Source organism: Delphinapterus leucas, chromosome X, assembly GCF_059928025.1.
Source record: "Delphinapterus leucas isolate spDelLeu-1000000601 "Yukka" chromosome X, BTC_Dleu_Yukka2, whole genome shotgun sequence".
NCBI classification, from domain to species: Eukaryota; Metazoa; Chordata; class Mammalia; order Artiodactyla; family Monodontidae; genus Delphinapterus; species Delphinapterus leucas.
The window spans coordinates 21,129,127-21,250,174 of NC_143150.1; the positions used below are offsets into that span (position 1 = coordinate 21,129,127).

Here is a 121,048-nt window from a genome sequence, read left to right on the forward strand (position 1 = left end):
GCAGCCTGGCTCTGGACAGAAAGGGGCATGAGCTTTTTCCCAGCACCCCAACTCTGGCTACCCTTGCACCTGCTGCACCAGCCCCTCTCCCCCCAATCCTTCTCCGGATTCATATCCTCCTGGCCTCCCCCACCCGGAGCCCTAAGCTCGACTTCCCTAAGAAATCCCCAAAACTCTCCAGTCGCGCCAAGTGCACGAGCATTTGGCCAGGGATTCCGCGGCATCTGGCATATCGTTCCCGAATTGTATCCTCTGGGCATCTCCTGGCCTCACCCACCCGCTCGGCCCGCCCTCACGCCAGGTCCTCCACACAGCAGGCGTTCAGTAATAATCTGGAGCGCAGGGCTGGGGCCAAAGGCGTCAAGCGAGTGGAGCGCGCAGGCCAAGGGGGCCGGACATAGCCATCCAGAGTCCCCCGGGAATGGAGCGGCTTTCTCTACGAGGCATTGTGTAGGGGCTTCCCGGACGGAGCTGCGGGCCCCGGAACGCGCCAGGTGGGGGGGTGGGGCGCTGGGAGCGCGAAGTGGGCTCCGCGGGAGTCCTGCTCTCGCGGTTCCCCGGGGGCGAGCGAGCCGGGAGGGGAAGGAGAGGCCGCGCGGGCCCCTGGCACGGCTCCCCCTGCCGTGCTGGCGACCGCGGCGGGCCGGGGGTGGAGGGGCGCTGTTTCCACCAAGACGCCTCGTCCCTCCCTCGCGCCCTCCCCCCCCCGCCCGCCCGCCCGCCCGTGGTCCCTCCCGTCGGTCCCTCCCTCCGGCTCTTCCCTCCCTCCCGCCCTGCCTCCTTCGCGCCCGCCCCAGCCGCCGCCTGCGGGGACGTGTGTGTCTCTAGTGCAATTTCCCCTTTCGCTCGGTTGTCTGATTGCAGGTCTCCGCTGGCTCGCGCCCCCTCCCCGGGCGCCCCCGCCGCCCCCTCCCTCGGCCTGACCCTCCCCGGCGTCCCCCCGGCTCCCCCCGCACTCCACCCCACCCCCCGGAGTCGTTTTATCAGGGGCGCCGCCGTCTCACCTGGTATTTGCATCTCGCCCTCCAACTTGCCATTGGCGGCGCGACGTGTGGGAGAGCCCTGCGCCTCGCCCGCCCGGACCAGCCTGCCCCGGCGCCGAGGTGAGTCACGGGCGCGGGGCCGCGGGGGCAGGCGGGCAGGGAGGAGAGGAGGGAGGGAGGGAGGGAGGGGGACGGTGGCCCCGGCGGGCGCGGGGACCGACCGGGCGCCGCGCTCAACTTCCACTTCTCCTTTCGCCGGCGCCGAGGTATCGGCGCCACTCGCCCAGCCCGGCTTCCGAGGGGAGAAAGCGGGCTGGCCGGGCTGGGGACCCGCGTCTCGGCCCTCAGAGCGGGGAGGGGACCGCGGCGATCGATCCCGGCCCCGCTACCGAGCCCCTTCGGCGGCAGGTACGTCGATGGCGCCGGTTTTCTGAGCCTTCGGGGACCTCAGAAAGTTTGCCTGAGGGCGGGATAGGGGACGCCTGGGCCCCGGAGCGTAGGGGCTTGGGGCCCAGGGAAGGGTGGGAGAGCGGCGGCGTGTTGAGTCCCGCCCTTGCCTCGCCCCACCGCGTGTGCGTTGTGGAACCCGGACCACGGATCCTGGGTTAGAAGCTGAGTCGATTTCCCGAGCCGGGGTGGGGGCCGGTTTGCCCTCTCCCCAGGCAGCCCGGGGTCCGTGACTGGGCCTATCGTGACAGCCCGCCCCAAAAGCTCGGTGCCCGAGGGCAGGAGGTTGGGCCTCACTGGCGGGGCTGCTAGATTGATCTGGCGGCCTCTAGGGCTTCTGGGACCAGGCGCCTTAGGGTAACACACACACACACTCTCTCTTTCTCTCCCTCTCTCACACACACACACACACACACACACACGCACACGCGCGCGCGCGCGCACACACACACCTATGAACCTATGACTTGGATAACTGGGTCGCCAAAATAGAGACCTCTCTCGTCAGCGGCCGGAGTTTCCGTGTGAGCCGGCCGCCAGCCTTCCCGCTCCCGTGTTCCCGCTCTCCCGGGCTCTCCCGCCTCTCTGTTCCCTCCTCTGCTGCCGGCACGGGGACTCAGCAGCCGCGCAGCGCGGGGTCCCCTGCCGACAGCGCCTTGCTTTTGGAGACTGCTGAGGCGGCGACTTTATGGATTCCCGGTCCCTCCGTCGCACCCGAAGTCTGCCGCCCTTCCCTCACTACACGGCCTTCCTGACCAGAGTCACCTCCTGACCCCATTGGCTCCGCGCCTCGGCCAGGTTCTCCCCGGCTGCCCACCCCCCACACGCCAGCCATGGGATTTGATGGCCGTTTGATTCCTGCCCCTCATCCTTCTGCCCGAGATAGAGGCCTGTCTGGTCCTGCAGCTTCTTATGGTTAATGTTTGGCGGTTCATTGTGGCTAATCATTTTAATTAGCTCTTAAAGTGGGGAGGATCAGTTAACCTTGAACTTCTCGATTTTGGCCTGGTGGGGCCTCATATGGGAGGAGTGCTGGGGAGGTAGGAGCGGAAGTGAGGTCACCACCCCAGGACCAGAGCCACCACTGCTTGGCCCCAACAGCTGGTGGGCACACCCATCAGGGACTCACCCACTGCGAGCTGACCCCTGGCCTGAGTGCCAGGTTGGAGGGGGGAGGTGAAGGGATCAGATCTAACTCTCTCCTCTGGGGAGACAGGACACTTTGGCACTGAAAATGCTCAGGGTCACGTTTGCACGGCAAGAATGCAGATTCCTCCTCGCGGTTAGTTATGTAGGGTTTTACCGATTATAAGGCACTTTCTCAGCCATTAATTCAGTAGACCCACAGCAGTAACAGATAACGGGGAGCTATCTTGAGTTAAGTGGAGGAATTAACTATCCTGGAGGACTTCCTATCCTGGCCAGTGTGGGGAAGAGGCTGCCTTGCAAGTGGCTGTCTCTGGGTTCAAAGCCTGGGAGGTGTGAGTTGCAGGGGTGGGGGTCGTTGAGCAGGCTCCACGTTGCCACCCTCACCCAGCCTCTAGCTGTGAGCCGAAGGAGTGGCTTGTTTGCAACTATGTCTGGCATTCCTCCCACTGCTGCACTGTTTGCTCGGTGGTTGCTCAGGAACTGGCGCCCACCCCTGGACAAACTGGAGGCCTGAAAGCAGCCCTCCCCCTGCCTTGAGCTAAGTGGTGGGACAGCAGCTTCTGTCTCCTCTGTCCTATATGGGAATCTAAAAACGAGGGTGCTGTGGTCCGTCATTCAGGGGCCTGATTAATAGGATGTCCAAAATATCCCTAGCCTGCAAAATTCAGGGCCTCCCTGAGAGGCCCAGCCAGACGCAGGCTGAGGGGGTTGCTTTCCCAGGAAAAGCTCTGCACCGAAGTTTGGCCTTGGTCCTTGCGAGCCTCACCCCTCACCCCTCAACTTTTTCATTTTCCCTCCCATCCCTGGAGCCAGACTGTCTGGGTTTATATCCCAGCTCTGTTATTTACTAACTGTGTGATCCCAGTCAATTGTGTGCCTCAGTTTCCTCATTTGTCAAATCAGACCTACCTCCTAAAGTTTTGCTAAGGATGAAATACATCGGTACACATAAGCTCCTTATTAGAACAGTGCACGGCACATGGTAAGCGCAAGCGAGCCTTACGGTATTGTCTTACACGGTGCCTAAAACTCAGATTCAACTCAGCGAACATTTGCTGAGAACCAGTCCCAGTACTAGGCATCAGCGAAGGGGCAGTGAGGGAAATACAGAGGTGAAGAAGACACCGCCTGTCTTCCGGGACTGTGTGTACCTTCTGGCATGGGCCAGAGTCAGGGTGGGGAGTGTGGGAGGGGGCCAGAGAGGGTGGCTAGGTCACCTATATAAATAACCAAAATTTGAAGCCGGGCTCGAATCCCTAATTCAAAGCCAGTGTGGGGAGCCAGGTACCTCAGACTTGGAGGCTTCTCCTTGTCTGGGGACACTGGCTGGGCTCTGGTCAGGACGCCACCCCTGGACAGAGGCCTGCCCTGGGATTTGGGTGAATGAGAGGGAGGGGGAGACCCAATTCCTGTGTGGGCTGCAGGTGGCAAGCATTCAGTGGTGTGATTTGTTGGTTTGCAGGACAGGACGGCGTTACTTAGGGCCACCCCCAGACTCCCTTCTAGCCCCTCTGCCTGCCATGCCCCCAGCACCTCCCGGAGGTCCCCCACCAAGCTTGGAAGGGCCTTGGGCAGCCTTCTCCCCTCAAGCTTGGGCCTGACCCCAACGCAGGCTTGCTTCTCTCTCCAGGATTTCTAAGCTGCAAAGAGGTTTCTGGATTCACTGCCAATTTATTCCCTTTGTGGTTCTCAGACTGAAAACTAGTTCTGCAGGGGAGAGAGGAAACTCATCCGAGGTACCCAGAATCCCATGGGCGCTTTCCTAGGGGTCAGGGGCTTTTCTCATCAACACCAACCTGCCTGCAAATCTCTGGCCGCTGAGTCTTGCGTGGCCTGTAATAGCAGCCGCACCGCTAATGCCCTATAGCTCGGACCCCAGCGCTGGTTGCCAAGGAACTGCTGGTCGGGGTGCTTATGACGGTTCTGACCTCATAGGGGCTGCTGAGTTTCAATTCAAAGGATATTTATTAACACCTACTGTGTGCCCAACCTGTGCTAGGTGCTGTAGGGGAGACGAGTGAAGGGGGTGGGGTGGGAGAGATGACTAAGACACTGATACAAGCAGAGGCGAGGCCAGCAGCTGGTCAGGTGCTAATTGTGCTCCTTGGAGCAGGGGCCAGAGGCGGCCGGGGCTCTGAGGTCAGCAGCAGTTGGAGGAGGGAGGGAAGGCTTTGTGAGGGCCTCGGCTCTGAGCTAGACCTTGAAGGGGGCAGGGTGGTGCGGGGGAGATTGGGCTAGGCAGAAAAGGGAGAGAAGACGCCTTTCTCTCTCTTTCCTGGCCACAGGCTGACCTTCAAAGCCTCTATAATTGTTTGGCAAATGCATGTCACATAAAAGACCAGGTCAGCCAGTGTGGGTGGCTCGGTGCAAACCCCAGTCTCCATCCTGGGAGATGCAAAGTGGATGGCCCAGGTGGGGAGCCCAGCGCCCCCAGGACGGATTGGTAAAACACAAAGGTTGGCCAGGCTTTCCCGCCCCACAAGCTGAGGGGATTTCATGTTGATCTCCCGCCTCCCCCGTCCCCTGCACTGCCCATGCAGAGGCCCTGGAGGGGAGAGGGGAAAAAGAGAGGCAGAGGGCACCAAAGGGACAGGAAAACTGCCCCGCCACAGGTGTTACTGCAGGCACGGGCTGGTTGAGTCCCATCTTTCCCCAGGGTCCTGGGATTGCTCTGGAAGCCCAGAGGTTCAGGTAGAGGATAGAGATTTTCATTTTCTCAGCCAGCCGAGAACTAAAATGTCCCACATGTTTCTGTCCAGACCCCCTGGGGAAGGGCGAGGACTAGCCATGTATTTGTTCTGGGACTTCTGCATCTCCCATGCCTGGATGTGGAGGGGGACTTGGTCCTTGTTGGATTTAATTGGATAAAAACACCTGGACACACACATACCGCCCCCGCCATGCATCAGTTTTCCTCTCTCACTGCCCTCTTGCCCTGCACCCTCCCAGCACATTGCAAAACCACAGAGACACACCAGAGTGCCCTGACTTTTTGGCCCGGGAAATTTGTGTCCTAACGTGAGTTACTTGGCAAAGAGACCCCACCCAGCCTTCTCCCTGGGTGATGAGGAGGGTCAAGCAGGGAGGGGTGTTTCATGCAGGAGGATCTGCGAGGGAAAGTGCCAGAACATTTCTCAGCCAGACCAACAAGAAGCAAGAGGTTAAACAGCCTGCCCAGATTGAGGAAACTTTGCCCTAGGTTCCCATCTTCTCGAGGGACCCCCTTCTTGTCCCAGTGCTGGTACTTTCCACTTCTCACTCCACCTGCCCTTCCCGAAGCTCCCTTCCTCTTCCAGTCTAACTCAGTATTCTTCTCGAGCACGGTATTATCCGGAGGAGGAAGAGCACAGGCTCTCTGCGTTCATATCCCAGACCTATCACTTACTGGATGTGTGACTGTGGACTAGTCACATAACCACTCTGAGTCTCAGAACCCACTTCCCAGGGTTTGAGTGAGGATTAAATGAGATAATGCCTGTAAAGCACTCAGCATGGTGCCTGCCACATGGTAACCACCCAGTAAGTGTTAGCTGCTATTATTCTGTGGCTCTTACTGTTATTGTTGATGTTGTTCTTATCATTTCCTCCTCCCACACCTTTGACTTTGCCAGGCTCCAGGGATCAACTGCTTCTCTGGCAGTGCTGGCAGGGCACACAATGCCCATTCATAAAACCAACAGGGAGATTTTCCACATCTTTCTGCTAACTTTTTGTTAACTCTGCTGTCACACAGGATAAGGAAGGGATGTGGAAGAAGATTGTGTGTGTGTGTGTGTGCGCGTGTTAAAATCTTTCTGAGTGGCAGGCAGTGCCATCTTTATCTCTTCACCACTTCATCTCAAGGTTCGTTCTCTGTAGGAATACGAGTGAGCTAGTTCCTTTGAGAGAAGACCTCATGTTCCATCCCTGGCAAGTATTTAGCAATCATCAGTTTGTTGTTATTACCCTACTGAGTGTAGAATTCTGGGAGCCGACCGGCCAACCACTGCTCACTTTCTGCCTCCTTTCGCTCATGCCCAGAGGCCTTGGGTTGGAGCTGGGACACTGCCTTTGCCCAGAAGAGTTCCTGGGGGGCTGGGGGCCACTCCCGTTCCAAAGGCCTCCCAGAAAGTAACTTGGAGGTTCCATCTGCTAGCAAGTGGATTTTGTTTGCTTGAGAAGCCTGTGACCACCCACAAGGGCAGGAGGCCCTGGACCACCCTTGGACCACCCCTGAGCCACTTCACTCAGTCCCTTGGTCCCCACCCGTAGGCCTTGGGGGATGTGATGGGATGGGGGATGGGAGAGTGGGCAATTAGTCTTAACCTCCCCAAATTCCTGATGACCTGATAACAAGGAGGTACTTAAGACATAGATTTAGGAGATAATCTGTCTTTTTCCCATAATGCCCCCAGAGGATAAGAGAGGCTAGTTCAGCTCTGCTGATTCTGTGAGAATCCATGCACAGAAAACACCTGTCTCATTAGGTGACCACTTTCTTGGCGCCACCCTGATCCTAAAAAAAAAAAAAAAAAAAAAAAACACAGCAGGCCCAGGCCCCTGCTCTGAAGAATCTAAACCCAATTCTGGAGCTCTAGTAATACACATGCACTTAGCCTCACAGCGGGCGGGAGCTGAAGTGCCAGCCAGCCTGTGGCACTTAAGGTTTGTAGATTAGGTGATGGTGGGTTCGAGGAGGGCTTACCTAGAGGAAGATCATTCTTCTCCCTCCTTAACTTAATTGGGGAAGGTCTCCTGGAAGTGAGAGGGCAGATGGCCTTTCAAAAGAGGAAAGAGAGCGCATTGGCTGTGCTCTAGGGGCCTTCCAGGCTCGGTGGGACAATAACATCGGCAGGCGGCAGGAGCAGGAGCAAAAGATAAAACAACAAAACACATTCGAATCAGCACACTCAGTACGTTCCAGGGTTCAGAATTTGTCTCCACTGGTGGCATCAAGGAATGTGTTTTCTAGGAGAGCATGCGTGTTCTTGCCTCTTGTCTTCACTGCTCTCGTATAGTGATACTATTGCATAGTTAAATTACGCAGTAATATTACTTTTGCTAAAATTACAGAGTAAATGCTGCTGTTGTTATTTTACCCAACCTGGGGACCTTTTTCTTTCTTTTTATTGAACAGTTTTATTGAGGCAATATTGACATACAATAAACTGCACATATTTAAAGCGTACGATTTGATAATATTTGACATATGTATACACTCGTGAAACTAGTCACCCCCAAAAGTTTCCTTGTGCCCCTTGGCGATCCCTCCTTCTCATCCTGAACAACCACTTATCTGCTTTCTGTGACTATCAGTTAGTAATCATTTTTTAATTGAAATGTACAAATCTTCATTGACTTATGATGAGGTTACATCCTGATAAACCCGTCGGAAGTTGAAACTATCTTACGCTGAAAATACATCAATTACACCTAACCTGCTGAGCACCATAGCTTAGCCTAGCCTACCTTCTTAAACATGCTCAGAACACTTACATTAGCCTACAGTTGGGCAAAATCATCTAACGCAAAGCTTATTTCATGATAAAGTGTTGAATATCTCATGTAATTTATTGAATAATGTACTGAAAGTGAAAAACAGAATGGTTGTCTGCGTACAGAATGGTTGTAAGTCTATCGGTTGTTTACCCTCGTGAATGCGTGGCTGACTGGGCGATGTGGTGGCTGCCACTGCCACTGCCCAGCATCACATATCGCTAGCCCGGGAAAAGATCAAAGTTCAGAATTTGAAGTACAGTTTCAACTGAATATGTATCGTTTTCGCACCGTCGTAAAGTTGAAAAATCATAAGTTGAACCATCATTAAGTTGGGGACCGTCTGTATTTGACATATAACATTGTGTAAAGTTAAGGTGTACACCATGGTAATTTGATATGTTTATATGTTGTAATGTGGTTGCCATTGTAGTGATAATTAGCACCTCTATCATGTTGCATAATTATCCTTTCTATTTAGTGATTGGAATAATTAAGTTCTAGTCTCTTAGCAAGTTTGATGGTTGTTAATACAATATTGCTGTCTACATTCCCTACACTGTGCATTAGAGTTCTAGGGCTTATTCACTACTCAGTGTAATAGTTTGCATTTTCTAGAGTTTTATGTACGTGGAATCATATAGGATGTACTCTCTCCTTGTATGGCTTCTTTCATTCAGCATATTTATTTTAAGATCCATCCATGTTGTTTTCTATATCAGTATTTCACTCCCTTTTATTGCTAAGTAGAATTCTGTTGAATGGATATACCATATATTGTTGATCTATTCATCGCTTGGTGGACATCTGGTGGTTTTGATTTTTTTCTACTTTTTGGCTATTACAAAAAAAGCTGCAGTGAGCATCTTTGTACAAATCTTTCTATAGCTATATGTGTCTTTTTCTATTGGTCAAATACCTAGGAGTGGAATGGCTGGATCATTCAGTAGTTGTAGGTTCAACTTTTTAAGAAACCATCAATCTGTTTTCCAAAGTCATTGTACCATTTTACATTCCCACCAGCTGTGTATTAGAGTTTCAGTTGCTCCACATCCTTGTCAACACTTGGTGTGGGCAGTCTTCAAATTTTACCCATTCTAATGGGTGTGCAGTTGTATCTCACTGTAGTTTTAATTTGTATTGCCCTAATGACTGATGAATTGAACATCTTTTCATGTACTTATTTGTCACCAATATATCTACTTTGGTGAGGTGTCTGTTCAAATCTTTGGCCCATTTTTAAATTGACTTGTTTGTTTTCTTGTAGTTGAGTTTTGAGAAATCTTTATATATTCTAGATATAAGACCTTTATCAGATACATGCTTTGCAAAGATTTTGTCTGAGTATGTGCCTTGTCTTTTCATTCTCTTCATAGTGTCTTTTTTTGGGGGGGGTTAAATTTTTTATTGAAGACAAAAAATAGCCACATAAAATCCTTGCCATTTAGTGATTAGAATGAGCTAGAAGAATTTTTTTAAGTTATTATTAATGTAGGCATGCCTTCAGAGTCATAGTGTCTTTTTTTTTAGAATATTACTACTACATTTATTTACTTGTTTGTTTGTTTATTTTTGGCTGCATTGGGTGTTCATTGCTGTGGGCTTTCTCTAGTTGCAATGAGCGGGGGCTACTCTCTGTTGTGGTGCGTGGGCTTCTCATTGTGGTAGCTTCTCTTGTTGCGGAGCACGGGCTCTAGGCACACAGGCTTCAGTAGTTGTGGCACGTGGGCTCAGTAGCTGTGGCACATGGGCTCTAGAGCACAGGCTCAGGAGTTGTGGCACACGGGCTTAGTTGCTCCGCGGCATGTGGGATCTTCCCAGACCAGGGCTCAAACCCGTGTCCCCTGCATTGGCAGGTGGATTCTTAACCACTGCGCCACCAGGGAAGTCCCATAGTGTCTCTTGAAGAGCAGAAGTTTTCAATTTCTTTGAAGTCTAACCAATCAGTTTTTACTTTTATGGATCATGCTTTTGGTGTTGTATCTTAGAATGCTTCACCTAGCCTCAGGCCACAGATATTTTTGTCTTATGGTTTCTTTTAGAAGTTTTGTAGTTTTAGGTTTTACATTTGGTCTTCGATCAATTTCGAGTTAATTTTTCTCTATGCTGAGTGGTACAAATCCAAATTCATTTTTTTCTTTTTACATATGGATATCCAGTTATTCCAGCACCACTTGTTGAAAAAGTTATCGTTAGTCTGTTACAGTTGTCCTTATATATAGGTTTATTTCTGGACTCTATATTCAGTTCTGTTGATTGATCTATTTGTTTATCTTTATGCTAATACCAATTGTTTTGATTACTGTAGCTTTATAATCATTCTTAAAATCAGGTAGTATTAGCCCTCCAACTTTGTTCTTTATCAAAGTTGTTCTTGCCTATTTTAAGTCGTTTGCAACTCCATGTAAATTTTAGAATCAGATTGTCAGTATCATTTTTTAATTGACATATAGTTGATTTACAATATCATATAAGTTTCAGGTGTACAACACAGTGATTCACAATTTTTAAAGGTTATACTCTATTTAGAGTTATTATAAAATGTTGGCTATATTCCCTGTGCTTTACAATATATCCTTATGGCTTATTTATAATATCTTTTTTTAATACTTGCATTTATTCTATTTACATTAACTGTTATAGCAGATATGTTTGGCTGTGCTTTTGTGATCTTATTTTATAATCATGGATGACCTTAATGTTACTGTCATTTTAGAAGATGCTTAATCTCTTCACTGATATTCTTTTTTTTTTTTTTAATTTATTTTTGGCCGGGTTGGGTCTTCGCTGCTGTGCATGGGCTTTCTCTAGTTGCGGCGAGCGGGGGCTACTCTTCATTGCAGTATGCAGGCTTATCATTGCAGTGGCTTCTCTTGTTGTGGAGCACAGGCTCTAGGTGCGTGGGCTCAGTAGTTGTGGCCCATGGGCTTAGTTGCTCTGCGGCATGTGGGATCTTCCCGGACCAGGGCTCGAACCTGTGTCCCCTGCATCGGCAGGCGGACTCTCAACCACTGCGCCACCAGGGAAGCCCTATAACCTATTTTTGGTGCAGGGTTCCATCATTATCTGCTCCATACATCATTTTCTAGACGACAGTCATATCCCTTTTCAACCTGTCTATCTAGCCAACAAAAGACCTCTTTAAAAAAAAAAAGTTATCCTCACACCGCATTCTCTTGAACCACTTTAGCTCTTATAACTGATCCAGCCAGCATCATGAAGTCTTTCCCAAGGGTCCAGTGATCAGACCAGCACCCAATATTCACCAGGTAGAAACACTGTGGTTTTGTACAAAGAGAGAATGCTTTGATGATGACCTGATTGATCGCCATCCGCCTTCTTGATGCTGTTTGGAATACATGACTCTAGCTGGTAGGTGTTTTCCTTAGTAGAGGCCTGGAGCAAGAGAAGACTAGTAATGTTTGAGCCTGGAGACCTTTGCCCCCTAATTCTATCCCTATCCCCACCCCTAGACTGTAGCCCTCAGATCTATCAGGATTCGGGGTCTCTTTTCTAGAGCTCTCACTTGGGCTGAGAATTTACACGGACTTAGTTCATGAATGCCCAGACCTGTGTTTGTTAGAGTCAGGAGAAGATTAAATAGACCTTGATCCCATGGATTTTACCACCTGTTGGGGAAATAAGACATACACATGAAATAAAGAGCAATTCAAGATTGCGTGGGATTAAGAGATCTTGTGGTCAAATTTAAGGGCTATGGGAGTTTAGAAGGGGGCTCCTCCATTGGTGTGGACTCTCGTTATCAGGGCACAACCAGCTCCATGGATCTGGGGAACTTGGTTGGGACCTTGCTAAATGGGCACTATTTGATTAACCAAAACAGAGCAGCAAGGGCCTGGCAGGCCTGAGAAACTCCGTGAATGAGCCTGGAATGTTCCCTCAGGGGACCATGAGGAGACCACTGGGCTTGAAGCCCAGGCTTGAGTTGGGAAATCATGGGAAACAAGGCTGAGTAGGTAGGGTGGGGTCAGACTGTGAAAGACCTTTGGAAAGCAAGCAGATGAGTTTGGACTGTAAAGCTCTGCCGAGTATGGCTGGTGTGGCCACAGCCATAGATGTACATGTGTGCCCTGGAGTAGGGGCAGGCGCCAGCTCAGAGGCTAGGGGAGGAGCTAGGCAGAGGCAGGGCCATGACTGGAACTTACTCTTCCTCATGCCCAGTCAAGTGGGCTTTCTGCTGCACCAGGCCTGGCTAGCTTTTCAAAGACTTTCACATCCCCTCTATACAGCTTCCCAACAGAGACCACAGGCATGGGGAGTAGATGGGGAAGGCCGGCTCGCTCCAGGGCTAATGGTGTCAGCAAGAAACACTCCCTTGCTCACTGGCACCCCTATTAACCCCGGAGCCACTCCTTAGGTTAAAGCAGGGTAGCTCCGGATGGCCTTTTAAAATGAAAATGTGCTGAGGAGAGAGGTGACACATTAACCCAGTATCACCCATTAACACATTAACACTAAATGGTTTATGATTTTTCTGAGTGGTGGGAAGTTATTTCTGGGGAGGTGGGGTGGCCTGCGGAGCCCTGACTGCTACTAGGGTCAGTAAGCTTGTGAGAAGCTCTGAGTAGCATGAAATCTCTGGTGGAGGGGGGCGGGGGAAGCCCGAGGCTGTGAGAGCCATGTGACATGGCATGCCTGTGGTTACATAGCCCATTAATGGCAAAATTGCCTGAGCAGAGTTTTTCCAAACTTTCCCACCCAAGCGCCCCAAACTATTGAATTGTATCTTAGAGACCTAGAAAGACACAGCTGTATAAAATTTCTTTGAAGTATGGCATTTTATCTGTAGTGTGAATGCCGCGGTCTACTGCCTGAGCATATTTTAATTGATTTCTCAGTGAACAAAATGGAAGCCCTTGGAAGATGAGCAGGTTTGGACTGTGGCTTTGATTCCTGCTCTGGGGATTGGTCAGCTTTAGCAAGCAAGCCCTGTCCCTGTGGGACCCGCCTAGGAACAGGTCAGAACGTGAACTTTCAAGGTTTTAGCCCAAAGTGCTGGAAGGGAAGTCCATCACCTCCTGCATGTTTATTTGCCCACCGTCCCCATTCCTGTCCCCTTCCTTAGTTCAAACTCATTTGATGGAAAAATCTAAGCTGTTGTGCTCTGAGGGGAAGTCATCGGACTTGCTCAGTGGTTGGCCCTGGCCTCATCGTAGCCTTTGGGTGGGTGACCAGATCCCAAGGTGAGATGGAGACAGCGTGGGACCCAGGAAGCTCTGAGGTCTGGGCTCTGAAGGCTGTGCCCACGAATTCCCCAGCCTTCCCTCCTCCACCACACTCAGTCTGCAGCCCCTCATTCCGCCCCACCTGTAGCGTGAAGTGTTTACAGTACTCTGCAGTTAAAAAAAAACAACAACCAACTGTCTGTACACTCAGAGCCTTCCAGCCTACTGCTGCGCCCCCAGCCCCCTGCTCACCTCTTGGTGGCTGAGAACAGAAGAGCCGTCGAGGCTCTCCAGGCCAAAGTTAGCCTCCTCAGCAGCCCGAGCGCCTCATTTCTGTCCCCAGAGCCTGCAGATAGAGACAGTGACAATGTAGAAAGAGGGCATACCCTCCCCCAGCTTGTACAAGGTAGAATATTCAGCTCTCACTCCGGCAGGCAGCAAGCCCTCATCCACAGCCCCTGCCTGCGAGGGGTATAGGGGTGCCTGCCTGGAGTGACGAAACCACAGCAGGTAGGGCCCTGGGCAGGCTGGCTGTGCCGGGCGGGGCAGGGCAGCGACTGGGTGAGGCCCAGATTCCCCAGGCTGATAAGGCAGCCTGTAAACACCCAGCAAGGGGAGGGGGCAGAGGGCAGGCAACCACATGGCAAGAGAAGGGGGAAACCGGAGCCCAGGCCTAGCTGCAGGAAGTGGGGCTTGATGTGGAAACATCCTGTCCAGTGGGGACTAGACTGGTGGCCATCAGCAGTCATTCCCTCCACCACGGAGGCAAGCTCAGCACGCGGTGGGGCTGCCTAGGGGCCAGGCCAAGAACCTGGTTCCTGACATCTCCAAAGGACATGATCAATGGGTCTCTATTATGGGTTATTCTACCACCTAGCACTGCTGGTGGGCAGGGGCGGTGCGGGGGAGCGAAATCAGGACCAGCTACCCCCCCCCATAGAGAAACTCAGCAGTGGAATCCTCTGAAAGCATCTGACTCTCATGGGAAAGTCCTGGTCGTCACTCTGCATGAGGAGCATCAGTTGGAACACCTAATCGTGTCCAGGCCCCCTGCAGCACTCCAAGAAGAACCCCGTATCCAACATGCCAGTCTCTTCCATCCTGCGGGGCTTTATAATTAGAACTGCAGACGGTCAGAGCTGGTGGAGCCTTTTGCAAAGGATCACCAGACTCATCCACTTCACTTAACAGATGGGGCCGCTGGGTCTCAGAGATGGGCAGGGACTTGGCCACGCTCATGGAGACCTAAGTTGAAGCCCCAGCTCTAGAGCATTTTCTACTCCTACCCTGTTGCTCTAGATCCAGCCGCCAACCCTCGTGCATAGGGCTGCCTTGCACACTTGCTGAACCTCAGCAGTTATGCTTGTTCAGGGTTATGGGGAGGCTGATGGGAGGAGGGAGCTTCAGAATCAGAAATCCGAAGACCTGGAGTCTGGCCTGAGCTGTTCTATGAACTTGCGTGTGGCCTTGAGTGAGCCCTCTCTGGGCCACTTTTTTTTTTTTTTAATAACAGCTTTATTAGATATAATTATAATTCAATACCATACAATTCACCCAATTAAAGTATACAATTCAATGCCTTTTTGTATACCCACAGAGTTGTATGTCCTTCACCACAACCCATTTTAGAATATTTTTATCGCCCCATAAAGAAACTCTATACCCATTAGCAGTCACTCCCCGTTTTCCCCCAACCTCCGAGCCTCAATTTTGAAGAGACACTTGCTATAGGAGTGTTTTGAAGGGAAAAAACCCCAGCAATGTTGTTTAGGCAGATGGGCTAACCCAGCTTACCGGGAACTTAGATACAAATAGACCCTACCACAGAGAAGAATGGGGTGGGCCCAGCGATAGGCCCCTGGCCACAGACCTGGCACCTATGAGGTGTTCAGGGCTGACTTTCCATAAATATTTGAAAAAACATGTGAACCAACACCCTGAGATAAGAACCCAGACTTAAATTATGTGTAAGGCGAGAGCAAGTGTATATTTATGGGGCAGGGACCATGCCTAAGCCACTCCAGGTCTGAAGCCAGCAACACTCTGGAAGCAGTAGTCTCCTGAGGTACAGGAATAGAGTCAGCCTCCTTCATCAACAGAGCCGGAAGCCTTGTACTCCACAATACCTCTCCTCCACAGCTGGCCACAGGGGCTCAACTAGTCACCATTTCGGTGCATCTTTGCCCAGAAAGTTACGTTTCACCTATCAGATGGAGCTTTGAGGCATCTGGGACACAGGCCTGGGAAGCTTTTGTTGAAGGACATCGTAGGGGCTCCGAGCCTTCAACGTTGGGTGTTGTGAGCAAGCTCGGAGCTAGGAATCTGAGCAGGTGGTCGCCAGCATGGAGCAGTGGGAAAAAGCACAGACTTTGAGGTCACACAGGCCTGGGTTTGAGTTCTGCCTCCATTCTTGACAGGCAGTGTGACCTTGGTCCTGTTACCTCATCTTTTCTAAGCCTCACTTCTCCTGCTTGTAAAATGGAACTATTAAACCAGGATTATTACCAAAAGAGATGTAACTGAAAACAAAGTTCAAAGAGCGTACTAGTTGGAAATAAACCTGGGTTCAAACCCGGGCTCTGCCACTGACTAGCTACTTTGTTTGCGTTGCTGTAAGAATGAAAGGAGATAGCCCTACAGCAAGTGACTGGCGCGACACCAGCCCCGCGGCTTGTACCCAATAAATGTAAATCCGTGCCATCTTCCCTATGCTCCGCCCTGTCACCCTGTAATTTTTACTGTTCGGTCCCCTTCCCCAGAAGCAGAGGAAACAGGCTGGCGTGATATCAGAAGGCACAAAAGAAAATCTTGCCCACTTTAAATGAGTACCCACGCCACTCTGCCCCTCCTGCAACATGCCCACAGCTGAGGCCACAGTGGCGACACCCGCCATCCCGGGTCCAGCACTAGCTCAGATCGGTGCCAACCCCGCAAGCGCTTGCCCTGAGCTGGCACCGGTCTCAAGTGCTTCCACCCGCTCCGCCCAGTCAGGTGTGCTTTCCAAACACGTGCCACCAGCTTTGAGTTGGGCTTGTAACCAAACCCTGTCCCTGGGTTTGCACTGCAGATGTAGGGAGGGGCTGGCAGGAGCCCGGGTGCACATCCAGATGTTGTCTCTGAGGCTTCCTTGGCATCCTCCATATCAGCTGTGAAGCAGTATTTACTCCAACTTGCGGGGTGGAGCGGGCACGCCCCTCAGAGGCGATGGGGCTCTATCACAGGGGCGCTGGGTCTTTTTGGCTCTGGAGGCATGGAGGGAGGGGAGAGAGGGCGAAGCCAGACTGTTCTATTGACAGGAGGCCTGGCTGGTCAGGGCTCTTAGCCAAAAGCACAAGAAGATGACCTCTCAGAGCCGGGAGAGGTATCCAGACCATCTTCCCATCCATTTTCGTTGGCCCATTCAGACCATCATTTTTAGGGGTCCCCTTACCCTTAGCTTCGCTCACTGCTACTTGAACCTCATGGAACACTATTACCACAGGGGGCCAAGGTGGTTGTGTCTATCCACTATTAGGACCCCATCCCAGGCACCAAGGCTTCTAGAACCATCATCATGTACTTCTAACCTGTCTTCAGGGGGACTGACAACTGGGCAGAGGTGCAGAGCCTCAGGCTACTACTGCTCCTCTGACCTATTGCCTTGGGAAGGCCTGGCAGAGCTTCCGGTCACCTGCCCGGATCCCTCACGGGCCCACAGCCCCACTGCTAGGAGCCCCACCTTGCAAAGGCAACTGGGAGGTATTTACAAGTAGAAGTCACCACACCAAATCAGCAGCGGCTGTGGAACGTGATAGCTTCCTGTTCCATCACCCAGAAAATGCCACTACCCTTGACCCGCATGTAATAGAATACTTTGCTCTCCATTGTCGCCTCTGTCCATCGGCGCTAGGGACAAAATCATGCAAAGTTTTGACGTGCCATTGATTTCAGTGTCACCTGCTGCTCCGAATTAACCACCATGGTTGGCCTGGTTTCCCCAGGCTCTCTCGCTTCAACCCGTCTCTCCATCTGAAGCCACCCAGGGCTGGTCCTCAGCCCAGGCAGAACTGACCTCAGCATTTACAGCCCACTCGTTCACCCAGCAGGCTCACTGTGCTCTCCAAGGTGATCGCTAGGTGAGGTGATGAGCTCACGTGTACTCACCTGCTAACGGGAGAGGGTTTGTGGAGACAGTCCCATCTCCCTCCCAGGTCCCAGCTCCCCCAGCCCAAGCAGGCTGGCAGAGGAGCTGCTGGGGCGTCCCCTTGTGTAGACAGCTGTCTCCTCAGCCTTCCTGTGAGGGATCCTCCCCACTCACCCACAGGGCCCCTCCCCTCTCTGCACTCTCTGACCTGTGTGGGGCAGGGGCGGGGCTGGGAGGGCCCGCAGGCCCTGAAGGGGAAACTGCTGAAACCCCTGGGACAGGAAGTGGCAGAGAGGGGCTGTTTCCTCTGGCAGAGCAGGGGTGCGGGGAGGGCTGGCCCTATCTCCTGCTCCACTGCCTGTCTGCTGTGGGCCCTGGGAGGCCGAGGAGAGCCGAGAGCCCTTCTTTCCCTGCCTCCACCCCACCCCGCAAAATGGAGGCTCCTGGACCACCGGGGGAGGGGGGGGCGGTGCTTCTTCAGAGGAGGCCATGTTCATTTTGCCGGAAGAGGAGTTCGGAGAGAAGGGCAGACAGGTCAGCAGAAGGGAAGGGTCGGGAGGGGCAAGTGAGTATAAGTGAGGGGGCCCACAATGGTAGGGAAAGCCACAGCTGGGCAGGGGAACCTTCTGTAAGGTCCTGTTCTGAGAGAAAACGATCAGAATACTATGCCTGCTCAAAACTGTGAGTTGGAAATGCAGCAGGTTGCTGAGTCTCTAAATTGTAGGGCTGGAAAGGGCCTGAGGCCATCCAGGCCAACCCCCCTCGCTGTGCAGCTGAGGAAACGGAGGCCCACAAAGCAAAAGTGACTTGATCAAGGTCACACCGTGGGCAGAGCCAGGGCCAGAACTTTCTGATGAAAGTTACCATTTTGTACTTGATGTTCCACGCCTCCCTCCAGGCACCTGTGAGTCTCCGTGACATTCTTCTACGAAAGGAGCTTGAATTTATTCACTCTGAAGGGGAGTGAAGCCTTTGGTCCAGGAGTCAGCAAACTTTTCCTGCAAAGGACCACATAGTAAGTAGTTTAGCCTTTGCGGCCCATGTGAACTCTTGTCACAGCAACTCAACTTACGATGCAGAACCACCACAGACAATACGTAAACGAATGCATGTAGCTGCATTCCAATAAAACTTTCTTTGTGCACACTGAAATTTGGACTTCATATAATTCTCCTGTGGCAGGAAATATTGTTCTTTTGATTTTTTTCCCCAATCCTTAAAAAAATACAAAAACCGTCCTTAGCTCACTGGCCACACAAGAAGACGGTGGGCTGGATTTGGCACATGGGCCATAGTTTGCAGACCCCCAGCTTTAATGTAAGTCAAGCTAAGGTATTAAGAAGAGGAGAAGGAGGAGGAGATATATCAGGTGAGGAGGAAGCAGGTAAAGCTTTGTAAAGGAGGTGACATTTGCTTCAGATCTTGAACACCGTGTGGGAATTGGCGCCGCAGAAATTGGGGAAGGGCATATCAGGCCTAGGGGACAGTGTGAACAAAGACGCAGAGGTGGGGAAGTCATTGCGAATGTTAAATGTGTTCTGCACATGTGTGGCCTCATTGTTATTTGCCAGCCCTGGGTCTTTGGCTGCTGTCTGTTCTCACCAAAGGAAAGGGTTGGCTTTTTTGAGGATGCCGGAGAGACAATGAGGAGGGGAGAAAGAAAGGTCACCTGGGAGTCACGGCAACTAGCTGTGTGACCTTGAGCAAGTCACTTCTCGTTCCTCGAGAACTCGGTGTCTGCAGCTGGATGACAGGAAGGATGGATGCCATGATCTTTCAGGTCCCTTTTAACTTTGACATCCTGAGACTGAGTCAAGGAGAGGCTTTCAGCTATGTGGGGGAGGGGAGGGAGGAGCCCCCGCGAGCTCCCGGTGACATCGGGGCTGAAGGTGCCCTCCCTGTCTGCCCAGCCCGGCCTGTAGGCCCTTTCCACCTCATGCTTTCTCGAGCCCGCCTCTCTGTGCAGGGGACGCTGGACTGCCCCTTGCTTTTCCTTGCCTGGAAAGTAGCCAGTAGGGGAAGGGGGTATTTGGAAGGGGCACCAAGAGCCAAGCAGGTCTCAAACCCCGCGACACCCCTCCCACCTGGGGGAGCCCCAGATCCCAGCAGGGAGCCTCTGCATTCGTTTCTAGGACACATGCTGGCAGGGGCCTAGACAAAGAACACTGTCCCTTCAATAAAAGTTATCTGACTTAATATCCTTTTGGTGCCCAGCCACAGATTGCCCCAGCTTCTAAAAAACCCACTAATAAATTTAATTAGTCTCTGGTCAGTGTGTCTGTCCCCCACCCACCCCCCGTGGAAGCAGGCAGGCCTTACTGGGGGCAGGGGTGGGGGTGGAGTGTGTGCCATTCGAAGCATTTTCATTCAGCACATGCAGCTTTCTGCTACAGTGTCCAGAATGCCAGCCTCGCCAGGCCAGGCCTGCTCCTCTGGCCACTGAAGGCCTGTCGAGGCCCCACCCGCCAGGGTGTGTGTGTGCGTGTGCATGTGCGTGTGTGGGTGTGTGTGTTTGTGTTTAGCAAAATGACTGTCTGGGCCCTCTTTTTTCCACCATTAATCCTGGATTTTTCAAGATAATCCCAACTTCAAAATGTCCAAACTGAGCTCATGTTCTTGCCATATTTCCTGCCCCAGTCACTCTATCTTTTACAATTCTCACAGCAAGAACAGGTTGCAATCTTGGGGTCTCTGCAATTACTGTATGGCCCTGTACTCTGTCATTTTATTCCTTCAGGGTGGCCCTGGGATTCACCTCCTTGGCTCCAGGTGCCCCACCTGGTCCCCTTCCATCTCTTCCACTCATGCACTCAGAACAAACTGATCTTCCTTGGGAACTGCTTGCTTTATGCCCCTCCCTTGCTCAAGAATCAACAGTAACTCCCAGTTGCCTTCCAGATCAAGTTCAAATTCCACCACCTGGTGAATTGAGGCCTATGCACTTATCCCCCTGATTTCCCTGGCCCCCCAGCCAGTCCCACCTCCTCCCCATAGTCAAACTGGTTTCCGCTCTCCACCATGTTTGATGATTGTTGGTTATGTCCCCCCTCAGCCTCCATTTCATCCCACCACTCCATTTCCCTTTCTTCCTGTCCATCTAGGTAAAGATATCCTGAATGCTTAATGCATGACCTCAGCCAAAGAGACACGGATCTGACCAGGAAATCTAAAAACACACTTAGGGGGTAACACAGGGCTCTCACCTACATTGACCTGCTGGCCTTCCACAACAATCCCATGAGCTAGGGAGGATGGCCTCGTTTCCCGGAGGAAGAGGGTGACCTGCCTAAGCCCCAAGGCAAAGCTGGGTCCTCTCGCTGGGAAGCCCGTGCCCTTACAGTCTGCAGGGACTTCTGGGGTCTTCTAGGCTGTGGCTGGCAGCGCACCCCGCTGGGGTTCAGTAGCTGGCCTGGATTTGGCTTTGCCCGCTTTCCCGCAGCATGTTCTCCCCATCACTGACTTGTTCTTCGCTTCCCGGGAGCGCTTCGTGCCCCTCTGCCTCCTGCTGGTCCCTGGAGCTCCGGAGATGAGGGTGTGGTGGCTGCAGGCACCTCCAGGGGGCGCTCTTTTGACTTTCTCAGGCCAGGCCCCTGGGAGTCAGGACAGCTGGGGAAATAGGTTCCCTTTGTCATAGCCCTCCCCCCACCCCACTGGGGCTTCTTCAGTGCTCTTCTTGCCACATAACCACAGCCCAGAGGGCTGGGGCTGGGTGGAGGTGGTGAGGACAGGGGACTGGGAGCGCTCCTTCAACCACAGCCGCCTGTCCCTCCCTACAGGGCACCCATCCCAGGAGAGGAGCCAGCCCCTTCCAAGCCAACAACTGGAAGCCTGCAGCCCACCCTACCTATGTTCTAGAGCCATGGGGGGGCATCCAGGAGCTTAATGGGGTCTCCAGCCCCCTTGCTCTCTGGGATGTCACCTGGAACTCATCATCTGAATGAGTGTGTTTTAATTTTCAAAGCACTTTCCCACCACCATCTTCATTCACCCGAGACTCCCTGGTGAGCTGCTGCTAGGCCTGGATTCCCCTCAGCCCTCACCCATCTTAAGGATGACAGAAACCACAGCCCAGAAAGATGGCTGACTTTTCCGGGGTCACACCTCTTGTTGGGTCTCCTGGAGAAAGAGGAGCAGACGTCTCTGTGCCTGCGACCTGCAGCCCTGACCCCTCCTCCAGTGCGCCAGCTCCGGCGGGAAAGTAGGGGCAGGCCTGGAGCTGAGAAAGGGCAGGGGCAGTTGGAGAGGAGCTCTGGGCCTGCCTTACCATCAGAGCTGTGACAAACCATACACGGGAATCAGGCAGTGACCGAGGGCCAAGGAAGGAAACTGGGTTTCTTGTAAATAAGCGCAGAGAAACCCCAACCAACAGAGCTTGCAAAACCTTTATTTTTTTCCCTCCCTCTTCCTGATTTCATCTCAAATGGAGGGAGTGGTAAGAAGGCAGGAATAGAGGAGAAGAAGCTGACAAAATAGCTGTGGCCAGGGCCCCTTCGCTGGGCATCTGTTCAAGGAGGGGGGTCTAGCTGGCTGCTTGGAGTCCAGCTCTAGTTGGACCAAGGTTGTGCAGGAGTCCCACACTTGGCTTACTTCTGCTACGTCCATGGCTACAGACTGGACCCCCGAGTCTGGCCCTCTGCCTCTTAAATACACGCCACTGGTCATGTGGTGCAGTGTGCAAGTGTGCTGCTTGATGACTATTGGAGGAGGGGCTGTTTTTAAGTAGAGGGTACAGCTGTTCCTGGGGTAGTTTCCATTTTGTTTGTGGTTGTGGGGGAGGGGTGTTGAGGGAGTGGGAAATGGCATGAAGGAAATTGTCACTTCCTTTCCAGAGAATTCCAGAAAGGTTTCAGGGAGGACGGGGTATTTCAGGAGTGAGAGCTGGCTGCGAGAGGGTGAGGAACTGGAGAAACTCTGCTCTGTGGGCCCAGCTGACCATCTGGCCCCCATGTTTGCCGGCGTGTGTGAAAATGCCACGGGTGTTATTAGTGATTCTGTGAGAGCCATTGGCTCAGCCGAACGGGTGTAGATTTAAACTTGCTCCACGGAGACCGTGGACGTGGCTTTCACATAGGGGCTGTTTCCTGTAGGGGAGGCCCACATGGGTGGGTGCTGGACACCGCTTGACATGTTCCAGTGACAGCCCCAGAAAGGGTCTGTACGTCTGAAGGGGGCCCAGCTGTGATGACGCAGGAACAGCCCAAACCACTTCTGTTTTGCTATTTTGGTTTTGAAATGCAATCACAACCACAGAGAACCAGAGGTGTGTGTTTGCAGGCCGGGGGTGTGGGCACCCTCGCTTTCTTGCTCCCTCCTGTGGCGTGCGCGCACATGCGCGTGCACACACACAGGCCGGGGGCCATATGCTCTCACAAAGTCTTTGCTTTCAGCCCAAGTAGGACAGGCCCTGGGAGCCAGGGATACTGCAGTGGCCTCAAAGGGAGTGGAGCTCTTGCCACCCTGGGAGTGGACTTTGACTGGAGCCAGCTGTGAGCTTTGCAATGATGGGGCGGGGTGGGAGGAACTCAGCACCGGTTACTAAGGGTAACCAGGTGCCCGATTCCTTGAGCCAAGTGTCCTTGTGGACCTTCCTAGCCCCCCACTCACCCATGAGGCGGTGTCCAGGGCTCTAGGCCAGTGAATGTGTGTCCCAGGGCGTCTGTAAGGACGCCAGGGAGGGGAGCCCCTGTGCGGGCCTCCCCGGCCTCCAGCAGGGCGGGCCTTCTTGTGCTGGTGGCTTCTTTGGTTTCAGGTTCCTGGGAGAGGGAGGTTATTTTGAGGGACTTGGGGGAGAGTGAGTGAACATGCAAATGAGCCTCTCCCCACCTCTCACTTTCAAATCCTCAAACATCTGAAGGGGGAAGGGTGAAACCTTCTGGACTGGAAGGTTCCATGGGGGTGAGGGGAGACTTTTCTTAGCTTCCCACCCCCACCCCACACACCTCTTCACCTTAACTTCAGGCTAGAGCTCTCGGGCAGAACGAGAAACCAGGATCAGCCTTGGGTGCTGGGTGCAGCCTCACAATAGTCACAATTCTGGGCCGTTGGGACCTGCACCAACCAAGTCCTGAATTTGGATATTTAGACACGCTGATACCTAAAGAAGGCAATTGGATTCGTCTCCATCTTGTATTTCAAACCTCTCCTTTTTGCCTTGATGGCCAAGGGTTCCGTCCAATCCAGTGCGGAGCTGCCTTCCCTCTCCCACCACCCCCCTAGGAGAGCGGGCCTGGCGGGGGCTCACCCCAAGGACCCATGGGCCACGTACACATTCTGCTACTGGCATTCTTCTCCTGGGAAGCAAGAGGACTTTGAGTTTTCCGTGTGTGGGGCCGGGAGGCCATGGCGGCCCTCTCGCCAGCAGAACCCTGGGCCCCGCCCCGGCCCACTTCACCACAGCCAGCTTCTGCCAGCCGGCATTGGCTTGGTGCGCTGCCAGTATTAGCTCGGGCTTGTCATTCTCACAAAGGCAGGCCTGGCGGAGGAGGAACCGACGACTGAGCTTGTGGCTGTGCTGGCCCAGACAGGACCAGAGCCCTTTGACACACAGAGGCTCTCACGCACATATCCCCACACCCTGCACATATGTATATCTACAGTGTGTTTGCATACCCACAGCAAACCCCCTCCCGAGCTCCCCTCATTGTAAATTACAGTGCAGAAATACACAGATGTAACACACACAGAGTGCACACGTTTCTCTCTCTCCTGTAAGCTAGAGCACGTGACACCCACCCCACACCCAATGTACGCATGGGGGTATACTTATTGCCCAGAAAACACACCTCACTGGTACTAGCTGACCAGTACCATTCATTCATGTGTTCGTTCCACAAACATACATTGAGCGCCTGCTACATGCCCAGCACCGTGCAAGGTGCTAAAGTTTCATCCATGCCCTCAGTGAAGCCACGTTCTAATGGGGGAGGTAAGGGAGGTGCACAGAACTGTGAAGAGAAGCCAAACTGATGAGCAAACCTGGAGGGAAAGGCCATGGCGGAATGACCTCGGAGGAGAGAGGGGCAGACACAGGAGTTTCATGTTTAGACAAAGTGGGATTAGGTGAAAGTGATCGCCTTTCATTTGATTAGTATGAGAATGCTTCCTGGGGGCAGACGGCCGGCCTGTGGGAGGGCGGGAGCTGCGGAATGCGGGCCTTGGGGCACTTTAGCTGGGGGAGACAGACCTTCCAAGCATAAATGGCCCTGGGAGGCTTCTCCAGGAGGCCACAGGCTCCCGGGTCACGTGCAGGTGGGGGGGGCGGGGTGGTGGTGGTGGTGGAAAGCCGTGCTAGCAGGGCTCAGCCTCTCATTCACCCAAAGGGAAAATAAGACCTGCCACGTTGACTTGAGAGACTTCTCAAAGTTTTTGCTTGGGGGTGGGTGGAAAGGTGTGGGGGGGGGGCGGAGCCAGCCCTGTGGGCTAACGGAAAGGAAGTGGGAGAGGCCTGGGTGTCTCCTGTGGGGGAGAGTGCTCATCAGGGAGGTCACCCGTGATATCCCCCTCCCTTTCCTCCCCTTTGTCCCTCTCTGAAGTTCCTCCTTTCTTTACGGGCCAGGAGAAGGTTTTGCCACCCTGACACAGCCAAAGGAGTGTCGAGGAGCTGGGGGTCAAGTGTGTCGCTCCTCCTATGGTGCGTGGAGCCAGTTCTTCAGACGCTTATGGTTGAACCAGGCTGTTCGTAGACCTGCCACACCTACACACACGCGGGTACCACGCAGAGCAGAACCCTCGGGGCCAAAGCCGTGCTACCTGAGTGTTCGGGCTGGAGATGCTGACCGCGCTGGAGGGAGGGGCGTGGGAGGGGAGCCAGGGCTCTGGGAGGCAGGCCTGGGTGCTGCGCAGATGCCTAGAGAAGGGCAGCAAGCACAGGAAACAATCAGAGGCCCGGGTGCCATGTGAGCACCTGAGGTACAGACTGTGAGTGCCACAGAGGACAGATATGTGGACTGCAGCAGACAGATCTCCTGGAAGAGGGGGGCCCTGAGCTGGCCCTGGATGATGGGGAAGGTCCCCTGCGCCCTTCCCCCAGCTGCGGCTCTCCTCGCCGGTTCCCAGGGTGACAGTTCAGTCTTGAAACTGAAAGCAAAGCTAAACCAAGAGCACAAGCCACATACGGCACAGAGGCCATCATCTCTGGCGGGCGGCGGCGGTGGCTGGGTGGTGACGAGAGCGCAGGACATGCGGCCCACCTGTCCCTCTGTCTCCAGGCTCTCTGGAGGCGTGGTTGAGTCTGAGAGTCCCATCCCCTCAAGCAGGGTCAGGCTGTCACTGGCCCTGACAACACAACCCCTACAGTGAGACATGACTTCCACAGTGGACTCTGCCCTTCAGAACTCAGTGGCCTCTACTCCCAAGGCAAACCGAGCCAGGCAGAGCCTAGAAGACCATCCTGTGCGCCCAAATGTCCCCGCCCCAAGTCTCGCACGCAGATTCTTTCCCCAGCCAAGGGTACTGTAGGGATTCTTCATGCTCCATCCATGAGGCCAGATGGGCTGCCCCTGGCTTCCCCTGTGGCCGCATCCTGGGGATTAATCTTCAGAGTGGAGAGAGCCCGAACTCCCGCTATCTCTCACCTTCTCCAGAGGGCGTGGGAAGGGAGGGAGGCCAGCTCAGGTGCAGATGCTGGTGACCCAGACTGGCATCGAGGCTCAGCCTCTTCCCTCTCAAGGCGACTCAATTAACTTTCTCTTCTTCCTTCTTTCCTTACCTGCCTCCTTTTCTTTTCCCTCCCCCTTCTGCTCCCACTGTCCTCCACTTTTGGCTATCCCTCTTTTGGCAGTCTGTCCTAGGAACAGAGCTCAAGGAAGGTGACTTACTCACTGCCCCCATCTCTCCCTTCTCTGTAGGTCGCTCCTGCGCTTGGCCCAGCCCAGCATGCAGCCTTGAACCTGGCTTAGGCCACCACCTACTCCAGCTCTCTACAACCCCTATTTTACCGTGGCTCGTGGTGTGGGCTCTAGGCTCCAAGGTACAGCATCTCTTCATTTAGGAAACCCCACGCCTCCAGAGGGCCCTGCGGATCCTGCAGTCAGCTCTCTGAGAAGACAGCATGGCTATTACTCTGCAGCCCAGTGACCTGATCTTTGAGTTTGCAAGCAACGGAATGGATGACATCCACCAGGTATGGCCCCAGAGAACAGAACCTGGTCAGCCAGCGCAGACAATCAGATAGACACAGAGAGGCAGGCAGACAGCCAGTGAGCTGGCCGACCAGCCAGCTAGCCAGAAAGCAAATATTGTTGTTGTTTTAATGTATATTTTATTTATTCATTTATGTATGTTTATTTTTGGCTGCGTCGGGTCTTAGTTGCGGCACACGGGATATTCGTTGCGGCACGCAGGATCTTTTGTTGTGGTGCGCGGGTTCTTCGTTGCAGCGCTTGGACTTCTCTCTAGTTGTGGCATGCGGGTTTTCTCTCTCTAGATGAGGCATGCGGGCTCAGTAGTTGTGGCACGCGGTCTTAGTTGCCCCCGCAGCACGTGGGATCTTAGTTCCCTGACCAGGGATCAAACCCGCATCCCCTGCATTGGAAGGCAGATTCTTTACAGCTGGACCACCAGGGAAGTCCCAGTCAGCAAATATTGATCAAGCACCTACTAGGTTCAGGACATAGGGGCTGCTTGCCAGCCAGACTGTGCACCAACGCGTCCCATGCGGCCAGGCAGTAGTCATCGCGTGGTCATTTAGTGAGCTGGTTTTGCCCACGTGCAATTACAGGGCACGCATAGTTCCCAAGCCAGCCAAGCATCTGCTAAGTACACTAGCTGAACTGTCGGTCAGCAACGGGCTGAATGCACAAGTGTACGCTGACCTCCATGTGCATTTTTGGCCACTGTGCTTCACCTCCAGTGTCACAGTGAGAAAGGTGCTGGGACAACCACATAGCGGGACTGAGAACTGCCAGCTGGCACCGCAGGGTCCAGTCCAACCCCCAGCACCTTCAGACTCACGTCTCTAGCCCGGTGGATGAGCCCTTCCATAACCGTCTTTTCAGCCTCGATCTAAGGATTCAGGATAAACTGGAGATAGGTTCCTCTGGTGGGAGGAAATTGGAAAACAGGACAGGATTCTGGCACTCAGGCCCCCACTGCTCCATACCTTGCCTGGCACTAGGGTACTTACATGTACCCGTTGGATGGTGTCCTGGCACACTCATCCCTACCCTCCACTACCCTCCTTCCACACACTGGAGAAGAAGAGGCAGCCAGGTCCGGTAGAAGGAATGGAAGATTAGAAGTCCAAAGCCCTGGGTTCTGATCCCAGTGTGGCCACAGTGTCACCTGGGCAAGTCCTGTCCGCGACCCTGTCTGGCTGCCATCTCCCCATCTTCACCAAGAGGAGTCCAGCTGGATTATCTCCAAGGGCACCCCAGCCTAATTCTGATGCTGTCTATCCCAGATCCCTGTGAGGATGGGAAACTTTGTCCAATCTCTAGTGACCTACCAAAGGCTGCCCCCTAGTGGGCTTGGAGTACATGGTACTTTCTGTCCAGCTAGGTCTTAACCTAAAGTTGCTCAGTTTTATCCAGCATCTCTGGCGTGCCTAACCTCCTGGACGAAGGGAAGAAAAATCTAACTCTACCTGGGTTCTCAACTCCGCTAGTCACTTTTTAACTTGTTTCTAGTCCACTCAGCAATTATTTCTGTTCTTCATAAAGGCTGCTCTTCACCGAAGCTGTTCTTCCCTCCCAACCCCACGCCTGCCCCTCCACCCTCAGCAGACAGCCTCTCCTCCAATCCACAGAGAAGCTCAAACCCAAGGACGCCCTCACTTTCCCTCCCTTCTCCCTCTTAGCAATAACATCACCTGTTCCTATTTCCTTTCCTCCGGCCTGGGACAAAGAAGTGACCCTCTTCCTTCCAAGGGTAACACCTACCCCGGTGCTTAATCTCTTCTCTCCTGCCGCCTTCAAGACCTCACACCATCCATCACCTCCTCTCTCTCTTGTACCTTTCAGACCTCCCACACCTTTCTCCTCAACCTAGAACATTTTCATGTCTCCCCAACCCTAAAAGAAACCCTTTCCTCCCTTCTGCCAGCCTCCTCCAACATACCACCTTCTTAGGTCTGTTCTTCTCCCCAGTGTAGCCTCCACCCTCTGGGTTTACTTTTTCACCTCCCTTCTCTCACTCTTTTTAGGAAACAATTTTTGTTGCAAAGTATACTGTGAATACAAAAGAGGTAACATATAATGGAAAAGAATCTGAAAAAGAACATATATGTGTGTGTATATGTGTGTGTATGTATGTATAACTGCATCACTTTGCTGTACACTTGAAACTAACACAACATTGTAAATTAACTATACTTCAATTTTAAAAATGAATGCAAAAGAGTGCATAAATTATATATATATATATATTTAAAGAATAACTATAAAGTGAACAGGCATTAACTCACCACCCAGGCTAAGAAATAAAACGTTACTTGTCTCCTAGAAGCCCCTGATGCCTAAAGCACCTAATGAGAACCTACTGTATGCCAGACCCTGTTCTAAGTGCTTTATCTACATTGATCTGTTTAAAAACCCTATGGGGTCAATAATATGACCGCCCCAGTTTTATAAAGGAGGAAACCGATGCACAGAAAGGTTAGGTAACTTGCGCAAGATCACACTGCTCGTAAATAGCAGAGTTTGGTTTCAAACCCAGGTAGTCTGACTCTAGATCAGCACAGTCCAATAGAATTTTCTGAGATGCTAGAAATGCTCTAGATTTGCGCTGTCCAGTGTGGGGCCATGTGGCTATGGAGCACTTGAACTATGGCTGGTGCAACTGAAGAACTGAAATTTTAATCTTGAAAAAATGTACACAGTCACCGGTGGCTAGTGGCTATGGTACTGGACTGGTAGCTCTAGACTCTGTGGCCTTAATCACTACGCCCACCTGCCTGCCTCCCTCTGTCCGTCCTCCCTGAGATCTGTTGTAATGTGTTTTGGGACCCTAGCACTCCCCTGAAACTGCTCTAGCCAGGTGACTGCCCAGCGGCCAAACCCAAAGCCAGGATCTTATTCTTCTGGATCCTTCAGGAACATTAGGCAGAACTGAGCATTCTCATTCTTTTTTTCATGAAGAAAGAATTAACAGACTCATGAAAGAAAATTTGGAAAATACAGACAAGTAGAAAAGAAAAAAATCACCCAAAGTCCCACAACCAGAATATAATTATTATGAACATCCTGGTATATTTCCTTCTATTCGTCATTTTTAAAAAAACACTTGTGATTGCACTCATTTTTTAAATTTAGCTTTGTTTGATTTTAGAACAACTATGTCCTCTGGGGGTCAAATTCTTATCCCAATAATTTTATCCACTCCCAGGGATGAGCTCTTGGATACATATTTTTGACTCCCTGAGGTATCTCCATTTTAAGTATCTCAGTGGTACCTCCAACTCACCATATTCAGACACTTTCTCCCTTATCTTTCTCCAAAAACCTACTCCTCGTCATTCTGGGTTCCCCCTTAACAAGAGCAGTATCCCCATGCACCCACTGAATCAAACTGGAAATCAGAACCCTCTCCCCCATCCAGGCAGGGACTAGGCCCTTACCTTCCTACCTCTATAATGCCTCTGTTCTTCTGTCTTCATTCCTACTCTCATCACCACAGACTGAGCCCTAAGATGTTCACAATCTGAGCCCCTAACCCTGGTACCCAACCCTGAGCGTAGGCTGAGTCCCTCGCCCTTTTTGCCATTGACGAATCCTTTCCCACTGGCTTCAGAATGAGCTTTATCCTTCTCATAGACTGAGCACTAACCCTGTTCACCGATTAACCCATAACCACGACCAGTTAGAACTGTCTGCCCCTGGTTGAGTGCAGCTGGTACAGAGTTAACCCATCTCTATTCATTAAGGACCCACTCAAAGCATCACCTAGTGAGGCTGGACCCAGAGCAATGTCATGCCCTACAAAGGACAGCCCCTGAGGGGTCCAAGAATTAGGAATTGCAAGAAGGGTCAGTACGGAGGGCTTCCTGGGAGAGGCGGGTGAGCCCTGAACCAGATCCCTCTCTTTTCCGTAGCTGGAAGACCCCTCAGTGTTCCCAGCTGTGATCGTGGAGCAGGTCCCCTACCCCGAATTACTGCATCTGTACTCAGGCCTGGAGCTGGACGACGTTCACAATGGCATCATAACAGACGGGACCTTGTGCATGACTCAGGATCAGATCCTGGAGGGTAGTTTTTTGCTGGCAGGTCTGTTTCCTTCCTGGGCAGAGAAGGTGTGGAGGAGAAAGGGGTTCTGTCTTCAGGGAACAGTAGTCCACAATGGCTTCTAGTGACCCCACGCAGCCAAGGTCAAGGCCCCCAACAGTTGGAAATTAGATGGGGTGATTAGGATAAGCAGGAGGTAGTACCACTTCAGAGAGGAGGAAACCACCTAAATGGATTCATGATCTCCTGAGATGGAGCGGGACAGTGAGGGGAGACCAGCTGGGATGGGTGTAGAGAAAGGTGGAGAATCAGGGTGGGAGGCGCGCTGGTCCCCTCCCGGCTGCCCCCGGGCTCCTTAGCTCCATTCTCTGAGCTGGCCCTGGTTGTAGCTGCATCCACTGCCCTATGCCCTGAGGGAACTTTTCTTCTCCCCCATATCATGGAACCCGGCACCAGATGACAATGAAGCAACCTCGCAAACCATGTCAACCACTGAAGTCTTGCTGAACGTCGAGTCTCCCAATGACATCCTGGATGAGAAGCAGATCTGTAAGTTTGAACCCTGGCGCCTTAAGTTGAAGCAACACAAAATTCCCTTAAAAATATCACATCCGTGTATTAGATTCTCAGGGACATGTGTGCGCACCCACACCCACCCATATACACGTGCACATGCTCTTTGGCTGTGACTGGAATGGGAAGGGCAGGAAGGCACTGGAGACAAGCAAAGATGGCCAGGGTGACTGTTTGGGTTTTTTTTTTTTTTCTAGTTTTTCAATTATGGTAAAATACACATAACATAACATGGACCACCTGAACCATTTTTCAGTGTGCAGGTCCGTGGTATTAAGTACATTTGTTATGTTGTGCAGCCGCCACCATCCTCTCCAGAACACTTGCCACCTTGTAAAACTGAAAGTCTGTCCCCATGAAACACTAACTCCCCATTTCCCCTTCCCCTCAGCCCCTGGCCACCACCACTCTACTTTCTGTGTCAATGAATTCGACTCCTCTAGGGACCTCAGATAAGTAGAAGCTTACAGTACTTGTTTTGGAGGGACTGGCTCATTTCACTTATGTAATGTCCTCAAGGTCCATCCATGTATAGCATGTGTCAGAATTTCCTTCCTTTTTAAGGCTGAATACTATTGGCCAGGGTAACTTCAGGCCCCTCTGCTGTCTTGCTGAGCTCCCAGGAAGACTGTGCAGGGTGTGGCCTCTTCATCCCTTCACTATTCTGGGAGGTTGGCCCCTACCTCCCCCGATGGCCCCCGAGGCAGGCTTCTCCCTCAGCACCCCCCACGCACTTGCCGTGACTCCACAGGAGGATTCCTGGCCCCAACTGCCCCTTCCCAAGGAAGCACTGGGATACAGTGGGGGAAAGGAAGCCCTGAAGCTGCAAATTCTGAATCCTAGCATTCCTAATCCTGACTCTGTCACTAATATTCATTCAGGATTCAACAGATATTTTCTGAGTGCCTGCATGTACCAGGCATGTGTGACCAGCTTGCTGTGTGAACTTGGGCACATGCTCTGCCATCTCTGGGTCTCAGTTTCCTCACCAGAAAAGCAGAGGAATTGAGCTAAATGATGTCTAAGGCTCCTTCCGGTTGTGAAATGAGTAGATGACTAAATCAAGGTGGCCCTTTTCCTTGGGTGTCACCTGGAGCTTCCCCACCACCAGCAGTGCGCTATAAACGTGGCCGCCGTGATTGGGGCCAGCTCGTGCCCACAGCTCTGCAGATGTTTCCTCTCCTAGTGTTGTGAGACACGGGAGGCATTTTCAGGTGTATCCTGTGTCTGGGGCCGTGGGGAATGGCGCCTCGCCCCGCCCCGCCAGGAGCCCCTTGTTCTCTTGAGCACTGGGAGACCATGCCCTGGGCCGCACCCACCTCAGGCCTTTCTTCTTGCAGTCAGCACCTCCGAAGTGCTTCCAGACCCGGACCCTGCTCCAGCCGTCACTCTGCCCAGCTACCTGTTTCCTGTCTCTGAGCCCGACGCCCTGAACAGGGCTGGTGACACTGGTGGCCAGGAGGAGTGCTGTCTGGAGGAGAAGGTCCCCAGAGAAGAAAGTACCAAGAAGACTGGAAAATCAAAGAAGAGACGTAAGAGAGAGAAGGGGGGGGAGGAGAGGGAGAGTGTTCCTTTAGGGGGGTGGGCAGTAGGAGGGGCTCAGGGAGACCATAAGTAGGGGTGAGTGTCGGGGTGAGGTTCACAGACACATTTAAGAGAACAGCTCTCCGGTGTGGCGGGATGGACAGAAAGTCCTCCCTTCTGGAAAGACGGGCCCCATCAGGTGGCCTGCCCAAAGCCTGACATTTCCCAGGCCACCCCCATCTGCCCAGCAGATATGTAAACTCTTAAAAACCCAATGATCCCCATGGGTTGAATCCTGTACTGAGTGTTCAGACACCTGGCTTGGCGCCCTGGCCAGTCCCTGGCCCTCTGGGGGCCTCTGCCTCAACCCGTGCTCTTATCTTCCCTCTCGGAGCTTACGGAGCCGAGACCATGTATGGGAGAGGACTTTGGGCTTTCCCAAGCCCCAGTGTTATTGATTTACTCAGGCGATGGCTGGTTGATACTGCCGTGTCCGTGCGGCAACCAAACCCTGGTGCCACACTTATCCACACCACAGTCACGCCTTTAGGCTGCCTTTTTGTTTCAAAAATTAGGCGAGGCAGATTCTGATCTTCTAAAGGTGGCGCATCGGTAAGCACTCCATTGCCCACACAGGAGCAGTGTTCTGCTCTACCTTTGGGGCCTGAAAATGAGGGCTGGCCATTGGGCAGGTGCGGGCACCTGAAGGCTGTGCCTGTGGAGAGTGACCCGGGCCTCCCGACCTGCCTCTGCCTTGTCTGCCTCACCACCCTAACTTGGTGAGCGCTTGGGCCCTCCCTCCCAGGAGCCGCCCTTCAGCGCTCACCCTGGCTGGGCTCAGCCTCACCCTGCTCCCACCATCCCCCCACAGTCCGGAAGACCAAGGGCAACCGCAGTACCTCACCCGTCACTGACCCCAGCATCCCCATTCGGAAGAAATCGAAGGATGGCAAAGGTACGGCGGGGAGGCAGGTGAGGCGGGTAGGGAGCCGGGGGGCCTGGGCGCCCCCTCACCGCCTGCCACTCTGCAGGCAGCACCATCTACCTGTGGGAGTTCCTCCTCGCACTTCTGCAAGACCGGAACACCTGCCCCAAGTACATCAAGTGGACCCAGCGAGAGAAAGGCATCTTCAAGCTGGTGGATTCCAAAGCGGTGTCCAAGCTGTGGGGGAAGCAGAAGAACAAGCCTGACATGAACTATGAGACGATGGGACGGGCACTAAGGTAGGAGCCACTGCCCTGAGGAGTCACCAAGCTCTTCCTTCTGCCCAAGGAGTCCCGTCGCTAAGGGGCCTCCAATTTTCCCTGAAAAGACTGGGCTCTGGGTGGTGTGTAAGTGCCTCGCTCCTGTGGCCTGGGTCACCGGGACGCTCTTCCGAGGAGGGAATTCCTGTGACTCTCCCGTTTGCTTGCCCCCCAGCCCATTTCCCAGGTCCCGCCTGGGAGGGACAGTCCCCTTCCTCTTGCATTTCTGTCCTAGCCTTTTTTTCTTTTTAGAGCAGAAAGAGAACTTTAGGGCCCCCCATCCCCAAGAAGGGCTTCCTTCATATTCTGCAAGCTAGGGGTCCAGGAAGATGGGCCTGACTTACCCACGGTCGGTCTCTCAGGTTGGGGGACTGCTGAACCCCCATCGTCCACCCCTCCCATCCTTCACTCACCCCCGTCCTCTGCCCCAAAGCAGGATGGGGGTCAGCATTTGAAATCCCTGCTTGTGGACCCTTTGAGTCATCGGGGGGAGATATCAGAAATTTCATAAAAGCCTTCCAAGTCCGAGAGTTGGCCCTACCCCTTCCCTTGCCCTTGGGCTCCTGTCTGGCTCCCCGACCAGCCTCCACCTCGTGCGCACCCTGCCCGGGAGGGTGGTGTGTCCCTGGCTCACCCCCCACTTTCTGTCCCGTGTCCCACAGATATTACTACCAAAGAGGCATCCTTGCCAAAGTGGAAGGGCAGAGGCTGGTGTACCAGTTTAAGGAGATGCCCAAGGACCTGGTGGTGATTGAAGACGAGGATGAGAGAAGTGAAGTCCCAGCCACATCCCCTCAGGCCTCCACTCCCTCCACCTCGTCCAGCAGCACCACCCGGCGAGCCAGCTCCAGGGTATCATCCAGAGCTGCCCCGCATGGCAAGGGCGCCACTTCCTGGGAAAAGCCAAAGGTTCAGCACGTTGGTCTACAGCCATCTGCGAGTCTGGAATCGGGACTGTCTCTAGACGAGGAGATCCCCACTACCTCCACGGTGCTTGTCTCTCCACCAGAGAGCCAGGCCAAACGCACCAAAGCTGTGAGGTAAGTGCACCCAGGTCGTTCCAAGTCTTCCCATAGTACCTCGTGATGGGGAGCGTTTTCAGCTTCTTGCAAAGCTTCGCTCTCTCTCGGGTCTCCTGGGACCCTTGTGGCATCCCTGGGAAGCCAGTGGGACACTTGTTGGTTAAAAGAGGAAAAGTGACTTGCCTGAGGTCACACGCCAGTGTAACGGCCAAGCCAGCTGTTGACCTGGGGTGCTTCTCTTGCCAGCTGGGGCTGTTTCTGTTACCCCAGAGTGCTCCCCAAGCAGCCACCGGGAGCCTCCACTCCTGGGCTCATCCCCCCAAGGCTCCTCCACTCCAGAAAAGAGGCAACATCCTGCCTTCCTCAGGCCCTCCAAGCCCACCAGGAAAGCTCTTGCTACTTCTTGTCCACACTAAGGTGCCTCCAATTTTCCATGGAAACTTTGGGCTTCGTCTGGCTTATATGTATGTACCTGTCACTACGCTGGTGTGGGCCACAGGGATGCTCTTCTGAAGAGGGACGGCAGTAGAGTGGAGCGGTGACAAACACGAGCTCTGGAGTCAGAAAGCCTTGATGCGTCCCTGTTACTAGCTGTGTGGTCTAGGGCAAGTTACATAACCTCTCTGTTCCTGTTTCCTCACACAGTAAAATCAGATTGTTAATCTTATTCGACTCATGGCTGATCGGAAGATTGAGTGAAATCCTGCATGCCAGCCAGTTAGAATGATCCCTGATCTTTACTAAGTGCTCAACAAACGGTAGCCAAAGTGACGACAAAGAAAACGCCTTCAGCTCCGTTCCTCCTGTGCCCTCCTTCTGAGCCTCCTACCTGAACCAAATCCGTTTTCTATTTCTCCTCAGTACTTCTTCAGTGCCCAGCAACATCCACCTAGGAGTGGCCCCTGTCGGGTCAGGCTCGGCCTTGACCCTGCAGACCATCCCGCTGACCACAGTGCTGACCAACGGGCCTCCTGCCAGTACTACTGCTTCAACCCAGCTCGTTCTCCAGAGTGTTCCGCCTGCTTCGACCTTCAAGGACACCTTCACTTTGCAGGCCTCCTTCCCCCTGAACACCAGTTTCCAAGAGAACCAGGTGGCAGCACCAGGGGCTCCGCTGATTCTCAGTAGCCTCCCCCAAATTCTGGCTGGGGGCAACTGTCCGACCAATCCAGCACCACCCTCGGTCACAGGGGCTGGCCCAGCAGGGCCCAGCTCTCAGCCCCCCGGGACTGTGATTGCGGCCTTCATCAGGACTTCTGGTGCCACAGCAGCCCCTGGGGTCAAGGAGGGGCCTCTGAGGCCCTCCTCCTATGTACAGGGCATGATGACTGGGGCCCCCATGGAGGGGCTGCTGGTTCCTGAAGAGACCCTGAGGGAGCTCCTGAGGGATCAGGCTCACCTTCAGCCACTTCCAACCCAGGTAGTTGCAAGGGGTTCCCACAATCCGAGCCTTCTGGGAAACCAGACTTTCTCTCCTCCCAGCCGCCCCACTGTTGGGCTGACCCCGGTGGCTGAACTTGAGCTCTCCTCGGGCTCAGGGTCCCTGTTTACGGCTGAGCCTAGTGTGACCACATCTGGGAGCCTACTGACCAGATCCCCAACCCCAGCCCCCTTCTCCCCATTCAACCCCACTTCCCTCATTAAGATGGAGCCCCATGACATATAAACGGAGGGCTTGGGGGGAAGTGTGACCCACCAGGCAAAGTGGAGCAGCATTTGTATATGGACTTCCTCTAAGAGAGCCTGACTGAAGGAGTGCACCTGCCCTTATATTTCAGTGGGGGGTCAGTACACCACACCCCCGTGCCCCACCCCTGCCCGGCGTCACCATGGCCAAGACAGGCCCAGTCGGAGCATCCCTGGTGTCAGACCACAGCTTTCAAGAGCACTAGGGGCTATGTTCTTGTCGGGGTAATAGGCTGACTTGGTGACGGAGGGCAGACCTCCTGAGACGTCTGAAGCCCGGGCTGGGGTAGGGGCTTCGTGAGAAGAGTCTTTTTGCCTGACTGTATTTCACCATCTTCTTTCCCTCCACAGAGTACTTACTATCCCGTACGTGAATATCTCTGTATGTATTTGTGTGTACTCGTGGGTCTGTATCTCCATTTCTTTGGTGAGGACGGGGGTGTAGCTGTGAGGTCTTCAAGGGTGTGTGTCTCTCTGTGGGTCAGCCACAGAGATGGGGAATTTTCTGTTTTAAGGGAAAGCCTTCTCCGGTTCCCTTTGTACAAACCAAGATTCGGTTGTTCTGAGCCTATGGGGTACAGGTTGGAGCCCCCACATCTGGAGAGATGTCACAGAGCTGGAGCAGGTCCAGGGGAAGAGACCTTCGATGAGCATGTGTGTTGGGGAAGACGCTTTCTTCCTGGGGTCAGCCTCTTTGCCCACCAGTCATTAGCCAGCAGGCCGGAAACATCAGCTCCCCAGAGCACTTCGCTGAAGTGCCCCTCCAGGGGCAGACCCAGCCACAATGTCCCCGGGGGGAGGGGGGCTAAATTAGCTGGATGTTTGCGCCAAGGGCTCGGGCTGTAATACCAGCCTCCACGGGCGCCCTGCCCTGCACCCCGAATCCTGGCTTCCCTCTTGATTAATTTTGCCCCTGCCGCTTCCCTGCTGGCAGGCGGGGCCGGGGACAGTCGGATAATCCAGTAGCGGTGTGCTTTGGGCCCACCTCTGTCCCCGCTCGTGCCTACTTGCTGCTCAGCCTACTTTCTACTCCCCTCACAGGTCGGTCCACCCAGCCACTTCCGCGACCGCTGCAGCAGACCACCTCCAGTGGGCCGCGGCCCCTGACCTCCAGCTTTCTCACCTCACCCTGATTCCTCCTCCACGAAGACGGGAGCCAGCAGCTGTGAGCTCCCTGTTCCTCCTGTCTCTCCATGTGCCTTCCTTCCATCTTTCCTCTTTCTGAGAAGGGGTCAGCCAATTTTCTCTTGAAGTCAACCCCTCGGCCTGGGGCCTCCATCCCGTCCCCTGTCTCTTCTGTGAATTCGCTTTCCTCTCTCCGCCACGTTTCAGAGCCTGCCTAAGAGCACTAATATGTCAGCCTTGGAAACAGTGATATTATCTGGTGAATTTGGTTAATGTGAATCAGTGCCTCAGGACCTTTGCTATGTCCCTGGCACAAAACCAGCCACGTGACCTAACTACCTCCCCTGGTTGCCCTTCTCTCTCCTTCTGGTCACTGCCAAGCCCATTATCGTCCTCTTGTTCTCCCTCTTCTCCCCCCAGGAGGGAAGCATACATGGTTGTGCAGGTGTATTTCTCACACGTCTCCAGCGCTTGGCGTTAACGTGATTTTTTTCTAATAAAATCAGTTTATTATGACCATTTCCTGGTGGCGGAAAGTAAAGCATCTTGAAGAGGGTCACCTTTAAAAGTAATTTTGGCACAAAGGTGCCACGTGGGTTGAGACTGGCCCTGCCCCCCTCACCCCAACCCCATAGAACTCATCATACGAAGGTCTTCTTCGCACTTCTTGGCCCCTGTGAGCCCTCACAGCACATGACACTACTTCCCGTCCCCTTCGGCACTAGCTGGGCTCATCCGAGTTCTCCGTCACCCTCTCTCTCTGTGCCCGTGCTGGCTCCACATCTACCACTTTACCTGTGGGTGCCCCCAAGGGCCTCATCCACCCGCCTGGCTCCAGGAGGGCTCTTTGGGTTGGGTCTGAAATCTAGAGCTCCAGCCCTCACTCTTCTCCTCAGCTTGTGGCTCACATTTCTAGCGGTCTGCTGGACAGTTCTACCTGGATGCCTGTCAGTCCCTCAAAGAGTGCCCCTCTATCAAAAATGGATTTTTGAAAGTCCTCCACACACACAAAACCTTTCGAAACAAAAAGGCCATCATGACTTGCCTGTTTCTGTTAATGGTGCCACCATTTTCCTGACCTTCTAAGCTTGACATTTCAGAGCCAGCTGATGGCTGCGTTCACTTGACCCTGTCCCCTCCCCATTTCCTGAACTCCAGCGCAGTTTGCCATTGTCTCTCAAATCTGGCCTTCTTCCACATTCCCAGCCTAGCTCAAACTCAGAGCTTAACCCCCTCCCCAGACATATTGGCAGCCCCCCAGGGTGATCCGACTCAGCCCCTCCAATCTGCCAGGGCACCACCTCTGTTCTTCCTCTGCCAGGATGCCTCCAGGTCGGGGTGACACTCAAAATACTTAACCTCCGGGTTTCCCTGGTGGCGCAGTGGTTGAGAGTCCGCCTGCCGATGCAGGGGGCGCGGGTTCGTGCCCCAGTCCGGGAGGATCCCACATGCCGCGGAGCGGCCGGGCCCGTGAGCCTGTGCTCCACAGCAGGAGAGGCCACAACAGTGAGAGGCCCGCGTACGGCCAAAAAAAAAAAAAAAAAAATTAACCTCCAATCTGTTCTGAGCGGCTGGGCATTAACCCTTTATTTTCTGAATCGTGAGGCAGTCCAGGGGTCCTGGAGGAGGTGTGGGGGAGCACTTGAGGGCTCAGGTCAGCCGTTCCAGAAGTACTTTGCGCTTAGCATCAGCTCTGTCTTCAGACAAGTTCCCAAGTCTTTGACCTTCTGACAAGGCCCTTCACCATCAGGGCCTGACTTCCCCAGTCGGCTCAGCATTGCTTCCCTGACCTGTGTACTGCTCCAGTCAAAGGGGTGGATTGGCTGGCCTTTGAATGTGCCTCCGTTGGAGTTTCCCACCTCTGTGCTTTTGCTTTACTCGCTTCTGCTCAACCGGAATGGCCTTCCCACCCCGCTAGTACCAATTAAGTTGTATCCATCCTTCAAGTCTTGGTTCATGGAAGCTGCCTCCCCAGACCAGTTTTGGCAGTTTTGGCAACTGATTGTGAGCAGCCTGTGACATCTCCTCTGTAATAATCACAAACTGTTGCTTACATCCTCAACGACCTGAACCTATTTAGTCTCCCCAGTTACCTTCTGAGGGGCAGGGGACTGTATCACCCAAAGAGCAGGGCACACTACGAAGCAACTAGTGAGCATCAGCGGACGGTTACTGCTTGAGCTGGTGAGAGATGGGGGACCAAAGTTTGAGGTAGGTGACCTCCAACCTCCCCTCTGCACAGGCACTCACCCCAGGTGCTCCACTGCCCAGGGCCTGCCCTCCCTGGCTCAGTGCCCTCATGGTACCCCCACCCCACCCCCCCAGCCTTAGCATCCAAGAGTTGTTACTACTTTGAACATCCCCTGCCCCTAAAGAAACTTCCCTGTCCAGTTTCTTTCCTACTCGAAGTGTTAAATTAGCTAATCTGATAAACTAACCTGTGCTGATATAGTTATGGGAGAGGGCTAGAGGAGAGCCTCAGGAGACAGGTTCATTTCAACCAGGGTCACGTGGCAACAACATCCCTGCCTTTGCAGTGGTTAATAGAGTCAAGAGACTTGCTCCTCACCCCCAGCAGCTGATGCATTACTCCCTCCTCTGAGCTCCCACAGCACTTTGTATATACCTCTTATTGTAGCACTTAGCACATGGTAGCTCCTTAGCTATGTGTTTATGTATGTTTCCCCTCCGATAGACTGTGAGCTCCTCAAGGACAGGGACTGTGTGTTAGTCACTGATGTATCCCCAGCGCCTAGCACAGTGCCTGGCACACAGTAGGTGCTCAATAAATGTTTATTGAAAGAATGAATGAGTCCTGTTTCTAACCATGGGAATTTCAGCCCTATACTAAGGCAGGCAAGAGGGGCGAGAAAAGGACAACCCATACTTGGGGGCTACCACGGCTTTTTTCCCCTCATATAGCACTGCAGGCACCTGCTTCCCTTGCCCACGTCTGCGGCCGCCCCAGGACAGCGACAGCAGGGTCCACAAGGAGACCAAGGCTGCTTCCAGCAGTGCCTTGCTGCCACCAGGTGCCCCGAAGACTCTGAACTCCTGCCCTTTTCTGCTGCCCCCTTCCTGGGACAGACTCATCACTATTTCCTCATCCCTGGGTGGGACTGAGTGGTAGAAGCGTCAGGCCCTGTGGGAGGGGCGGAACAAGAAGGTATTCTCACGATCGTAGTCTTTCTGACCCCATCATGTATTTTTAAAGAGGCGGTTGCCTCCTGCTCCAAAGCCGCTGGATCCGAGGTGAGTGAGCTCATTCCCCTCCGGCTGCTCCCAGGCCTGGGAGGCCAAGGCGGTCGCAGCCTGTGAGAGCCTCGGCCTTGGCACCCTGCGTCCAGCAGGTGGCGCTATGGAGCCGGCGCAGGCGGGCGGGTGACCCAGCGGAGCCCGGGAAGGGAGAGGCGGCCAGGGCGGGGCGTGCCGCTCTTGGCGGAGGCGGCCGCGGCCGGCATCTTTCTCTGCCTCTGTCCTGACCCTGCGCCCCAAACTGTCCCTGGGCGGCTCCGGCCCCCACCAAGGCCTTCCATCGCTCAGTAGCTTGGAACTTTCGCCCCGGCCCCCTCCGCCTCCCCTCCCCTTTCCAGGGGGAATTCAGCAGTCGAATGAATGCCCTCTCCCCATTGGCCGGTCGCGCCCGGGCCCCGCCCCGCAGCCACCCACCCCCAGCCTCCGGGACAAGCAGGTGAGCACGCGGCGGGCCTGGCCTCCTGCGCCGGCCGCCACTCTCGCACGGGCGGCGGGAGTGAGACCGGGCCGCCGCCCCCAGCCGCGGGGCGCCCGGCCTGGCCACCTCCCCACCGCGGCCTGCGTTTAGCTACACTTGCACGCACCGCCGCTTTCAACCTTGAAATCGGAGAGTGATCGAGGCACTCGCGACAGCCGTCTGCGCGCGGAGGGCCCCGACCGCCCGCGGCGTGAGCCCGGGTTCCTGGGAGGCGTCCGAGTCCGTTTGCCCAACGCTGCAGCTTAGCAGCCCGCCTCGCCATGGAAACCCGTGGTCTCGGGGAACACGTGGAGCCTGGCCCGCCCAGTTGCGGGGTCCAGAAGGCTCCAGCACTTGGCCCCTCCCCCTGGGAGCTAAGCAGGCCGCCCTTGGGGCGGACCTCATCCTCCGCAAACCACACACGCACTTGTCTTAGCAGGGACGGGACACAGTAAAGCACCCAACAAGCTTCCCCGGCACAGGGTAAAATATGGAAGGGGCAGGAGCTTATCGCCCAATTCCCGCCCCCCCCCAACCCAAATAGATCGCGGGTCGTCCTTTCTCGGAGTACGGAGACTTGAACAGGGCCTCCCTCTCAACGCTGCACCCCAAAAATGAACATTCTGGTAAGACCATCATTAACTGTAAGCTTGTGACCTCAGCACGTAGGAGCAACTAACTTCAGCTAAACAGCCATGTTTACTCAGTGTGATTCTCTTCCGTCGGCAGTAAATTGAGCCCCATTTGGCAGATGGAGTAATGAAGGCTCGAAAGGTTAGGTTCTCTCTCACCCGAAGTCAGCCTAGATGGTAAGTGGTGGGCTGGCTCTTTCCCCTAGGCCGCACTGAAAGGATTAGATCACTTAATAAGAGGCCATCGTCCTCACCCCAGTCCGGACCAGGGATGCAGATTTACCTCCTGCTTTATGGGGTTCACAGTCCGTACCTCCTGCTTTGCTCTTCCCACTCTGGCAGAAGGGCAGTGAGAGGACTCCAGAAAAGGTGTGGGGAAGGGAACCCAAAAGCGAGAAAAGAAACTGCTGTTTGGTCCCGCTTTTAACTCATCCCCTTTCTCCAGAGAAATAAAGGGGTGTGCACACCCACACACCCCAAACACCCATGGCTGTCCACGGATCCCCAAAGGACCATCACCAATTCCTTTGGAGTTATTCGGACTTTGCCCACAGCATGTCCCTCCTGCCCTAAATGGAAATCCTTACAGCATCCCCACGACTCTCCCTTCATCCTTTCTTCTGAATCTCAAGGGATCACCTTTTCCCCTCCCTCTGCCTGTCCTACCTCCAGCACATTTTTACCAATGTATTAAAAGAAAAACAAAAAAATACTCTGTCATACCTGGTTTAAAGAGTTCCCATGGTTCCCCATCACTTCAGGCAAAAGTCAAAGCCATACTCCGTGGCATGGCTGGCAGGGCTCCTACACCCTCCTCCCCCACCTGTACCTTCTAGCTCCGGTGACACTGAAGTGGGTTGTAGTTTCCTGCACATACTACCCTTCTTTGTCTCCAAGCCTGTGCTCAGATGTCTCCTTAGTTCAAAGATTCTTCCCTACCACCCCTAATTCCCATTTTCCTACTTATCAACTAGGCATCACTTCTGAACAACCCTGTGCCCCTGCCCATCCCTCTGAGCTCCCATAGCATCCTTGGCTTAGCTGGATCCTTGCACTCGCCACATGGCCTCAGGTGTTGTTTGGGAACCCGAGGCCTCAGGATCAGAAAGTGGGTAAGTGCAGGCTCACAGATCACTCCTGGGGCTGGCTGGGCTCCTGTGGGCCAGACACACAGACCCCTGGCCTGTACGCTGATACGGCTCTCCAGAGACTGCAGCCACAGTGAGAGGTCCTAAGAACATAGCTTAAAAGGGCCTCATCCCAGGCCTGCAGGCATCCCGTTCCCCTCAAACAATAACGGGCTCATTCTGGAGCCAGCAGTCAGAAGGAATTATAGCTTCTACCACTGTTTTTCAGAAGTAGGGAGAAAAGCTGTAAAATCCAGGATGGGCATCTTGCCTCCATAGTAGCGGGGTCTTAGGAAAGCAGAACCACAGAAAGACTGCAGTGGGTACGGGGGCAGGGGCACACCAGCATGACAGTGAGGGCAGTGACTAGACGGTGAGGTCAGCTGCTGACACCGACGGCCCAGGGCAGGGAAGAGAGCTGGCAGGCAGGTGATTTCCTTGACTTAAAGAGCGGCATCCCTCACAGCCACCTAAAAGGTGGTCCCTCCCCGCATCATGCTCCTCCTGTGCAGCGCGAGGAATGGGTGCACACCCCCCGGGGGGACCCCACCAACCCCCGCCACCCCGCGCCAGACCAACGCAGGTGCTCAATTCTCCCCACTGGCCACCCCCGGGATTTGCCCCGGCCTTTCCTTTCCTCTCCAGATCTTGCCCCAGTGACCCAAATGCTCACTGGCCACTCCACCTTGTCCTCATTTGCTGTGCCCATAAGGACCCAAAACTGCAAAGCAGGATCAGGGCTTTCCCCACTGACTTCATGGGGACGCCCACCTTCTGTAACCACGGAAGAGCCAATACGGGGAGGAGAGAAGACAGGAGACAGAAGCCCTGACACAGGTTTTTCAGTATGCAAGTGTTTTTGACTCCACAGCCAGTTGCTTAAAATTAAACATAAAGGGCAGCCAGAATACACACCCAAATGCAAAAAAGTAAAGGCAAACATAAAATAAACCACACAATACCATGACCCCCAACAGAACCAAAAAATTAAAACCCCAAAAAACCCCTCATCTTTATATATATATATATATATATATATATATATATATATATATATATATATATACACATATATATATATATATATTTTTTTTTTTTTTAGAAAGGGAGAACAACTGTTCAAAACCAACTGGGCAGTATGGTGGGGGTGGGGAGCAGTCCTACAGAAGGGGGCCTAGAACTTCCCCCTGGGGACAAAGAACAAACACAATACAAAGAAAATAACCACCAATGCTCCTGCAAGGGTCAGGAGTCTCCAGAGAACAGATTGTCCCATCCTCAAACTGGCTTTTTTTTTTTTTTTGCCTTTTTTTTTGTCCTTTTTTTTTTCCATTTTCTTCTTTTGTTGTTGTTGTTTTAGCACCTGTACAATAAAACTGTACCATCTCCAACCAGAGCTGGCCATAGGGAGGCCCTCCCGCCTTTGGATGGCACATACTCTCTACAAGGATTGTTCGGAAAAATAGCAATTGATAGAAAAATAAGAACAAGAGTGGGAAAGACAACGCCACAGAGGGGGCCGGGACAGGGAAGCAGCCCAAGCACCTCCCCCTCTCTCCACGAACAAACTCAGCGCTGGAAGGGAAGCCTGGTAGGGCCACACACTCAGCCCCAGGTCCCCAGGCAGGAGTGGAGGCCGGCAGGAGACCAGTCTCCTGCCCTCATCTTAGGAAATAGCTGAGGCCTGGGTTCAACATCTGGCAGGCAATCCCAGAGCCCTCTGCAGATTCCAAAGGAGAACAGGTGGGGGGCAGAGGGAGAATGAGGGAGGAGAGAGAGAAGAGAGAGGAAAGGGGTGCTCTGAGTCAGGCAAGGGGGAGAGATGGGGACAAGGGTGGGGACCCGAGAGGCTCAGTATCCAGGGAGGCCGGGGGCGCAGGGGGGGAAAGCTGCAGGAACAAACCCATACTGTGCACTCTGAGGAGGGCAGTGAGGACAGCAAGGAGGGGGCTACCTTATCCTTCAGACCCATTCTCAACTCTCCTCCATAAGAGTAACTCATTAACCCCTTACTCCCATAATCCTCCCCTCCCCAGTAAACACTAATCTCGAGACAGCAGGGCTGCTGCAAAGGGCAGGAGGGTGAAACGGGAAAAACTGGGGGAGGGGTGAGCACCAAAGACTCAGGATTCACCCCCCACCCCCCAGACCTGGGCCAGCACCAGCCACCATCATTAGTCACAGGCCAGTGGCCCCCCCCACCCCTCCCTGCCCCCTCCCCAGTGGTGGAAAAAACCCTGGGAGTAACTTTTTCGGAGGGAGGGAACAGCTTCAGAGCTTAATCGAGAAAGACAAAGAAAGGAGGTGAAGAAAGTCCCTCAATACAACAAGTTGTCTCAAATCGTCACAGTGATACAGACTTATCAGAAACCAATGAAACAATACAAATTAAATACTAATAAAATAAATACTATGGAAGACAAAAGAACACAGGGGAACAGAGGGGGCGCTCAGAGATTTGGACTCTTCTCTTTTCTCCTCCGGACAGGCCGTGGCCACCCAGGGCCCAGGTTTGGTCTTGGTCACACACAAGGAGGCCAGTCCAAGGGACCCTGGCGCCACCTCCCACCACCCCTGGGACCTCTTGTCCTCAGACGTGGAGTTCAACTTTCCACCCCCGTCACCAACCACGACAACAATGACGATGACAGGGAGATGAGAACTAACTGTAACCAAATTAAAAAAAACAAAAAAACAATCCAGTCACTAATGCTGGCATTGATAAGGCGGCTTCTTGTTGGTCCGTATTATTGCCTCTTTCTGCAGTCTGGTGCTCGGTGGGGGAAAGACATGGGAGGTGGGGGAAGGGTGAACTTGGGAGGAGAAAGAAGAAAAGGGAGGGGCTGTTTTCCCGGTCAACTGTTCCAAGGCTGGAACTCCACCTCGGACCCTAGGAGCCGAAGCAGCTCCGCCTCGTACCGCACCAGCTCCACAGTCTCAGAGGAGCCCGGGGCGGAGGTGGCGTCCATGCCTCCAGGCCACTCGGCGGGGGTCAGCAGCTGACTGGAGGCCACCTGCCGGTAGAACTCGGCCTTGGGCAAGGTGGCGATTTCAAAGTGCGGGAACCGAGCCTGAAAGATCCTCGAGGAAAGCTTCAGCCTCTTCAGGACGTCGGTAAAGAGAAACCAGTTGCAGGGCCTAGAAAAGGCAAGAATGGGAGTTAGGGGAGGGGGCCAAGGGGACGGGGCGGCGGGGGTGGGGTGCTGGGAGCAGGTGGGAGGGCTGCCGGTCTGGCCACCCTCCACTAAGCCACAGACCCCATGGGTGTAGCGGAGGTGAATATTTTCTCCTGGCCCCTACATTGGCAGGCCCAGCTTTCAGCTAAATGGCGAGCACTCAACCCATGAGTGGTGACCTCTTCCAAAAACGGGCAGCGGGAGGGAAATGGGCCTTCCAGAACCTAAAACTCTGAGCAGGCTTCCCCAGGCCTTACCCGCACCGTGACCTGGAATTTACCATCTGCTGGGACCAGTTCTGCCCCCAGCGATCCCTGCCAGCCTGTCTGGTTTCCCTTTCCTGTTCTCACTCCTGCTTCCCCTGCCTCCTTGTTCTCCAAGATCTTCCCCGGCAGAGGGGGAGCCGTGGAGAAAGGCCTAAACTGCGGGTAATCCAAAAGGCATTTCTCTTTGGCTCTGGAATGCATTAGACAAGTTTTTTCTCCAGCGGAGCACCATCATTTCTGCAGGGCCGGAGCTCACGTTACAGCTACAGCCAGTCTGACTTTGCTGAGCACACCCGACTGGGCGACAGCCTGGGGGCAGTCAGGAGGGGGGCTGCTAGGCTGGCCCGGGCCAAACGCTTGCTTTGACTAAACCACGAGGAAACGCTGCATCCCCATGTCAGTGGTCCCTGTTTCCAGGGCTGTCCCTCCTCGCCATTCGCCATTCCACTGTCCCACTTCCAGCCTTTACCACTTTTAGCCTGGACTATATTGCATCAGCCTCCTCACTGGGTCCTCTGTTATTCTTCGTTTCCTAAAAAGAATATCGGACCTTTTCACTCGCTCCCTAAACCACTTTCAATGGATCCCCAGTATCTCCAGCAAAAAACCCTTCAAACTCTTTAGCATGATTATCATGCAAGACCTCATTCAAACACGACCCCATTCAACCCCTTCAGCCCTGTCTCCACCCAATCTCCCTCTCTCTCTCTCTCTCTCTCTCTCACACACACACACACACACACACACACTGCACACTGTATCCCCATCCCACCAAATGCCAGCCATTTGATGAAGGACTAGCCCTGTTTTCTGAACTTGAATGTCTCAGTGCCTTTGCTCGTGCCACACCCTCCATCCTCCTCTCCTCCCTGGCCCAGTGCAGACTCCCTGTCACCCGTGAAGCCTTCCCCCGATGTAACCGGTTGCTCATCCCATCTTCCACAGTCTCATGGCACTTGGCTTGTACCCTTATTATAATACCTGTAACAGAGCCCATTTCAGAAAGAATATACAAGAAATGTAAACTGTGGTTCTCTCTGTGGCACAGAAATGGGGACTTGGGGTGGACTGGAACTTTTATTTTTCACTTGACACCCTTCTGAACTGTTTGAGTTTTTTACAATAGTAAATCTGCTTAGGAACTCGGTCTTTTATTAGAGTTAATGGTATACCTGTCTGTGTCCTCTATCAGACTGGAGATTCTTTGAAGGCCAGAGCTGTATTCTAGCCCTCAGGGTTTGACCTGGTACAACTGCTTAAGACATGTTTCTGGAATTGAATGTTCTGTACAGCACCTAAAACTTCTACCCAGACCCACAGTCCTCATCCCTAAAATGCAGCATTTCTTCCAAATGGCAATAACCTCTGTCATCTCACACAATCAGGGAATGGGGTGTTCTGGGTTAAGGGAAAGGGACTACAGATGCCAGACACTTGGACATCGCTTTCCAAGAATGGAGGAAAAACCCCCTCAGAACATTAACATTGGTGATCACAATTCAGTCTTGCTTTGATGAGTCAGAAGGCACTTCTGAAAGCCACAGGGCCTCGGAGTCATCATTCTACACACACACACACACACACACACACACACACACAATTTCTTTAAGAACATAAATGTTCACATCGCGCTGTAGCCGTGTGGAAGGGCAGATTCAGAAGTGGCGCTGGAGGATGTAACATCAGGAACACCAGCTCTGCTGGTACCAAGCTCTCAACGGAAAACCTGCCTGCCGCCCAGCTTGCTGAGTGGTGCGCGGCCCTCGGTTGCTCCGTGTTCTGTCCGCACCTAAAGCACACTACCCCGGTCCTTTTACTGCCTGGGGCCCAAGATCCTGTTTCAGAGAAGGAGGTGCTGAATACTTTGGAGGAATTAATTAACTGTGCAATACTATATCCCAGAGGCCCAGCCCCGCCCTCAGGGATCAGCTTATGCCCAGAAGAATAAGGACCAAAAGCCCGTGAAACTTGATCCCTACTAGTGTCATCATAGAGGCTATTTTTATTCTTATCAGGCCAGGGGGGAAGGGATGCAAAGAAACTGTGGTCTAGTGGTTAGAGTCGTCAACTGAGGGGCTCCCTCAGAGGGTTCCTAATCCATTGCCCCCTCCTCCCCGTCTATCATGTGCACTTCATGTGCTTTCATTTAAAAAAAAATAGGGTCTGATATTTTAAAAATAGATATCAAAGAAAAAGTATCCTTAAAAGTGTCTGCAAAGGTATTTGAAATATGTGAAGACACCAAGAAGAGGACACTTAATGATGGAGGCCAAGAACGAAAGGACAGTGTATCCTGCATCCTCCTAACCAGTTCAGCCACGGCCCTGCAGGCTGCTGAACTCCCTTCTGAATCATCAAATAAAGGTTAAACTGGGTTCAGTCTAATGCTAAGTATCAAGTATATCCTAGTCTCTGAAAACGGGTGATCCTCGTTATAATATGCACGGTAATCTGAGAGGACAGCAGCCACGCCATCATCTCGCCAACATTAAGGCAATGAGAAACCAGCCTGTGGATTACTTAAGGACCCCAGTGGCCCCATAGCTATGGCAACCATATGTCCCGGCTTTTCCAAGAATCTCAATTTCAAATATTCTGTCTGGCTGTCCCCAGAAACCACAAAAATGTTCCAGAGATTCTAATAGTTCACCAGCCCAAATATCTCCCAGATCATCTCTTACACCCAGGAACAGGGCAAAAATCCTTCAGAGAGTGAATCGAGATTTTGGTTTTGCAAAACACACATAGTCAATGTACCTAGAGCTATTCTGAACATATCTAATCTGGGCTGGAAAGTCAGGCTGGACTTGGTCATATATTATCTTTCCTATGCTCTAGCACTTGTTCTCCAGGTCTCAGCTTCCTTCTGGAGAACTCCAGCATTCTCAGGGAGGCGGGCCCTGGCCCGGGGTGCTAGTGCTTGGTCCTCATAGATCTCTCAAACACTCACCCGCGGGACACTGACACCTGGAGGTTGTAGCAAGGGAGAAGAGGCTTGTCTGAGAGCTCAAACATAAAATCATCCCCATCCACATCATCTCCTTCTTGATCGGAGCTCCCAGGAGGATTATGTAGGAGGTCACAGGCAAACCCGTCTTTTTCCTCTGTAAAGACATCATACAGGGAATTAGGACTTAGCTACATGCATAAGACCAAAGAAAAGAAATGCTCCAACAAGATAAAGAGGTGTGGCGGTGGGTGATCAGACGAACAACCAGATCCCCAGTCAGGGCCAAATGTCTCTGATCTCATGGCTCACAGCCTTGGGAGGGCATGTGAAAGTTCTAGCCCCGGGAGGTAGTACTTTGTGGCCAGAGATTCCTTATACTCCTCCACCTTTCAACCGGAAAAAAGCAAGGTGGTGTGAAGGATACGCTGCCCAACTGTTGGAGACAGAAGCCTGAAGATGTCATCGGCAGTTGAAGGCAAGGGAAAACACCTGCCCTTCAAACTGCAGCTTTCCCAAGCCACCAGACTGCCTGCTGGCATCCCCAGAAGCCCGGAGGGGGCTCAGCCTGTTCCCTTCCCCAGCCGTGTGTTCGGGTGTGGCCTGCCTCTCCTGGTCCAACTTCCCCCAAGCTTAGTAGCGGGTGCCTCCCTCGATCTGCAGCCCCTGGTCCAATGGGTGAATGCCGGATGACGGCCACAGAAAAAGGCTCACTGCTCTTCCAACAAAGGAAAGCTCGGGCCAGAAGGCTAAGGGCTTGGGAGACAGCAGCTATCATCTCAGAAACCCTGTGTGCATCTTGGGGGCAGGGTAGGGAGGGAATGGTAGCTGCCAGATGAGGGGCTGGGTCCCTCTGGAGCGTGAGCAATACCAGAAGAGGTGACAACGCACATAGGCGCTTCTGGCAGGGTTAGGACAAAGCAACGGAGGAGAAAGGGACTTGGAAAAGAGAGAATTTTTAAAGTACCCAGGGTGGGGAGTGGTAGAGGGCTAATGACGGATGGCTTTCTCCAAATCAATGGCATCTCCTGGTTTGGGCCAACAAGTTCTGAGTCTGGGGGAGGCATGGGCTAGAGTGTGGGCTGAAAGGGCCTGTAAGCTACTAACGGGTGAAGAAGGGCTACCTCCATTAGGTCACTCCTGGCTTTGAGAAGAATCAGTGAAACCCAAAGCAGATCCCAAACCTCTGAGCCATAGACAAGGGTGGGAAGAATCCCACTTAAAGCTTACCCAACACAGAACTGCTGTAAAAGTCCCAGGAAACGCCAGGATCACCCTCTGCCCGGCCCTGAAGATCCGAGAGGTGATCTGATGAAAGAAGAGAGGGAAGTGAGAAAAGGAGGTAGGCTAGAGAAGGAATCTAGAAGCAAAGTATATCCATATGGGGTTAGGAGAATGGGAGATGGAAAGGAAGGACCATAAGAGGGGCTGGGAGCGACCCAAGAGAAATCCGCTTCCTGCTATCCATCAGAGGTTACAAACCAGCAGCCAACAGCCAGATCTAGCCCGCTTACTGTCTAGGTTTTGGCCCAGTGTTTTAAACCCCTATAATTTAATTAACTTCTAACATTTTAAAATTGGGAAATTTCACTTAAAATTTTGGATTTCCAACTTTTCTTGAAAAAAAAAAATCAGGAGATCTGGCAACACTGCATCCACATTCCTACATGTCAACAGTTGGCTGGAGGGAGAGGCGACATGTGCGTTCTCCAATTCAGCAGGCCCCACCCAGCCTGCTCTGCTCTCTAACACGATCAGCCTGAAGGCATTTAGGCCTGCGACCCCTGCTTCAAATGATGTAGGGAATTACTCTGCAAGCAGAATCCTAGACCTATCCCAGGATTTCAATTCCCTGTTGGTCACAATGTTCATATATCCAATCGCGATCTTGCCAATTCAAAGTAAGATGAGGAAGCATAATTCCTTCTGTTTCGTCTTTGAAAACATGGTAGGGAGGGGAATGGCCAAGTTTATCCTCATGAAAACCTATTGCTTCCACGCCTAGGTATATACCCAAAAGAATTAAAAAAACAGGTATTCAAATAAAAACTCATACGTGAATGTCCCACAGCAGCTCTATTCACAATCTCCAAAAAGTGGAAACAACCCAAATGTCATTCAGCTGATGAAGGGATAAAAAAAATGTGGATAAACACTATGGAATATTATCCAATCCTCCATTAGGAGGAATGAAGTACTGTTACACACTATAACATGGATGAAACTAGGAAAAAAGGAGGCTAAGGGGTTAGGACTCAGGACTCAGTGTGTGTTTTTTTTTTTTTTTTTTGGCTGTACCACATGGCTTGTGGGACCTTAGTTCCCGACCAGGGATTGAACTCAGGTCCTGGCAGTGAAAGCACCAAGTCCTAACCACTTGACCACCAAATTCTCCCAAAAAACCCCATTTTAAACCCTCTGCTTACCTGATCTGAGAACAGACATCAGGTCACCCCTTAGCCTCCTTGTTCCCTAGCTAAGCATCATCTAGGTGAATTGTTTCACCTCTCAGCCCCACGTGGACAAAAAGCAGGTTTCCATGACAAATTCAACTGTGTCATCTGTGGGCACATGGCCCAGTGGTTGCCAATATGCCACGTAGTACAGTTGACAAGCTGATTTAGCTGTGACACCTGGGCAACAGGACAGGAGAGAGTCCAAAGGGCACAGGTGAGGTGAGAGTGCCCCCTGAAAACCAAATCCCAGGAGGAAGTTGGCAGCTACTCTTAAAGGAGCAGAGCTAAGCTTCCCAGATGGAAGGCACCGCCACGGTCCAATATACCTTCCCTTTGGGTCACACATTCTATCAGCAAAAATGCCCATCAGCTGTTGTGAGCTACTGAAAGAAATCGTTTTTTAGCAACCTTCTAGGAGATGAAGGGTTTCTTCCGAGAGGAAAAGGCAGTCAGAGAGAAGCATTCAAGTAATGGCTGAGCAGCCGGAGGGGAAAACCTTTCCTCATGTACATTAGATCTTTTGTGCATTCTATGAAAAAACTCTGAGGTCATGGCTGCCAGCTTATTTCCTCTTCTGTACCCTGTGCCATTTGGGAGTTAGAAGTAATTCCTTCCAAAGGCCTCTGTCAGGTAGGTGTCTATTCTGTGCCTAGCCCTGTGCTAGGTGTCCTGGAAGATAAAGGAATGAGATCGTAAGTTCCCTAAAGGCAGGGTCCACGTCTGTCCTGTTCATCACTGTCTCCCTGGTACCAAAGCCCAGGTGCCTGGCACACAGTAAGAGCATAATAAACACATGGGGAAAAAAGTGGGTGGCGGGGCAGAAATTACTATAAGGCGAGACTCTAAAGTCATGTGCTTACTCAGCCTGGGTCCGGAACATATGCATTCAAGTGACTGCTGTCCCCCACACAGGTCACACGAGGACTCCATCAGAGCAGCCCTCGCTCACCACATTCCTGGGGCTCTTCTCTTGGAGCTGCCTTCAGAGACCCCGGCACACTCCTCTAATTTTCCTCGCTGGCGACAGATCTTTGTCATTTGCAGGTGAATTTGCCTTTTTGAGACAGCCCAAAGTTAACTGGCACAGGCAAAGATGCCAAAGTCGGAACAGGCCCACGAGTGGCATACAAGAGGAACCATCAAGGTCTGCTTGACGGGGCAGCTTTGAGGCACGTTTCCTCACACGTCTTCTCGTACAATCAGGATGAGGAGTGACTCCTTTTCCCTGATTCTCCCTTGCCTTCCCCTTAACTTTCAGTTCTTTCCGCTTTCCTTGCCTTCAAAAAGAACCCTCAGCCCAGCAATCCCGCTCCTAGGTATATACCCCAAATAATTGAAAACAAACAAATACTGAATCAAACAAATACTTGTTCACGCGTGTTCACAGCAGCACTAGGCACAATTGCCCAAAGGTGGCCACAACCCAAATGCCCGTTAGCTGATGAATGGATAAGAGAAAATGTGATCTATCCATACGAGTGGATATCATTCAGCCTTAAAAACATGCCACTACGTGGACAGACCTTGAAAACATGACGCTACGTGAAAGAAGTAAGACTCAAAAGGCCCCATACCGTATGATCCCATTTACATGAAATGTCCAGAATGGGCAAATCCATAGAGACAAAGTAGACAGGTGGTTGCCAGGGGGCTGGGGGGGGGGCGTGGTAGTAGAGAGCAACTGCATATGGGTATGGGGCTTCATTTTCGGGGGAAGAAAATGTTTTGGAGCTCGATAGAGGTAGTGGTTGTACAACACTGTGAACACACTAAACGCCACTGAATTGTTCACTTTTAAATGGTTATTTTTGTGTTATGTGAATTTTGCCTTGATAAAAAAAATTTTTTTTAATTACTCAGTGTGAGCCGTGACCCTGGCAATCAGAGTTTCTCTATGTCCCAGGGTCCCATCGTACCCCTCCCCATCTCCTCCAACCAAGTCACCAGCTGAGGGACATGAAAGGAGAGAAAAACAAAAAACAAGCAGTCTTCGACATGGGGTCATATGGCTGAGGTCTCTGGCAGGAAAAACAAAAACCTGTGATTCAGTGACCTCAAGTGGTAAATTGCTAACCCTTTCATCAGTGGAAGGAAAAGCAGTCCTGATACTTCCTCCAATGCCCCAACCCAAACTGCAACAATTCCCCCCAGCTCCCACATTCTTTCTGACAGAGGACGAAAAACGAGTCTGTTTTCCCTTGGGTAGGTTGGATATTATTCTTTTCTTCAAAGGGTCAAAGGGAAATCAGTCACATGCCTGCCTGTAATCTGGCCCAAGGAGGAGGTCTTCCAAAGGCCTCTCAGAAGGTTTGGATGGCTTGGTGTTCCGAGCCCAAGGACGAGAGAGAAAAGGTTCACTGTCTGACCTCCAGACAGTGTTAAGCCAAGCCAATGTAGGAAAGTCCACATTTTCAACCCACACGATTTACCAGCATCTTCTGCTTTACAGAAGAATTCACTACAGGACACCATCCATTTACATTTAAAAGAGGATTTGATTCCCAGACTTTTCCAGAACAGGGGACTTGTACAAAATGAGGATGCTCTACATGAGGCACAACCCTGATAATCTCTCTGGCTTGCCGTTTCCGCCCTTTACACCCTACAGGGACTCGCCTTCATTTGCTGCCCACTGGGATCTCCACTAGGGGAGGAAGAAGACAATTAATCTATGGAGAATTTGGTCAGGCAAATGCTTGGGGATGAAAAGCAAAAAGCTTCTTAACTACGTCGGCCAGACAGGCAAGGTAAAAAGAAATCCGGAAGTCCACACGGAGGCATCTAGGTGTAGGGGCCTCCCTAACCCTCAACCTCGTGGTGCTTCCTGCAGCCACTCTACCCAGTGGTTCCTTGAGATTTGGGGCAGGGGAGAGCTATGGAGATGAAAAAAGAGAAATACCCGGTTCAAGGAATCAAAAAGCTCCTGGTGATGGTTGCACAACATCGTGAATGTACAAAATGCCACTGAATTGTTCACTTCAAAATGGTCCTGTTAGGTGAGTTTCTCAATTAAAAAAAAAAAAAAAGGCGGTGAGGGGGGACTTCCCTGGTTGCGCACTGGTTAAGAATCCACCTGCCAATGCAGGGGACACGAGTTCGAGCCCTGGTCCTGGAAGATCCCACATGCCGCGGAGCAGCTAAGCCTGTGCGCCTAGAGCCCGTGCTCTGCAACAAGAGAAGCCACCGCAATGAGAAGCCCGCGCACCGCAGTGAAGAGTAGCCCCCGCTCACCGCAACTAGAGAAAGCCCGCGCGCAGCAACGAAGACCCAACGCAGCCAGAAATAAATTAATTAATTAATTTTTTTTAAAAAAAGGCCCTGAGTAATACTTCTCATCCCCCCCAAAACAGCCTTTGGCCTCAAGTCCCTCCTCCCGGTGCCTGCCTCCCCCGGCTGCCAAGGTCCTAGCCAGATTGAGCACTTTCCCTAACAGCCAATCAGAGCTCTGTCTTCAATAGGCACTCAGTATTTGCATGGAAAAGAGGTGGCCCAGTTTTAACACTCCTTTCAGCTCCTGGCTCCCACTATGAAGTTATAGCTCCATGCCCATAAAGTTGAGAAACAATGTCAAGATTTGAATGAAGGTGCTCAGCCTGGACAGGCTAGGAAGTGCCAGAATTAAGAAAAGTCTTTTCTTGCGTCTGCAACACAGACTAGCATTCAAGTTAGCTTAAGGAGGCATCAAAAGGCTTTCTAGTAGTTGGGATTAGTTAACAGACATGAGAAGAAGAGAGAAAAACGTGTTTATTTCTAATTTTGTAACTACTTAAAATGGTTTCAACATTCAAACTCCTTGGGGATTTTGGAGAAGGGGTCCGAGAAGAAAAGACTTTGCTTCCGACTGTGGTCAGAGACAGCTTTATTTGGACCCAGAGGGCCCCAAGCCCTCAGGAGGGCAGTCTCTAGCCCAAAGACACCCCTAGATGAGACCTGCTGATCAAAGGAGAGCTTCGTGCAGTGCTTTTATCATGTTGAGATGCTCTGGACGGTCCCGTGTGGCAGCTTTTCCTGGGAATTGTGTGGAGTGCAGACAACACGCGTGCGCGTGGAGGAGAGTGCGTGCGGTGCGTGGGATGCAGGAAGAGGCCACAGAGGGTGGCTTGCCCCGAGCCCCGGTGATGGTCCAGCTAAAGTGAACAAGAGTCCTCACTGGCCCAGAACAAATGCCTGAAGGAGCATCCCCAAGGGGCTCCACCCCTCACAGACAGGGGCCTGGGACCCCAGAGCCGGCAGAGGGAAGAGGCAGTCCTGCTCCAGCCAGAGAGGCTGGGTCCTGCTGGGGGCGGGAGGCCTGCACACGGCGGGGGGCCCGCAGGGATGAGTTGGTCTGGCTGCGGACTGGCTGGGGGCTGGCCGAGCAGGAGTCAAGGGCTCCCTCAGCGGCCTCCTATCGCTCCCCCTCCAGCTTTCATTAGTACCTAGAAGGCAATTCCCACCTAGTCCTCCTTCCGTGGGGGCCTTTAGCTCAGGTTCCTAGCTAACCTTTGTTCAATAAACAAATGAGCCCCTGGTTGGGAGCCCAGGACTGTACTGGGGGAGGCGTGGGGGGGCATGGGGGCATGGGGGGAGAGTTCGGGGCTGAGGCCACAGCCCAGGAGAGGGGGAGCAGCCTCGGGCAAATCCTTGACCCTGTGGGCTTCCAGGCGAGAGGGGCTGAACCACAAACACTGAAGCCTCCGAGGAGGATCAGCGACACAACTCCCAGCTGCTCCATCCGACCGAGTGCCGCTCAGGCAGCCTGAAGAAGTCACTGCTAGCGCAAGGGCCAAGCTGTGATGTCACGAAGGAGGCGGGGTTCCTTCATTCGGAGGTCAAGTCTGAGGAGATTCCCACTGAGCATGCCCAAGCTAGACTTCCCTCCTTCCCTCCTCCCTGCTGTCCAACTCGGCAGAGCTATCTAACTGCAGACAAACAGCTGTCATCCGCTAATAAGAAAATAAAGGCAAGTTGGCTTGTGGCCCTTGCCATGGGCCTTAACACTACTTTTCCAGAGGGGGCAGGTGAGGGAGAAAGAGAAAGGAACAGGAGGATGCAGAGGGGACATCACAGTTACCACAGAGTGTCAGGAATAAAGTATCGGAGGGGTCCCAAGGGTCGGACTTTGACCACCAACAGGGAGAAAATACAAAGTGCAAAAACAAAAGCAAAATGTTAAGTGTCACTTCTTTGCAACCGACATACCATTCAAAGCACAAGTCCACACATTTTGCCCCCAACTAAGTCTACTAGTGGGGCTGCTGTCCCACAGGGAGGCCTCCCCACATACCGAACGGGGAAATGGGTCCCCGCGGGCTACCAGGGCCCTGAAGAGGATGCGTGTGACGCGGACGCTCAAAGCACAGGGACAAGAGGAAGCGACCTTCTGACTTTTTAAAGTTCACAGAGATTTCTGAGCCACCAGAAGGAAAGCCCGTGAAGAGGGCTGACACCCCTCACAGGAGGTGCTTGAGATGGAGGAAGATGAAGGGCATCTCGGGAGCTCAGGGATCAGAGGCCAGCCCCAGGAACGAGGTTTTGAGTCTGGGCCGTACTCACCGCTCAGAAAGCGCTTCATGGTGTCGCTACTGGCCAGCTTCATGGCCGTCTGTCCCGAGTAGGTGGCCAGCGTGGGGTCAGCCCCGTAGGACAGCAAGAGCCAGATGGTTTCCAGGTTGTCGTTGACCACCGCATCATGAACTGGCCTGCGAGGTGATACAGGGTGAGAACAGCAGGGCCCAAGTGGGAACCTGGGTGTCTAGGCCTCAGGCCACCTCATCAGGGAAAGCAAACTGAGCTGACCCCAGTGTAACGTGGGTGAGACTTAGGGCAGGGGAACCACTTGCTGGCCTGCACTGTCCTCTATCCCTACCTTTCTCCTCCCTCCCATTTCTCTCTCTTATCTTTCCCCCACCATGACGGGACAGTCCCTGTGGCACAACGGAGCTCCGCTGTTAGCTCTGGAGCTCAGGACAGAACAGGTCCCTGACTGAGGATAAACTTAGAGCAGATGCTGGGGGATATGAATGGAAAAACCCAGATGATTGCCCCAGAGCAGGGATGAGCAGAGCTGCTCCACACACCAGGCCGGTGGCCAAGCGGAGCCTACATCCTCTGACCCAAGTCCCCCCACTCGGTATGCAACTTGTGTCAGTTTCACTCAGGAAGTAGGCCCTCGAATAGAGCACAGGAGAATGGGTGCAATTTCTTTAAGACAATGGCAGGTGTCTCTCTCTCTTTTTTTTTTAAGTATACAGAGATCAATTCAAGAATCAAATCTGGGATGTTACCCTAAGGTCAACCTCCCAATTCCTAAAGCCCGAGGTTCTGCCTGAGACAGGTGCACAGGATGATCCCTAGACAACACCAGCCTCCCCTCAGTGACCAACGTAGACTGGCCAGCAGGAACTCATCCAGCCTTGCCCTGAACCGGTCCGAACTGGGGCAGGTTCTCTTGAGGGAGGGGCTGAGCGGGGAGTGGGGGGGGCGGCGGGGGGTAAGGGGAGCAGCCTTCTTGCCTCGTGCCGTCCTGCGCGCTGCAGTTTACGTTGGCACCGTGCTCCAGCAGGATGTTCAGGATGTCAGTCCAGCCCCGGGAGCAGGCCTCGTGCAGGGCCGTGTAGCCAGCGTTGTCACGGTGATTCACATCTTCACTGTCTTTCTGGAGGCAGTAGAGAACAACGTCCTGTGGGAACGGGGAGAGCGCCGTGAGCAAACAGAGGCCAAACTCTGGAAATCACCCTAGTTAGGTCTGCAGCTCTCCAACTGTCCAAAGAGTCTCAGAACCTGCTCTTTAGTCCAGAGACTGACAGGCAAATCTCAAAATCTTTTGCCAACAAAATCAGTCCTGAGGTGCCATCGCCAGTGGCTCAACTTCGGGCCGTGTCCTCAGCCATGGGGAGACAATTCTAATGACCGAGAATACTCATCTGGGTGTGGTTTGCTGGCGTGAGGCCCTCAGAGAGGCTCACCTGCCCACCCAGAGCTTAAACCCTCAGGCCTCAAGTGTCTGAGCACTCTTTCTGTAGTCTGGGGCTTTTCGAGACAGCCCCAGACCAAAGAAATGAGACATGTGCTGGCAAGCACAGCCCCTGGCAGTAATTCGAGAACAAGGAAGAAAGAATTGGTTTAAGTACTATCCCTGGATGCTGGTTTTAATTGTTTTAAGTACTATCGCTGGATGTTTATCCCTGGGCAGTCAATTCCAGGCCTCCCCTCAAATCAAGACTGTTCCAAGGATAAGCCAGTACGGTCACTCATCCATAGTAGTGATTAGCTTCCCTGGGCTGAGACGACAGGACCAGAAGCGGGACTCCAGGCCTAGAAGCTGCCTAGCTAGTCTAGGATGAAGCTGGTGAATACGCTGACGGGCAGGGGAGAGGCAGCCCCTCTTCTGAGGGAAAGAGGCTGACAGCAGCTACCAGGGGCCTCTCATCAGCTCCCCCAGGCCCTGGTGAGATGGGACTCAGCCGTCCTGACTGACAGCTAGCTCACTGGCTGGCTGGCTAGAGCTAGCGAGCGCGCGAGCCTGTGTGTGCCCGCTGCCTCTACCCAGGGGACCGCAAGGCCCCCTACCCTCCTCATCAGTGCAGGTGTTGCCTCTTCCTCCAGGCCTCAGACTACTCCTCCCTCCCTCCCTCCCATGACAGGCTGTCCAACTTGCTCTTGCCCCATCCTGATTGGTTGGCCTGTGGTTTCCTGTTGGCTGGCTTGGCCCCAGGTAAAAGAAGTTCACTTAAAGGGCAAGCGTTGGTCATCATTTTTTCTTTCGATCTCCCTTGGCAGCTACCCAGGCCCCCACACGAGGTGCGCGAGACAGATACGTGGTTTGCCAGTAAGACACTGTCAAAGCGGCTCTCCCATGCCAACCAGGCTGGCTGGGCGTGCAGCTGTCTTTAAATGAGTCAGTTATGGGTGTCGGAAGCCTTAAAAAAAAAAAAGAGGGCCTACTCTAAAGCCCAGCAGCTCCACCCTTCAGAGCAAATCCTGGGGAAATAATTGGTGTGGCGGGCAAAGGCACATGGTCGAGGAGCTCATATCAACAAAAATGTCCAACAAGGTAACTGCATGATGGCAAATGAGTCAGGCTTCTACCCCTACCCTGGCATTTGGGAATCAAAAAGACTTTGGTGTGAATTCAGACTCACATGTACGTAGTAGCTGAGTGATTCTGGATGTGTCACTTAACAATGCTAAGCCCTGATTTTCTCACCTATAAAATGGGGTTAATAAAACCTACTGCCATAGGCTTACGGTGAAGATGAAAGGACACGACGTAATGAGAACTCAACACGACAAAATAAACACCAGCTTCCTTTCCTAATTTCTTTTCGATCCATAGGGAAGTAGCATGAGGCGGGGTGAGCTCATCTCTGCCCCTCCAATGTACTCCTGACTCCCCCACTACCAGAAGCCAAAACGAGGGGAAGCTGGAGAGGGATGTAAAGAGTGAGCGATGATCACCCCCGTCCCTCTCTGAGTGGGGGAGCCACGGCACAGGGAAATTCAAGACGACATAAAAACCCCCAAATCCCATTTCTGGCCTAGGAATGTACTGGATGATACTGTGTCACCATTTCAATTCTGTTCAGCCTAAGTTGCCTTTCAAAAGGGTTTGCATTCCCGCACACCACGCCAGGGTCAAGGCGGCCCCAGAGGCCGTCTGCGCAGTAGGAGGAGGCCAGCCTGGGCTCAAGCCCCAAACCAAGCCTTGCCCGGGCCACAGAAGAGCCAATGGGGAGAAGCTTCTCCACAGATGCTCGGGCAATGGCATCCTGTGGCTGGGGGGTGCTCCTTACCTTATAGCCAAGACGGGCCGCCCGCTGCAGGAGGGTCTCGCCAGCATTTTTGTTCACTATGAGCCGACGAGCCTCTGGGGGGATCTGCCGGGCTGTGGGTGACTCGGAGGCCTCCTCTGGACCAGCACTTCGGGACTTAGAGGGCGTGCATGGCTCTGTGGGTTTCGCTAGGGTGGGAGATTTGGGAGATCGTGTCTTCTGCTGGCTCCAACGCCCTTTACCCTGGAAAGCAGAGGCGCAGTCCTAGATCAGCACAGGTCCCCACTCATTTCTACCTGGTGAGCAGATGCTAAGGGGCTCAAGTCCTCAACCCCAGAAACCAAGGAATAATGATGGGATTGGAAAGCACAGGTTGAGGAGACATCCCAGCCTCTCTCAAGCACTCTGCATGCCTTCTTTACCTGCCTCGGTCCCCGTTTATTGCGGTTTTTACAAGTCATCTCGATAAATAAGCGGGAGCAAACTCTCAGAGTAAAGAGAAGTGGAGACAGCTAGCTTTGACTAAAGAGGCACGGCTGTGGAAGCCTTCACTCTTGTTGCAAAAACCTTTCCCCCACATCCAGCCCTCACCAGGCTTTTCCCACCTCTCATCACACCGTGTCCCCGATCACACTCATGCCCCCCTGGGCTGGTGGAAAGCGATCAAGCCCACGAAGCAGACAGACCGGATTTTGAATCCTGCCTCTGCCAGCCACTAGATACAAGACCTGGGGCAAGACCCAACCTCTCGGAGCCTCACTTTTTCCCTTGCGGGGTCTTTGAGATAATGAACTAGAGCAGCTCCAGAACAATGCACAAGGTGGGTGCTCACAAAACCTTAGTGTCCTTTCCTCATGAATGACCCCTGCATGTCTCCTTTATCCTCCCATCTTGAACTGGAATGTCTAGAGAAAGTTCCCATGCCTGGCCCAGCACTGTTTAGTGAGTCTGTAGGGGCAGGTAACTTGTCTCTTTCAGATGAAGGGAGGGGACTTCAGATGGGGAGGGACTGTGTTCGAGGAGCTGTGCTAGAGGAACCAGACCCAAGGCGCCTCATCTGCACCTGGACCTAAGTCAGATGATGAGATTCGAAACCTGGAGTTGATACCATAAGTGGACAAGACTTTGGGGGGGCCTTGGGAGAGGAGGGTATGACTCGCATGTGGAAGGGTATGAATCATTGGGGAGCCCGAGGACAAGAATGTGCCCTCATCAGACTTTAAGATGGTCCCTGATGATCCCCACCTCCTGAAATTCATGCTCTTGTGTAGCCCCCTTCTGCACTGGAGAGGACTGATCTGTGTAGCCAACAGGAGAAGGCAGAGAGGACGGTGTGTGGCTTCCAAGGCTAGGTCCTAAAAGACAATGTTGCTTCTGCTTTGCTCTCTTTTGGATCACTCGTTCTGGAGGAAGTCAGCTGCCAAGTCATGAGGACACTCAAGCATCCCTTTAGAGAGGCCCACGGGGCAAGCAAAGGAGGCCTCCTGCCAACAACAAGCATCAACTTGCCACCATGTGAGGGAGCCACTCTAGAAGCAGATCGTCCAGCCCCAGTCAAGCCTTCAGATGAATGGAGCCCTGGCTGACACCATGATGGCAACTTCAGGCGTGGGAGACCCCAAACCAGACACAGCGAAGCTGCTCCTGAATTCCTGACCCCCAGAAAGTGTACGAGATAATACATGTTTATTGTTGGGTTAAGCTGCTAAATCTTAGGGTAGTTTGTTGCACTGCAGCAGATAACTAATACATCACACTTCCTCAAGTCCCTCAGAGCATCAAAGTCTCACTTAAATCCTGTGTCTTCCACAACATTCTACAGCACTCTGGTCCCCACTGCCCTCTTTCTCTGCAACACCCAGAACACCTAGTCCGAATCACATAACCCAATGCCTTATGTCTGACTGTCAATTTCCTCTGGTTGTTTCACGGACAAGTCTGGCCTCCCCTGCTACGTTTGAAGCTCCCCGGGGTCAGGGTTCACATTTTCATCTTCTCTTTTGTTCCTTACAGCACTTAACTCGGGGTTGGGCACATCACTGCAACAAGCATTTGTTGACTTGATCCAAGGCAGCTATATATAGAGCCCTGGGCAGCCAGAAGAGTTGCCTAGAAAGACACGAAGCCAGGAAAGGAATGGCAGCAGGGAAAAGACAAGGTCCCAGGGCATTTGTTTCCTCTGGTAAATCCCAAGACAAGAGCTGCTATACGTCCACATCCCAGAAGGGCAGAGAGGTACGACAGCTGGCAGGAAGGCACCGGCTATGAGTGTAGAATGCTGCTTTATTGCCGGGAGGATAGAGGTGCATTATGGTGATACTGGAGGATGCTGGGTAAAGTACCCAGGTTTTTGCTAAGCCAAGACAGGAGCCAAAGGGTGACTCTCCTTCTAGGGGCCAGAGCTGCCAGAGACAAGGGAGGCTGCCTGAGGGAGGAGCAACAGCAAATGGGGACCACCTCCCCCTCCCCCCTTCCTCCCTGGCTCGGAGCCCCTGCGGGAAGAAGCCTTTGGCCGATGCCCCAGCTTTAGTGTTGCAGGTGCGTCCCCCGCACTCCCACCACCTTGCTTCCCACTACAAAGCACTGTGCCATGGGGGCAACTGGAGCAGGTGGTGGTGACTAGGAGAGAAAGAAAGGTGGGAGGGAGAAAGGGAGGCCCTGTGAAGGGAGAAAACCTCTCTGGGAGAACACTTCAGTGGGCACACCGCCAGGCAGAATAACCAGACAGAAGCATCAGCGCGTGCTGCTGGACGTGAGGCGGCTGGTCACCTTTGCGTGGGACGGGGCCATCTGAGCGTGTGGGGAAGAGCAGGGGAGGAGGACGCCCAGCTTTCGCCAGAGCTGCTCAGGGTTGCAGTGTCTCCCTGCCCAGCTGCCCCCTCCCCCAGTGTCTCCTGGATAGACAGAAGCCACCCATCCACAGGGTGGAGACATAGGCAAAGAGTGGGGGGCGTGCGCCAGGGGCAGCCAGGCCGGCCTCACACCCCAAGTCTCTCACTCGGGTCACCAAGTAACCTCGAACAAGTCCCCTAACCTCCCCAAGCCTCAGTTTCCTCACCATAGAATGAGGACAGCTACTGTAGGAATTAAGAGCGATCATGCAAGCAGAGCACCCGGCACAGACCAGACTTCCCCTCTCCTTCCTAGGCCCCCTCTGGGGGTCCCAGGGAACTGGCACTGCTACCTTGCCTCTCCGAGCCTCTGTCCCCTCATTCTTACCTCGGCCTGAAGCTCAAGGATGTACACCAGCCTCAGAGAGAGCACTTTACTGTTCTCAAAGCCCTTCACATCCGTTGCCTCCTTTCTTCCCCCAAGCACCCTCTTGAGATGGAAAGGACATGAAGTATCATCTCCATTTTTAAAGATGAAGAAATAGGCTTGAGTACTTTGTTTGAGCTGGAACCAGATTCCAGAAGAAGGAAGGGGAAAGGAGGGGAGACTCAAGCACTTGGGTCTCCTACCTTTTGCCAGTGCCACACAGGGATCCCTGCTCTGGAGCTGGAGAGAACCGTAAGGATCACAACCACCAAAACAAGCCCAATATGACCTTTTTTTTAGTTGTCAAGACAAACACATATTACAGGTAAACATTTGAACCTGAACCTCACTCCTCTCAAATGTACAGCTCACCGAGGATAAGGACGGTGTAATTTTTTTTTTGAATTGTGCAATGCGGAACTCAACACCAGTGCCATGAACATCAGACCCAAAAGAGACGTCAATTTTGCACAGGGGTTCTAGAACGCTTGCCTAGCTATTGATCGGTGAGCGCCCACTCACCTGCTCCTCTGCTTCCATGAGAAGCAAAGGAACTGAGGAGTGGGGTTGGGGAAGTACAGCTATGACCGGCCCAAGGGGAAGAATTCCTTCAGCCCCACCCTTAGGCAACCTTTGTCTGGACATCAACATCCTTGCTTCTGTAAGTTGTTTTCTACCTTGATTGACTCAGAAAGCTCCCTGATTGGTTTCCAGTGAGTTAAGCCCATACAAAAGCTTCTTGATTGGATGTTAACAAGCTATTCAGGGTAACATCCTGCCATATTCTTTAGCTCTTCCCTAACTCAAAGGAGATTCAAGGATTGTCAAGGAAAAGCCATCACGGGCCAAACCCATAGTTTGCAGATGCTTCTTGTCAGCTCTAGCTTTAGCCCATTCTTCAAATCCATACCCCAACCCTTCTAGAACTAGTTTAAAATATTTTAATAAATATGGGTTAATTTGATTCCCCCCCCCCATGGCGTACTCACTCACTCGGAAGACTGTTGACTGAGGAGCCCGCCTGGAAACTGTGCCACCCTAGCCCGGCCCCGACCGCCACAATGCCCCTCCTCTACAGCTCCCCTGGCTGGTAATGTACCTTTGCCTCTTCTGAGACCGTCGTCATATGCTTGGTCTTGCACTTTCGTTTTCCTGATGGCTTTTCTGAATTTTCAAGGCAGGCTGGCTCCTCTAGGTTATTTGGGAGGAAACCATTTGGTGAATCCGAAATCCCCTGGGCTTTGTTGGGCAAGAGAAGGTTCCTGTTCCTGAGGCGGTGCTCCGAACTTTGGGAGGAAGTCTTCTGCTTACGGGCCTTTAAATCTAAAGGCAAGAAACAGGAAAGAATGGATGTCAGGGAAATGGAACACAGAAAAGCAACGCCTTCCTCTAAGCTGGATCAGAGGACTTTGGGGATTAGAACCTCAGTACAAAGTTGTGTAACTGTTCGCTACCCATATCTGGCACGGTGCTGACTATTCCACTAAATGCTTCTCGAATGGACACTGTGCTTCCGCATCAAAGTCCCTCTTCTACACGCAGGAGACAACTCCCAGCCCTGCTAGCAGCGGGTGGCCCATCTGGCTGTCCCTAAGATGAGGGTACTTTTAAAAGGATTTCCCCATAGCCCAGAGCAAATCAGAACTTTCTTTTCAGCTTTTCCCCACTTTGTCTTTTTTTCCACTCTAATACGAAAACAAATTTAGCAGCTCTGCTGAAGTGAAATGTGAAGTATACTGGGGTGGGGAGTAAATGGTAGAAGGCTTCCTTCGTAGCCTCAGCTCTACCCGCCGCCTGACTGCCCTGTTGGTCTCTGTCCAAGCACACAAAGATCAAAGCCACAGAAACTCCCTGAAACCAGAAGCTGCCATGGGCCGACTTAACTGGTGGGCAATCACAGAAACCTGCTGCCCTCCGTGGCTGGAAATCAAGTCACTGGGACACACTGGGCAACATCTCTAATTCTAGCCGTAGCTCACTGAACAGAGCGCATTCCAGCTTCAAAAAGGCCTGCTGGGAACTCCATGACCAAGAGCCTCATCCCACAGGGTCAGTCCTGAACTCCAGAGGTAGGGGGACAGATTGAGTTTATCCTTATCTCTTAGCATTACCGTTACATGACTTGGCCACTAGCTGTGTGACTGCTGAGGGCAGGTCATAATCTCCCTGAGCCTCGGTTTCCATGTCTGTAAAATGGGGAGCATAAAACCCACATAACTCCTTATAAAGTGTTATAAAGAGTAAGGTATCATTATTGTATTATTTAAGTGTAAGCTCTTTAGGTAGGGCCATGCCCATGTGTTCTTTATCTCCCCCACAGGACTGGCCACCATGCCTAGTACACGGCAAAAGATCAGTATGTCTGTGAAGTGAGTGACTTCAGCCTCAGTTTCTCCAGGTTGTGAAACGAAGGGGTTGAGCAAGATCCAAGCGTTCTCAACTCGCCTCCCCTGACCTTTGCACGCGCTCTTACGTGTGAAATCGCCGAGGGCAGATCCGGATGTAGGAACCATCATTACAGCATGAGGAATTGTCTGCAGGTTATGCACAGCTCTTAGAAGGCCAGCTGCCATACCACCCCTTCCTCCCAACTAGCTCCAACCCACTAGTGGGTCCCCACATCTGTCTTAGAACTGCTGTGCTGGATGGCTTCTAATGGCACTTCCAGCCAGCACGTTCTCAACCAGGCCTTTTGACGCAACAAGTTTGGGCTGAGGCAAAAGAGGAAGGAACAGAACTGTGCCTTGTGAGGACCTCAGGAAACACAGGGAAGCCATATTACAGCATTCAATGCCACAGGAAAAGCAGCAGCCCCTTCCCTGTGTATTCAGGGCAGGGCAGGCTGTGGAGTTTACTCAACTGTGGTGGAGCAGCCTCACAGTAGCACAGAAAGGAACAGAGGGTGAAGGCAGCAGGTGTATTGCTCTTCCTATCCCCTCCGCAAATCAAGAAGAGAGAGACCCAAGCCAAGGACGAAAGGAAAGATCATGAGGCCCAGACAGGAGTAAAGTGACCTGTCTAGTTTGGTCTCTGCCTGACTCTCTGGTGTCAACCTGAAAGAGGGTAGCAATAGGAGGGATCAGAGCTTTCGGAGAAAAGAGATGTTTGCCAGGCAATTCCTTCATGAAGAGTCACCATCAGATCTAGAGGAAGGTGACCAGACCACAGGCCAAAGCCAACAAACTCAACTCAAAACCCGTAGACATACACATGGAGGGAGAATGATCTACTTTCCAACAGCCGGAGCTGCCTCCACAACAAGCAGGATGCCTTGCTGAGTGGCGTTCCCATACTCCTGGAGGTGGTTGAGGCTGCCTGTCAAGAGTGCTGTGGAGATCTCCGCATTGAGTGGAAAACTGGGCCAGGTAATCTCGAAGGTCCTTCTGGTTCCAAAAGCCGATAAGTTCCATAAGAAGCTTCCAAGCTTCTAGGAAGCCAGATCTCATTAGAGAAGACTGGGTGATACAAAAGCTCCTCTTCATCCTAACACAAGTGGCTGAGGCCAACTGCTTGACAACTCATTCCTGACCAATCCATATGGCTATGGCAGAAAACTGGGAAAATCATCTCCACTCTCTCACACGGTTGATGAAAATTGGCTCGATCACTCTCTTAAGTGTAGGAATAGGTATTGTATATATCTCTACTTAAACAGAGCTGGAAATGAGGTTTAGCCTTCTTTGCATTATAGCAAACCCAGAATCTACTACCCACTCAGATGTGGTCATTCAGTTTTCACTAATATGGAGACTGCAGACATTTACCAGCAGCTCAGGATGAATACATTATGGGAGCCAATCAATTGTTGCTTCAAGGGCAGAGGTCAGAGAAAGAGAGCGAGAGACAGAGGTGTTCTCATTGAACCCAGAGATGTGCTTTTTGCTCATCTAGAAATCCACTATAGGAATGGGCCCGAAGAGCGCTTAGCCCAACAAACTGATATTAGCCTTGGTGACGGTCTGTGCCTCCATGATTACATATTATAGCGTCTAACGTGGCCAAACAAAGCCTGGTGTTTTCTCCTTGGGCTGCCTGCTTTTCCAACAAAAATGATGCCTGCAGGTCCAACAAAAATGATGTCATCTGAAAGCTTCACTCTGCCTCTTAATGACCTTTGTGGCTTTAACCAAGAAAGCCAAGTTGTGCCCGCTTCTACTTGAAGTTCTTCTGTTGGGTTGAGGAAACCATTGTGCTTCTTTTTAGTTTAGGGGCTGGAGGTATCCCAGGAAAGGCAGCCAATACCCTCTTTCTTCTTGAAGCCAGGATTCTAGGAGAGAAAACCCAACCTCCCAAAAGACCCGACTCCCTCAAGCCAACCAGAGAACTCCCTGGTATTGAGTTGTCCCACACCAAGGACGTCACTGTGGCCTTGCCCACAGGTCCAGACTTTTATAAAAAATTGGAGAGCTCGGGGCTACATGTCCTCAGCTCACCTGTAGGTCAGTCCAATGTCATTCAATCTCAACCCCAAGCCAAGACCTCGGGACTGGAGTTGAGTGACCCCCTCTGGCAGCTGGAGCTCATAGCACCATGTCTCTCTGGGTGCAGAGGCCTTTGGCTGGCGTAGAGGAGGCAGAGGTGGGAACACCCAAGATGCCCGAGGGTCCCCAGAAGCCAGAGTCACTGTGGTTTGGGGACGGGGGCAGCAGCTCCCTGGGGCAGCAGCCCCCGGCCGGCCTTACCTGCTCTCCCTTTCCGCCGCTGCTCTTCTTCTTGTTCAGTCAGGTACTCCCCAGTCTGGTATTTTCGGCTCTTCTGCCGTCTCCGTTTCTTCCTCTTCACCAGGCCCTCCTCCTCGTCTTCCTCCTCCTCCTCGTTGGTGTCCCACATCTGCCGGGCAGCCTCTGTCCTCCAGGGCATCTCTCGGGCTCGCCACAGGTGCCTGCGGCCCTGGCTCAGCAGGGTCTTGTCCTGGGCATGGTGGCTGCGATACTGGGTGTCCCGTTGGGTCTTTCTCACCTTTCGACGCTTGGCCGGGGTGGGGGTCACCTCCTCTTCCTCCTCGGTGGGGAAGACTTCCTGGCTTCCCATGTCACTGTCTGCCATGCCAGCAAAGGAGCTACAGATGCTTCCTGTGGACGGGATGTACAGAGGACGGTCAGGTACCTCTTCAAAGGACCAAGAGTACGGTGTCGAAGCAAGTGCCCTGGATTAGGAGTTTGAAGGTCTGGGTTCGAGTTCAGGCTCTGCCAGTTATTGGCGGTATGCTCTCAGAAAGTTCCTTCACTTCTGTCTCCTCGTCTATAAAATGAGAATACTGTCCTCTGCCTTACTGACCTCACAGGACTGTTCTGAGGCTCAAATGAGATAATTCACCCTTAAGCGCTTTACAGAGTCCAATATATTACACAGCTATCAAGTATCCAAACCACACACCCTTCCTCGTCCACGCTGCCCTGCCACTTTCATTCATTCCACAAACTCTTACTTAGTGCTTATAAGGTGCCAAGACTTGTCTGAGGGGCAGGAAAGGGCCACAGGGTTTAGTAGAGGGTGAGGGAGAGCAGACTGACATAGCGCTCCCGCCCATGCTCACTATGTGACCCCCCAATCTTGCTGACAGAGCCACCCTGGGCAAGCAGAGTTGTCACCAAAGAGTCTCAGGAAGAGTGAAGCAAGAAGGAGCCCCTTTCCTGTGACACAGCCTGCGTTAGTCCCGCCCAAATGCTCCTCAGCCAGGCCCTCTTCCCTTCATTGACCCCACCTCCTACTGAGCAGCCAAGAGTCCAGGGGTGGAGCTTTCTCCCCAGCTCCACCCCCTGCCCCGCTGCAGCTGTTCCTCACCGTTGGGCAGGCACTTCCCCCTCCTCTCCTCACCACCCCAGGATGATGGGACCTTTCCTACCCTCCTCTGCCACCCGGCCAAGAGGCCATTTTCCTCCCCACGCCTGCCTTCAATTCTGCTAACAACAAACACAGTCCTAAACGGGCCCGGTTTAGTGATCCAGGAGATCTGACATCTTTATCAGAAGCGGCTCTGAGATACCACCATCTTTCTCCCGAGGCCCGGCTATTAACTCGACAATCCCCAAACCCAAGCGAGGTCAGCAGAATAAAGAAATGGTTCGAGGGAATTCCCTGGTGGTCCAGTGGTTAGGACTCCGCGCTTTCACCGCCAAGGGCCCAGGTTCCACCCCTGGCTGGGGAACTAAGATTCCACAAGCTGAGCGGTGCAGCCAAAAAACAAAGAAAAGGTTCGAGGCTAACAGGGTGGCAGCGGCTCTTGACCGAAGCTTCAAGTCAGTCAGTCAGACCGCTTAAAGACAGCAAATATCCAGGAAACTTTCCATTATACAGACTAGGCAGGGAACGAAGTGTTCTAGTTAATCTAATATTCTGGTTAACACGAATCACCATAGAGATCACACAGGGATCACCGATTTCCAAAGAATCAAATACACTACAATGTGTTTAACACCGAAATGGGAACGGCTGTAATGTAATCGCTCTTTGATGATTCAGAGGACACTTCAGGATTTTTCGAGGCCTCCAGGCTGTCATTACGAGCCCCAATTACCACCGCGCTCTCCACGTGCTGAGGTGCCCGTTAATAGAATGTCAGATAACTGAGTTTACACTGTGCCCTGCTTCCCCATTCCATCCACTTTGCATGGAAATCTGGGTGAACCGGGGCAACCATTTCTAGCACTAAGTACCAACTTGGAGGCTAGCAGGCAACAGTAGTAGCTAGAAAGGGCTATCCTTTTTTAGACCCTGGGGGTTGACCAATACAAGTTCAGGGGACCAGAGGTGATTCTGCTGGCCCTGACGACTCAGTGACCATTTCCAATTTGGATACCTGGCACACAGGGCAAGAGGACAGAGGCCCAAAGGTTAAATGTCTGTGCCAGAGACTGGCCCCCAAAATCACGAGATGCCAAAGCCTGGAGTAGAACCAGTTTTCCTGAGTGGCACAGGCCTTTCCTCTTTCCACCACTGGCTGCCAACAAGAGATGTCAAATCCCTGTTACGAAAAGCTAAGTAAATCATCCTAAAATCGTGGGCAACGACCCAGCTCCTACCCTGGGCTCTCTCGTCTCTGCAAGGAGCTGGGCATCTTGGCACGGTGAATCAAATTCCCAACTCTCCACCTGGGCCGATGGCAAGGTCGCTCGACCAGACTTCTACCTCTCTGCAGAGAAGTGCCAAGATGGGCCTCAGCCTCAGACTCACTCACCAGACTGACTGCGCGTCCGGGTGCTCAGGACCACGGGGATGAAGTCGCGGAAACTGCTCTTTGCCTTCTTCTCCAAGGAACCTGGAGTGGTGTGTGGTTTGAGAGCAGAAGGCAGAGATATCACAATCAGAGTCTCAGGACAGGAAAGCCTCCCCCACCCTCCCAACCCGAGAGGCTCAAATGGAGAACTCAAGGGAGGGTTTGTGTTCTCCCTGCATTACATTTATTAATTTCCCTTATGCTGCTATCACCTACGTATCTCTTTTAGAGAAGGAGCTTTTCCCGGTGGTTTTTGAAAACTGGGAGTTGGGTCATTTTTGCTGACACCAAAAAAGGCAGTGCACGGCATCGATTTGCCGGCACGCCACAAAGCGGAAGGCCCGGTTGTCTGGACGACTGTGAGGCTGCTGCGCCTCCACAACGTTATAACTGAGCTGGAGCAGGTCCCAGAGAAGGGTAACCTCCATGAATCGTAGAGGATTGAGCAAGGCAGGAAGATGGGAGCAGGGAGCGGCGGACGGCGGAAAACTGCTATATAGGAACAGACTAGAAAGAGGCAGGTCACGTCAGACAGGCAAGGCTACGAACACCAGCTACTATGGGCAGGAATACGCGGGCTTCTCTCTGCTGAGGGCGCCAAGGAACTATTAGTGGCAGAGCATACGGGTTACATACACACCTCCCCAACCCAAACATCCTGTGTGTCCCTAAATAATAAGGGTTTAGGACTCCTCCAACCCTTCTAGCTAGCTAGCTATTAATTTTTAACTTTTATAATGGGAGTTTCCAAATATACCAAAGGTAGACAAAACAGTGTAAATAACCCCCATTTGGTCTTAATCCTCATTAAACCCATTTCTTCCCTGAGCCTAGACCCACTTCAGGGTAATAGGTTGGCTACTCTGCTGTAGGACTGACTCTTGTCTGTCTGAAAAGCACCACTTCAGAGTGTGCCTTATTCTAGCAACCAGGGTGAGCAGCATTAAGCCCCCACTCCCGTCTCCCTTCTCCCTCCGCTTAGATTTCAGAGGTGTCAATTATATCTCCCTCCTGGGACTTCCCTGCTGGTGCAGTGGCTAAGACTCCATGCTTCCAATGCAGGGGGCCCGGGTTCAATCCCTGGTCAGGGAACTAGATCCCGCACGCCGCACGAAGATCCCGTGTGCCGCAACTAAGACCCGGCACAGCCAAACAAATAAATAAATAAATATTTTTTTCAAATTATATCTTTCTCCCACAGTGAGGAAGTCTCACTTTCCTGGTCAGTTTCAGAGCCCCTCCCCCCCCACCCGCCATAGGGATCCCTCTGCAGCCCATCAAGAGGGCCAGGACCCGCGGGGCCTACCTTCCTCGTGGCCATCGGCTCGTTTTCCTGGAGACTGGGACTCCGGCTTTGTTGGCTTCCGGTGCTTGTGCTTTACCCTGACTCCATTGTGCTCTTTTCCTGAATCTGAAGCCCCCCTGGGGCTTTTCTTGGTGGGTTCCTGGGGGTCACTAGGTGGCTTCCGGGACTGTGGAGAGGTGGAGAGAGTCAGGTCTGAGGTCAGTTTCACCTCTTAAGAAAGCTCTCTTAATGTTGAGCCCTGTGCCCTGACACACGGACACGAGCTTCCCACGTGGAGGCTGGGGGAAGGGGCCGCCCGCTGCCTTCCACAGTGGGCTACAGAGGCTTTCTGGGCTGAATCCAGTGCCCTAGCTAATCCCCACAGACATCCATACCCCATCATTTGAAACACGTCCACAGAGTCTGCATTCACAAGCCGAATAAACACCCAAAGTCATCTGAAAAGGTGCAAAGTCAGGCCCCATACTCTCTATATCCGAACAGCAATAGAGAGATGGACAGAAAACAAAAATGCCTCTTCTGCAAGTTGGATGACTACATTGTTCAAATAACTTCACTGTGAATAGTACTGACACCAACAACTGAAACTAATTCTCATATGGGCCAACTCAAGAAAAATTATCTATTTGCACATGTAGATTAATAGCAGAAAAAAGATTCAACTAAGGCAAGAAGAAGAGTCTACCACGGCAGCAATTCCAATCTCCCGTACTTAGGAAAGACACCGAAAAGGCCCAGGCATTTTCAATAATGACCCTTTACACTCTGAGGCCCTTTCACCTTTTCCAAACACTCTCTCTAATATTCGATTTGTTCTTCCCAACAACCCAGAGAAGAAAAGCTAATATCACACCCTTGAACAGACGAGGAAACTGAGCCTCCAAGATAAGAGGTTAAATGATTTGTCCAGGGCAACACAGCCCAAGGCGTCCACTTGCTCAGGGGCCGTCCGGGACCAGGCAAACCTGCAAGTTAGCTGCTCTGTGCCTGCAGTGAGAAAACGGCTGGGCTAGGACTAAGACCCAGGGCTCCTGGCGCCCATCCCGGGCCTCTTCACCTCAGCTCTCACTCCTCTTCTCCCTCACTTGTGTCCTCCACTGGTTTTGGTCATCCCCACTCATACCTACTGCCCGGCGCATGCGGTAGGCACAATGGTTGTGCTTACACATTGCAAGGACACTCTTGAGCCTAGCAGTCACACATCCTCACAAGCTTTGAGATCTCTCCACGCCACCCAACAAGAAATAGGGCAAGGTAGGGATTTCTAGTATTGTAGTATCCAAGGAGTGCAGAGTAAGCAAAACATTTTAACAATGACAGCGGGCCCTAGGAAGAAAGGAAGAGTTGTTTTCCCCCTAAGCAGACCCGCACGCCACATTCTAAAAGGTTATCACGGTCCAGCTCCAGCTAAGGGGATGGCAGATGTCTTACTGACGCAACATTTTTCCGGCGTGGGGGCGGGGGGAATATGTCTCCATAGAGCCACCATTCCCCATCAAATTCCAGGGACTCCTGCTATCCCATGAACTCCTGCTTCTTTTTCAGCAGAGGGCTGAGCTGAAAATTCAGTTTCTCCCTTTAGTTGCTGCCAGCTCCTATAAACCAAAGTGTTAGGAGAAAGAAAGAAATGGGAAGGAAAGAGGAAGATGGGCAACTGCTGCCTAAAGTGTGACCTTCAGGTATGGCCACAGAACAACTACCTCAAGTCAGGCGGAATAAAGTTCAGTGCATGTCAATTTGAACATGTCGCATTTATTTCTGAATATCATTTTTAGCTGGCTCTTTCAAGTACAGACCATTAACTTTTACTTCCTAAGAGAGACAAAAACAAGTAAAACAGAACATCTAGAAGGGATCTGTGTCTGTATGTTCTGCAAGGGCAACACTCAGAGTAAAAATATATCGCACACTCCAACTTAGGCAAAAAGTTGCGGTGATGAAGAGACCATGTAAGATGAATGTTCTGGTTAACAGAGTTTTGAAGGGTTTTCCAAAGAACTTTCCAAAAGATGAGAAGACAACCAGCACCAGATGAAGCAGAACTTTCTTTGCTGATGACTCAGAAGGTCCTTCAGGATTCCGCACGGCCTTGGGGCAGGTGGTGTAGGAGACAGGAGACTGATTCTTTTTTTAAATTTTTTTTATTTAATTTTTTTATTGAGGTAACATTGGTTTATAACATTATATAAGTTTCATGTACATAACATTATACTCCTACTGCTGTATACACTACAGAGAGTATTCTGATTCTTGGCCATACCCTGAAAGGGGCCATACCCTGGAGACTGGGTTTCCGGCACTGTGGAGAGGTGGAGAGGTGACCCCTGATTTTAGTTTTGCTTATCAATGGTTTCTTTCTCAGGAAAATGGAACATAAGAAAAGAAAGATCTAAGTTATTTGCTTTCCGGAAAAATGGACATTTACTAAATCATTACAGGCAGCTGCCAAGGGCTGCTTCAAGGCTCCTGATGCTGTGACTTTATTCTCTGCCCTCTGCATCTGTCAGTGGGCCCAGTGAACTGTTCATCTAATATAGGAAGGGGCAGTGCCTGCCTGTCAGCGAGTCGCCTGCAAGACATAAGCTCCATGAGGGTCTATCCTATTTGTAATAGTAATGATATCAACAGCAGCCACTAACACTTCCTGAGCACTTACTATGTGCCAGGCACTGTTCTAAGCATTTACACATGTCACTTCATTTTATCTTTTTTTAACAATAGCTTTGTTGACATATAACTTACTGAGATATATCATACACTTATTTACGTTTATTATTCAACTGTTTTTAATACAATCACAGAAATGTGTAAGGATCATCACTGTCTAGTTCTAGAACTCTTTCATCACCCCAAATAGAAACCCTGTACCCATTAAGCCGTCACTCTCCAATTCCTCATCCCCGCCAGCCTTAGGCAACTACTAATCTACTTTCTGTCTCTGTCAATTTGCCCATTCTGGACATTTCACATCATCATTTCATTTAATCTTTACACAGCCCTATGAGTAGGTACTATCACTGTCTCATTGTATAGATGAGGAAACTGAGGGCAAGAGAGATGAAGTAACTTGACCGATATCACATAGCTAGGAAGAAGTAGAACCAAGATTCAAACTCAGGCACTGTGCCTGGCTCCAGAAAGCATACTCCTCACCAAAATGCTGTACTGTCCTCCTGAAGATGTATTCCCACTGCCTGGGAAGGACTGGCACATAGTAGCCGCTCAACAAACACTCGCTAAATGGTCAGTGAAACAGCTATACATAAGCAGAGTGGAAGACAGTGTGGCATAGCTCAAGATGAACATGAACTTTATTTTTCTCTTTTTCTTTTAATTTTTTAAATTGGGGTATAGTTGTTTTAGAACGTGAACTTCAGAGCCAATAAGACTGGAGCTTGAGTTCCACTTCTGTCATTTAGTAGCTGTGTAACTTTGGGTAACTTACTCATTTTCTTATCTGTGAATTGGGTGTAGTGTTCACCTCATAGGGTTATTTGAAGGATTAAGCTAGATAACATACGTAGAAAGCACTTGGTATGTAGTAGGAATTCAACAAATGGTAACAACTATAATGACATGAACTATTATTATTACCACCAAGAGCAGATTGCAGTCACCTGAGCAAACGCTAGACGTATGCTGTACTGTTTAGTGACCTATGTTCCTACTTGGCATGTCTCTGCCGTACTGAGGTGGTCATGGGGTCACTGAGAAAAACCCACCCAAACTCTACTCCCAGGGTTCTTAACCTGGAGTCCATGGGTGGGCTTTGGGGAGTGGGTTGGGTCCGTGAGCCCCTTGAAATTATGGGCAAAGTTCTGAGGTCATGTTTCAGGGGACAGGGTTCACAGCTCTCATCAGCTTCCCAAAGTGCTCTATGGTCCACAAGAGACTAAGAGCTTCTGCCACAAACAAACTCATAGTGCTCTGGCTAGAAATCTATCCAACATCCAATCTGAAGGCTGTTAACATAACCTCAAATTGCTCCATATTTTGAATAAGCCCTGTCTATCCTCAACTGCTTCAAGAATCTCCTTGATCACTAGTGTCCTTCAGATCCTCTTTGGAGTAACACTGGATTCAGGCCAAGTCCTCTTAGCCCACCTTTTTGCCTAGAACCCTGCCATCATCCTTAGCCTATTAAGAACCCAGACCTAGATGCCCATCTGCCTTGGACACCAAATTCCCAATGGGCTGAAACCCACAGCTGCCACCCCAAGCATTAGGGGGAAAGGAAACTGGTGGATAAGCCCAGAAGCTGAATTGGCTCGAGCCCCACAAAACTCCAAGCAAATCCTAAGCAGGCTTACCCCGGTGGTGCAGAGAACAACCTTGTCAAAGGCCCCTTGCCTCCCTGGACCCTAAGCTCTCAAGGCCAGCAGTCATCTTAGAAGAGGAAAAGGAAGAATGGCCATGCAAGGAAGGGCCTGTTATTAATTGATTTCCCTCCCCATATCGTATGGTATTCTTCCACTTTCCAACCTCATCTGGGACAATGGCTTTCCTAGCCTCAGGGACCGAATCATTTCCCACATCTACAAAATAGAAGCCCACCCCTCCCCACGCTAAAACACCATATATGGAGAATGTTACTTGGTAAGGGTCATGATTCACTTTACACAAGCCTTCCAATCAGTTCAGTTCACAGAGCTACTCAAGAACACTGCACGAGGGCTTCCCTGATGGCACAGTGGTTAAGAATCCGCCTGCCAGTGCAGGGGAAACGGGTTCGATCCCTGGTCCGGGAAGATCCCACATGCCGCGGAGCAACTAAGCCCGTGTGCCACAACTACTGAGCATGCGCTCTAGAGCTCGCAAGCCACAACTACTGAGCCCACGTGCCACAACTACTGAAGCCCGCGCACCTAGAGCCCGTGATCCGCAACAAGAGAAGCCAACGCAATGAGAAGCCTGCGCACTGCAACGAAGAGGAGCCCTCGCTCACCGCAACTAGAGAAAGCCCGCGCGCAGCAACAAAGACCCAACGGAGCCATAAATAAATAGATAGATAGACAGATAGATAGATAGATAGATAGATAGATAAAATTAAAGAACGCTGCACGAGGTTGACGTCTGCAGGACAAAGCAGACAGCTGGGGTCTCGGCCCGGCCCTCAACCTCAGCCCAGCACTCACCTTGGGTCCAAGGGAACTGCGGACCATAACCTTGGCTTGTGGCTGCTGCTCCTCTCCATCCTTCTCTTTGCTGCACTTCATTTTCTTGGGCGGCAGAGGTTCGGTCACCCCATCGGTCACCACCGAGTCTGGCTGCCACTTGTTCTTGCAAGGAAAGACACCTACACTTTCCTGTTTCACTCGAGCCTGCCCAGCCTTACTCCGCACTTCAGCTTGGCCCCTCTGGGTAGCTGCTGGGAGGCCATCGGCCCGGAAGCAGGTGGCTAAATTGAAGACCACATCACCATCCACCTTCTCCATTTTCACCCGCCCCAGGTCCACCTGGCTTCCGAGCTGTGCAAGGTCTGTGCTGGAGGCCCTCTTGCCGCTTGGGACCACGTCCAAGATGATTTCCTTGGGGCGGCTGTCATGAGGTAGCAAAGGCAGCTCGGGCATCTTGTGCAGGTTCTGGGGGGTGGCCAGGACCAGCTCATGGGACATATAGGTGGCCAGCACTTGGTTCTTAGGCTTCGTGTCTCCTGCCAGCTTCAGGCCGCAAGCCCCCTGGGGGCCTTCCAGCTTAGGAGTGCTGTCGGGGCAGAGGTGGCTCTCTGATTCCTCAGGCCCCTGATTCACTCTCAGGTCCCCACTGCTAGGCTGCACAGACAGTGCCAGGGTCCCTGTCTGAGGGCTGAGCGTCAGGAGGACAGGGTTCACTTGTTCCTCGTAAGGCTTGGCAGCAATCCGGCAAGTTTTGTTCTTGGTGCCCGTGTCCTGCTCTGGAGCAAAGGGGCCCCCGGGCCGTGGCTGCCCCTCGGGAAGTCCATGCACAGCCTCACTAGGGCCAAGGGATGGCACACCAGAAAACTCAGAAACGACGCTGGTGGGCCTGATGGGCACCCCCTGGCTGGGGGTCAGCTGCCCGGCACTGGAAATGCCGATAGAAAGCAGAGACGCCTGGTGGTATGGTGACCAGCCAACAGGCAGGACCTGGGTGCTGGTGGGTTTCCCGTTGACTGAACACCGTGGGTAAATATTTGCTGGCCCTGTGGGCTTCCAGAGGGAGAGCTCCTTGGTTTGGCAGCCCGGCAGCCCAGGGGCGATGCGGGCTGGGGTGTAACGCTTCACTGTGCTTGGCTGTCCCTCAGTCCCAGCCTGGCTGCCCTTCTTGCCACAGGGGGCACCAGTGCTCTTGGGCTCTCCTTGATCGATGATGGAGATGGGCTCCTGCTTGGGGAGATGACGGGGGTCTCGGTTGAGGCCCAGGTTGGGGTCTTTGTTCAGCAGGAGGGATGCAGGCACTGGGTTGGCCACTCCCACGTAGGTGCCGGGAATGGTACTGATCAGCGCAGTGGAGTTCTTCACCCAGGTGCTTGGGTCCCCGTTCCTCACGATCTCAGGAAAGATGACGAAGGGCGAGGAAGTGGAGCCCAGGCATGAGGTGACATTGCTGCCGGCAGCCTGGGTCGTGCGCTGGGACCTAGACAGGACCGTGGAGAGGAGGGCCTTGCTGCTGGTGTGCACGGGGGTCAACACGGGCATGGGAGGCGTCTTGCGCTGGTTCGGCAACGGGAGCTTCTGCCGGTTGGACTTGGAGGAGAGGTCCAGGGGCATCTCGCTGCACTCGGGCGGAGAGGCCATCTCTCGCTCCAGCTGTGGAGGTGACTTGAGGGGAGAGAAAGTGACAGAAGTCCCTTCTGTTTGTTGCTCGTTGCCACCTGGCATCTTGGCAGGATGCGGTGGGGCTGAGCTCACGCTGGGGGCTGGCAGCAGAGGCTGTGGTGGTGGAAGCACCTTGGCAGAAGCAGTGGAGAGGGAAGTATCTGCCAAAGGCCCGGGGACCCCATCGGGTGCAGGCTGGGTGCTGGTGCTGCTGGATGGGGAAGCGCAGGGGAGCCTGTTCACCTCCAGAGAGACCAGCTTGGACTCCGAAGTCAGAGGCCGGGCCACAGAAAATGCATATGGGTAAGACCGCAGCTCTGGGGAGGCCAGCACCCCAGGGAGACACCTGTCCTGCAGGTAGGATGGCAGGACAGGGAGTGTAAGGGTGGAGGAGACTCCCAGGGTGGTTGGCAGTGTGGCCACGCTGAGTGGCTGCCCACAACTTGGAGGCGGGATATAGACCAGCGGCTGGCTTGGGGTCAGCACTGTCCCTGGCTGAAAGGACAGGGGTACTTTTTGCATAGCTGGTGCCTGAGCTGCAGGAAAACACACTCGACTCAAACTAAAGGACGCCGGGATGGGTGCAGAGGTGGGAATGGCAGTGGGCGTGGCAGCCGGCATGGGCGTGGGGGCTGGAGTGAAGATTGGGGCTGGGGTGGGTGCAGGCACCGGCGTGGGAGCAAAGGCAGGGATGAGAGTGGGGGTAGAAGGCGGGCCAGAGGACGGGGTCGGGGTGGGCATCGGCACCGATGGAGGGGCGGGAGCTGCCGGAGGCGTGGACGACGGCATCGGAGCCAGAACTGGAGTGGGGACAGGTGCGAGGACCAGGGTCGGAGCCGAAGGGGGCACAGGAGCCTGGATCAGAGCCAAGGGAGGAGCTGAAACTGGGACTGAGATGGGGGTAGGGGCCGGAGCCGACAGGGGGACGGGGCCCGACGGGGGAGCAGAAGCTGGCACGGGCACCAAGACTGAGGCCGAAACCGAAAGAGGGTTCGAATCGGAGATGAGTGTGGGCACTGACGGTGGCGCCGGAGCCAGAGCCGGGACTGGTGCTAAGGGAGGGGAAGGGGCCGGAACCGAAGTGGCAACCTGGACGGGAACGAGCCCAGAATGGGGCACCGGGGCGGGGACAGAGAGGGGGACCTGGAATGGATCTGGAACAGATGGGGGGACAGAGGCTGAACTGGGAGCCGGGGGGCAGATGGGGGCTGGCAGCGGACTGAAGTTAGTGGTAACCAGAGGCAGGGTGCCCTCCACGGGGACGCCAGTTCCTAGAGTTGCCAAAATGAAAGTATTCTTCTCCCCGACACCCTGCCGAGAGTCCAAAGCCTTCGCCCCAGCTGGCGAGCAGTCCACCTGTTTGCTCATTTGGGTGCTGAGGGGAGTCCAGGAGCAGTCTGCCGTGCCGTTGCTGGCCTCTGGGCCGTCAGAAGTGGGAAGCTTGAGCCCGTCTCCCGGGCTGCTCAGTGGCACCAAGGGGCCCCCTGCCTCTGCCACATTCCCAGCATAGTCCATTTTCGGCTGGGTGTCGTCAGGCCTGTCTTCTGACTGGTGCCCAAGTTTTTCTGTTGCACTGCCATCTGGGTCTGCCCCCCGGGCATTACTGCCACTTCCAACTGCCGTGAGCTCCACCTGCAACGACAGAGCAGCGTGCCCATCTTAGCGAGCTCTCTGTAGATCGTGCAAGTGTCCCGAGGCCCGGGAGAGGTGACTGCTGGTCCTCTTTGCAACTCGACCAACCAGGCAGAAGCAAAGAGAAGCTGGCCAATTTCTGTCTCACATACAGCAACTCCTGGGAAACACCCTGTCCTTTCCTGGCCCCCTTCTTGGGATGGCAGGCTGGGCACATTGCCTGAGCAGTTCAGCTCCACCCGTTGGCAGGTGGCATGTGGTTCTGCGTGGCCCCTTACCTTGGAAAAACTGCTGACACAAAACTCCTGAGATCCAAAGTGCTGGCAGTCACCTGTCGTGGACTCCTCATCAGAAAGAGGTGCTCTTCTAGCATGGGAGACACAACCAGAAAAGGGACATGAGGCCTAGTCTTCAGGCCACCGCCACCTTCCCCAGAACGCCCCCTGCCTGCCTGGGTTCCCGTAAAACCCTCCTGTCCTGCTTCCCTTGGTGGCTTGGGGGAAATCACAAGGAACTAGGGGTGGGGGAGGTCCAGGCTGAAAACCGGAGCCTCTGTGCCCAGCTTTTCAAGTTCCTGCAAAGGAGCCTGATCGGACTAGACTCCCCTCTTTGGGCTGTGTATTCTAGGGCTCTCACCAGGAGTGTGGAGGACCCCAGCACCTTTGCCTTGTCCCTAGAGCTTATCCATCAAGGTGACCGCCCAGGAGGTACTGAGCATTGCCAGAAGGGGAGAGGTAATTCACAGAAGATCCCAAAAGGCATGCAAACTGCTTTTCTCGTAAATATGATCTACAAGGAAAGCTGGCTGCAGGTACCATAAGGGTAACCCTTTCCTAAAACAAATAACCACCCCCATTGTGTTTCATGTTCCAAATCCAAATCATCACCTAGTCACCTGACGAGCTTGCCTAGAGCAGGTACACGTTTACTAGCGCACATAATGATACTCATCTGAGGCAGGTCACTGAGCATCAAGGGGCATTTCAAAGGCACGACTTCTTTCCCTCTAGGGTATCTCTTCCCCTTCTCTAGGGCACCAGAGAGCTCAAGCCAGCACCCTCCTTCCTACCTTTCTGCTCTTGCTTGCATCCTATCCCCTGCCAGCTCCCCCACTCCCTGCTTGGCCTCCCAGCACCACTGCATTTTCTCCCATCGCAAAGGGAAGGAAGCCTTCAAGGCTACGGACCCCGAATTCAAGTTGGTATATTGCAGAGGGAAAATGCTCAAGGCCAGAGAGCTGGTTCCCAAAGGAGGAAAACTCAACTGTACCCTCACCTCCTCAAAATGTCTTCTCTAAAATTTGGGCAAGAATCTTAGAAAATGGTATATCATGACCAAAAAAAAAAAAAAAAAAAGGTCAGACTGGGAGGGTGAAGTTGAAGAGAAGACAAACACCCCCTGGAACTTTGGTATTTTGAGTTACAGCAAGAACGTGCCACTGCTGCCCTAGGGAAGACACCAGTGGGGCAGGAGCCATGGTGTGAGTGGCCAAGTGGAAAGCTGAGGTGCAAGAATAAAGCTCCAGAAGAAACCCTGAGATGTGGTTCCTAGGGTGCAAAGCACAGGAATGCTCTGTGCGCCTCTGGGGAGCTAGACTGCCTTGGGGTTTGCCCCCCTTCTTCAGAGCCTCGCCCTGAGCTCTGCAACAGCCAGGGAAGAAGCCAGCAGCTGCCTCACCAGCCATCCTAACCAAAGGGCAGTCAGGGCGCCCACAACCAACCCCCACAAGAACTAACTCCTTCCCTCCCACTGGAACAGGGCACTGTTGATGGACCCCAAAATTGTACCTGGGGCAAGAGAAGCAAAAAAGGCAAGGGGATCACCGCGGGCCTCTCCCCATCTTTTCAGGGCTCCAGAAGGGACTAACCGGGGGGAAAAGGCTTGTTCCCTTTAAAAGGCATCTAGGCTGGCAGAAGTGGGAGGGTTCCACTGCTCGTAGTGACTGCTGGTGACAAACAGAAATGATCATAAGAAGAGAGCAGGGCTGGAGATGCAGTCAGGGGTCCCGAGGAAGGGGAGCCTGAGGGAAAGGGCAAATACACTTCGACGTCAACCCCTGAGAGCCCAGAAAAGCAAGACCAATACCCAGCCTTAGGCCAGGCCAGGGATGGTTTTGCGGGGAGGATGGTGACGAGGAAAAAGGAGCGGCAGGGAACCACCCCCTTCACCAGCCCCACATGAGGGACCGCAGAGGGGAGACACTATTTCCATTTCCCCCGTCCTGACCATACAAAGGGCAGTTCAGCTGCATATTCGGCCCTCCTTGCTCGGCTCCCACCCTGCATAAAGTCACCTTGAAAGTAGACACCCTGCCTTCAAAGGCAGCCACCAGAGAACGGCAGAGCCACCGGCCCAGAGACTCTGGAGGTGGCAGCGACAACAGCAGTCCTGGCTACTCCAGCCATACCCACACCTGAGTGCCAGCCCCCAAGGCTCTGGGAAAATGCCCTGTGGCCACGTTTCAAACCCTCTGAGGAGAGAGGTGTGTAAAGCCAAGCAAACGTTAAATTGCTCCATTGAGAGAAGAGCCTGGGACAGAGACAGCTTGCAGGGCAGGGGTGCATGGGGAGAGGAGGGTCAACCGGGCAAGATTAGGAGGGCGTGGGTGGCGGGGAAAAGGCAGCAGGGGTCAAAGCAGGCTTCAGTCAGGTCTGAAAATCAATCCCACCTTTTCTTCCCAACAGAGATGACCCTGGGCCGTTATGCTCAAGGCTTTGTTGAACTTAAACCAGAAACAGCCATAACCTTTCAGGGCTGTTTTCCTAATTATTAAGGGCTAGCACCACTGTCAAACCAGACCTTTTTCATTTCCTGTTGGGTCCTAACTACATGGCACACATCTCGCTTAGATCGCAGTCCCTGCAGACTTCCCATAGCACCCCAAGACTGCCTTCATTCCAGCCAAGGTCTCCCCCAAACACACCGTGTGAGAAATACCAGCCCTCACCTGAAACACCTACTCATCCCCCAAGCCCCGGCACAAAGGCCACTGCCTCTGGGAAGCCCTCCTGTATTCCCTCAGGAAGTTTTTCATTCTGGCCTCTAGACTCCCACGGGACCTGTACACGCCACTCGACAGCACTTACCACCAATATCCCATGACTACTGGTTTGCTCTGATTGAGTTTAATAAATGTTTGGTGAATGAAGGCATGAATGGGTACAAGAAAGGAAGCAGCAAGCAAGCAGAGGGATTTAGCCGGAGGCTTGTCTAGAGTCGGCCACCTGAGGCCAGCATAAAGCCCCTGTCCCCAGTTTCTACAGTCCTCAGCTACATCTGATGGCGCCGGGCAGGCTTCTCAAACATAACTTTAAGAGTTAACCCCCAGATGCAGCTTTACACCCGAAATGTCGAAGTTCTACAGGTGGTCAAGGGCTAAGGAAGATGGTTTTTAAATAAGGTGAGATCACATTTTGGAAATCAGCTATAGCATGGCCTGGGCTGTAGTGGGAAGGTGACAGCAACGGGTAGATGAGATCAGGAGTGACAACACTTTAAAAAGGTCATCTTAACCACTTGGCATATTTGGTAATCTAACGTCCCAAGAAAGGTCCATAAGGAGGGAAAATCAGGTTCGGGCCCACTTCCTGGTCCTTTTTCAGAGGGGATTTAGAATAGACAGTAAACTAAGGTAACTTGTTCATTGATTTTTTGAAGGCTCTAGTCCAGATCTCTACATCAAAGTCTCAACTACTTATAACTAGCTGCCAATGAATACTCCCGCGAATCGATACCAGCACCCTGCCTTCCCCAGATCATCTCTTCGTTATTATCTAAGGACATACGTCATATGCAAAGGAAAATATCTTTCTCGTGCAGATCTGAGAATTTTGTCTTATTTTCCTTGATCTTTATATTCTAAAATTAAATTCCTTTTAAGTCCATCTCTAACTTGTTCCTCAGTATAGACAGCGTTAAACCATCAGGAGCTAATGGCTTTAAAAAAAATAATAAAAAGGTCTATTCTCCTAACCTGAACCTCACACAAGGACATACTTCTCCAGTTAAGAACAGAAGAAAGTAGATACACACAAAGATGTCCATTCCTTTCCCCTTCAATATTACCAACACTCTCCCACATGCACACACACCCATGCACACACTTCCAAGATTTCCCCAAGGAAATGTCAGATCTTGAGTCCCAGGAAAAGCCATATCGTTCTGTATTCTAGGTGACTGACTTGATGTATTTGGATTTCAACAGTCGATATATTGAAACCAGCAAGCATGGGGGAGTCATACCTTCTCTAAAAATGGGAGAGGCAATGCAACCATCACACACAGCTCTTTGGCCAAGGGTTATGAAAATCAAATGTAGAATCTGAAGGCCATTTTGAGTGCTCTTCATATGGGGCATGATCAGGAAATGGAACAGCCTGGTCAACCCAGTATTTTGGTGAACAGAAAACTGAAAATACACGCAGATCAGGCAAGCATCACCAACCCTCAATTTCATACGAAAACTACGTTAAGCAGTTTGATCCTCCTTTGATACTTCATAAGGATCTCACTGCGAATCGTCATTAGCCTCGTGAGGCAGGAAAGTGCTGATCACCAGAATACCCACTAACAGTTTCCAGTATAAAGCTGAATGACAAAATCGCCTTTCTTCCAGGCTTAGATCAAGGACCAAAAATATCTTACACGTATCCTTGAGCACAGAACATGGATGCAGCAAACAAAACTTGCAATTGCCCAAGCTTCCCTTTAATCCACAATCTGACAGTTCTTAATGAGCAGACAAATACTAGTCGGTGAAAGGTCATCTGTTGGCCTCCTCACTTTCATCTGAACAGGGATGGCATGGCAGAGCAGGCCACTCACACAGCCCCAGCCCCAGCCCATCTCAGGAAAATTAGAAACAACCAGCAGCCTCCTCCCCAGGGTCCCCCCTCAGGCGCTGCTGCAGCTACCTCGCTAGGGAGCAGGCACCGCTCACTGGAAGCCGGCAACAGCCACCTTCCCAGCCTCCTCACCTCTCCTCGTTGATGCCACACATGCGAATCCGGTCAGAACTGGTCCAGTTGTGCACGCCGCTGTAGAGCGGTGCTGTAGAGATCATGACAGCCACTCACCACCAGCTAGGACCTGCTGTGGCCACTCCCCCTGGGGAAAAAGAACTCCCAAAAATCAAAACTTGTAACACGGACAGCTGCTTTAACCACCTTTTATGCGGAAACATTTAAATAAATAAAGGTAATTAGAGCACCAAAATGTTAAAGCAGTCTCTCACAAGCCAGCCTGCTATGGAAAATTAAGGTCCAAATGGGGATGAGGGGGCACCAGCTTTCCAGGAATCCATAGGTTTCAGGATGGAGACGAGGATGCTGTTAATCACCTAGAGTGATTTTTAAATTATCTGAAAGACAGATATGCATGAGTGTTCGAGGAAATTCAATCTATTTCAGACAAGTGAGATGCCAGTATATTGTTCTACACACTTTTAGCCTAACCAACTACAATTAGGGGGTCATTCCCATATATGAACAGGGCATCGAAAGACTACTGGGGAATCTTTTTCTCGTCAACTCTCCAATCCATGAGTACTGAAGTATTTGAGTGACATAACCAATTTAAGCTCTCCAGAGGAAGCACATGCTTTCTTTATAAGCCCTTCAAAAATACTCATTCTAATTTCAAGTTAGGAGTTATATAGATATAATGCATATACCTAACCTGGTTTAAAGTGCCCTTCAGATCAGATGCCATACTCCTTGTGCTCTGACCACAAACAAACAGAAAACAATGCTCCATCAAGAACCGCACATGTCTGCCCTTGTCCCTTCCTATCGGTCTGTCATCCCCATGACCTACCGCCCCCTTCACCAGCCAATGTCGGGTTCTCGCTGTTGACAACCACTGCACAGCCAATTCACCTTCCAGAGAAAATGAGGCATCAAGAGAAAGAGGTTTATCCAATGAGGTTGTCTTGAGACCCTCAAACTCGAATTAACTTATTAGCTAAAAGCCTTATTCATCAAAGCTCAACTGAACAAAACCCTACAGTGATCAGAATTTTATGCTGTTCTCCACTTTCCAAAGAAAGTAAACCACAGTAACCACTCACCTCAGGAATTTGTTTCATTTATCCTTTACACAATTTTCAGAGATTGTCCATATTCAACACAATATCACTTACTCATTCAACAAATACGTATTGAGCACCTACTATGTGCTGGCACTGTCCTAGGTACTGGGGATTAAACAATTAACAAAAAAGACCAGAAATCTCTGCCTTCATGGAGCTTATATTCTAGTGGGATGAGATGGACAATAAACACGTTAAATGAGTCTGTGTTACAGTATGTTAGAAGGTGGTATAACACAGGCTAAGGGGCAAGGGCAATGGTCGGGGGCGGGGAGTGGAATGGGCTGCTGTAAGTGCGTGATCAGAGTAGGCTTTACTGAGAAGGAGACATTTAAACATCCTGAAGGAAGCAAAGAGGCGAGCCATGTGGATATCTGGGGAAGAGCATTCCAGGCAGAAGGAACAACCTTGCAAAGGTCCTTAAGGCACGAGGTGCCTGCTAAGATCAGAAAAGAGCCAGGAGGCCAGCATGGCTGGCACAGAGGGAGCAGACAAGGGAGAGAGTCAGTGAGAGGACAGCAGGGCCACATCCCCCCATTCTCTCCTTGGTCCTCATCCTACTCCTGTCCCTGTCGCATAGGATACCGCTGCCTTTGCCCCTTCCTTTGTACTTGCCCCTTTCCTGGCTTTCCAGACCCAGTGCCTGCTGGCCTATCTGGGGCCCTTCTCTCCTGCCACCCCAGAAACCTGGCCCTCGGTCTCTCCTCACCTCTGCCACCCTCTCCTATCCCCCTTCCTCTTCCCTCCCTCTTTCTCTTCCTATCCCACCCATCTCCCTCTTTCCCTTCTCCCTCCTCTCTCAATCTCTCTCTCCCATTTCTCTCTATTTCTCCTCATCATTCCCCTTCCCCCTATTATTCTCCCAGCTCTCTCTGTCTTCCTCTCTCCTCTGCTTCTCTTCTTCTCTCTCCTCCCCTGCCATGGTCCCCTCTCCTCCAACGTTCTTCCCGTTCCCACCCCTCCTGCCCCTGTCCTTTCCCTCCTTTAGCTCACCTTTCTTATTTCCCCTCAGGCTCCACTCTCTCCTCCCTTTCCTCCTCCTTCCCTTCCTCCCTCCCCGCTGCCCCCCCTCCCCTCTACTCTTAGTCCTCGGGCCTCAGCCTTCAGTCTCCCTCTCTTGTCCTTCTGTCTTCCTCTGTCTCTCCTCTTCCTGTCTCTCTAGCTCAAGTCTGGCCCTCCCCAACCCCTCCGCTCCCCTCCCTCTGCCCTAAACCCCCTCCCTCTGTGTGTGTGTGTGTGTGTGTGTGTGTGTGTGTGTGTGTCCTGCCCCTCCTTTTCGCTTAGCTCAAGAGCTCCCACAGTTTCAACTCACCTCTTCGTGCACTGATGACTCCCAAATCTGTGTCTCTAGCCCTGGCCTCTCTCCTTAGACCCAGACCAGAATTTCCAGCTGGCAGCAACTTGCCGTTAACTGGATGTCCCCCGAGCCCCTCAAACTCAGTGTTTCAAACCGAACTCATTATCTGTTACCATAAACCTGCTCCCCACCCCCATACCCAGCGTGCTTCCTATCTTAGGTAATAGCGCCACTATCCCCTAGCCTGGAAATTTCAGCATTCAACTCCTTCTCTCCCCCACCACCCACATGCCATCAGGAGTCAAGCCTTAATAATGCCATCTCCATCCTCTCCTTCTACCCCTCTCACCACTGCCCTGATGCAGACCCTCATCATCTCTCAACCAGAATATTACACTAGCCTCTTAACTGGTCCCTCTGCCTCCAATCTCTTAATTCTACAATCAATTCATCTTCTAAAGAACCAGTTGGATCACGTCACACCCCCCCTCCTCCAAAGCTTTCAATAGCTTTCCTCTGTCTTCAGAATCAAGCCCACATTTCTTAGCACAGCATTCAGGGCCTTCCACAACCTGGTCTCAAACCTCCTGTCTAGCCTCCTCTTCAGCCACATCCTGCTATTTCCCTGCACCCTTGCCACCCCAACTCCTGACCCTTCCCTGAAGTGGCCTCTCTTGTGTCCCCTCTTCCTTTCTGTCCTCTCTCAAAGCCTAGCTTAAATGTCATCATGTCATCTCCCCAGCCCCAGCCCCTGGTCGGTTAACTCCTCCCTCTCTGGTTCTCCTCAAACATTTCATTCCCACCCCTACCACAGCACAGATTCTTAGTCCCTCTGCTGTGTGGTTAGTTGGGGATGTGGCACATCTGTCTTGCCCCCACCCCCAGACAATCAGCTACTTACGGTAAGAAATACTGTCTTTTCTGTCTCTGGTTCTTCTGCAATACCTTACGTATAGTAAGTACTCAGTATATACGTGTTATATGGAAGTGAAACCTGGATGAGAATTGAGGTGGTGACCCTGAGAAATTACATGAAGCAAAAGAAACCTCCCTAAAAAGTATTCACCATGCTTACTATTTAAAAAAAATGTATTTCAGTGACAGCGCTATGCACTGTCTATAGCACACCCTTCCAAGCTGCCTGATACTAGCCCAGTTCATTGTCTTTGAGTTATTTTGCACCTTTGTAAATTGCAGGTAACTGATGGATATGCAAACTCTGTCTCGTCCCATGCAGTTTGGATTGACTTTCCTCCCCACTGTGGAAAAACCAGTTTTGCCTCCATTTGCAATTCAATTCCTTTACTCCATATAAATTTGTGCTTTTTGGACTTTTTCTTTGAAGCGGCTACATCTGTCTGGTTCTCTTGCTGATTAATGAGTAAAATAAAATCTTTAATACGTGTTCATTTTTACATCTGTAAGAGACTCATGATTTTATCTTTTTCTGAAAGTTATCTTTAACATTCCTAAAACAGTTATGTGGGCTCACACATAATTTTAGAGAGATTTCCACAAGGGGTAAGACAAATGGGTTGCCTGTCTGCGTCACATCAGGTCACCGGGATCCCAGTCCCTAAACATCCCGGTTGATCAAGTTTTGACTGTTTCTTAGAGTATCTTGGAATATCCCAGTTTAGGAAACAACAGCTCAGCCTGTTGGCTGACCAGCCTGGGACAGAAATCAGAGGGGGGAATCCTGGCATTTGCAAACAGAATAATGTATAGAACATCATTACCTAGATAAGGGAGTTTTTAGACCCCCCCAAATCCCCAAATAACAATAACAACAACAAGAAAAGCAAGTAAAAACCAAAATAATTACCATACAATGTGCATTTTATGACCACCTAGAGAGCAAACCTGACCCTAGGCAGCCCCACTTTCACAAGATCCTGAAGATAGAGCATCTGCTTAAATCTCGGCCTCCCACGCTTCCACTATGATTTTGTCAGACCAACGCCTCTTCTTACGTGAAGTCCTCTGCTGCTAATTAATAGTAGCCTTTGCGGAGGCAGGGAGGGGAGGAGAGGGGTAGAAAGCACAGTCAGGAGAGCACAGAGCTAAGTGGTCTACACAAGAAGCAAAGATCGGTTCTCCCGAACCAGAGAGTAGGCAAAGGGAACTTCTAAAGAGGCACCGGTGGTGTCAATGCCCACATAGGGCAGGAGGAGTCAAGAAGGACAATGCACACCAACATTTCCCAAGAGTCAGAATCACTGAGGTGCTGGTTCAAAATACAGATTCATAGGTCCCAGCCCTGGAGATTCTAATCCAGTAGGCCCAGGGTTTTGTTTTGTTATTATCATATCCAATCAAATTAATAACCACTCAGCTGTACACTACGCCTCAGGAGAGGTGAGCAGAAAGGAAAAATCCTACAGACACGCCACACTTGGTAGGTTTCACTGGTGTACACACTTGAGGCCCAGCTTGCTTTTGCTCGTAGTGTCTGCACTCACGTGTGGTGTACAACTCTCAATCTCTCTCACTCCCTCTCTGATGGGAACCGTCACATCAAAGGCAAAAGGCGAAGTTCCTAAAAGGAACTTGGAAGAAACCTGGTAATCTCAAGTGACCCAGGAAGCACAGGGATACGAAATACCGCAAAGGATTTTCCCAGATGTCACAACCATGTAATTGCTAAGAAATGAACAGCTGCACGGCCCCAGAATCGAATGCTGGTCACTGCCTGGAAGGCAGCAGGACCACTGTGAGCTGTCCCCACTTTGGGGGGAAAAACTCAAAAGACACATCCAACTCGTGGTGAGAACAAAGGAGAACACATGCTCCACCAATCCAAAGTGATAAGTGTGGCTGAAAATATAAAGAAAGAAAACTTTTTGATTTAGAAGGCACATGTACACATAAGTAGAAGGACTGACCAAGACACAAGGGAATGAATCCAAGAAGCGGGCGGCAAGGAGCAGGTAGCCAGGCACAATCACTGCACTATGAAACAGGGGAGACCAAAGAGAAATGGACTAATAGGAGAGCAATAACCTTAAAATGGTGAAAAGCGCCGCTAAGCTGAGGGCGAGCAGGTAGTAGAAGAAAAACCATGATGAGGTAGAACTCTTTCCCCCAAAAATCCAAACGGAAAAAAAAAAATGCTTGAAGACAAGTGCAGGTGTGAAAGGCATAAAAGAGAAGCCCATAGCATATAACAACCAAAAAAGAAAAAAAATGAAATAGGGGAACCTGAAATATTTCACCATAGTGGGCCAAACTGAAACACTGGGGGGAAGCACTGAAGACAGACATTTTAGAAAAGTTTAGAGAGAATATGTTCTCAAAAGGGGAAGAACATCGAATCGTAGCCCAAGTTAGGGTTGGGAGAGTTGGTAATAAGGGACAGTCAGCACTAAAATCTCAAAGGAGATTGTACAGATTGGGTAGACTTTTTTGGTTCTGTTTTGAAAGGAAGATGCCCAAACAAGCAGATTTCACAAGAACGACAAGCAAAAGCATGTGAGGAAGAGGAGGGCATGACAGGAGGTAACAGAGCATCTATCTGACTTATTTTTTTTTTTACGAAAGTAGACATTGTTAAAAACTTTTAGTTTTTACCCTTGAAAAATGACCAGACAGGGGATTTCCCTGGTGGCACGGTGGTTGAGAATCCGCCTGCCACGCAGTGGTTGAGAATCCACCTGCCAGTGCAGGGGACATGGGTTCGATCCCTGGTCTGGGAAGATCCCGCATGCCGCGGAGCAGCTAAGCCCATGGGCCACAACTACTGAGCCCGCGTGCCGCAACTACTGAAGCCCACACACCTAGAGCCTGTGCTCCGCAACAAGAGAAGCCACCACAATGAGAAGCCCGTGAACCGCAACGAACAGGAGCCCCCACTCGCCGCAACCAAAGAAAAGCCCACGCGCAGCAACGAAGACCCAACGCATCCAGAAACGATAAATAAATAAAATAAAATAATAAAATTAATAAATTTATTTTTTAAAAAAAGAATCCACCTGCCAATGCAGGGGACACAGGTTCGATTCCTGGCCTGGGAAGATCCCACATGCCGAGGATCAACTAAGCCCGTGCGCAACAACTACTGAGCCTGCACTCTAGAGTCCGTGAGCCACAACTACAAAGCCCGCGTGTCTAAAGCCCGTGCTCGCAACAAGAGAAGCCACCTCAATGAGAAGCCTGCGCACTGCAACAGAGTGGCCCCCGCTCGCCACGGGGCTAGAGAAAGCCCACGTGCAGGAACGAAGACCCAATGCAGCCAAAAATAAATAAATAAATTTATTAAAAAATAAAAGGAAAGAAAAGAAAATGACCAGACAGGGTGTTTGTTAGTCTAGTGGACCAGTTCCCCAGAATCACGTAGCTCCTTTTGTGGCCAAAGACCCCTTACATGCAGAACAACTGGTGCTGGCAACACATGGGATACAACTAGGACCCCTACACATAGCATGAAACCTGCCCATTTACTCCAGCTTGGACTCTGCCATCCAGACAGTAAATTAGAAACTCAAGATTAAGAAGGCCTCAGTTAAACTAAATCTGGTAGTACTCCCCCAGGACTCTTTTGGTTCACACTGTCTTGTGACCTGGAAGCAATTATGACTCTAAAAAAATGAAAGAGCCGGAAAATATTCCTCTTGAAGCCTGGCCCTGAATCTGTCCTCAAGAGGATAGGCGTGGCCAGCAGACAGTTAAAGAAGGAGGGCTGGGTCAGTGATGACTAATAAGTAAAGAAAACCAACTTTGGGACCTACTGCTCCAAGAGAAATCCAGAGCCCTGGGGAAAGCTCCCGTAAGACAGAGGTATTCGCATTCTGATTTCACAGAAGCAAAGGAAAGGCCACCCTACTACCCCACTTTGGGAGAAGCAGCATCTAAGACACCCCCAAGGAGATCCAAGTGATCACTGGCATTGAGATCCTAGGGAACATGAAAAGGCCACGGCTTCCACCCAGTCACTGGAGTGCCTTTAGAGAGATGTCAAAACGTCTCAAAATCATTGTTTTCAATAGGAAAGTTTACACATACCCAACAAGGATAACTTTACCTGACTAGATATAGAACCCTCACCACAGGTCTTACCCTCCTTGTCCCTCTGCCTTCTTCCACGTGTAGGACTAGCATTCCTATTTTTCCTACTTAATTACATATCCGAAACCTCACCCCCCAATGAGGAAGTTCTTCCAACTTAAATTGTTCTAATTTAATGATTTCCCATATAAGGATATTCTAATATTCTCCTCTGGCTCTCCCCTCAATATCAATATGCCCTCTTCTTTCCCTACCATTAACCAAATACCATTCCTTGAAACTCAGGAGTCCTGTATACATGCCCCAATCACTCTGCTTCCCTTTATGCAAAACAGGTTCCTCTACCACCATACACCACCACACACAAACATACAAACACACAAAATCAACTGAAAATAATCTGCTGGGCAATTGAAAGGAGGAAGGGGCCCTTTGCACTGTTCATCCCCACCTTCTATTCTAGCACTTCCTGGTTACCCTGAGTTTTTAATTTTTTTTCTATCCAAATAGTTCCACGAGTTCTACTCCAAGGGATAAGTCTTATAAGGGACACTGCATCCTGTTCCCAGATGCATTCATTCCTGTATTTACCGAGAAGGCTAAGGAGTTGTCTGCACACGGCTCTAGCAAAGACACCTTCACAGACTCCATGGGTACCTCCATGTTTGAAAACCCTGCCTTATAAACATTTATGAGACTTGGATACAAAGGAATGTTTATCTGCTAAACGCATGAGAGCTTATTCATTCAAAGGAATAAATGTCGTTACCTCCAAAGTAGTCACTTTGGGAAGCTAGACATTCATCTCAAAGCAGTGACCAATGGCTTGCGATCTCTTTGGAGCTCTCCCGGTGAGCATTACCATCCAAACCTTTCTCAAGCCAACTCACAGCCTTTTCAGTCGCCTCACAAGTGCTGAATCCATCCAGAGTCATTTTGATGTTTTAAAACTGCCAAAACCCATTCAGAATCATCTAATCACAAAACTGGCAATACCCTTGAAGAATGATATACAGTTTACCGGCGGTAACCGTGGGTTTCACATCCGCGGTTGGCTGAATCGGGGATGCGAACCTCGCGCGCGAATGAGGAAGGCCGACTGTGTTCCTTCTATTCCGCTATTTTTTGTCAGGGACTTGAGCGTCCACGCATTTTCGTATCCATTTTGATATCCACGGGGGTTCCTGTAACCAATACCCCGCAGATACCAAGGGACGGCTGTACGATAGTACCCAAAGCCTAAACTGTGGGGGGCAAAACTTGGAGGGCATTTTCAGCCCCCACTTCTCAACCATCTGAGACATCTCACTATATGCAGTTACTATGTCATCTGCAAAAATTGAGAATAACACAAAAGCACTTGAACGGACCAAAGGTAATTGATTTCAGCAGTTTAGTAGGCAAAAACAAAAGTTTTAATCTCTCACGTATATTTTCATACCACCAGATCATTTTAGCTTTTCCACCCACTGCCAAGATACTTTTTTCCTATTATTCAAATAGTACTCACTTCCATTTCCTGCTGCAAGGAAATTATTTTACTCCATCTAAGGAAAATACCTCATCATAGCTTTAAACTGGACCTAGGCTCTAGGAACAAGATTTTGTACAACTTCTAGATGTCACAGATATCTAGAAAACCTAAACATCATGAAATTAATCAGTCCTTTTCCAAATGCAAAGCCACCTCAAAATGTCACCCTAAGTAACTAGGGTCATCCTTTGAACACTTCTCATTTCTACTAGATCAAAAAAATGAGTTGGCTTTCCTCAATTTGGTCTTCAGCAGGACCATGTGAATATTTGGTGTGTCTTTCACACTCCAAAGTTGAATCATTGTAATCTGAGACTTCAATCCCTTTTGTGATGCTTCTGTGTCCTCCCTGCCATAAACTGTGACAGTGGCTCTCAGATCCTCCATTTCAGTATACAGCATTCATGATATGGAATTTTTCACCTAAAGAGAACTCCTCCTCACCAAACTTTGGCCCTTTTTTTTTGCAGTACGCGGGCCTCTCACTGTTTTGGCCTCTCCCGTTGCAGAGCACAGACTCCGGACACGCAGGCTCAGCGGCCATGGCTCACTGGCCCAGCCACTCCGCGGCATGTGGGATCTTCCCGGACCGGGGCACGACCCCGTGTCCCCTGCATCGGCAGGCGGACTCTCAACCACTGCGCCACCAGGGAAGCCCTGGCCTTTTTAAAAAAAACTCTCCTGGACCTCTTACACAAATACTTGGAGAGGCCATTATCAGCCTATTTTTTTTCTATTCTCTCACCCCAGAATATGGGCTTAACTCATTTTGTACATTTACTCATTCAAAGGTACACACACACACACACACACACACACACACAAATTAGCTCACAGAATTTCAAACTCTCAACATTGGCTCAACCTGCTACCAGTCTATAGGTTTCTCAAGGCTAGAAAAAATATTTTCTACTTCTTTCAATAGTTCCTCCCAATAGTGTCTAGCATGACACAAAGTACACAATATGCGCTTGATAATTACTTGCTAAACTACAGGGAAAAACTAAAATTCCCTCTACCCCATACAGAAACCAAGAACAACCCCATGTAAAAAGCATTGTGTCGGGCTTCCCTGGTGGCGCAGTGGTTAAGAATCCACCTGCCAGTGCAGGGGACACGGATTCAAGCCCTGGTCTGGGAAGATCCCACATGCCATGGAGCGACTAAGCCCGTGCGCCACAACTACTGAGGCTGCACTCTAGAGCCTGCAAGCCACAACTACTGAGCACCCACACCTAGGGCCTGTGCTCCACAACAAGAGAAGCCACCACAATGAGAAGCCCGTGCACTGCAAGGAAGAGTAGCCCCTGCTCGCCGCAACTAGAGAAAGCCCGTGTGCAGCAACGAAGACCCAACGCAACCAAAAATAAATAATTAGTTAATTTTTTTAAAGAGGCATTGGGTCTTTGAATTCCTTTTACTTCCCATGATCTCTCATAAACTTTCTTTCTTCTCCTTACTTCCATGATAAAGAAACCACAGAAATAAAATAAAATTGGGCTGGGGCAAAACAATAAAGTCAACTTCCAATTATCTGTAGCTTAGCCGCAGCTAATTTTTAAACCCAGCCGACTTACGGACTGCCTTCTGCCACTTATAGTAGATGTGTGCTCAGGGAACAACTCATTTTAATATTTGCCTAAGCATAATATAAATAGGAAGGTAGATCTGCTGGGGAGGGGGACAGGTAGAGAATAATAATGCATTTCTGAAGTCAAACAGAAATTATTAATTTGTTCACTGATCTAGTTTTAAATTGGCCTGGTATCACACTCTCCCTATATTGGCATAGCTGATTGTTGGCATCAAAGTTCACTTTGGCTGCAGAGAGGGACTATATTTTACAGCCCATCGTTTTTCTCTGCCCAAAAGTTTGGTTTGGGGATACCCGAGCTATTTGAGACGTTAATCTCTCTCATCCAATCACTGATGAACATCCTTGTCATAGAGCCATACCAGACCTGGGCTCTATCTACCAGCTCTTGTAGAACTTCCAGATGTCAGAGACAGCTGGAAAGCCCAACCAGTCATAATTAAACACAGCAGCCCTTTTCAGAAAGCAATGGCTTTTTTAAATGTCACCCTGGTAAACTACGTTTGGGTCATTTCTAAAGGACGGACCAAAATGTGCCCTGAAGTTTCGACTGGATATACACCCTTCAGTTCCTGTTCTGAAATATTAAGCAGGGTTACAGCACAGCTGTTAAAGAAGCTGCCACTTCCACCTCAAAGGTGGATGCAATAATGCAGTGATGAGCCAAGCTCTTTCTTCCTACCACGTCGTAAACGCTAAATATGTACTAATACAACAGGAATATGGAGAAAGAGCACAGAGAATCAAGATATAAGGGGAGCACTCAGGAGCTATTGATAGTTTTCTTTCTGCCACCATGTTTACCATAGTGTAATATAAAAAGGTAATGTCATAGGACACAGTTGAATAAGAAAAACTAGATTATACTATAATAATAGATGCCATTTATTGGGCACCTGCTATGGACCTGGCACTATAGATGCATCATGTAATCCTCACAGCCCTGTGAGACTGGGGTTATCATCTCCATTTTATAGATGAGAAAACTGAGGCTCAAGAAAGTTCCACACGACTAGGAAGTAGAAGAATCAGGACTGTAACCGAGGGCTGTTATGTCTCCAAAGGCCTCCAGATAATTCTGATGCAGGCTAAAGTCTGAGAACCACTGGACCACACTAACCCGTACGTGGTACCACCAAGTCACGCTGAGTAAAGCCTCGTCATAGTAAGACACCTAATCACCTCTCAGGTCTAGGTATAGAGTGCATCCGCTCACTCCGGGGCTCAGAGCCACATGTAGTGCACTTCTCTATAGAACTTGGAAAAATGAAAACCTGCTTGCTCTCCTTGTCCCCGGACACCAGCATTATAACAAAACTCGACTGTACCCTTAAATGGCACTAACACTAAGATTTCTAGGCATACCTTAGCAATGAGGTAACCAAATTTTGTTTCTTAGCAGACAGTCAAAGAAGCCTAAAACACAAAACTTTGCCTGCCCCTCAGTACTCTCAATTCTTCATGGATACTTAGCTTAAGGTCTTCTTAAAATCCAAATGAAGATGTATCCTGTGTCACATACTCTCATGAATAAGCTAAAAATTACCCCGTTTTACAAATAATAAATCATCTCTCTTCAAATTCATCACAATCCATTGGGCAGGGAGAATATGACCTTGACATGCAGCCTGCAGCCACTTTTTAAACAATGATTCACTTTTTAATGTTTTATGGGGAAAGGGTGGCTTCTGCTTTAAAAAAAAAAAAAAAAAAAAGAGGGAGCCAGAACAGTGTATCGGAATGATGAGGATAGAAAAAGAGTTAAATTTTACTCTTGACCAGAATTCAACTTTAGTTCACCAAAGAAAGTTTTCATCATAAAAGAGTGCTTTTAAGTTATGAACAGTAGGAAAGCATATGATTTAGAAGGAGAACAGTTTCTACGTTATTTTAAGGATGACCATTCAAAAACTGGCGTTAATAAAGCCTAGTTTGTATGTGAAATTATATAAAATACTGTATAGCATCCTAGTGGCCGAAAGGTAGATTACTTCTTATTACCTCCCTCTTTGGCCGGTCAGATGCTAAACCTTCTGGCAAGCAGCGACTCACACCCAACTGGAACTCCAGCATTAAGAAATTTCCTTTCTTTTGGAAAACCCAAAGGTCTAGGGCCTTCCTTCCCCCCTCACGTAACCATCAGTGGCTTCTCCTTTTCCCTTTTATCCCAACAACTTCCACTTTCCCCAGCGCTCTCTCCTTTCCACTCTAGTGTTCACTTTCCCACCCAACTCAACCATGAACTCCTCCTCTCTCAATCCCAGATGCTGGTTGACACTGGAAAACAGCTCTCTACCCTCTGAGGCCATTCTAGTCCATCTCAAACTTAGCTCAGCCTAGAAGCAATGAACCACTCCAGCTGTCCAACCCCGAATTAGCGCCTCTCCTCCATGCCCCCACCCCACCCTCCAATTCTGGCCCAAGGCTCTCAGGCCACTGTTCTTTATCCTGTTTCTTTCTGGAATTTCCATCATCCATCTCCATATATCTAGGATTCCTCCCACTTGCAGACTGGAAAAACTGGTGTATTCCCACTTTCTCCTTCTTTCAAGGCCATTCTATTTAGGACAGTTAATTCCTTCCCCCATTCAATATCCTTACTTTAGTCTAGATTTTCTAATTAATGCTTAGACTTATAAGCCCTGGATCCCAGCTAACTTCTGCTTCCTGGGCCCTCCCAGGGCAGCGGCTATCAAAGGCAAGTTTTTACCTTCCCCACACCAGCTCCCAATGACATCTGAATAAACACCTTCCTACTTTGGCTTGTTATCCCACCCTCTTTCTCTATTCTGCATTTTTCAGCCTGTATAGTATCCCTAAACTCCCTATTTCCTTATGTGTAAATATATTTCTATTTCTTCCTACATATCAGTTTCTCTGTAGCCCTATTTTTACCCAAGATCATCCTTCTCTCTTGCCCAAACCTTACTGATTCTAGCATGGAAGTGTAAAGAGCCTTAAAGATTCTACAAACTTTACTTTGGAAAACATTATCCTGGAGATTTCAAGGTTCCACTTTTTCCTACTTAGCCCTAACATGGAACCAGTGTGATCACCTTTCTTCCCTCTTCACTGTCCAACCAACCCACTTCTGACTTCTCTTTCTGCCTTCCTTCTTTCTAGTATTCAAGTCCTTTTCTCCCATAATTCTGTTCCCCTAAAAGAATACCCTCTAAAACCCATAATCCAGACTCATCATGTTGAGATCCTCTGCCCCCTGTACTAACCTTTTTTTTCCTATGTAGTGAATTGTAGCATGAGTAAAGCAAAGAGACATCTGGAGGAACCCCCTTTGCTTCCCAAGAAAGTTTACATCACTGAGAAAGAAAGGGATCCTCCTTCCCTCCCTAGCCTCTCCTGGTAAATCAAAACAACCAGCTCTACAAGTGCCCTTGGTACAGCCACCATTGCTTGTGGAAATCCCCTCCACTCTGCCCAATCCAAACTCCAACTGCAGAGTTTCCCAGGGACTTAGCTTTCCTCTGCCCTGTCCTAACAATTTGCTATCTCTTCCTTGTGGCCTCAAGAACTAGTCCTCCTTAACCGAGACATCAGAGTCCTCTCCCCTTCCTTCATCAGCAACTTCTCAGGGCCATAACAAAAAGAAACCTACCTACCTTTGCTGCAAAGCTAGCAACGGGGTCAACCCTCGTAACATCAATTTGAGTAAGGCTCTGTGCCCCATGGCCTGTGCCTCTTGTCCCCTACATCCACCCCAAGAGCAGCTGCCTCAGTCGCCGTATCAAAAGATGAGACTGCCTAGCAATATCCACATAGCTTGGTCAGATGGCCATGTCCCTCCTCAACTCCATCAGCCTTCAGATTCTCTTAACTTGCATCACCAAGCCTCCTGCTCCTCCTAGCTCCCCCAGTCTTTCCTACTAACTTTGCTTCTCCATCAAAATTTTACAGGTTCCTCCCCCTGCATTTTGCTTCTATTTGGAGCCTCTGGATGATTCTTGGGATTAGGTTACCCCATTTAATCCCCTGGTGGAATCCTCCAAATTTCTTTCCTACATACTGTCCTCTTCAGTACTACGTGGTGACATCCCCATCCAATCTAAGTACCCCTAAACTCTGCTCCACTGTGCTGCCTACCATCTCTCCCCAAATAAAGCTTCCTCTCTCCCAACATTCAAGGACAGGACAGGTAAACAGACAATTAGATGACCTTTAAAGTCCCTTCCAACCTGGTAATTTTATTATCAACCTAATCTAATCCCAACCCCGAATACATACCCCATTCATTTCCCCCGAAAAACGTTTCAGCAGTGTGACTTTGAGAAATAGCCTTCTAAGTTGAAAGAACCACGGGCTAACCAGGGCAATGCAAACCTACAGTTGCACCCCCAGAAGTCTCACCAAACATTTCTGCAATTGTACTCCACCTCTGTGCCACGGGGACTGTCTCCAAACTGCCTTGAGAGTATTCCGCTGCCGCAGAAGTTACAGGGTCCCCTTCTCACACTCGCATAAAGAGCCCCTAAACCGTGGGCTAGACGCGTCCTCACCAAGGTACGCCTGTCCTTACTGTCTACTCTAGAAGACACCAAGAATAAATAAGTATCACCGCATCGACAGCTTCGTACAGCCAACACTGAAATTTTTCAAAACAATAAAACAAAACCAGAGTGCTTCCACTGGCGGGGGGGGGGCGGGCGGAATAGAAGGGCACCCCCACCGGCCTCCCAGGTTTGCAGTGTGGTTCCCTCCCGCCTTTCCCCTCGACCACGTCTTTGCCTACAACAATCTCCCGCACCTCCATAACTCGAAATCCCCAGCCGAGGTGCGGCCGGCTCCTCCCAGCCTTGCCCCGGACGTCCCTCTGGCCCAGCCTTCCTCTCGGCGGGACCCCAGCAAGGAGGGCCCCCTCCATCGTCCAGCTCACCTCCCGGTCCCTTCCCGGGCCTCTGGGCACCCCCACAGGGCTCTGTCCCGAAGCAGAACCTCGAGGAGCCAAGCCCACGAGGCCCGTCGCGGGACCCACCCCCCGCTTCCTTCTCCCAGCACCTCGTCCTCCATGCACCCGGCCCCCGGGGCTCTTCGTCGTCGTCGTCCCGGCTCGTACCGCCCCCCGTCGGGGGCTCCACCCCCCGCCTGCACCCGCCCCCAGGACGGCCCCCTCCCCACCGCGCGCCGCCGGCGCCCTCTGCCCCGGCACGGGACTCCCTTTGGCCTCCGTTCCCCACCCAGAAGCGGCGGCGGCGGCGGCGACGGCAACGGCTGCGGCGGCCCCAGCAGGAGCAGCAGCGGCGGCGGCGGCAGCGGCAGCAGCGCCGCCCCGGCCCCGCCCCGCCGCCCGCCGGAGCCCCACGCCCCGCCCGCCCGCCCCGCCGCGGGACTGCTCCCCCCAAAGCCCACCACTAAGCCCCCACCCCACCCCCAGTCCCCAGCCGCGATCCGTTCGAATCCAGCTCCGCCAGGCCTGCTGTCCGTTCCTCACGCCCCTTAGGACCCGGGGTGGGGGAGCCCTGGGGTTCGCGGCCATCCCTCTCCCTCCTTCTCCAAGGGCTGGGGGATTGCCCCCGATCCCGAAACCCGGCCCAGTAACCGGAGCCTCCCTCCTTGCAGCCCTCGGCTTCGCTCTCAGACCCCTTGCCTCCAGGCCTGGCGCGAAGCGGGTGGAGAGCTTGCACGCCGGATCTCCCCCCTGGCTTGCTGGGGCTAGTATGAATTGCCCCCGATCTCATCCTCCTTCAATTTAAGCCCCCTCCCCGCCGCGCCCGGCCCGGCGCCCCCGCCCCTAGAGCGAGGGCAGCGGAGCCAGGGCGCTCCGAAGTCATCCCCCGCCTTTTTTCCAGGGACTCGGATAATTGCCCCTGCCCCCATCACAGCACTCCCACTCCCGAACCCAGGCCCCGCCGCCACCTAGGGGTACCCCTTACCCTACGGTTCCTGCACCCCGACACCAGGGAGAAAGCAGCCCTTAAGAGCACCCGTCGCACCTCCCCTCTGAGGTTGGAGGGTATTTTCTCCTGGTCTCTTCAGGACTTCATCACGGACAGCCCCCCCCCAAAAAAACAAGCCCTTTCTCGCCCTGCCCTGCTGGCCAGTCTCCCTTCGGATCGTCGGATCCTTGGATCAGGGGGTTGGGGGCCAGGTAGTTAACAAGACCGTAGCCTCCACCTCCCTTTCCGAGGAGTGGGGTAATTCCAATGGTTCCCCCCCAGGATCAACCCGACCCCCGTTTCCATGGAGACCCCCGCCCAGCCGGGATGAAGACTCTCGGATCGTGGCGAACAAGTCTCACCTGGCTAAGGGAGAAGGGGTGAGGAGGGGGTAGGGTAGGGCAAGAATGGGGTACGAAGGTGGGAAGTGGAGGGGAGCTGTCCCGAAGGGAGGGGCGAGGACAGAGCGAGCTCCAGGGAGCGCTACGTCCGGGGACACGAAGAGGACGGCGCCCCCGGGGGGCAAGCAGAGCGGCCGCGGGGCGAAGAAGGGACAGGGTTGGGGAAAGGCTTGAGGTAGAAAGGAGCGGGTGGAGGATACGAGAAAGCCGGGGAGTCAAAAGGGGTGGAGGGGTTGGAGGAGAGAAAAAAAAGACGCACCTGTTCCCGAGTCGGCTCCGCGGGGAGGCTCAGGCCGCCACCCGGACTCCCTCTTACCCCCTCTGAGCCACCACCCGCCTAATACTGCCCCGATCTGATGCCCCCTCCGCCCCTTATTGCCACCGACCTCCTTCTCCTCTCTCTCGGCGGCGGCGGCGGTCGGACTCTAGGAACTGAGAGGAAGAAGGGAGGGCTCAGCAAAGCGGAGGAGAGACAGAGCCACACACTGGCAGCAGCCGCGGCGAGCGAAAGAGTGAGGGGGAGAGCGGTGTGTGTGTGTGTGTGTCTGTGTGTGCGAGCGAAGCCTGGTGGAGTGGGTGCCGGTCGCAGGGCTCGACGGGAAGTGGAGTCCGGTCGGATTCGCGGGCGGCGCCAGCCACCGCTCCGCGGGACTACAACTCCCAGAATGCCGCCTGCCCGGGGGGAGGAATGGGGAGGAGGAGGCGAAGGGAGGGAGAGAGCAAGAGAGGGAGGGACGAAAGCAGGGAGCAAGCGGCGGCGAAGGGGGCAGAGCCAAGCAGCCCCGGTGACACTGGGAGGGGAGGGGAGGAGGAGGGGATCGCTGCGAGGACCGAGCGGATTCCGGAGAGGGAGGCAGCGGTAGCTGCAGCAAGCCGGGCAAAAAGCTAGACTCCCAGGAGAGGCGGAGGCGCTCAATTCGAGAGGCTGCAGGAGCTCCACGCCCCCCCCCCGTACGCCCCACGAAGGGGGAGGTTGAGGAAGGGAAATGATCAGTGCACCACGGCCAGGGGTTTCTCTCTTTCTTCCAACGCTCTCCACCTTATGCCCCGACCTGACTTTCTCAGGCCACTGGTGCTGGATCCAGTGTGCAAATCCGGAGACCCCAGATCTCCCCTGCCCGGCAGCACAGAGCAGACACATTCAGTCCCCTTCTCCCAGGGGCCTGAGGGAGGCTCCCCTTGCTAGCAGGGCGTGACTCCCCCTTCATCCCGCCCCCCCTCATCGCCACCCCCCATCTCCCTCCCCGGAACCCCTCCCTTGAAGCCGGGGCTCGCGTCTCCCTCCCAGCCAAGAAAGGGACTCCCTCGGGGGCGACTACCCAGCCCCCTCCCTTATACTGGGCCCTTACCCACCAGTATCCCCTTCTTAGCGTTGCCCCCCTCACCGAAGTAATAGTGGGGGCGACCCGAGTTGGACTGGTGGCTACTTTCCCTCCGAGACTAGCCGTCCTTGGCCACGCCGACCCTGTGTAGAGATAGAGAAGCACATTAATTCTCCCGTTCCCCCCCCTCAAGTTCGGATCCCCGTGGAAATGGCTCACAAGGAAAGAGGGGTTGGTAGTGGAAGTGAGCTGGGGGTGAATCCCAATCCTCAAACCTCATCCCAGGCGTGGAAATCCAGGGATTCGTCCCCTTTCTTAAAAGCCATCAAATCGCTTGGGGGGGGCGTTAGTTGGGGGTAGATTATCTAAACCCCAATGTCCATGCTACTCGAAGCAACGCTACATGTAGGAATAAGATAGGAACTAGGCTGCCGCCGCGAGAGGAAAAGTATTACCCCCCCTGCCGTTGTCCACCCCCAAACACACAACCCTAGGAGAGTCAGATGGCCGAGCAAGGGGCGGGGGGAGGCGGTGGGAGTGCTGGAGAGTGAAAGGGTTGCGGCGGGGAGGGTCCGCGGCCCCCTGAGAGCAGAATCCAGATGCTAAAGAGGTGGGTGGGGGGGTGCGGCATAATTGCAGACAGTGTCTCTCCTAGCTTTTCCCGGAATCGCCACCGAACACCGTCTAACACTCGTAGTTGCTTACCAGTCAATCCCCTAGCCCCATTTGTGCGCTTGAGGCTGCCGGAGCCCGGGAAGCCCGGGCACAAACTCCGCGGAAGCTGGCCTTCGCCGCCGCCGCGCTGCCGCGGGCCTCCCTCTCTCCGCTGGCGGCCCCGCCGATCTACCTTCGCCCCCGGCCGAGGCCAGACCCCGCTCGCAACTCCACGCCCCTACTCCACCCCCGGCTCCCCCTCCCCTCGCCCTCTCCCCGCTGGTCCGGCCCAGCCCCTAGCGCCGCGCCGCCCCGCCCTACTGCTCGGTCCCGAGCCCAGCAAGTGCCCCGAACTCGCCCCCCGCCCCCACGCCCAGGCCAGTCCGGCCGGGCCTGGTTTCCCCCTCCCGCCGCGCCCCGCCCCCGAATCCACGTCCTACTTCGCCACCCAACTCGGCCCGATCCGGGTTCGGCCCGCGCCCAGGCCACCGGAGTCCCCGGTTCGGTCCGGTGTACGGCCACCCACCCCGCCCTTGCCTGGGTGCCGGCCTGGCCCGCTGCCTGCGCCCGCCGAGCCGACTCAGGCGCGCGGTCCTGGTCCCGGTCCCGGTGCCGGCCTCGGTCCCGGCGGCGTTGCCGCGTCTCGCCACGAGGGCTGGGTCCACGCAAGATCCGAACCCGCGCGGGGTGGGGGCCGAGGAAAGCAAGTTTCTTTATCTTCTCTCCGCCCCCGCCGCAGGGCCGCGCCGTCCCCCCGCTTCCCCGCTCCCACGGAGCCCCCTTCACCTGGGCAGAGCCCCTCGGCCGCTGTCGCAACTTTGCTCTTCTCCACGCTGCCGGGGAAGCGGGCGAAGCGGGAGGAGGAGGGAGGTGGAGGGGGGTGCTGGGATCAGGCCGCTGGGCTCCGGGAGGACACGTGGGGGAGGAGGGGAAGGAGGAGGAGGAAGGGGGGGCAGGCCTGCAGTTCTCGGGGCTCCCCCTGCCAGCCCCGGGGAAGCCGGAACCTCGCCGGGCAGCCGCAGACCCCGCACTGGCCACGGGGGAAGAACGGAGCCACCTTCCCCGGCCAGCCCGTGGCTCCAGGAAGGAGGGGGGGCGAGCAACGCCGCTTGGGGTCGGAGAGCAAGCGTTTTCGCTCGAGCTTTATGTGAGGCTCTCTCTTTCTCCGTTTAGCCTCTGTGTATGCGGGGGGGTGGGGTCTTGCCTGCGGGGGGGCGCCCCCACCGGACGCCCCGCCCCTCCCCTCCCCCGGCCCCCCACTTCCCTAACCCGGGCGACCTCGGTGCGTGGCTCCGGCACGGGCACCGAGGCCGCCCGCGGGTGCAGCCCCAGCCCCGGCGCCGAAGTGGGACAGGTGCTGGGGAAGGGAAAATGCCGGGGCTCGCTGCCTCGCCTCGCGTCTCCGGGGCGGCCCACCCTTCGTGGCAACGGCCGGGGCTGCAGCCCCCGTGGGCAGAACTCAAAGGGCAGCCCCCGGCCTGGGCGTGGAGGCATCTCGGGGGGGGGCGGGTAGGAGTGAGAGGCCCGAGGGAGGAAGGAGGAGGGGGACGAAAGGTCTGCAAAGGGGGGAGCCTGCACGACTCGGGCCGAAAACCTGGCTCTCTTTCCAAGGCTCCTCAGTCACCAAACTGAACCCCTTGACCCTTACCCTTTACCCTAACGACTCCTCTCCTGGCCAAAGGAATAAATCCTCGTATGTGTTTACATCCCAGGCTATCCCCGGCACTGAAGGGCTGAGAAGCCTGCGGTCCACATTGGAACTCTGATGACTTTACATTAACTCTGAGGAGAGCAGCTTGCGATGGAGCTGAAGCTGCCGGGCGGACTTACTTTCAGTCTTAGGGTGTTTCTTAGCAGCTCCAACCCTGAGTTGGTGGTGGGGACTTCAAAGGCATCGCCTCAACCTACAGGGTATTAGGGGAGGTGCCCTGCAGTTCCTGGAGGGTTCAGGGCTTTGTAAACGGAATGTGAAATGAATAGCAGGAATTTGAAAAAAAATCTTTAATGTGCAGATATATTGATATTATTTATTATATATTTATCTATACTAAGGAAGCCAGAGGGTGATGTGGACTGGAAGGAAGCCCTGCAGGATTAATGTCTTCCTCCTCCCCCTCCTCCCCGCCCCCCTCCTTTGTCCTAGGCCCAGAGGTTCCATCTCTAAGCTGTGGGGTGTCTTCTCTCCTTCTCTCCTTTGGAAGGACTTTAGAGATGGCAGTTGAGACTTGCCTGGTATGTCTCCCTCACCTGGTTTGAAGGATGTGTGTGAGTATTGCGGAGGAGGGCAAGCCTCTAAGGCTGCAGTGGCTTTGCTGCTGGATGAGGCCTGGTGTTCTATGACCCCTCTTGCTTGTCCTCACCAGCGTCAAAATCTATTGCCAGCAGTGTGGACATACCGCTTGCCATTTTACTTTGCTTTGGGAACCTCTTCACTAGCTGTTTTACTTGACCACTCCTGCCCTGCCATGCACCCCACACAAACCTTAAAAAGTGTTTGGCCTAAGTTGCACCAAGGGAAAGTGGAGATTGGGAAATGATTTGTTTAAGCTAATCAACATATGAACTCGAAATGCATTATTAAGGGGGGAAATTGCCTCTATCGGGCCTGATAATGCAGGCCCCACCACTTCTGCTTTGATTTAAATTGGCTGTCTTCACTGATTTTAATTAATCTGGTAATTACTAAATCTCCACGTCTCTTAAGGCCCTTAGGGCCTTAGGGCTACTTTGCTCCTTGGTTTGAGGCTGAAACAGATTCTGGACACCTCCGTTCCCACTCGTCTGTGTCTCACCATTTGGCTGCATCATTTATCTGGCGAAATAAAGGTTGGGGCAAGATGGCTATTTCCTGGCTGAAGCCCTAGCATTTCTGAGCCTTTTCCTGTTGGGGGGCCACACTTCCTGCCCTACAGGAGATGATGGGAAACCAAGGAGCAGGGTGGGGAGAGCTGTGGGAAACCTTGTAAAGAATGTAGAGTTTAATGATTCTTTTATTTGAGGCTAGAACCACAACATCATCATAATAATACCTTACCTTTGTACATCAGAGTGTTTACAAAGCCCTTTCACTTGTGTTATTTCATTTGTTTCTCACTACAACTCTTGATGTTGTAATTGAGGAAACTGAGTCCATGAGCAGCTATGAGTGGCTTGCTCAAGGTCATATGGCTAGTGAGTGCCTGAGCCAGGATTCAACCCCAGTAGTCCTGTTTCCACATCCGGAGCGCTTTTTAATATGGAATAGCGCCTCCATTTCATGTCAAAATATTCATTTTCAGGCAGGATTGTTTTTCTAATTGTTTCTCCCATCGATAACAGCTGGACTCAGAGAGGCAGCTTGGTGTAATGGAAAGAGGATTGTTTGGAGAGTTTTAAGAATCAGATCCCAGTCCTGTCTTGTCGATAGCTAGCAGTGTGACCTCAAGCAAGCCCTAACATTTAAGTAGTGCCAGCCTGATGCCCGGTACTGTATTTTGGGCCTTCCCCCTGCTCTAAAATATGGAAATCAATGCACCTGTCATACCTCCCTTACAGGGACACCCCTGAGCATCAGATGAGATAATGGATGGGAAAGAATTTTGTACACTGTAAACCACTGGGCTCATGCAAGACTTATTATTATCAGCACCACCAGCCTCCCTAGGTGTAGCTCAGAGACCTAGGGGTGACACTGGCCTGGGCCCTACCTTCCTGAAGCTTACCAGACAAAACAGGGCATTTGCGGGGGGGGGTCCCAGGATAATTTAAGCTCCAAACCAACCTCTGGCTAAATTCATAGGATAATTGCTTTAATTCTCTGTTTGTTCTGCAATCACAGGCCTTGTCTCTCTGGTAAAACAGCCCAGCCCTATGACAACAATAACAACAATAAAATCCCAGTGGTTTAGATCTTCAGAGTGCCAGAATGAAGCACATTTGCAGCTTCTGGTCATCCCTTCATCCCCTGCACCCCAGTCAGTTGAAGGTGAAGTCATGTTTGGAACCCAGGGTCTCAAGACTGCTGAAGGGCTCATTCTAAGTCACCCCAGTTGAAAGCAGACCAGGGGAGATCGGGGTACAGAAAGAACCTTGCAAACGTGGGAAAAGAGTGGGGCTGGTACTAGGTCAGCAAGACTGACCACGAGTTACAAACACTATGTGCTCTCAAGTGTTTCACTTTATGCTCTAGGAGGGGCCACAGGGGAAAATTCATTGCCCCCTATTCACGTAAATCTCAAATGCACAAACCCTATTGCAGCAGGTTGCTGCTGGAGAAGCATGCCAGTGGCTCACTGCAGCTAAGGAAGGCCTGGTCTCTGCCCTCTCAGAGCCCGGGGTCTAGATGGGGAGACAGTATGTCTGGTTAAACTTAACTCTGTAAACAACCAACAACCTTTCTGGATTTTATAGCCAAAGGGGGGGGAAATGAGGAAGGGGACTAAAATCACCCCAGAGGTCTCTCCGGGTCAAGCCTCCCCCCTTCCCTAAGACTCCTAGGCACTTAACAAGGTTCTTAATCAAACAGACAGTGTTAGAGATGGAAGGAACTCTAAGAAACCATCTGCCCTCCTGAAAAGCTGGCTGTGGCTGCACGCTGCCAACAAAATCAAGTCCATGAGCCTTCACCTAGCTTTCAGGGCCTTCCCCGATCCGATTCCAGCCTCCTTTCCTCCCATGTCGCTCACAGGGCCTCTGTTCTCACCAAACTGGCCCTCTTGCCATTCCTTGGACAAGAGGAGCGCTTCCTTGACTGCTCCCTCAGCTTTTTCTTATGCCCTTCTCAGCAATGTTGAAATGCCACTCAACCATTACTTAAGCCAGCTCTTTCCTGCCACCTTCCCTGATTCCCCACTCCCTGACCCCCACTACCTCCCTACTCCCTCCTTAGTGGTACCCCACAGTACTGAGCTTGTCCCTTTAGTTAGCACTTCTATGCTCTGCCTATTTAGCTCTCCAACCAGATTTTCCCTTTCTTGGATGAAGGAACCCAGTATTTCTCATCGGTGTGTCACAGCCTCCGTCCTCTCCTCCAAACATCCCCCACCCTGGCACGGAGTAGGCGCTCTATGAGTGTTTGTTAAGTGAATGAATGAATGGATCATCTAATCCAACCCTCTTATTTTATAGTGGGGAAACTGAGGCCCAGACCTGGCTTCCCTTCTAGCCCGTTATTAAAGACTCGGGGTTTTTTTTTTAATTTATTATTATTATTATTTTAAATTTATTTTTGGCTGCGTTGGGCCTTCGTTGCTGCACGCGCACTTTTTCTAGTTGTGGCTTGCGGCGAGCAGGGGCTCCTCTTCGTTGCGGTGCACGGGCTTCTCATTGCGGTGGCTTCTCTTGTTACGGAGCACCGGGTCTAGGCGCACGGGCTTCAGTAGTTGTGGCTCGTGGGCTCTAGAGCGCAGGCTCAGTAGTTGTGGCGCACGGGCTTAGTTGCTCCGTGGCATGTGGGATCTTCCTGGACCAGGGCTTGAACCTGTGTCCCCTGCATTGGCAGGCAGATTCTTAACTGCTGTGCCACCAGGGAGTTCCCAAAGACTCAGTTTTAAATCTTGGTCCTTTTTAATCTTTCTCTTCCCATTTAATTCACGCAGTCTCTGAAGTTAGACAGATATGATTTGAATCCTGGCTCCGCCACTTCCTAGCAACATTACCTTGGACGCTCGTCTTCCTTCTGAGCCTCAGTTTCCTCATTTATAAAATGAGGCCTAATAAATACCTCCTGAAAATGTTCTAAGGATCAGATGAGTTCTTGTATGTTAAGTGCTTAGAAAAGGGCCTGGCCCCTAGTAGACACCCCATAGTAGTTTGTTTTTTTTAACGTGAGGAGTTTTTAAAGAGTTCAGAACTTCGGAGCACCTGCTTAATTCAAGCCTGGGAATAAAAGCTACAACCTGGACATAAAGAAAAAGAGAGGTGTATTTTTGAAGAGGAGAATGGAATAAAATTTAGCAAGACCTTTGAGTCAGTCGAACTATTACCTCTTCCTCCAAAGAGGCTAAAGAAGATTGAGAATAGCACTCAGTCCAGTGGCCCACATTCAGTGGGAGCTCACCAAATTCCAGTTCCTGGAGCGGTGCATTCCTCTGGCTGTGGTGGTGATTCAGGATGCTGGCACATGACTGACGTGCCCTGCTGAAGCTACACATACTATTCTCACCCCTATCTGTGTGCCTATACTTGAGCGCCCCTTCACCTGGCCAAATCCTTCAAGCCCCGCTGCCATGAAGCTTTCTCTGAATGCTTCTGCCTCTGAACTCTTGGCCCCATGGCAAGTACTACTTAGCACTTAGTTCTTTTCTGTGCTCTGTGCCTTAGCTCTACCTCCCCATCTGAGGGACTTGTCATAGTCATAGAAGGTGCATCGCCCACAGTTTCTGGGAGCATTCAAGGAGGCAGAACTCCAGGAATACTTTGGGATCGTTTGACAGTAGGTGTTCAGTGGGGGCATGGGACCCTTCAAGTCCGGGCCACACTATTGTCTCCCAACCCCCCGACCCCCCCCCGCCACTCCTCAAATCAACCACTCCCAGGACACCCCACCCAGCCTTTTCAGTAGCCATCTTCTCTCTTAGAATTTGCAAGTATCTGGAGGGCAAGGGCCATGTTTTACTGTGTCCTCCACACAGCCCAGCATAGTACTTCCAACATTAACAGCCTAGAGTGAACACATGGTTTTGCTGCTGTAGATAACTTGGTAAAGATACCGCGCTTATTCTGGGCCTGTGTGTTTATATGTGTTCTTGTGTGTCTGTTCTTGCTCCTTAAACTTCAAGGGGCTCCAGAGGAAGAACTGTCCATTTTGGGAAGACAGTCGTCACAGGATGATTAAAAAACGAGTTGAGACCCGGGATTTAGACTTTTTTTTTAAATCCAGGAAGCCAGCATTCTGCCCTCAGTACATACTCACTTTAAATGCTCACACCAGGGCTTCCCTGGTGGCGCAGTGGTTGAGAGTCCGCCTGCCGATGCAGGGGACACGGGTTCGTGCCCCGGTCCGGGAAGATCCCACATGCCGCGGAGCGGCTGGGCCCATGAGCCACGGCCGCTGAGCCTGCGCGTCCGGAGCCTGTGCTCCGCAACGGGAGAGGCCACAACAGTGAGAGGCCCGCGTACCGTGAAAAAAAAAAATTGCTCACACCAAAATTTCTCAAATTTAATATACACAATAACCACTTGGGGGGAGTGGGGAGCTTGTCAGAATTCAGATTCCAAGGCACCCTCCCAACCCAGGGTCTTATTGAATAGGTCTGGGGTGGTGCCTCATACTCTGAATTTCTAACAAGCGCTACCGGGAAGTTGGAACCAGAGGATTTTTAGATGACCCTTTGAAAGACATTGAGCACTTTTTCTATTTTTATCTTCACCAGGGACCCCCAAACTTTTCACTACCAAAGGTTTCATTATTTTTCCCCTCATAGACCCCATTTTAAACACACAGTTATATGTCACTTAGTGTGTGCTAAACACTGTTTTAGGATTTTACAGGGACTTCCCTGGTGGTCCAGTGGTTAAGAATCCGCCTTCCAATGCAGGGGATGCGGGTTTGATCCCTGGTCGGGGAACTAAGATCCCACATGCTGTGGGACAGCTAAGCCTGCGTGCCACAACTACTGAGCCGTGCGCCACAGCTAGAAAGAAGCCCACACGCTGCAACGGAAGCTCCTGCGTGCCACAACCAAGACCAAATGCAGCCAAATAAAAATAAATAAATAAATAAATATTTTTAAAAAGGATTTTACAAATAGTTACTCTTTAAATACTCCTAACAACTCCATAAGGTAAATACTATTCTTCTCCCCTTTTACAGATGAAGAAATTGAAGCCCACAAAGGTTCGGTGACTTGCCCAAAGTTGCCCAGCTAGTAGTTTTTTTTAACTGAGGTCAAATTCACATAAAATAAAGTAATAATTTTATTTTATTTTACTTTTTGGCCGCACCACACAGCATGCGGGATCTTAGTTCCCCAACCAGGGATGGAACCCACACCCCCTGCAGTGGGAGCACGGAGTCTTAACCACTGGACCACCAGGGAAGTCCCTAAATTAACAATTTTAAAGTGTGCAATTTGGGGTGGGGGGAGAGATAAATTAAGAGTTTGGGATTAACACATACACACTACTATATGTAAAATAGGTAAACAGCAAGGACCTACTGTATAGCACAGGGAACTATATACTCAATATCTTGTAATAACCTATAATGGAAAAGAATCTGAAAAAGAATATATATATGTGTGTATAGAAGATACACTTGCTGTACACTTGAAACTGTCAAAACATTGTAAATTAACTATACTTCAGTAAAAAGAATAAACAAGTGCTCTATAAAACTATTATATACAAACTATTATGTATAAAATAAGCTACAAGGATATATTATACAATACAGAGTATATAGCCAATATTTTATTATAACTATAAATGTAGTATAACCTTTAAAAGTTGTGAATCACTATATTGCACACCTGTAACTTATATAATATTCTACATCAACTGTACTTCAATTAAAAAATTTTTAAAGTGTTTTGAACTAACAAAATGTTCTATAAAAACATTCCATTTCAAAAATTAGAAATCTAGAAAATATTTATCAATGTTTTCATTAAAAATAAATTCAACACTGAAAAAAAAATAAAGTGTGCAATTCACTGGCATTTAGTACATTCACAACATTGTACAACCACCACCTCTAACTAGTTCCAAAATGTTTTCATCACCCCAAAATGAAACTCTGTACCTGTTAAACAGTTGCTCCCCTTCCACTCTCCAGACTCTGGCAACCTCCTATCTGCTTTCTGTTTCTACAGATTTAACTATTCTGAATATTTCATTTAAGTGAAACCATATAATATGTGGCTTTTAGTTTCTGGTCAGTATCAAGTTTTCAAGGTTCCTCTGCATTGTAGCACGTATCTTCATTCCTTTTTATGGCCGAATAATATTCCGTTGTATGGATGTGCCGTAATTTGTTTATCCATTCCCAGCTACTAAGTTTGGTTTTCGTTTTGGTTTTTTTGGGAGGGGTCTGCATTGGGTCTTCGTTGCTGCGCGCGAGCTTTCTCTAGTTGTGGCGAGCAGGGGCTACTCTTCTTTGCGGTGCGCGGGCTTCTCATTGCAGTGGCTTCTCTTGTTGCAGAGTACAGGCTCTAGGTGCATGGGCTTCAGTAGTTGCAGCACGTGGGCTCTAGAACGCAGGCTCAGTAGTTGTGGCTCAGGGGCTTAGTTGCTCTGCGGCATGTGGGATCTTCCCGGACCAGGGCTCGAGCCCATGTCCCCTGCATTGGCAGGCAGATTCCCAACCACTCCACCACCAAGGAAGTCCCCCAGCTACTAAGTTTTGAAGTCGGTATCTGAATCCAGGCAGTCTGGTTCCAGAGTCTGTGTTCTTAACTCTCTGTACTCAAAATATTTATCTACTTAAACAGGATATATTTTAAAGTAATAATTTTCCATTGAATAACGTATCAGATACATACAAAGTTGGGCCAGAACTTCAGATCAGCCCAAGATAGTCACACTGAGGTCATTTAATTCCAGCCAAAGCCAAAAACACTTGCCCTTGTAGTTAACCTCTGCAACCTCATGCTGGTACGTTTCACTAGACTTTATGAAATACCAGCGCAATTCATTGATTCTCTCCCAGGCTTTTATGGGTTCAGGGACCCCAGTTTGGGATCCACTGGTTGCAAATCCCTGCAAGACACCCAGTCAACAGAGAGGTTCTATTGAGTTGCTCATTAAAGTCTACTGACAATCTAGAAAGTGGTCTCATGCACGTGAGAAAGGTTTTCCACACCAAGAAGCTAAACAAGGAAGGAGGTGGAAGTTAACCGTTACTAAATTGGAAAATTCCAAAATCCAGGAAGGCATTCTGTTTGAATGTTCTAGTTAACTTATTAGAGTTTCCCCACCAAGGATGCACATGGCCATGTACTGAGGACCAATAAGACAGCCCTTTAACTACCCCCACCAAAAGGCGACAGCCTAAGCTGGACTTACCAGAGAGGATTTCCAGACCCAGAGCAGAGCATCTGCTCTGACAAAACCCAAGGTGAGAATGCTATTCCAACACAATGCTAATCGCATGATTTTTCTCCTGATTCTTCAAGGGTGTGGACAAAAAAAAGAAAAAAGAGTCAGGCTTGCATCTCCTCTGGAGGTTTGTGATACTTGCGCCCCACGTCTGAGAGCCCCATTTGATGTTCTGAGCACTGCCCTCTCCAAAGGGGCCCCTTGTTGCCCAATCAGAGACTGAACAACCAGGGCTGGATTCAAAACCATTAGCCCTGGCTTCACTCAGCAGAATAAAATGAACATCAAGGAGAGCCTTGAAGGGGAAAAGATGCTACAAAACATGTCGCTTGAGAGGCGAGAGGTGAATGGTGAGCAATGAAGGCTTCTTCATTTTTGTAGCCCCAGGGTCTAGCAGAAGGCCTGGAACTGATGGGAAAGCACTCAAAACATGTTTGTTGATTGAATGACTGACTGAAAGAGAGCCTTCTTCTTGGTGTGGAGGTCGTTATGGAGGCATTGTAGAGCTGCTCTGTGGGGACAGAGAATGGAGGGAAGTTGGCATGGGTCTGGAGCGCCCTGCCAGGACCTACACAGACCATGTTTTTCTCTGCCTGAAAATTTCTCCCAGGCAAAGTTCTCAGAGCCTGCAAGTCTCAAAAGTAGATTCCTCGGAGCTCACTGTGGGCTTTATTCTACTGAACTCAAGTCGCAGAGACTTAACAGTGGCATAGTGTTGTGGGGAGAATCTGATGAGAGCACCTATATAGAAGCATATTGAAAAAGATAGAAGGCCAGGGAATTCGAATTCTTGTTAACTTACCAGTATGGCTCCGCATGGTCTAAATGACTCTTTGTGTTACTTGGCCAAGTAGGTTTCTATCTGTGGGTCTTATCACTGAACATGCACTTGTGCAGACGCCCCCCCAACACACACACACACACACATTTTATAATGTGGTAAACTCCTGTTTGCCAAAATCCAAATAACTACAACCCTCAAGGAGTCGGAATGCTCTTTTTGAGATACAATGCAATAATCCCTTACATTTGTATGGGGCTTTGCTGGTCACAAAGTGCTTCCCCATCCATGACCCCATTTGTTTTCTGATTGATGTTCAGAATGGTCCCGAGGCTTTGCAAGAGACTGGAGGGTGTTGTGAAGCTTCAAAGAGCAATGACGTGTGGTGCAAGTGGCCTTGGCTGTGTGCAGGGCCTCCGAACACCAGGCACCTAGTTGTGGCAGAGACATCAGGGGTACAGTGACTGTCACAGACTTGCAGGGACATATCAGCTCTCAGGGGACTGGGCTGGTGCACATGGCTCCTACAGCTGAAAGGAGGAGCTGAGACTCATCTGTACACAGTCAGCACTAGGGCAGCAGAGGAGACAGAAGGGTGGGCACACCCATCGCTCTTTCCTTCCAGCAGCCTTTCCATCAGTCATTCAACGGGCAGACATTGAGCACTTGAGCTCAGAAGGAGCTTGTTCTGGGTGTTGAGGGTGCAGAGACGAACAAGACTTGTCTCCTAGTTCTCCCTGGCCATGTAATCTGTGAGGTCTTCTCCCCTTCAAATGGCTCCTTGTTCATTATAACCCTATCTTTCCAGGGGCAAATGTTGAGGGAAGGGGTTCCACCCAGTCGCTCCCTCCCATTTCCCTCCCTCTGTGTCTCTGGATCTCTTTCTCTCTCACACACTCACATACACACACATACACACACAGACACACACAGACACACACACACACACTGCTTCACTCAGGGCCTCAAAAGCCTCAAGGCTAACCTGACTGTGTCATGCTCCTCTATTAAGGAGAGTATTGAATAAACCAGATCCATGGGAGCAAAATGAAAATTCATAATGCATAGCAATAATAATAGTAATCCCTCACATCTGTATAGAACTTACTAGTTTACAAAACACCTCCATCCTTATTTCTTTATTTGATCCTGTGTCCTGTCATCATCTTTCATATTCAGAGGCAATCTTCTGATTGTGATCTCCACGTATGAGTGAAGCAAGACTAAGCCAGGGCTAAGAGCCCGCTCCCCAGGTAATGAACCTGCCCCCCCGTTTGTCTTTTTGCACCTTTTTCTTTTTTGTCTTCCCTCTTTCTCTTGCTGTGCTGTCTGTGGAGCCTGGAGTTGCCTATGACTCAGCTTCCCAGTCTCTTGGGAGCCCAGAAGCCCATGGGAAAAGGCTGTTGATCAGTAGCCCCTCAAACGGGGCCACAAAGCCTTTGGCTCCTGCCAGGATGGATGGGTGGGGTGAGCAGGGGAGACCCTCCTCTTTGGGTAGCCCCCAAATGAGCCCTCAACCACCTCAGCGGATTGGGCAGGCCTGGCCTGGGAGAAGAGGAGCACTTTCAGTTGAACAACGAAAGGAGGGTGTGATGAAGCTTTTAGTAGGATGTGAAATGGGGCTTTGAAGCTGGGAAGGCAACCGCTGAGTGCGGGCTTTGCAGGGTGCAGACATACTGAAGGAGCCTGGGTCTTGCAGGAAAAGATGTTAGTGAAGGGCAGAGAGGAGCCCCCATTGCATCCACCGGGTTTTTAGGCCGTTTTTTTTTTTAACCCTAACTAGTTCACTCATCCCCATTCCCTCCCGTACTCCCATATCCCCTTCATTTCTCCAGTCTCTTCACTGAGCCCTCTTCTCCCGCCGTTCCTCTAATGCAGCCCCAATTTGCTGAGCTAAAAATGCTCTCAGTGAAAGTCCACCCCAGATTGTTCTGAAGCCATCCCAGCCAAACGTTCTCAAACTCCCCCATCCCTCTCTCTACGTGGTATTTAGCACATGGCTCGGGCCATACCAGCCACACCCTCCACCTGGCCCAGAGCTGGCCCCAGATGGGAATGCCCGAGGAACTAAGGAGGAGTAGGGGGTATAAAGCCACTGTGCTCTGGTGATTTGCAGCAGTAGAGGATCAAAGCTTGTCCTCCCCTGGTAGGAGGGGTCAGGGCCGTCAGTCCTGGCAGTCGCAAGCAGGGGGCCCAAACAGCAGGGAAAAGCTGCTTTTAGCTAGTGGCCAGGTTTAAAAGGGACGATTGTGCCTAGTGGCTGCCATGCTGGGATGGGGACGGAGACCCACGATCTCCTCCCTTCATCCTTGGATGTGACCAGCAGCCAACTGAGGCTTCCAGCGTTGCCCAGCCTTGGAAGCTCCCTTCCTTCAGGAAACGAGCTTCGTTCCAGCGTAGGAGCCCCCGGCCGAGCCCTCTTCCAGCTCCTACCCTGACGTTTGGGGCCGGCCGAGTTAGCACTGTCGCTCCAGCAGTGGCAGCCAGTGCGGGGCGGGAGTGTGTAATTGCAACCACTTCCTGCCCCAGCTTGCCCTAGGGCTGGCCCCGCCCCTGAGGACAGTCGGGGCGGGGCCCAGGTACAGTGAGGGAGTCCGATTGGTGAGGGGCGGGGCTGCCGAAGAGGGCGGCCCTCAAGGGAAATCAGCTGAGACTCATAAAAAGGCGGTGTGGAGCGGGGCGCGGGGGGGGGGGGCACGCCCTCGGTTTGAGCCAGCCGCAAGAAAGGGCTGGGGCCTGGGGCATTCTATTGGCACAATCTGTCGCTGCAAAGAACGATCCAGACAACAGTCCCTCTCGAACTAGTAGACGACTAGTTCCAATATTAGCTTTATTCATGAGCTCTGAGCACTCCGAAGCCCCAGTAGAGAGGGGGAGGGGAGACCCTAGAGATGCTCCCCTCTCTGGCCTTGGCACTGCTCTCCCTGAGCAAGTTAGGACTGAGACAAGCGGCGGGGGGTGCTGCTGAAAAGACTCTGGTGGTACACAACACCCTTGGTCTGCAAGTGCCTCTCCCTTCCTGGAGCTTCCAGGATTCTCTGGCTGGTGGCGTCATCGGTCTGTTGTCTACCCAGGCCTCGGAATGCCCATTGTGTGCAGAGCCCGTGCTACATCAGGTACCCTGGAGGTACAAAAGAAGCAGAAAGGCGTCTCCCTCACTTTGGGGAGCTGGACATCAACTGGGCATTAGGGTAGCAGAGCGGGCAAAACATGCCCTTGATAGTCAAAAATGGAGGTTGTGGCCCTGCCCCATCCTCACGTATTAGCTGTGTGACTTTGGGCAGCTTGCTTATCTTCTCAGCTTCAGTCTCCTGGTGTGTAGGATGAAGCTGCTAATACTTGCCTTACAGGGTTGTGGTAAAGGTAAAATAAAACACGCTTTGAAAGCTATAGAGCACCCTACAAAGGCAAGGAAGGGACGCTCACGTTAAGTGGGGTAGAGGTGGGAGAGAGGACCCTGATGGCGGGAAATGAGTGGGCACCAATGATTAGAGTGCAAGCTATCCACGGGAGTGTTAAAGGAGCATGCTGTAAGAGGGCTAGCGGGGCTGGCGGGGGTCGGGGCGTTTAAGTCTGCCTGGACTTCCACTTGGAGGTGGGTCTGAGAAAGGAGATTCCCCTAGGAAAAGGTGGGCAGGCGATGTGGAGAAAAAGCCATAATTTCTCTCCTTTTGAGAAGGGCTTGCAATGGTCCTGGTTGCCTTAATCATGCCCATGTGAAGAGAGGCCAGCGGTGGGTAAGGAGTTTTGTCTGGGGGGAGGGGGTTGCCTGTCAGCCCTCGAAGGCAGCAGCTGGAAGCCCGCCGCTTGCTCACATACCACGCCTGCAGCGTGCACACGGCTCGCTGGAATGAGCCCGGAATGTCTCCTCTCCTCGCCCTCTGCAGACCGAGGAGAGCCGAGGGGAGCTGGGCGAGCCAAGCACGTTAATGGCAGCTGCAAACCTGTAGGCTTCTGGGTCCCCTTCGAACTCTGGCAAGGGCTGCCTAGGCCCGGCTGACCCCTGCCCTCCCTTCCTTGCTCAGCAGCCACACGGGGGTGGGGGCGTCCTTGTTTGCTAGGTGGGTGTTGGGGGGAGGGTGTACCCAGGTGTAGTGGTGGCACATGTTTCAGGGATGCACCCACGTCTGTGCATGTCAGCAGCTGTGTCTGCATACTAGCGTGTCATACATGTGCACGCTCCAAGTGGCACGAATGCGGGATTGACATTTCTGCTCCTGTCTGACTTTGGACCTTCTCCTCTGTAAAATGAAGAGACTTGTACCAGAGCATGTCAGAGGACCCTTTCAGCTCAAATGTTCACTGTTTCCACATGTAGGGCTATGGCTACTTAAAAAGTCAGAGCAGTAGAAAAAAAAAAATCAGCCAGGGCTTCCCTGGTGGCGCAGTAGTTAAGAATCCGCCTGCCAATGCAGGGGACACGGGTTCGAGTCCTGGTCCAGGAAGATCCCACATGCCGCGGAGCAACTAAGCCCGTGCGCCACAACCACTGACCCTGCGCTCGAGAGCCCGTGAGCCACAGCTACTGAAGCCTGCACGCCTAGAGCCCGTGCTCCGCAACAAGAGAAGCCACCGCAATGAGAAGCCTGCACGCTGCAACGAAGAGTAGCCCCCGCTCACCGCAACTAGAGAAAGCCCACGTGCAGCAATGAAGACCCAACGCAGCCAAAAATGAATAAATCAAATAAATAAATTTATTTTTTTAAAAAAACGAGCCAAACCAGTTGTGACGTTGGTTGTCGACACTTCAGATGTTTAGGTTTGAAGATTCAACTTTCAAAAGGCCAGTTACTTGGCATCATGTAACATCTGTTCGCTTTCCACCCGGACTGTGGCATGATGGTGTTTGTCTATTTGCTGTGTGTTTACATGTATGTGAGTGCAACTATGGGTGCGTGTTTAAATTGCATCACAGAATATTAGAGCTGAACGAGATCCTGGAGGTCATCTAACTGAATCCCTTCCATTTCTGATTCATTTATTCAACAGCCCTTTTGTGAGCCCGGATCTGTGCGGGGGAGCTGCAGAGATAAATAAGACATAGTTTCTGCCCTCCAGGAACTCACCTCTAGCAGGGGGGAGAAACATGTAAACAAACAATTACAATACAATGTGATAATAGAGGTATAAATCCTATGCTATGGGAGCCCAGAGGAAAGGCCAATTAATTCCGCCTGGAGGTGTCTGGGACAGAAACTACAGTGACAGTCTCACAATCATTCTACAGCCAATGAGCTTTCACCTTCACTTTCCTACTTCCAAAATATTCATCCTTGTTCTCCTAACCAGCCTTCTTCTCAGGAAGTCTAGGAAGATGCACACTAGGTCTAGGTAACCGGGAGAACCTAGAAACTCCTAGCGAGCTGGGAGGGAGAAGTTCCCGGCTGGGAGTATAAGGCTATGAGAAGAGAACCAGCACCTCTACACAAAGGGCCTGTCTGCACAACCGTAAAAGGATTGGCCAAGTGGCATGCTAGGATCAGCACCACCCACTGGGCTCCACCGTGACCCCCACC

General features: G+C 51.8%; 2 protein-coding genes across 11 annotated transcripts; one reads left to right on the plus strand and one right to left on the minus strand.

Annotated features, from left to right (window-relative positions):
• Positions 1-949: 949 nt before the first annotated feature.
• Positions 950-38,214, plus strand: ELF4 (E74 like ETS transcription factor 4). Of its 7 annotated transcripts, XM_089904097.1 has the most exons (11): positions 1,198-1,391; positions 26,210-26,484; positions 30,391-30,562; positions 30,977-31,069; positions 32,434-32,625; positions 33,489-33,572; positions 33,649-33,841; positions 34,525-34,902; positions 35,746-36,304; positions 36,922-36,936; positions 37,612-38,214. In XM_089904097.1, exons 2-11 carry the CDS (start codon positions 26,413-26,415, stop codon positions 37,675-37,677), a joined length of 1,824 nt encoding a protein of 607 aa, XP_089760223.1. In that variant the 5' UTR covers positions 1,198-1,391; positions 26,210-26,412; the 3' UTR covers positions 37,678-38,214. The 7 variants fall into 7 exon arrangements, 6 of the variants coding, with proteins under 6 accessions (XP_089760221.1, XP_022417207.2, XP_089760223.1 ...); XM_089904095.1 differs by lacking the exon at positions 1,198-1,391 and adding an exon at positions 950-1,103 and having other exon boundaries at positions 36,922-38,214; XR_016391276.1 differs by having other exon boundaries at positions 1,197-1,391; positions 35,746-36,936.
• A 7,144-nt stretch (positions 38,215-45,358) lies between these two features.
• BCORL1 (BCL6 corepressor like 1) lies at positions 45,359-104,948 on the minus strand. Of its 4 annotated transcripts, none has more exons than XM_022561502.3 (15): positions 104,786-104,948; positions 104,144-104,223; positions 85,929-86,058; positions 81,231-81,318; positions 77,680-80,952; positions 72,545-72,710; positions 71,200-71,280; positions 68,705-69,094; positions 65,122-65,345; positions 60,786-61,007; positions 58,506-58,672; positions 57,547-57,692; positions 50,786-50,863; positions 49,559-49,712; positions 45,359-46,304 (listed from the first exon to the last, which is right to left on the minus strand). In XM_022561502.3, the coding sequence occupies exons 3-15, from the start codon at positions 86,012-86,014 to the stop codon at positions 46,022-46,024; spliced, it is 5,358 nt and encodes a 1,785-aa protein (XP_022417210.1). In that variant the 5' UTR covers positions 86,015-86,058; positions 104,144-104,223; positions 104,786-104,948; the 3' UTR covers positions 45,359-46,021. The 4 variants fall into 4 exon arrangements, with proteins under 4 accessions (XP_022417210.1, XP_022417212.1, XP_022417214.1 ...); XM_022561504.3 differs by having other exon boundaries at positions 104,112-104,223; XM_022561506.3 differs by lacking the exon at positions 68,705-69,094.
• Between the last annotated feature and the right edge of the window lie 16,100 nt (positions 104,949-121,048).

Coding starts and splice junctions, on each gene's coding strand:
- ELF4 (XM_089904095.1), top strand. CDS start 26,413: ATGGCTATTACTCTGCAGCCCAGTGACCTGATCTTTGAGTTTGCAAGC. Junction 33,573..33,648: donor GAAATCGAAGGATGGCAAAG/GTACGGCGGGGA, acceptor GCCACTCTGCAG/GCAGCACCATCTACCTGTGG. Junction 34,903..35,745: donor AAACGCACCAAAGCTGTGAG/GTAAGTGCACCC, acceptor ATTTCTCCTCAG/TACTTCTTCAGTGCCCAGCA.
- BCORL1 (XM_022561502.3), bottom strand. CDS start 86,014: ATGATCTCTACAGCACCGCTCTACAGCGGCGTGCACAACTGGACCAGT. Junction 49,713..50,785: donor TTACAGCAGTTCTGTGTTGG/GTAAGCTTTAAG, acceptor ATGTCTTTACAG/AGGAAAAAGACGGGTTTGCC. Junction 46,305..49,558: donor CAGGTGTCAGTGTCCCGCGG/GTGAGTGTTTGA, acceptor TGCCTTTTCTAG/GCCCTGCAACTGGTTTCTCT.